At 33.2% G+C, this 138875-nt stretch overlaps 22 protein-coding genes and 1 non-coding gene across 33 annotated transcripts; 10 read left to right on the top strand and 13 right to left on the bottom strand.

The window, feature by feature from the left end:
- Window positions 1-8188: 8188 nt before the first annotated feature.
- Window positions 8189-13104, top strand: LOC101208428 (extensin-2). Its single transcript, XM_011656029.2, has 3 exons — window positions 8189-9887; window positions 10628-12540; window positions 12629-13104. The coding sequence occupies exons 1-2, from the start codon at window positions 8312-8314 to the stop codon at window positions 12511-12513; spliced, it is 3462 nt and encodes a 1153-aa protein (XP_011654331.2). The 5' UTR covers window positions 8189-8311; the 3' UTR covers window positions 12514-12540; window positions 12629-13104.
- An 8505-nt stretch (window positions 13105-21609) lies between these two features.
- Window positions 21610-30357, top strand: LOC101208671 (clathrin interactor EPSIN 2). 3 transcript variants are annotated; one of them, XM_031884131.1, is made up of 15 exons: window positions 21610-21895; window positions 22072-22075; window positions 23154-23227; window positions 23479-23530; window positions 23885-23964; window positions 24047-24125; window positions 24947-25030; window positions 25124-25269; window positions 25964-26299; window positions 26954-26995; window positions 27127-27219; window positions 27310-27464; window positions 28141-28283; window positions 28588-29422; window positions 29590-30357. In XM_031884131.1, exons 3-15 carry the CDS (start codon window positions 23193-23195, stop codon window positions 30033-30035), a joined length of 2526 nt encoding a protein of 841 aa, XP_031739991.1. In that variant the 5' UTR covers window positions 21610-21895; window positions 22072-22075; window positions 23154-23192; the 3' UTR covers window positions 30036-30357. The 3 variants fall into 3 exon arrangements, with proteins under 3 accessions (XP_031739991.1, XP_004152090.1, XP_031739989.1); XM_004152042.3 differs by having other exon boundaries at window positions 21977-22075; XM_031884129.1 differs by lacking the exon at window positions 22072-22075.
- A 717-nt stretch (window positions 30358-31074) lies between these two features.
- On the top strand, window positions 31075-31145 carry TRNAG-GCC. The gene has a single exon. It is a non-coding gene; the product is annotated as a tRNA-Gly (tRNA).
- A 576-nt stretch (window positions 31146-31721) lies between these two features.
- On the bottom strand, window positions 31722-40276 carry LOC101208914 (2,3-dimethylmalate lyase). Its single transcript, XM_004152043.3, has 9 exons — window positions 39867-40276; window positions 39465-39676; window positions 37506-37787; window positions 36604-36726; window positions 35384-35531; window positions 34336-34553; window positions 33889-33925; window positions 33623-33790; window positions 31722-32415 (listed from the first exon to the last, which is right to left on the bottom strand). Exons 1-8 carry the CDS (start codon window positions 40216-40218, stop codon window positions 33672-33674), a joined length of 1491 nt encoding a protein of 496 aa, XP_004152091.1. The 5' UTR covers window positions 40219-40276; the 3' UTR covers window positions 31722-32415; window positions 33623-33671.
- A 236-nt stretch (window positions 40277-40512) lies between these two features.
- Window positions 40513-47303, top strand: LOC101209157 (uncharacterized protein At3g49140). Of its 2 annotated transcripts, none has more exons than XM_031884800.1 (12): window positions 40513-40567; window positions 41598-41664; window positions 42972-43197; window positions 43385-43487; window positions 43610-43674; window positions 43902-44018; window positions 44129-44227; window positions 44490-44643; window positions 45188-45303; window positions 45545-45694; window positions 46746-46841; window positions 46983-47303. In XM_031884800.1, exons 1-12 carry the CDS (start codon window positions 40528-40530, stop codon window positions 47094-47096), a joined length of 1347 nt encoding a protein of 448 aa, XP_031740660.1. In that variant the 5' UTR covers window positions 40513-40527; the 3' UTR covers window positions 47097-47303. The 2 variants fall into 2 exon arrangements, with proteins under 2 accessions (XP_031740660.1, XP_004152092.1); XM_004152044.3 differs by lacking the exon at window positions 40513-40567 and adding an exon at window positions 40669-40886.
- A 1006-nt stretch (window positions 47304-48309) lies between these two features.
- On the bottom strand, window positions 48310-55206 carry LOC101214197 (solute carrier family 35 member F1). 2 transcript variants are annotated; one of them, XM_004152233.3, is made up of 11 exons: window positions 54683-55206; window positions 53792-53886; window positions 53145-53202; window positions 52355-52549; window positions 52155-52231; window positions 51273-51355; window positions 50465-50516; window positions 50036-50104; window positions 49226-49312; window positions 49076-49137; window positions 48310-48649 (listed from the first exon to the last, which is right to left on the bottom strand). In XM_004152233.3, exons 1-11 carry the CDS (start codon window positions 54798-54800, stop codon window positions 48445-48447), a joined length of 1101 nt encoding a protein of 366 aa, XP_004152281.1. In that variant the 5' UTR covers window positions 54801-55206; the 3' UTR covers window positions 48310-48444. The 2 variants fall into 2 exon arrangements, with proteins under 2 accessions (XP_004152281.1, XP_031740662.1); XM_031884802.1 differs by lacking the exon at window positions 54683-55206 and adding an exon at window positions 54109-54594.
- A 1782-nt stretch (window positions 55207-56988) lies between these two features.
- LOC101209407 (stemmadenine O-acetyltransferase) lies at window positions 56989-58834 on the bottom strand. The gene has a single exon (XM_004152045.3). It carries the CDS (start codon window positions 58694-58696, stop codon window positions 57239-57241), a length of 1458 nt encoding a protein of 485 aa, XP_004152093.1. The 5' UTR covers window positions 58697-58834; the 3' UTR covers window positions 56989-57238.
- A 7179-nt stretch (window positions 58835-66013) lies between these two features.
- On the top strand, window positions 66014-69494 carry LOC101209651 (stemmadenine O-acetyltransferase). The gene is made up of 2 exons (XM_004152046.3): window positions 66014-67182; window positions 68723-69494. Exons 1-2 carry the CDS (start codon window positions 66318-66320, stop codon window positions 69253-69255), a joined length of 1398 nt encoding a protein of 465 aa, XP_004152094.2. The 5' UTR covers window positions 66014-66317; the 3' UTR covers window positions 69256-69494.
- Window positions 69495-72055: 2561 nt separating this feature from the next.
- On the bottom strand, window positions 72056-73875 carry LOC101214439 (BAHD acyltransferase BIA1). The gene has a single exon (XM_004152234.3). The coding sequence runs from the start codon at window positions 73656-73658 to the stop codon at window positions 72225-72227; it is 1434 nt and encodes a 477-aa protein (XP_004152282.1). The 5' UTR covers window positions 73659-73875; the 3' UTR covers window positions 72056-72224.
- A 1884-nt stretch (window positions 73876-75759) lies between these two features.
- On the bottom strand, window positions 75760-78619 carry LOC105435341 (salutaridinol 7-O-acetyltransferase). Its single transcript, XM_011656028.2, has one exon. It carries the CDS (start codon window positions 77332-77334, stop codon window positions 76012-76014), a length of 1323 nt encoding a protein of 440 aa, XP_011654330.1. The 5' UTR covers window positions 77335-78619; the 3' UTR covers window positions 75760-76011.
- Window positions 78620-78841: 222 nt separating this feature from the next.
- On the bottom strand, window positions 78842-82472 carry LOC101214680 (putative disease resistance protein RGA3). 2 transcript variants are annotated; one of them, XM_031884368.1, is made up of 2 exons: window positions 81896-82036; window positions 78842-81774 (listed from the first exon to the last, which is right to left on the bottom strand). In XM_031884368.1, exon 2 carries the CDS (start codon window positions 81596-81598, stop codon window positions 79001-79003), a length of 2598 nt encoding a protein of 865 aa, XP_031740228.1. In that variant the 5' UTR covers window positions 81599-81774; window positions 81896-82036; the 3' UTR covers window positions 78842-79000. The 2 variants fall into 2 exon arrangements, with proteins under 2 accessions (XP_031740228.1, XP_004152283.3); XM_004152235.3 differs by having other exon boundaries at window positions 78842-82472.
- Window positions 82473-83237: 765 nt separating this feature from the next.
- Window positions 83238-85017, bottom strand: LOC101214919 (stemmadenine O-acetyltransferase). Its single transcript, XM_004152236.3, has 3 exons — window positions 84561-85017; window positions 83995-84446; window positions 83238-83894 (listed from the first exon to the last, which is right to left on the bottom strand). Exons 1-3 carry the CDS (start codon window positions 84976-84978, stop codon window positions 83376-83378), a joined length of 1389 nt encoding a protein of 462 aa, XP_004152284.1. The 5' UTR covers window positions 84979-85017; the 3' UTR covers window positions 83238-83375.
- Window positions 85018-86920: 1903 nt separating this feature from the next.
- Window positions 86921-88210, bottom strand: LOC101215159 (putative disease resistance protein RGA1). Its single transcript, XM_031884104.1, has one exon. It carries the CDS (start codon window positions 88208-88210, stop codon window positions 86921-86923), a length of 1290 nt encoding a protein of 429 aa, XP_031739964.1.
- On the bottom strand, window positions 87804-89498 carry LOC116403366 (putative disease resistance protein RGA3). The gene has a single exon (XM_031884324.1). The coding sequence runs from the start codon at window positions 89248-89250 to the stop codon at window positions 88270-88272; it is 981 nt and encodes a 326-aa protein (XP_031740184.1). The 5' UTR covers window positions 89251-89498; the 3' UTR covers window positions 87804-88269.
- A 788-nt stretch (window positions 89499-90286) lies between these two features.
- On the bottom strand, window positions 90287-96045 carry LOC101215403 (PTI1-like tyrosine-protein kinase 3). Of its 3 annotated transcripts, none has more exons than XM_011654760.2 (8): window positions 95823-96045; window positions 94531-94708; window positions 92046-92296; window positions 91809-91935; window positions 91455-91728; window positions 91165-91297; window positions 90969-91055; window positions 90287-90864 (listed from the first exon to the last, which is right to left on the bottom strand). In XM_011654760.2, exons 2-8 carry the CDS (start codon window positions 94622-94624, stop codon window positions 90739-90741), a joined length of 1092 nt encoding a protein of 363 aa, XP_011653062.1. In that variant the 5' UTR covers window positions 94625-94708; window positions 95823-96045; the 3' UTR covers window positions 90287-90738. The 3 variants fall into 3 exon arrangements, with proteins under 3 accessions (XP_011653062.1, XP_011653061.1, XP_031740182.1); XM_011654759.2 differs by lacking the exon at window positions 95823-96045 and adding an exon at window positions 95400-95766; XM_031884322.1 differs by lacking the exon at window positions 95823-96045 and adding an exon at window positions 94930-95327.
- A 2171-nt stretch (window positions 96046-98216) lies between these two features.
- Window positions 98217-103666, top strand: LOC101215637. Its single transcript, XM_004152239.3, has 4 exons — window positions 98217-99552; window positions 100418-100640; window positions 102168-102345; window positions 102930-103666. The coding sequence occupies exons 1-4, from the start codon at window positions 98289-98291 to the stop codon at window positions 103407-103409; spliced, it is 2145 nt and encodes a 714-aa protein (XP_004152287.1). The 5' UTR covers window positions 98217-98288; the 3' UTR covers window positions 103410-103666.
- Window positions 103667-103944: 278 nt separating this feature from the next.
- On the top strand, window positions 103945-106448 carry LOC101215879. Its single transcript, XM_004152240.3, has 4 exons — window positions 103945-104185; window positions 104278-104354; window positions 105092-105236; window positions 105388-106448. Exons 1-4 carry the CDS (start codon window positions 104033-104035, stop codon window positions 105856-105858), a joined length of 846 nt encoding a protein of 281 aa, XP_004152288.1. The 5' UTR covers window positions 103945-104032; the 3' UTR covers window positions 105859-106448.
- A 176-nt stretch (window positions 106449-106624) lies between these two features.
- On the bottom strand, window positions 106625-110907 carry LOC101209894 (vesicle transport protein GOT1). 2 transcript variants are annotated; one of them, XM_004152047.3, is made up of 7 exons: window positions 110724-110907; window positions 110300-110367; window positions 109866-109957; window positions 109674-109754; window positions 109485-109582; window positions 109302-109383; window positions 106625-107089 (listed from the first exon to the last, which is right to left on the bottom strand). In XM_004152047.3, the coding sequence occupies exons 2-7, from the start codon at window positions 110328-110330 to the stop codon at window positions 107051-107053; spliced, it is 423 nt and encodes a 140-aa protein (XP_004152095.1). In that variant the 5' UTR covers window positions 110331-110367; window positions 110724-110907; the 3' UTR covers window positions 106625-107050. The 2 variants fall into 2 exon arrangements, with proteins under 2 accessions (XP_004152095.1, XP_031740250.1); XM_031884390.1 differs by lacking the exon at window positions 110724-110907 and adding an exon at window positions 110501-110576.
- Window positions 110908-111623: 716 nt separating this feature from the next.
- Window positions 111624-117924, top strand: LOC101216122. 2 transcript variants are annotated; one of them, XM_031884389.1, is made up of 7 exons: window positions 111624-112732; window positions 112921-112976; window positions 114645-114754; window positions 114875-115034; window positions 115394-115486; window positions 115561-115692; window positions 116098-116970. In XM_031884389.1, exons 1-7 carry the CDS (start codon window positions 111904-111906, stop codon window positions 116134-116136), a joined length of 1419 nt encoding a protein of 472 aa, XP_031740249.1. In that variant the 5' UTR covers window positions 111624-111903; the 3' UTR covers window positions 116137-116970. The 2 variants fall into 2 exon arrangements, with proteins under 2 accessions (XP_031740249.1, XP_011653058.1); XM_011654756.2 differs by lacking the exon at window positions 116098-116970 and adding an exon at window positions 117586-117924 and having other exon boundaries at window positions 111638-112732.
- A 1148-nt stretch (window positions 117925-119072) lies between these two features.
- Window positions 119073-122898, bottom strand: LOC101216361 (disease resistance protein RGA2). Its single transcript, XM_004152242.3, has one exon. The coding sequence runs from the start codon at window positions 122708-122710 to the stop codon at window positions 119573-119575; it is 3138 nt and encodes a 1045-aa protein (XP_004152290.1). The 5' UTR covers window positions 122711-122898; the 3' UTR covers window positions 119073-119572.
- Window positions 122899-125163: 2265 nt separating this feature from the next.
- On the top strand, window positions 125164-129101 carry LOC101216607 (putative disease resistance protein RGA3). The gene has a single exon (XM_004152243.3). The coding sequence runs from the start codon at window positions 125616-125618 to the stop codon at window positions 128856-128858; it is 3243 nt and encodes a 1080-aa protein (XP_004152291.1). The 5' UTR covers window positions 125164-125615; the 3' UTR covers window positions 128859-129101.
- A 743-nt stretch (window positions 129102-129844) lies between these two features.
- Window positions 129845-133520, bottom strand: LOC101216837 (putative disease resistance protein RGA3). Its single transcript, XM_004152244.3, has one exon. The coding sequence runs from the start codon at window positions 133314-133316 to the stop codon at window positions 130053-130055; it is 3264 nt and encodes a 1087-aa protein (XP_004152292.1). The 5' UTR covers window positions 133317-133520; the 3' UTR covers window positions 129845-130052.
- A 234-nt stretch (window positions 133521-133754) lies between these two features.
- On the top strand, window positions 133755-137100 carry LOC101217073 (protein WHAT'S THIS FACTOR 1, chloroplastic). 2 transcript variants are annotated; one of them, XM_004152245.3, is made up of 2 exons: window positions 133755-133910; window positions 134912-137100. In XM_004152245.3, exon 2 carries the CDS (start codon window positions 135101-135103, stop codon window positions 136553-136555), a length of 1455 nt encoding a protein of 484 aa, XP_004152293.1. In that variant the 5' UTR covers window positions 133755-133910; window positions 134912-135100; the 3' UTR covers window positions 136556-137100. The 2 variants fall into 2 exon arrangements, with proteins under 2 accessions (XP_004152293.1, XP_031739932.1); XM_031884072.1 differs by having other exon boundaries at window positions 133759-133920.
- The last annotated feature ends 1775 nt before the right edge of the window (window positions 137101-138875 follow it).

Raw genomic sequence — 138875 nt, 5'->3', positions numbered from 1 at the left:
AGTAGAATAATTTTTGTGACCTTTTAGTATTGCCTCGAGCTTTTTGACTATAACAACAATTCTAATAGTATGAAATTAATTTGATAAATTATTTGACATATATATTGGGAGGAAAAATTGTAGATATTAGTTTGAAAAAGCCAACAAATTCTTTGATTTAGTCTTGAACATTACTTAAAAAGAAGTACATCCATTGAACTGTTTAATAAGAACAAGAACCTTTACATATGTACTTTTTTTCTTCATTTGCTTGTTCAATTAATAAATTAATTTCTAACTAGATGTATGTGTTTGAACATATATGTTTGTAGTGGCCTATACATTAATTTTCAAATGAGGTTTTTGAAAGATATATCTAATGAAAAATTATCAACAACCCTTGAAATCACAAGCCAAATTATGGATAAATATAATTTGTGTAATTATTTATTGTTGATAATGATAAACATTGTTACTAAACAAATATTAACTACTACAATTTTAGAAAATTATATATGTGTATACAACAGACGAACAAGTCTAGTTAGTATGAAAAAAGTATTTAAAAAAAAAGTATAATGTGTCATACAAATTTACAAATGTGGAGAAATGAGTTTTTGTAAAAGTATAATATTAGAAGTTATTGAAATGGTCACAAATGGCACATACAAAATTTCAAATATCTTACCGTTGCTCATTGACAAAACCCATAAACAAAGCTTAATTTTTTTATATAATATATAATTTAGTTCAACTTGTTCAATAAGTAAACGTCATTTGTGAAATTTCAATGGTTAAATTTTAAAACATATTGCATTTATAAGAGTTTGGTGGTAAATTTTTAATGGTTAAAAATATGATTTTGGTGTTTATAGTTTCAAACTTTGAATTTCTAATATTTAAATTAGGCCATGGTTGGAATTGTTCTTTTAATTTTTATTTTCTTAGTACAGTTTTGAGGTGAAAGTTTTCAAATAAATTTTCTTTTAAAAGTTTTATAATGATTAAAATAAAATTATATAGGCTTAAAAATACTGAATATACTTTTATTTTTCATTAAAACAAAATATTAGAATGCTTATGATTAAGTAGAAAGAGGGAAAAAAAAAGTAATGATAGGAAGATGGAATTTAAATTAAATTAACACAGAACTATCATATTCGTAAATGGTATTTATACTGTATTATATATATTTGAGAAAAAATAAGCGTACATGTAATGACGAGAGATAGATGAATAAATTGAGTTATATTCTAATAGTTATCTAACACTACAACTACAAGTACATACAAAACCCTAAACTTAACTTACTACGTATATGAGCGTGACTCAACTTGTATAGTATTTGCATTATTAATCTCAAAGTTAAAAGGTTCGATTCTATATTATTTCACATTTTTCTACTTTTTTTATTTATCGATTTCATTGCACATCGAGGGTGTGAAAGTATGGTTACTAAAATTTTAACAAAATTAAAACTTATATATCACTTATATTCCGTGGCTTAAATGAAAAGTATAGATTACATCGTCGTGTGGAAGAAAATGTAGGAGAATTATATTGAATGATCACACGATCATTAAGTACCGAGTTCTAATTCGAATTCTGGGCCCGTGTATTTTACAAATGAGATTGTGTATTTTACTTTTTTTTCTTTTTTGTGAATATATACTGACCAATGTGATCCATTATTAAATGCAATAATGATATAATCCAATATTATATTTTACTACAAGAATTTAAAGAAAAAATTGAAATGTTTGAAATAGATTTTAATACAAAATTTGTATGAGATTTGCTTAATATTTATTTTATTACACTTACCACCGACTCTTATATTTATTAATTTGTCAACAAAAAAAAATAATAGAAGACTTTCTCAGATCTTGGAAAATCATTATTAATTAATTATCTTGAAAATTAAATTAATTAAGGACCACTTGTGTTAATAATTAACTAAAACTTTGGATAAAAAAATATCACCATATCCTCTATGCATGTGGTCTCATACAATATTATTATTAGTAGATTTAGTATTATGATTTAAAAAAAAAAAAAAAAAAAACCCTCTCGTATATAATTTGTAAATTTTGTATAATATTATTTCAAATTTGAATTAAATTGTTGCCTTACCTAATCCTTTCTATTAATTGTACTTGCTAGATAAAGTATTATCGATTTTGAAAAAAAATAATATTTGGTGGTTTATAATAGAAAAAAAAAAATTCAAATCACAATCTAAATGTCTAATATTCGTGGAGAGATTGATTTTTCGAGAGAGAAAAAAACTAAATATTTAAATTGAGTTCTCGACTTTTTATATATAAAAAATGAGTCAAAGTATTGATAAGTTATTATAAAATTTTCTACATTTACAAATATTGATTTATTAAGTTTCTATCATTAATAGAGATCGATGGAAGATAAATAGTTTGACTTTTCTTCTTTTATATACGAAAATTTTCTTTTTATCAAATTGAGTTTAGATCATCAAAAATAACCTATATATTTTTCCTTCGACAACTAAAGATTCGATCCTTCAACTTCAAAAGGTTCGATTATAAATACATTTCAAGTTACGTATAATTTTTAGAAAAAAATGAACCATAGTTTATACTAAACTACATTTGGATGGACAAATTTGATACGTGGATTGAAGAAAGAAATTTTGAAAGAGAACTACTAGTTTCATGAACATAATTATTGTGGTTGAAATAATTATATATTAAGAGAAGTATTATTATAAGATTGGTTTAATGTATTATTGTGAAAATTTAAATAATTTGATCAGCTATCAATACGCAGTGTTGCATGCACTTGATTTCCCCATCTTATTTTAATTAATTAAACTATCATCTAACGGTCCGAAATTTTAATTTTTAGAATATAGTTTTTATTTGCTCTCTCCAATACTAATTCTGATCAATCATTTATGATCATCTTTCTTCCCTTTGACTTCCACTTTTATTTCTTATCTTATCATCTTATCATCATATCATTAATCAATTTTCTAATAATTTACATTTTTACAATATAATCTTTCGTTCTCTCTCCTTTGTCGGTAACATTTTTTATTTCTCTCTTTTACTTTCCAATGTTATCATTTCTGTATTTAATTACTAATATTAATCCTTAATTAGCTAATGGTTAAAAAAAATTAAATATAATCTATGATATGTTTATGAGTACAAAATATAACGAATTTATGTAAATTTAATAGAAAATAGTTAAATTAAAATTAAAATGATTAATACTAAAGACGATAAATTTATAATTCTTTAATGGATATATAACGACTCTATCATGAAAATAGTTATTATTTTGAAGCACATCTAAACCTAACATATATTTTAGATGAAATTAAATATGTAAAAAAGATGAATCTAGAATGATTTTTGTTTTTGGTCCCATTTCCTTTCAACATGGTTATTTATGTCTAATATATATGAATATCAATCACTTTCACTAATATTATTGTTTTTGTATGAACTTGATAAGGTGAAAAATAATTGAGTAATAAATTAGGCCAATTGGTGAGCAAGAAAAATAATCATAACTATACAAACCAAACCCCTCTAAGGAAAAAAAAAGGAATTATATATATATATATATAATGAAAAAGAATAGAAAGCAAAGAAAGACAAGCAATTAACTGTTGTGTTAGGTGAAGGCAAAGGTGATGGAAGAAATTGGCAACTTGTTGATGCAAACCAAATTGTTTTAATCTTAATTACAATACAAAGGGGCAGCTCAATCTCATCATTTATTTTTACATATCATACTTACTTTATGTACTAATTAATTAATATCATCATATTTTCCATATAGAATAATGACATAATTTGATTTGATTTTACCTTGTTATGACATAACAATCAAGTCTCGTAGGTATGATTATAGTAACAATTCATGTTCTCATATTGCTTTGGATTTCACACGCATATATATCGTCATTTTTTATATGTTTAGTGATTACATGTAATTTATTTTTATGGATGAATACGATAGAATAATTAAAATTTAAAAAATCATGAAATATAGTTTAGACACACATAACCTATATACAAATATGGCTTCGTGGGATCGATAAATGCTTATATACATATATAGAAGAAATATCCATAATTTTGTTAGTCACTCGTATGTCAGTGGGTTGTGTTCGTTTTGACAACAAATATTTACGGTTTTATTTTTCTTTTTAATATTAAAGTGAATTTACAATAAACGCCGTCCATTCTAGATTTTCTAGAGTTTAGTTTTATTAGTCTTTTGGTCTCATTATATTGATATTGAAAACAGATTGGAATTTCATTTTTTTCAACCCAACAACTGTCACAAAAATGACTTCACATTATTTTTATAAAAAAAAAAACCTTTTCTCCATGTTTGTTAATTTAAAAATGATTATAATACATTTGAATCAAACTCTTGGAAGAGAAAGCCTCCACCATTTTTATTTTCGATTTTATTTAAAACATGTTTATTTTTACGGTAAAGACTCTCATATTAAACGAACATTTATAGATTACTCATCAACTACTTCACCTACCAATTAGTCTTAGTAACAAGAACCTAAGATAAAATCTCAAACAGTAAAAATAGGGTTGTCACATTCCTCGATTAAGATATAATTATGAATCAATTGATCGTTGATGTGTATCGTGTAAATCAAGTTCGATTATCGACTCTCTTCATAAATTGTCTAGAGGAGGTAAATTAAAAGAAATGTTGATTAAAGAAGTAGGGAAAAGTTTGGGTTGAGATGATGAAATGAAATTTGTCAATATTCCAACTCATTGTACCAATTGCCAGCCAACCAGCCAAGCCACCACACACACACACACACAACACAGATAGCCGCCTTCGGTTGGCCGCTCCATTTGACAGCGACAATTCCATTTTTATTTATATAATCTTAACAAACATATATGTATCTTTCTCTTCTTCTTCTTCTTCTCATTCCCTTTACTCAATGATATTCCCTCTCATCCAACAACTCTCTTCACTATTTTACAACCTTGCCCCTCCAAAATGAGAAGCTTCTATCTCCATTTCGAACCTTTAACCCAAAACGACGATTTGAACCATAAACCTCTACTTGATTGTCAACATTTATTTCAACCATTTTCTTTTGACTTTGATTACAACTTATAAAAATAAGCACATGAGCGTAAGTTTTGAATGGAAAGGAAAGGGCAAAAAGTATAAGAGTTTTTCTAATTAGACGTTAAAATTTTTCATTAAGAGTAACTTTTAACGAAGAAAATAGAGTAATAAATAGTAATACTTTTTCACGGAAGAAACTACAATATCTGAAAATGTGTTAGTCCTATTTCTTTTATAGTTTTGTTTGTCTATTTTTTTTTATAGTTGTGTTAATTTTTAGATGTATCTTAAGTTTTTTTTTTCTTTAAATTTTTTTTTGAAATCTTAAGTCATGTATCTTTTTTAAACAAAATTATGAGATACTTTTTAAATTCATGTCACATATATCAAATTGTCCCAGAAACCAAAGTTGTAATTTAATTTTTTTTTAAAAGAAAGTAAAAGCTTGGATTTATCTCAATTACACTACCATAAAAAGATGAATAAAAGTCTTTTTCAGTTGAGATGTTTCTTTCAATCCAATGTAGAGGATATTTTGTTCTAAAACAATCTTTTTTTTTTCTTCTTCTTTTTCTTGGGAAATTATTGGATTTGATTAGACAAATAGCTAAAAGATTGACAAATATTATTGAACCTCTACTTTATTTAATATTATTATAGATATTATTTTGTGGATAAATTAAAAAGAAAAAGGAAAAAAAGGAAAAAAGAAAAAGAAGGTACGTAGTGGTGAGAAGCAAAAAAAAAAAAAAAAAAAGAAAAAAGAAGAAGAAGAAGAAGAAATTGTAATGTAAACCCCACCACACCATGTGCCTCAATATGTTAGTCAATATATATATATAGGTACTTTGTCCTTTTGATTAATCTCCATTATTTATGAATCAAATTTAGCCCCCCATCCAAATTTGAAATTAATTAGAATTTTATTAATATAAAAACTCTAAGAAATTCTTCTATTTTCTTCCACCATATTAATTATTCATTTTATATACCAATATTAATTTGAAAAATATGACTCTCGAATCAATACTCAAACATGTTTCATTAAAATAATTACTTATTTTAAGTGTTTGAATGAGTTTTAAAAACGAATAAATGTATATTTTTTTAGCCATAATTATTTGTTGAAAGTAAAATTCAATTTAAAGGTAAAAGTAAAGATGTGGAGAGTGGTCCATAAATTATAAGAATTGTTAGGATCATCATATGGTTAAAAAATTTGTGGGGGCAAAAGTGCTATTGGTCTAAGTTATTCCTTGCATGAATTCCAATTCACTTCAAACTTAGCTACCACATCACTATTTTACTTTTCTTTTCCCCTTTTATTCTTTTAACCTTTTCTAATTACCATCTAATTTTGTAATTTTTAGCACTATAATTTATCATTCTATTTAATTTAATTACCCATTCATTCTTTATTAATCAAATTTTAGTTCACACGTCACTATCTATATCTAAATTCAAATTGTTAGTTAAAAAGGAAAAAAGGTTCGTACAACTATAGATAATAAATTATTTTTTAAAAGAACATTTTAAAAGAAAAGCAAAATATCACATTATATTTTCAAATAAACCGTAGTTATGTATTTCGTTATAGTTTGACATATACAAATGCAAATACAAATTTTCTTCATATTTTTTTTATTAAAATAGAAAGAAAAAAGAATAATTTTTCTTAGTTTTTCTTCACTTAACAAAAAGAAAGTTATTTAGGATTTATCATTGTTTTTTTTGTTAAAATAATTTTTTTTTAATTGCGATCTTAAAAGAAAAGTTGTATTGAAAGTAAATTATTGTTTGTAAATTTTAATAAATATTGATAAAAATAAATTTATTTCTTTAATCTCAAAAGATTTAACCATAAACTACAATTCAACATAAATTGTACCGAGAAAATCACCATAAATCAGAAAATGTTATTTTTCTTTTCGATTAACATGTAATCAATTATACAAACACTAGAAATAGAAAATTACTTTCAAACGAAATCACAAATCTACACGTTTCTTTTTTATGTATTTTTAAAAAATAGAATATTGATGAATAATTTCACCAAATAAATTGTATATGTGAAAATTTTAATAATGTCAAAATTAATTAAAGATAAACGTACTGAATAGGTAAATCTTTTTTAATATATGAACTTTGATCATAATTGAATTTGAGTTATAGTAACTAATACAATTAAATTATTTTATATTTTTAGCAGTCAATTTAGGCATGAATAAAACAAATAAAGTTTGTACTTTTTAATTATTAGGAAAATAAATAATAAATTGGAAGAGATGGAGGGCATATACAGCCTAAATAATGTCTGCCTATAAAATTCCAAATCATTTTTCTTTTTTCGTTACTTTTTATTCTAAAAGAAAATAATACATTTGACATAAATAAAAGTAGATTTCATCCAACGTCTTACATTATGCCACGTATTATCCCACCGTGAAATCGCCGCCGCTCATCAATGCACATCTCCGTTTCGAAATGCCTTTTATTCAAATCTCAACTAATCATCTCGTGATGGCCTTTTATTTTCACCCACTATTTTTAATTTAATTTTTAACCTTTTTTTTTTTTACTCACTACACGAAAAAAGTCTTATTCAATTACCTGCTTTTTTTTTTTTTTTTTTACTTTAATAAAAGTCAGTCTATTAGGAAATAGTTCCACTTACTCCAAAATAAATTGTAATTATAGAACAAAAATAGCCTTTTAGTTCAAAATAAAATCCCACATTATTACCCATGATATTAATATTACTAGATCTGATCTGAGAAAAGAAATTGTTGTTTCTTTTGCAACAAGAAAAAGTGAGGGAAATAAAGTGAAGAAATGATTGATTTTTTTAAAAAAAAAACAATAATTAATTTGAGGGGGTAGTTGCTGGGGACTGGGTTTTTAATATGTAAAATAAAATTAGAATGTTAATTGAGTGAAGTTTGAGATGGGAAATTAGTTAAGGAATTGAATAATTAAAAAAATGGAGAAGGCCAGCTGGGGGAAGTTAAAAGAGGAATCTAAAGAATTAATCAAAATGAAACGGGAAATTACTTGGAATTGAGGGGGTTTGAATGTGATTATAAATATATTATAGTTTCATGCAATTCTAACACAATCACGGAAAGAAACCATCAAGGTTTCTCTCTCTATTCTTCTTCCTTTCTCTCTCATCCATTTGGAGTTTTGAGAGACACAGAAACTTTGAGTTTCTTTTTTCAACTTTCCGATGAAGATTCACCGTGGCCACCCCTCATGGGGTCGTCCTTGGCCACAATTTGTTATGGCATTCGCCATTCTTCTTCTTTCTGCTAATGTAGATTTCGTTGCCGGAAATGCTTACGTCTATGCTTCTCCACCACCCCCACCGTACGAGTACAAGTCGCCGCCGCCGCCGCCGACCCCGACTTACTCTTCTCCTCCTCCTCCTTACTCTGCTCCTGAGTATAAGTCTCCTCCACCTCCTGTGTACGAGTACAAATCTCCTCCACCACCTTCTCCCTCTCCTCCTCCACCATACTATTACAAGTCTCCACCACCACCATCACCCTCCCCTCCTCCACCCTATTATTACAAATCACCTCCGCCACCATCTCCTTCACCACCTCCACCATACTACTACAAATCTCCCCCACCACCATCACCATCACCACCTCCACCATACTACTACAAATCTCCTCCACCACCATCCCCATCACCTCCTCCTCCATATTACTACAAATCTCCACCACCACCTTCTCCTTCACCTCCTCCTCCATATTACTACAAATCTCCACCACCACCATCACCCTCACCTCCTCCACCATACTACTACAAATCTCCACCACCACCATCCCCGTCACCTCCTCCTCCATACTACTACAAATCTCCACCACCACCATCCCCTTCACCTCCTCCTCCATACTACTACAAATCTCCACCACCACCATCGCCGTCACCTCCTCCTCCATACTACTACAAATCCCCTCCACCACCATCACCCTCACCTCCTCCACCATACTACTACAAATCTCCACCACCACCATCACCCTCACCTCCTCCACCATACTACTACAAATCCCCACCACCACCATCACCTTCACCTCCTCCACCATACTACTACAAATCCCCACCACCACCATCTCCTTCACCACCTCCACCATACTACTACAAATCTCCCCCACCACCATCACCATCACCTCCTCCACCATACTACTACAAATCCCCACCCCCACCTTCTCCTTCCCCACCACCACCATACTACTACAAATCACCCCCACCTCCAGTCTACTCTCCTCCTCCACCATATTATTACAAATCTCCTCCACCACCTTCTCCATCCCCACCACCACCATATTACTACAAGTCTCCTCCACCACCATCGCCATCTCCTCCTCCACCATATTACTACAAATCTCCACCACCCCCATCTCCATCACCTCCTCCACCATATTACTACAAGTCCCCTCCCCCACCATCACCATCTCCTCCTCCACCATACTACTACAAATCACCACCACCACCAACTTACTCACCCCCACCAGTCTATTACTACAAATCTCCACCACCACCAACTTACTCACCCCCACCAGTTTATTACTACAAATCTCCACCACCGCCAACATACTCACCTCCCTACTCTCCACCTTACTACAAATCACCACCACCACCGGTTTACTACTCTCCACCTCCAAAGCCCTACACTCCACCGTACTACCCGCCACACCACCATCACCTAGTTTTTAAGGTGGTCGGAAAAGTCTACTGCATCCGATGCTATGATTGGGCCTACCCTGAAAAATCACACGACAAGAAGCACCTTAAAGGTAATTTTTCAATATAAAAATTTTCCCTCTAAAATTGACTATTCATCAAATTCAAATTCTGATTATTTTCTTCCAAACCCAAATTTTAACTTTTAATTTAGAATTTTTGTCTCTGTCTTTTTAATTTTAATGTCAGTTTCATGATTAGGATTGTGATTTTCTAAATATGGGTACCTGAAAAACCAAGTCAAAAATAGATAATAATTCTATCCATGCACTACTTTTCGCAATTGAAAATGACTTAATTCGATTACAATACTAAAAACACAGCATTTTCCATATGATTCTTTTCTTCCGGCTTTAATTGGATAATGTATTTATATATATATATATTTAAGAAGTCATATTTACTAATTTGCCCTCCCACCATAATAGAATAAAAGCATACCACCGTTGTCCATGTGGATGCTATCATTGCATCAATTATTACACATCAAAACTGATCATAATGGTGATTTCAAATAAATATTTTAATTTTTTTGGAATCTAAACAAGTTAATTTATTAAAGTAGGAATGCCAAGAGTTTCTAGATTAGAATAATTGCATCCTACAGTAAAAAGCTAAAATGATGTCCTTTTCTTGTTGGATACAAAAAACTTTTGTTGTATTTTAAATTGTTTCTGTCTGTTACATTATTCAATAACAATTTAATTCAATTTGTATGTGTCCATGGATTCACCTTGAATTGTATAATTTTTCTAATTTCTAAACTTTTTTTTTTTAATTTTATTTTGTGTAGGAGCTGTTGTTGAAGTGAGTTGCAAGGCAGGAAAGAAAGAGGTAGTTGCATATGGAAAGACAAAGAGTAATGGTAAATATAGCATTGAAGTGAAAGGATTTGACTATGCTAAATATGGAGGCAAGGCTTGCAAGGCTAAGCTCCACGCACCACCCAAGGGTTCAATGTGCAACATCCCAACCAACCTCCACTGGGGCAAAGTTGGCGCCAAGCTAAGGGTCAAGTCTAAGACTAAGTATGAGGTTGTGTTGTACGCTAAGCCTTTTGCATATGCTCCAAAGAAGCCTTACAAGGAGTGCATGAAGCCTAAGCCTTACTACCCACCTCCCTACGTCTACAAGTCCCCACCTCCACCTACCCCTGTTTACTACTACAAGTCGCCACCTCCCCCGTCCCCGACTTACTACTACAAGTCCCCACCTCCTCCATCACCAACTTACTACTACAAGTCTCCACCTCCTCCATCACCTATCTACAAGTCACCTCCCCCACCTTCACCTGTGTACTATTACAAGTCACCACCGCCTCCAGTATATTCCCCTCCTCCACCATACTACTACAAGTCACCACCTCCTCCAGTATACTCTCCACCTCCACCATACTACTACAAATCACCACCACCTCCAGTGTACTCTCCTCCCCCACCATACTACTACAAATCACCACCTCCTCCAGTATACTCTCCACCTCCACCATACTACTACAAGTCACCACCACCTCCAGTATACTCTCCACCTCCACCATACTACTACAAATCACCACCACCTCCAGTATACTCTCCACCACCACCATACTACTACAAGTCACCACCTCCACCCGTCTACTCTCCTCCCCCACCATACTACTACAAGTCACCTCCTCCACCCGTCTACTCTCCTCCACCACCATATTACTACAAGTCACCTCCTCCTCCAGTCTACTCTCCACCACCACCATACTACTACAAGTCACCACCTCCACCCGTCTACTCTCCTCCCCCACCATACTACTACAAGTCACCACCTCCACCTGTCTACTCTCCTCCCCCACCATACTACTACAAGTCACCACCCCCACCTGTCTACTCTCCTCCCCCACCATACTACTACAAGTCACCACCCCCACCTGTCTACTCTCCTCCCCCACCATACTACTACAAGTCACCACCTCCACCCGTTTACTCTCCTCCCCCACCATACTACTACAAGTCACCACCTCCACCCGTCTACTCTCCTCCACCACCATACTACTACAAGTCACCTCCTCCTCCAGTTTACTCGCCACCCCCACCATACTATTACAAGTCACCACCTCCACCCGTCTACTCTCCTCCACCACCATACTACTACAAGTCACCTCCTCCTCCAGTCTACTCGCCACCCCCACCATACTACTACAAATCACCTCCTCCTCCAGTCTACTCTCCTCCCCCGCCTTACTACTACAAGTCACCTCCTCCACCCGTCTACTCTCCTCCTCCACCATACTACTACAAATCACCTCCACCTCCAGTATACTCTCCTCCCCCACCATACTACTACAAGTCTCCACCACCACCTTCCCCATCTCCCCCACCTCCATACTACTACAAGTCTCCACCACCACCATCACCATCACCTCCTCCACCATACTACTACAAATCTCCACCACCACCATCACCATCACCTCCTCCTCCATACTACTACAAATCTCCCCCACCACCATCGCCGTCACCTCCTCCACCATACTACTACAAGTCTCCACCACCACCATCCCCATCACCTCCTCCGCCATACTATTACAAGTCTCCTCCCCCTCCTTCACCTTCTCCTCCTCCCCCATACTACTACAAATCTCCCCCACCACCAGAGAAAGCACTTCCCCCAGTTTACATTTACGCATCTCCACCACCTCCTCCCCACTATTAAGTCGTGAAAACCCTCAACACCAATCTTGTAAGTAAACAAAGTTTCCCTAGTTTTCATTTTTCATTTCTCCCATCTACCAAAGTTTACTAATGATCAATTATTGATATTCCCGCAGGTTTTATTTTCAAAAGTGGAATAAAGAAAGGCTTCTTCATTAGTGAAACGATTAGAGGTGGTGAATTCAGCCCATTGAATAATAAGTGCCCTTTTGCGAAAACAACGCATTTTTCAAACACTCATAGTTGGAATCAGATTGCATCTTCTTCTCTTGTTGCCATCTTTCACTTCATCTTATTATTCAATTCTTCTGGGAAATTGGCTTCAAGGGTTCAATTGGCAGGGCTTGGAAAGTTGCAGAAGATGATTAATTATTTAGTGATTTGATTGTGAAAGCCTTTTGTTATTTGTTTTAATTTATATCTATCTGTGAATACATCAAGTACGCATTTGTGTAAGATTTGTGATTTTGTTCACTTTGGGTTATTTATTTCATTTTGTGGTGCGTACGTTTGAGTTAAATTGTAGAATCCCCTTTACAATAAGATCATAGCAAATCACCTTAAATCGTGCTGGATGACAATTTTATTTCAATTTTTAGTTGAATTATACCCATTTTGTCAAACTTACATTTAATGATTCTGTCATCACGAAAATTAATATGACAGTGTACATGTATGAGGTAAAAATAAACTAAAAAGGTAAAGTTGAAAATTCTTCCAAGTACGTACTTGAGAGAATCAACTAGCACATTGAATAATTTTTCCATTAAACCCACATATAAGGGCGTAAGTTTTTGTGTTTCTCTTCCAAAATAGATAGGGAAAAAAAAGTAGTAAATTTGGGAGATTGGGACTATTCTTCTTTGCTGTATTCTCTCTTCTCCACAACTTGAGTGAAGTGGATGTCAGCTTTAATGTTTAGTGGTCTAACTATCTGAGTTGTCTGTTTTAGTGGAGAGGAAATTTCATTGTCTCTAAAATGTTTTGTAGTTTGTGGGAGAGAGAATGGGTGCGACGATCTTTGTTTTGTTGCTTGAGAATTGGAGTGAGGTGTGAAGTAAGGTTTGTGTGTGAGAGAGATTGAGTGGAATGTGGGGGATCATTTCATTTATTCTTTTCTCCACACTCACACTTCTTTTCACATTAAAAAAATATACATATTTTTTAAACCGAGAATTATGAAATTGAATAATCCCCTAAAATTCATGACTTGAATATGATATCTGAATGCTTAACATTGGGGTCTCGTTGTCTGATCAATGAATTATTTATGGTTGAAGGTTCAAACAAGCTAGTGTTCTCAAGTCTAATTCAAGAAAGATGACGATTATGTGTACTATATAGTTGAGCCTTCGTATGGATAATAGCTCAAAGTGTAATATTTTGAAAGATGATCACTATTATAGATAAGAAGGTTTGATGGTCTTGTGTTCAAAGGAAAGATTATTAGGAATGTGATCAAAGAAATATCCCATTAGCTAAATAAGAAAAATGATCATGAGTTTGTAAAGGAGAACGGTTCCAGTGGTACGAGACATTTGGATGAAACAAAAAGTAAAAGATATGACTAGTACATGAGAGGTTTATGCAAAATGGACAATATTATAACACGTTATAGAAATATCAAAAGGTTTATGTGATAATGGTAAGATTACGAGGTAGGTGTAGATGTCTACACAATTATAGAGTTGGATATACTTTCGACTACTACAAAAATTGTGGTGAAGACATAATTTAGATAAAGATTATATTCGTCACATTCAACCCTGCATACAATACATATGTTATTGGTGGGTTGATTTTTTATATATTTAGATTTGTCATTTCGTTGAGGCAAATTATTTGACCTCCTTGGTATGGTAATTGTTTGTTATCTCTCTTTCTATATATATAATTAATCCACATAGTGTAAAACTTGAATTGAAAAATGTTTATTTAGTTCTACATGATTGATAATTTGTGCACAATAATTTGGCAAAGCAATAAAATATAATATAATCCATTTATCATTTTATAAAGCTTTTGATTTCTTTCCTTTCTTTTCCTTTCATGTCTAATGTTAATCAATTTGTGCATGGAGACATGGAGTGAATTCAAAGTCATATCTATCAATAATTATTTTCTTTTTCCTTTTTCAAAATAAACAAACAATGAGGTTTTTTTTTTTTTTTAAGGAAACTTGTTTCATAAGAATTTTTAAAATCTTAAATTATTTTTAAAAGTTCAAAATGTACGTTTTAATTCATAAAGTTGGAGTGATTTTCAAGTTTAATAATTATTGCATTTTGTGGTTTTTGTTCAATTTATACACTAAAAATTAAAATACATATCCTTTTATTTATTGATACTCGAAATTTTAAATCTCTACTAGATATCAAAAAAAGAAAACTTGGTTGTTGTCTCAAATAATTGCATCTATCTACGTGCAATTCAAATAATATCTATTTTAAATTATTTTGATAAAAACTGTTTTGAATGGTGATTAAATACTCTAATCTTATTTTAAAATAACTTACTTTTTAATTAAACACTCAATAATATATTCAACTTTTTTACATGGATTGTCCTCTATATATATATACACACACACTTTACATACCAAGATATTTATTACTTTAGTTACTGACAGCCTGACACATATACATATGTAAATATATATAAATATATAAATATATGTATATTCCTTATTTACCCCTACTAGATATGCTTAATAGAAACTCAATTTCATTAGGAATTCTCACATTTCACCTACCAAAAAGTAACTAAACTTAAGAATATCTTAAATTGAAGGAAAAAAAAATAAATCTAATATCATAAAAGATTAAAAATTTAATAAAATAGTATGGTAATTTTAACAAGTTTGCTCATCCCATTTGTTGGTTGTAAATTTTCTAACATCTTAAATAAAGTTTAGGTTTAATGACACATAAGATTGGATGAATTAAACTATACCCTAATAGTTTAATTACTTATATATATATAAAAAAGTTAAAATTTACTCTAAAACGTTATAACTAACTTTTATAATACAATAATTATCGAATTTGGAAAATTCAAATAGACCTAAACTCTCATTAAAATTAATTAATCCTAAATCAAATACTTGTACTCAACAGCACATTTATTATTCATTAACTTAACTTTTAGTCGGGGACAAATATTCTTCATCAAAGTTTCTATCCATATCCCAAAATTTTCTATTAGATTAGTTAGTACTCTTCTCCATTGATAGAAATATCCTTGTCAATAAATGAATTTAAATAACAATTCAACTTTTAGTTCAATTAAATAAATAGGAGTGTGCTTTTCATTTATCATTATATTATATTTATATATTTACCACAAAAAGCTTATTTTCTTTTTTATTCTCACAATTATCTTTAAATCTAAATTGTCATAGTCATATACTCAATAAATTAAATACAAAATTTAATATGAATTTGGTACTCAAATTGAATTTTTTTTTTTCACTTTTTATTATAGCCACCAACTCTCCAACAACTAAATATAAATGATATTAAAACCTAATATATTTCACATTGTAGAATGCAATCTAAAAGAATTCAACCTAACATGCATGTGAATTTGAAGAAAAACGAACAAAAATTTATATAAATATAGGGCATGGAAGAGATGAGAAGCAAGAAGAAGAAGTCAAACAAAATTTTGCCATTTGAAAACAAAAAAGGATGAATTGCATTAAACACTCAAAACCCAAAATAGTACTCTCTTTTTTCTTTTTGAGAAAAAGTATACTTGGGAGTAATTATAATAATGAGCAAAGGAATTTTGATAAGAACCTTCATATATATTTTTGTTTCAATTTTGGTGGAGCAGGTAACACTCACAGCTGTACCAAGTCTGCTTGGATCATAATATATATATATATATACACACACTTCAATTATTGGTTTGGAGAAATCAAACTTAACCCTTGACCTAACTAAACACGGTTCCTTACTAAACTCGTTAATCCAATTATATAACTCAATTAGTTATATCAAAACATATTATATATAGTCATTTGAATATCTCAATCTTATATCTTTAAAAATGCGAAATAAATAACTTTGAGATTTAGACTTGAGTTTTGTGGTGATTAACGTAATTTATAGGTGAGTTTTACTCGTTTTTTAAAAATATTAATAAAGAAATTGTATTTGGTTTATATCCGATTTGAAATCAATTTGTTCACGGATAGTTTTTAATCCTATAATATATATTGTATTTCAAAAACTTTATAACCATTTGGACAAAATAGTCTCATTATGAATTAATTTGAGGAAAAACACATAAACCAATCCTAATTATATAGAATATTAATCAATTTGAACTCAGAAAAGCTAAACATAATAATAATACACTCAACCCTAATTGGTTCACATTATTGGTTCTTTCTCTCTTCAATTAACAACCATTATTTCAATTATTAATTATCAAATCAATCTTTTTTTAAAAAAAGTTGAACTTCTCCCCCTCAAATTTCAGTTTCTTCTCAATATTTAATTTTATAATTATTGAAGTAAATTGAAAAAAAAAAAATGGTCACTATTCTTCTTATTTTTTATATCAAAGTTAGCCAAAATAATATTAGGCCATTTTAGACATTTTCCCCTAAGATAACCTTTGAAGACTTTAGACTTTTTCATGCCTAAATTTTGTGGCTTTTCAAACAGTGCTTGAAGTCTCTTATGTATATATATATATATATATATATATATCATAAAATGTTGTTTTCTTGCTAGCTGGTGAACCCAATTTGACAGTCCACAAGGGATAGAATTGTCAATAAAAAAATATAATATATTTTTGGAATGTTTTAAAATATAGGAAAATGTCAAAAAAAAATACTTATAAAATATAACAAAATTTAAAATCTATAACTGTTTATTCGTGTTTATCGTTAAAAGAATATGGAATTTTCTTGTATTTTGTAAGTATTTTCGACATTTTTGTCATTTACAATATTTTTTTTATATTTTATTTGTATATGTTCATTTAATAAATTATAATTTTTCTTTTTTTTTCTAACACAATAAACCTATTTTGTTTTCATCAATGTTTTACTAACTAAACTCAGATCTATGCATGGTAAAACTAATTTAAGTTTAACTTGAGAAGTTATTAGTTATAGGATAAACCAACTCTTTGAAATTTTCTCAAATGGTAATTTAAATTTCGAAAAGATAAGAGATTTCATGATCAAAACTCTCATTCTAAATTGTATAAAATGTCTATTACTTATGATCTATAAAAAAACTATCAATTTTTATTATTGGTTAGTGTTTTGCTATTTAATCTACTCTACTTATTTTATATTTAGAGAAGAAAAATTGTCAAATGTTAGCGATATTGCTTTTAGAATTTTACAACTTTATGTTTAAATATTATCTAATCAAAATGCTTTCTTTAGTTTTACTTTTTGTTACTTTTATTTTTTACACCCCCACTTTTCCTAAGTGGCTTTTTTGAACCAATTTGTTTATTTTTTGTTACTTTTTTTGATATGTTTAGAAAAAGGGTTTTATACCTATTTTATTTCTAAAGGATTAAATTAATTAATTTTATTTAATAAATGACATAAATTAGTGAAAATTTAATACTGCTGTAAATGAACAAATTTCAAAAACTCTATATTTTTTTTGTTTCTTCTTTTAATTTTGAGGATACCCTTGTATCGTGAAAGCTCACATTTTTCTTAACGTGAAAAAAATAGTTGTTTTTTTAATATTTACACAAGTAATATTCTAACACCACCCAATAATTGGAATTAGTATTTTCATGATTTAGATCTATCTTATATATCGAGTATATTTTATTTCTTTTAAAAATAATGAAATTTGCGAGAACTAATTATTGGGCATGGCACTTAAAAACAAAAATGGTAGTTAGTGATAATTATATATTTTAGGACTTACTCTATTTGAGTCTCTACACATATAGATGTAAAAGAAATTATCCCACCCAACAAATCTTTAGAAGTTTTCCAAAAGAATAATAAATAAATCTTAAAAGTTAGTCTTCATGGTTAGGTTAGGTTGATAATAACAACACTTTTGGTTAGGTTAAGAAAATATTTAGAACATCAATCTAAGAGTGAAATTTCAAAGAAAGAATTGGGCCTTTTCATATGACAAATGAAAATGGGCCTACCTCAATGGGTTTTTATTATAATGGGCCATGTGATTGAGTAAAGAGATAATCCTTTTACTATTTATTGTATCTTCTTCACATTTCTCCACCAATATAATATCCCTATGTTTTGGTAATTAACTAATATACATTTAACACATAAAAAGTGTAACAATAATATGAGAGATTATTGTTACACTTTAAACGTACAATTGTAATGTAAAATCATGATGTGTTTAATAGCATTATTATTACATACAAGTGTGCAAAAATCATTTTGGTTTTCCTTTGCTAGGTTGAGCAAAATTCATTGTATAGGTATATTTTTATGCTATAATTTTCAACTTTTTTTAATTCACATGCTATCTACATCTATGTCAACCAATCCAAAATTTTAATCTAAAACATGTTTATAAATATATATAATCAAACCATATTTAATTCAAATATTTGTTTAAATCGTCATTTATTTTTTTAAGTCTTCTTACCATATATATATATATGAACATCTCATTGATGTTGTGGGTTGAAGTGTGATTCCTTGTCCTTTTAAGACTTTTTTAGACTTTCCAATTTAACATCTTTTTACTTCATAAAGTGGTTTTTATATTTATATATGCTTTCACTTTTCCTTTATTCTTTTTAACTTTTCTTGTCAACAAAATTCTCAAGAACAAATATCTATGTTAACTTTACCTTTAAATTTAACCAAGTTGGAATAAGATCCATCATAAGTGAAAAAAATTGGGTGATATATATCTATAAAAACCAAAAGATTTTCGTGTGGTGAAGGAGAGGTGCCTCTCGCGAGTTGCCAATGTCGAACACACACGTGTTGGTACTATTAAATGACACAACGTTATTATAAACTTTAGTTACTCCATATGATCTAATTATCTCTTTAGTGTCCTTCAAATGATCGGTTTAAATTATTGATTCTTTTACGCTTTTAGATTGACTTTACAAATAAAAATACTTCCAGCTATCTCAAACATATTTGATATAAATTAAAGAATATGTTCGAATATAGGTTATATGGTGTGAAATGTATTGTTTAAAAAATTGTGGTGCTTCCCCACAACACAATAATAAATAGAGGGAAATGGAATGAGAAATTGAGAATGATTCCTAAAATTAAAGGTGGGGTCTCACACCTATTAAATCCCTCCCCTTTCCATTTATTAAATTCTTTGTTATGGTTCGAGTTTTTACCATTGTTCTAACGTTGAAAATACAATAACTTTAATATAAACTTTATGATTGTGATTTGATGATGCACAATCTAACAAAGGTGGTTATGGTTAAATAAAGGAAAAGGAAATGCATCAACTCATCATCACCTTAACATGAGTATGTATTAAATGTTTGATGAAATTGGTATGAAAAAGTGGCCAAAAGTAGTTGTAGAGACTGATTTTATAATAAATGTAATGAGGTGTAGTCTTTACTTTTCTATTTTATTTTCAAAACAATAACAACATGATAAACATATAATAACTCCTATATTGTTACACACTTTAACATTTTGTTTTATATATATTGATTATAGATCAAAGTCCTTCTTCTACATTATGTAATTAATGGTAATGTTTTCTTTATAAAAAGATACTATCTAAAGCATAGTTTATTGGAAAAACAAAATAAAATATTTCAATAAAAAAAAACAACAATCTTTTTTTCTTATTAACAATATTTCTCGATATACATTTGATAAATGATCCAATCTTTTTTTTCAAAAAATGTTGATGGACCATTTCATTATGTCATTTTGGCATGAAATTATAATATTAATTATCTTTTAATAGTTTGTGGTTTTTTTTCTTTTTTCTTAAACTATCTTCTTTTTCTGCTTCTCTTTTTACATCTACGACGATATGGCTTCTCCAAAACTCTACCACAACTTCTCTAGCACCATCCACGAGACTCAATGACTAGAGAACCGAGCGACACCAACAACATCTCCCACAACATTGATGCAACCAAGCAAGATCAACATCGGCTAGGCTATAACAGATAACACTAGTGACACCAAGCGAGACGTCCATGTTGAGCGAGAGCGACACTGATTTTCGTGCGATAGAGTAGTGATTTGTGAGTAAGAAAGGTAGATTGAGCGAGTCAAAGTGAGAGTGAGATGTCTTTTCCACGTGCACGAGAGCATAATTTGGTAATTACACTCGAAATTGACGTCAACAAAGAGTTATTCAATAATTTTTTTTCAAAAAAATGGGTCATTTGACGTTTTTTCATAATTTTCAGGCCATTCATTCGATTGCCATTTTAATGAAATGTTAAGGAAAATTATTTCAAATGACAAAACCGCTAAAAATATATACAAAATGTAGTAAAATTTTATAATTATACCCCATTCAACCAGTGTCGTCTATGACTAATAGATTTTGAAAATTTTCTATATTTTATAAATATTTGGTCCAATCTGTTATATTAATTTGAAAACAATCACTTTTTCAAAAGAATAGAATAATACAAAATATATAGTGCATAGTTCATCTAATGTTTTAGTATATAGAAATATCTTATTTTAGTATAATAGGGTAGATGGGTTTTGAGCATATTATACATGTTCGTCATTAACATATTTATATACTAACCTCATTTTACGAAGATGTGTGAACTAATAGACGAGATGACATAGACTCATAAAAGAGAAAATTTTGTAGTAATATCGAATCTCAATTGATTATTTGCCACAAAACTAATATTAAATAAAAATAGTAAGTATTCATTTGATGAACTTTGGAATAATGAACAAAAATAGTAGAATGTATGACAATAGTAGAGATTTGTTGGTCGATTTGTGGGAGTGGGAGGAAAGTTTGAAAAGGATGAGATGAATTGAGAGTGTTGATGGACGTAAGAAGCAAAGTTGAATACTTTGTGGAAATTGAGAATATAATATATGATTACGATAAAATAAGTATGATTGATTTGAAAACCCATTTGGCTTTTTATTATTCCCTGCGTGCAGATGTTCTAGCCGGCTAGTTGCGCTGTTTTTTTCTCTATAGTCTTTCTTTTCCCATTTCATCTCTCTCTCATTTCCACCGATTCCTCAATTTTCAAGAGGGAGAGAGAGAGAGGAAGAGAGAGAAATCCCTCTCTTTCCTCTTCCATTAACTGCGGCATCATACAATTCTTCGCAGCTTCAAACGAAGTCCTGAACCTTCTTCTTCCAATCGTCAGATCCGGCTTCTAATTTCCACCCCACTTATTGCACTTGATCCAATCAGGTGACCCTTTTGTTTGATTTTCAATTGGGTCTTGTTTTCTTACGTTTTTCTTTGGTTTATAGTTGTTCGGTTGTGATTCAGATCTACTTCGACCTTTTTACTGGCTGATTTTTGTGCTACAATTTCTGGGTAGCTGCTAAAACAAGTTGATTCAGCTACCTCTTTTGCGTCTTTAGTCTCGTAAGATTTCTATGCTTACACCCTTTTGTATATATTGCAATAGGCTTTTATCATGAGAAGAATTCTTTTTCCCCCGTAATTATTTGAACCATGTGATGTTGTGGGTCATGATTGTATCATATGGGAGTTCTTTTGTTTTTGTTTTAGCTGATTTTATATGATTCCTTGTTAATTTTTCGTGTTGGTTCATAGGTCTATATCCTTTTCATAGATCTGTTTGAAGTTTTAGCTGCAGGTTGTGAATGTCTAGATGGGAAAAAAAATTCATTCATTTTTCTGGTGGTTGTATAAATCTCTCAAGGGCTGTATCTAAAAAAGTCAAACATTTAGCCACCCACCAATTCAGATCCTTTACACTGCTTTTATGACATTATTTATTAATTATAGGGCTTAATGTAAGGGTATTGGGCAAAAACAGAGTACTTTAATTGAAGGCGAGTAAGTTAGGTCCATGATATGCTTAAAATTGAATTTAATGGGACAATATTCTGACTTTCTTGAATCACGAGGGTCTTTTTTGTTGTTGAGGAAGGTGGAGGGTTTTATCTTGTTAGGTGGGATGTTGTTTCCAATGGGTGCAATGTGGCTTATTACACTTTTGTTTAGAGCTTGATACTCCATGATCAAATAATTGTGAGCGAATGCAAATATGATTGCCAGATTGTTAGATGCGTTTGGCATCTTATGAATTCTGAAAGTATGTTCTCATGTTTTCCACTATATTAGCATTGGGTCTGCATTTGATTTTTGTAGTGATTCCTCACCTTTCCCAATCATTCAAGTTTATACGGTAAATGAAGTCCTAAAGTTGAAGGGTCACTTAGGCAGTTAGCCTGGTCTAATGATTGAATTTCCTTTTGGTTTTTGTTTTAGTTAAAATTTATGATCTTCCCTACAACATCCATTGTAGCATGGAACATAGCCACATTCATCCAGTATTTTACCTGATCATACTCTTTCTGCTATGTTTCTTCTAAAGTTTGGACATTTACATTTTATATATTTGATATTGAGCTCTTTTTGTATGTGTGGAATAGAATAACCATAGATTAACAAGAGCTTTGCTTTAATTGAACAGGTGAATTAGGGGCATCTGGTTGTTGCTGTGTTTGTTAAGATGAAGAAGGCCTTTGATCAAACTGTCAGAGACTTGTAAGCTATCTTCTTCGCTTGTGATGCTTTGATCACATCATTTTAATTCTTGATTTTAAGTCAAAGACACATGATTACCTGTCTTGGCAATCTAATTAATTTTTGTCAAACAATCATTACTGAAAATTTTAAATTAGTGGTATTGTTTCATCAAAATTCATTTTTATTCAATTGTTCATTGATCTTGTAAACTATACTTTATGTGTTACTCGTTAGGTTTTTCTAATAGGTTCCCTCTTCTTTTAATGCAGAAAGAGAGAGGTCAATAAGACCGTGCTCAAAATTCCTAAAGTAGAGCAGAAGGTATACTTTTTCAGCTCATCCGTTTTCTTATTGCAAAGTGATATTGTATTGCTTCAATTATTTTGTCTTGAAGAATGAGATAAGAGTGTTTAGGATCATATACACCAAGTCAGATAGAAACCTAATTGATGCACGGTTTATAAGTGATTGAGGAAGTTTCTTAGCTGTGGATGCTGGGTGAAATAATTAACAAAAAAGTTATTGACCATGGTATTGTGATTAATACTTGACTAACAATATCGCGAAATTCACTGTAGAAAAGGCTTTCTGAACTTCTGCATGAAAAGTTTTGTAGCATGGATTCTATTGACTCCAAACTGTGTTTTTACCTTTTCCTTTCCTTCCCGTTTCCAGGTTTTGGATGCCACTAGCAATGAGCCTTGGGGTCCTCATGGATCCCTTCTTGCAGATATAGCACAGGCAACTAGAAATTAGTAAGCATAGGCTTGCTTTTGTGGATGCTTTTAGATTGAATATTCTACACCAGGGAAGAACTCATTCCAAATGTCCATGCAGTCATGAATATCAAATGATCATGGGAATACTCTGGAAGCGGATAAATGATACTGGCAAGAATTGGAGGCATGTCTACAAGGTTAGTAGTTTTTTTCCCTTTTCTTTCGACTATTAGGATTATCGTGTGTTGAGATTGAACAAATTTAAAATTTCCATTTTGATATGGGAGCTTTTATTCCCTCTTCTGTATAGTTTTTCCCCTTGTTAGTTGAAAGCGCTTTTGATAAATATTACTGTTTGTGACTCTGAATACCTGAATATGTAAGTTACAATTCTCTAATAAGTTTCCAATTAAACATTTTTCTGTGAAGATGTTTTGGAAGATTTTTTTAAATTATTTTTTTAGAGTTTGGGGTTTTAGAAGAAAAGTACTGCCTCATGTACGTCAAGAAAAAAAAAACTTCTCAAAAGGGAAGATGTTGATTTCATTACCAATACAATCTGTAAGCAGTGTTCTTTTATTACTTCAATCAATTTGAATAAATGTATTTTTCTCATGTCCACCCCTTAGGATTTTAGAGATTTCATGTTGACATGCCTGTTTTTCTGCTTTTAAGGACAAAGATCGACAGAAAACTTGTAGAAACTAAGTACACTTATTCAGGGAAAAAGTACGTGATGAAATATTCAGACTGTTTGGAATCAAAGAAACAATAAAAGGGGCTTTCCTTTTCTATGCCCTTGTCTTCTTCCATGCTTTTTCTCAACAAAAATTGGTCTTTCATCCCCCTAAAAGAAAAGGAAAAGAGAAAAGCCCTGCATTTTGCCACAAAAAAAAAAATATTATTGACAATGTGGAGTTTATTTGCCGGTTTCAAGAAGTTTCTGTATTAGTAGAACTTACAAAAGAGAATGTCTATTTTATCATTTTATTCCTACCCAAACTTCTATCTATCTCAGGGTTTGACCGTTTTGGAGTACTTGGTGGGTCATGGATCAGAGCGTGTCATAGATGACATCAGAGAACATGCATATCAGATATCGGTACATTTTTCTTACTCAATTCACTTTAACTGTTATTTTACTCTAGCTCTCTGATGACCCTTTTTAATTAATCGACTATCTTTTGGATGACAGACCTTATCTGATTTTCAATACATCGACTCCAATGGGAGGGACCAAGGTAACAATGTTAGAAAGAAATCTCAAAATCTTGTTGCCCTTGTAAATGATAAAGAAAGGATCATTGAGGTCAGACAGAAGGCTGCTGCTAATAGGGACAAGTGAGTCAGCTCGCAAAGTTTGATTATTTTATATTTTTGTCAAATTTTCATTCTTTTCATCATTTTTTTCGTAGCCTGACCTTATTAATTGCACAAGTAATCTTTTGGTTTAAAGCCGTTCATATATCTTGTTTATTGCTAGTTCTTTTGGTTCTTGTTATATTTTCTCTCCCTTTAGGAGGTTGTATCTTAAACATTTGATCCCTTTTCATCAATCAATGAAAAGTTTATTTCTTCTAAATAATAACAATAGTAATTATTAAAATAAATAAATTGGAGCAATAATCTTATTTAATTGTGCCAATCTTTCATTTCAGACCCTCAGTCTCGAGTAATCTTGTTTCGTAGACACTTGCTTCTAATGAAGTTATTTGTGCTTTTTTATTCAAGTGACCTGAATGTTTAACTTCTTTTTCTCTATCATGTTTGTTAGTGCTCTATAAATATAAAATGATAAAATATAAGTAAGTCGCTACATATGCCATGCTTAATCTATTTTAAATTTCATGGTCAGTATTTTGTAACACTTCTTTTATAGTTGTTTTCTTTCTTCTGTTTTTGATAAATTATTTATTTGATTTATTTTATAACATGTTTCACAATTACTTTGTATAAAAATGTTCTTTCAGCAACACAACAGTTTCAACAATTGGATAACTTTAGCAGTATTTATGAATATCCTGATGTCACACAGGTTTCGCAGCGCATCATCTATGGGCAGTATGTATAGACCAGGTTCAGGAGGATATGATGACCGCTATGAAGGACGATATGGAGGCCGAGATGGAGACAGAAATGTTGATTCTTATGGGAGGGAAAGAGATTATGGTTTTAGAGATGACCGTTCTGGCAGAAATGAAGATTCATATGGCCGTGATTATGAAGAACGCTATAACAGAGATGGTTATAAGGATGATGATTATCGAGGAAGAAGTCGAAGCATTGATGACTACCAGTATGGTTCAAGGAGCAGGAGCTCTGACAGAGATGGAGAACGTGCATATGATGATGATGGTCAAGTTTCTTCTCGGTAGGCACTTGCTGCAGATGTAAAATATTGATGCTAGATAGCCATTATATTAGTGAATTCCATTATAGTTATTGCCAGTTTGCTGATAGAACACTAGTATAGTGTTTCTATTTTATTGATATCTTCAACAGAAATTACAATATAAAAGAACAAACAAGTAAAAGAACCCTAACCCTCTGCCCTTCCTCTCTTTCAAGGAATGTTGCAGCCCATTATCCTCACCAAATTCCTCAGGCCTTTCTTCCCTCCCAACTTCCTATTTATAACCATCTAACTGCCTTATGTAACTAACTACCCTTAGTGCTCACTTTGCAAAACTTGTTTTTAAACAAATGAGGCACGTATTTTGTTTTTCTACCATGACATGCAGGTTTTCTGGGAACTGAAAATTACGTTCTCTCTATCTTGTTGCTTCTACATTTTCAGGGTTGTAAACATCATTAAATCAATAGATTCTTCTGCAATGAAGAAAACTTGCAATATGATCTTTTATTTGTCCTATGGGAGGACAATATTCTTGCTTATCTAGTTTTAGTTTAGCCACTTTTACGATATGTATTAAACATTGCAATTTGCAATACGGCAGATGAAGTTTGATATATGTGTAATTTTCTTGAAAAACGCTAATTTCCTTGTTTCTCCTGTTTCTTGCAGCAACAGTGGTGCCAGACCTGACGAGCCATCTCAGGTTGGAAGGTTAGTTTTCAATCATTTAATTTCATTGTTCATTTTATATTTATACAATGATGGAGTCATTGTCTTTGAAGTATCTCTTTTATTCTTAAGAAGTAACAATATGTTGCATTACAAAATTGAATGTGTCATAGGCAGCTTGAACGTAAATTTTCAGAACAGAACATTGCTCCACCGAGTTATGAAGAAGCTGTGAATGAATCTGGAAGCACTGTGCCTAGTCAAAGGTGCTAATTTTGTTTCAAAGATAATGATGTCACATTTTCTTTTAGTCTTGTTCACCATTCATTCAGTTGGTACATTGTATCTGTAAACAGAGAAGTAGAAGCTCCAGCAACTACTGCTCCAAGAGCTTTTCCTCCACCCGTGCCCAGTACTCCAAGCCAGCAAACTACTCATGGAACCACTGCATCCCCGCTTCCCCAGGGATTTGATGGTTCTGATGAATTTGACCCCCGTGGTTCAGTTCCAGGTATGGGAAGTGCTTGGTTTTCTATGTTTTGCCTCATCATTACATATTGTGAAAAGAGTTAGGTTGCAATGGGTACTTTCAGTGAATGATTTTCTCTTCCAATTGGAGTACTTCCCTCATTAAAATAATTAATTCATCTGATCTAGACCGTCTTATTTATATTGTGGAGGGTTTGGATAGAGAGAACTGGGAAGATCTTTTGAAATAAAAGGTGTGGTAATGGCTTGGAGTCTTGGACCATGAGTTAGAATTTGGTTTCAAATGTATATGAAAAACTATAGAATTTTATTGTCCTCTTTATCAGTACTGAGAGTCCATATATAAGCTTCTTAGCTGCCTAGGTTGGGAATGACTGTCTGGTCCCACCTCCCCCCTTTTCTGTTCCATGCTTTAATCAATTCTAATAAGAAGCTACTACTTCCTGGAGTAGGATAGTTCCTTTTGGCTTATCTTTGTCAGTTGTGGTAAAATACCAAAAGGAGATACTTATTTTTTTGGAAATTTTGGGAATTAAGAATTATATTACATAGCCTTAGGTTTGTGATTTTTTTCATGGTTGGACAATGTTGATAAAAGTATTTGCCATCATTTTTATTTTATGGTATGGCGATTTCCTCTGTTCTTTATTCTTTACACTCAATCTCTTCTTTTTTTCTTTTTCCATTTCTTATTTCAGTTGCTCCAAATGCCTCAAGCAATTTGGAGGCAAATTTATTTGACTCATTGGCCTTAGTGCCTGTTGGGCCAGTAACATCATCTGCAGACTCTGAGAGTCATGTTCAGACAAGCTCTGCTGTGGGATCCTTTACTCAAAATCAGGTAATATTAAAGCATGGAAATGATTTTTGAATTGATTGTTAACATGCTTATGCATGCAATTTTATCATTATCCATAACTTGATGCTTTCTCATTGATTTATTCCTGGCATTGTCGATTGTTGTACCATTATTTTATTAGATGTAGCATACTGGAAGGTTGCACATTTTTATGGTGTAAAGAATTTATTTATTTCTTGAATGAAGTTTAAATTTGGGTTGATTGCTTCCTTGTCAAATTGGATTCTAGATCAAGTATTATTGTTGGCAGAGATTTAATATTTTGCAACATCGTATGCTCATGCAGACTTTTGAAGATCCATTTGGTGACTCGCCTTTTAAAGCCATATCTTCCTCTGGTGTCCAAGATCAAACATATTTTCAACGTGGGGAATCATTTTCTGCAGCAACTTACTCCACACCAAACGTCCCTGTTCAACCTCAACCGAATTTGCACCATCCTCGTGAAGAGACTCTGCAACATCAAAATATTGGTGTACTGGCTGATCTTCTCCCTCCTGAAACTTTACCCGCTGCTGTTTCACAGCCCACGTTTACATCAAACCAACCAGTACAGCCAAATTCTCATGCTGCATCTGGCTTGCCTGCACAGCCAAATTCTAACTTGGGGAATTATCAGCAAGATGGAAATATTGCTCCTGTGAATTTTCAAAATCAAACAGAACCAGGGAGAGAGTTCGGCAATGGGATGTTTGTGGCGCCGGGAGGAATACCAGCTCATGGATCATATATGGCTCCTCCAAATGCTGGACCTAATGCACAGCCCAACAATTTTGGAACATATCATAATGGTTCTGCAGTTCCCGCAAGTTCTCATCTCACGCTTCAAACTACAAGACCTCCCGCTCATCTTCCTAGTGGAAACAACTTCAATCCGCCACAGGGTTCAGTAGCTTCTCAAGTATCTTACCAAACCTCAAATTTTCCTGTGGTAAAATCTGAGGTTATGGGTAGCTTTAATTCTCAAGCAGGAAACTATACATCCATGGCTTCTCAGCAAAATCCTCCAGCTGGATCACTTTCAACTGCGTCCCAAGCTTCGAATAATAAGTTTGAGACCAAGTCCACAGTATGGTCTGACACATTAAGCAGAGGGCTTGTCAATTTAAACATATCTGGACGTGAGTCTTCCCTTCTTGATTTCATTACATCATTTACACACTGCTGAGGTTAACTTGATTGTGTTGATTTTTCTCTTGGAACACACTGGGTTGTTTCATATGTTTAAAAAATACAATAAATTTTCATTCCTCCTTTTTTTTTAAAAGAATAAGTTGTCCTTGTGCAGCTAAAGCAAACCCAATGGCGGACATTGGTGTTGATTTTGAAGCCCTCAATAGGAAGGAGAAGAGAATGGAGAAGCCTAGTACAGCTCCAGTCGTATCTACCATTAACATGGGTAAAGCTATGGGATCTGGTTCTGGGATAGGCCGAGTTGGTGCTAGTGCGCTAAGGCCACCTCCAAATGCAATGTCAGGATCCGGTTCGGGCATGGGCATGGGCATGGGAATGGGCATGGGCATGAACCCCAATCCTGGCATGGGCATGGGGATGGGCATGAGAGGCTATGGAGGTATGAATCAACCCATGGGTGGCATGGGAATGAATATGGGTATGGGGCAACAAGGATTCCAAATGCAGCAACCTCGAGCAAACATGCCCGGTGTATACAACCCGATGATGGGTGGTGGTGGTTATGCCCCCCAGCAGCCACCTTACGGCAGTTACCGATGACATCTGACATCTTGTTAGAGTTGTGGAAGAGCTTCTGCTTTGTTTTTCAGGTTATAAGATTAGATAGGACACATCACTAAATATTCAAAGATCTGCATCCAACCCAAGATTTTATTATTTGAAGCTATATCTTTTCTTTTTATTTTTCTTTTTCTTCCAAATCTTGTGTTAGTCATTCTTTGTGGGTTGAGTTCTGCTTTGAATTTTGTGTGTATCAAATGAGGTCAAATCTTTCTTATCATTTTCCTTCCACTTTCTTGTGATTGTATATTTGATTGAATACAAATTAAAGAATAAAATACGATGGTGTAAGTTTGTCTCATTCATGTTTTATATCTTTCAGGTTTTGTGCATCTTGGGATAGGTAGCCTAGAATCAGACATTATTGTGCATCCTTTCTTACCACTACTGACATAAGTTCACTTTTATTGTTAGTTTTAGTTAAATGACAAGTTTAGCAAATGTGCTAAACCATCATGCATAGTACGAGTGGCCTATGCACGAAAGGAGTACAACGATGATATAATGAAGGTAGTAGTGACTTTCTCGAGTGAATGATTGCAAAACAAGGGAGTATGGTAAATAATTCAACTCTACCCCCAAAACACCCTCTAAACTTCATATTTGATCACTGTCCATTTGAACTATACAAAACTATTAGAACCAATCAACGCATATAGCATAAACCACACTTTTTCACTATAAAATTTGTTGCAATCAAATTATATGATATTGTTTCCATACAATCCATGTTTTGTTGGTTCATAAAACTCAAAAACTATAACAGCATAACTTTAATAATTAGTATATACTCATATTTTTGAAATTTGAGTTTTTAAAAAAACTATTTTATTGTGAGAAAAAATCATATTCTAATCGATTCTAGATGGATAGAAAGAAAGATAAGCTTCTTCTTTTCAAGTAGAAAGAAAAATAATAGTTGAGGTAAAAGAATAAGATGAAAGTAGATATAATCTAAAATGAATGTTTTAGCATAAGGTTGGTTTTGGAAATCAATTTGTAATTCTTAATACCAACAGCACCAGTGGTCTAGTGGTAGAATAGTACCCTGCCACGGTACAGACCCGGGTTCGATTCCCGGCTGGTGCATTTGTTTTTTTTGGCTCTGAATTGGAGCCCCTTTTTTAGATTTTGGGTTGGAGACAACCAATCTTTCATGTGTAGCTGATCTATATTCACTTAGGTCCATTTTCTGTATGATTAGCTCAACTGCATGGATTGCAATGACTCATATCATTTGTGTTGTCCAAGATGGACGCTCCAACATAGTTTTACAATGGTATAATATTTGTTTTGTTGTGAGCACGATTTATAGTTTCATACCATTGAAGATAGTTGTCATCATTTATATATCATGGATAACTACACATTGGTTACGATTCAAGATATTATTTTGTTGTACCGAAGAAAGTGAGGGTAAAAGATGGTACAACTAATGCTGCATTTATCCAACTGTAATGAAAATTAGTATAATCAAAATGAAATTTGATTGATGGAGAAATCGTAACTGCAATTAAATTATTTTTTTAAAATCATATATACCTAGAACTATGTTTTTTGTCAATTTCACGACATTCAGAAGAAATAACAATGTCAACTTCTTCATACTATATTCGTTCCATGTGTCAAAATTACAGATATAGATTAGTATTAGTAAAAAGTAAATACAAAACCCACCAAAAACTGCATTTACAATGAATAGATAGAAACACAACATGTTGGAGTAAAGGAGAATGATGAACTAACTACACAAAAGATCAGAAATGCAATGAAATTGAGAAACACAAGAGTAGCTGAAAGCACACAATGATATTTATTCAAAACACACGGCTGAAAAGAAGTGAGGGAGAGCAAAGTGAGAAAACGAAAGAGCTGGAGTTACTATGGGAAATGAGGAAAGATGAAGTTGGAGACATGGTGATTTTATGGACGATGAATTCGTCGTCTCCTAGGAGACGAATTCTCTCCAGATGTGCAAGCGAGTGATGCATCAGGTGGTGGATTTGAGTGGACTTCATTTCTTTCGTTTACTCCATTTGGTCAGTTTCTCAAACTTAGCCTGAAATATCATTCACCTACGTATACGCAAACGGATACGAGCAAAATTGACCTATTTAATCCAAGCAAGGTGTTTATTTGTGTTCAATTAATTTCATAACTTGAGAGTAAGAATTAAGTCTTGCTAAAGGGCAATGTTCCTTCCCAAACGTATGAAAACAAAAGGGTACAACTGTATGGCCATTCCATTGTAAGATGTGAAGTTTTCTTGCATCAAATAGCTACAATCCCAGCCACCCTGATGCAGTTGGCGGTACATTCGTGCTTCAATAATTGAGGCCACACCCGATCACCGGAGTTGCTGTTGTAGAAGAAGCACAGCATTTTTTTATTTGGATAAAAACCAAAGAAGAGATGCAGAAGATAGGCAGGAGGGAAAGAGAAAACGGAACAAAACAAACAAACAGAGGTCAAAATGCAGAAGTAGGACTCTAAATTCATGGCATGTAGAATCTGAACTCTTGATGGACTATCAATACCAAATCAAGAGACGTGTCTCTATGATGTCAAAAAGAAGATACGTACGCAGGGAAAATGCCTAAACAATTCTTTGCATCAAAACACAATTCTTTGCATCAAAACACAAAAACCAATTGAATTCAGGAAACTTTTTACAATAATGGATGCTCGGGCAAAATCACAAGCCTAGTTTTCAATTAACATGTATCATCAAGTTTTCAATTACCATGTATCATCACAAATTTACAATGTCTTGCCCGTTAAAGTCTTGGTCTAGCCACTATTGGTCTTTAAACTTTGATGAATGTAGCATTTTTGTTTTATAATGATTGAAATAAGACAAAATAACTTATTTTCTAAATTAAACACTAGAAAATGTAATCCAAACCCACAATTGGTCTTATACTTTTAATTTTGCAACAATATAATTCTACAATCCTACAACTAGTGTGTAACAATTTAGTACCTAACGTAAAAAATTAATCATTTCTTATTATTTATATTGTAGAGTATGGACATTGTATTTAACAAAAAAATATTGAGCCTCTAACTAGTTAATTGGTTTCTTGATGACAAAATTGGTTTATTGATGAATTTTTTTTTAAATGTAACGACTAGATTGTGACTAAATTGTTACAAAATTTAAAATATCCTAAATTAAATTGTTACAAAAAAGTTGAAGGATTAAACTATTACTTTTAACCCCTTTTTTCCTTCCTTTTTTTCCCATTTAGATCATGACCAGAAACACGCTTCTTCAATTAGTGCCTCACATATTCATAATTTACAACCTGAAGTTCATAATGATAAACCTTGTAGTCTTAGTTTTACTAGCGGCTGAAGTAATCTCATAGTGTAGAACTAGGTGGTAGAGGAACTCTAGTAATTTTCAATATAGGATTGTAGAATATCTCTAAGAATGCAATTTATAAATGTTATCAGGCAGGTTTTTTTATTTTAGAGCTCAAGGACACATAAGTACAACCTATAAACATACCTAGTTCAAGTAAGATCGTACAACCTATAGGCAGGTTTTATGATTGAAATACCTTCATTCGCTCTGGGATTTATATGACAGTTGCAATAAACAAAATGAAGTTACTCCAAAAAGACCTCAATTCGGTCACCCATGCCATCAACAAAATCCAGCAACTGTTTCCCTCCCACTTCTCCAGCTGCATCGTCCATCAGTTCTTTGATATTTACGCCTCCCAAAGCTATGCTTCAAAAATATGTCAATTTCATTAGTCATAAAAGATATAGCCAAACGAAGATTAATTTTTGGTCAATTTGAGGATAAAGAAGTAAAAACTACCTGGAACAATGTTTGTTAGTCCTTCCAAGAACCCTGCCTGAAATAGATATATATAGAAACCTCCTCAAAACAATGAACTAAGTAATAACGGAAGGAAACAAAGATACTAACGTGAAGTTTGATAAGAAACAGAACTAATAAGTAGTAATGGAATTAACAAAACTACGGCACAACAAGGGCCTAGCTATATGACACCCCATATTAGAAGGAATGTATACATTCACCAAATTGGCAGGTAATATCAACAATATTCAGTAGCTTATATAAATCTGAATCCACGTAATAAGATAGTATGACAACGTGAAGACCATGATCATAGCTGCAATAATTCCGGTGGGTGCTTTAGTTATTGCTGTTATTGTTTTTTAATATGATACGGACACATTTATTCTACAAACACAATCTTAAACAAGACACTGAAAATGAAATTTTATATTCAATACTTACAGGAATTCTAACATCAAGCCTCTCAAATCCATCTCTTCCGGTTATTTTGACTCTCAATCTCCGGGACCAGATACCAGAGAAGGGACCTCTTGATCCATCATCATCATAGCTTCTGTATATCTCAGGAGTAATCACTTCGACAGCTGGACCTTGAGAACCTTGACCCTTCTCTTTATCATCTTCAACTCTCCGTTGAAGACTAGTTATGCTACTGTCCACTGACAAAATAACCTTAATTTACATGAAATGACAGTAGAACCAAAAAACTACTACAATAATTTATGTTGGGTACAAAGAAGATTAGGCCATAAAAGAAAAGAAAATCTTTGACAAGTATAATCACACTATTGAAAAAATATGAGAAACTCATTAGTATTTCCAACAAAACTAAAGATTTGTCACAATATTGTCCTACTCTACCTCAAGTGAAGTAAACAAGCAAATCAAGTATCTTCTTTGTTGGTTTTCTGTTCTTTTCCTTTTTTAAATCTGATTGCTTTTGGTTTCTTTGTTCGCTTTTCTTTGGTGTTTGGTTCCTTGTTTCTGGTTTTTTGTTGGTCTTCTCGTGGCTTTTAATTATATTTTCCTTTTCTAGGGACTGTTGTATTCGTTATTTTAATTTGGTAGCAGTTTTCTTCTTCTTCTTTTACAAGTTTTCTCGGAACATTTTGTATAAGTTCATCTATGTATCATTTCATCTATTATAGAAATACTTCTAGAATCAATCAAACCAAAGGAGATGCTTAGCGTGAAAAACAATTATGATTTCTTTTTGTTGGTGATATATAATTAAATTTGCCTTCAACCATCAGCTTAAGCAGAGGACAGTGACAACACCAAAGGAAGTGGCAGCAATTAGGGTTTGGGTTGAGAGGAAGAGACTGGGGAGCAATAACTTATTTTTTGAATTTTCAGAACGAAAGAATATATCAAAAATAAGCAAATAAATAATAAATGTAATTTTTTTACTGGTAGAAGAAACTTCTAGCATGGCCATAAAGAGTGTAATGGATTCACATTACTTGGACAGATTGGAAGTTCTACAAACCTTTAATTGAAGGTTGGCTAACAGCAGAAGCATATTTCCTCTCTTCTTCGTAATAAGAGTTGAAGCCCAATAATTCCTTCATCTCTGCAAAAGTTGGCAAGGTTCCAGGAGAAGGCAATCGACCTCCTTTAATTGCAAGCAGTGCATCCTGCAATAACCAAATGTAGGGAAGAACTATAGCATCATGATTTTTCCTCTAAGGTTGTCTAGTCATTTTACACTCAAAAGGTAAATGCAATTTTCTTTTACACTCAAAATGTAAATGTAATTTTCCAAACAATAACATTCCAGGATTGTGCCAGAAAATATCTACAAGCCATTTTTAAATTTTGCAATTAAAGACTTCTTAACGAACAAACAGGAAAAAGTTCATAATTAAAGAAATAACTTCATATAGGAAATAATTTCTTTGATTAAATTAAATAACAAAAAAATTTCTTTCGTCAATTTATTATTATTATTTCATTTATTTATTTACTTGAAATATACAAAAGGAAGAAAAATACATCCAAAGGGATTACAAAAAACTTCTGCAATTGAATAGAAGGAAATTTATGTTGTAATTTGTTTAAGGTAGCAACAGGTCTAGACCAGTAAAATGCCACAAAAAAAGCTGATTCCATTAGTTCCTCCAAGGATATTACTTTCTCTTGAAAGATTCCGGTGTTTATTTAATGCCATACTAACCAAAATATCACTCTAGGAATGTGATTCCACAAGGCTTTCTTGGACTGTGATGCATCTCATAACTAATATTAGTCTAATTTTACAGTTCTACTAGTCTTCTGACTGGTTGCCTGTTAACAGCCGGTTGGCTCTAGTGAAATTCAGGTTGTATGGTCCTTGCCTATAAGTAAGTGGCTGAGCCTTTTCTTTTGAGATCAATAAATCACTTTTGTAAGTTTTTCTTCAAGATTTGGTCATACACCATACCGCTTTAAAGAAACACACACCCTCATATTTTGATGGGATTTCAATATACATGAGGACAACTACATAATTTAACCTTCATCCAAGTATTTTTTTACAGAAACAAATACTTATTCCCAAGTCTATAAATTGGAAAATGCATCTCAAAACCTATACGTATCCTCCCATATGTTGTGTTGTGTCATAACTTCTTGTAACTTCTCATACCTTGAATGAAAATTTTGCTATAAAATTTTCTGAATACTATGATCAAAGCTTTTGTGCATATTGTAGGTGAAGACATGTCTTACCTGCATTGCTCGAATTGATACACCAACCAAGGAAAGAGGGTAAGCAACAATTTTAAATCCCATTTCCTCCAGTTCAAGAGGATTAAGAATGGGTGTCTTTCCCCCTCCTTCAAGCATATTGGCCTACATAAAAGTAGAAGAGATATACCAGTCAATTAATAAATACCGTCTGCAATATCATGAATATTATGCATCCTAAATGTATGTAAAGTTAATAGAGAATCACATATAAGACAAAATATACATTTTGTTTCCAGAACATGTGATTTAGTCACACTATGTTGGAATCTCACAGCTTTCAAAGGATTTCATCTCCTTTATATCATAGAGATATTGCTCACCGTATAAACTAATTTCCTTGTATATGTTTGATTTCTTTAATCAGTCTTCCTCAATTTATAATGTCATTTCTTCTTATTTGCATGCTTATGCCCCTTTATGTTCTCTGTCCTTACATAAACAAAGGGAAAAAAGGAAATTTTTTTTTTTTCTAACTTCAGTCCATTCACACTCTTCTATTTGGTTCTAAAGCACGGTCTAATCAATAAAAAAAAAGACAATCATAATATAAGAGCCTCTACATAATCCAAACTAGGCTACTATCTCTTTACCCTCATGCACCAAAGGTTATAAATAAAAAATGATGAGAAGAAGAATTGAAACCCAAATCTTTTGATAATTGTGCCTAATATCATGAAAATGCATAAAAAGAATATCCACAGCATGGCCATGCACTTGATATTCGTATAGTAATTCCCATATTTCACTTGAAGACTTTGCAATAGAAACAGTTAAAAGGAAAATCTTTTACGTTAATCATTCATGCAACAAAAATTTTCTATATGAGAGTCAAAGGGCATATTGCTTGATTTGTATTTTCTAGTAAGGAAATCAAAAGATACCATTTTAGGTACTTTAGGTGAAATTTTACAGAAGGCCTCCATCTCATCTTTTGAAGCTAGTGCATCAATGAAAAGAACATCAGCTCCAGCATCTGCAAAGGCCCTGGCTCTCCTCAGTGATTCACTAAGAGACACTGCTTGACGAGAATCAGTTCTAGCTACAATGACGATGTCAGAACCACTTTCTTTTCTAGCATCAACAGCTGCTTTTATCCGCAACACAGCCTCCTCTCTCGATACCACTTTCCTACCTTGTGTATGGCCACAAGCTTTTGGAGATACCTTGCCATGAAAATCTTGTAAGCAATAAATTTTCCCTAGATAACTCACAAATTCTATGATGAAAAGGCTAATATTTTACAGGATGAAAATGCTAGTTAATGCATCAAAATGATCAAAAGGTACTTCTGGGTTTCATGAATCAAAAGAAAAATAAAAGGACAGTTTTTAACTTTCAAAATAAACTAGTTGGCTTTCTTACCAAGAGCATACAGTTTCTTGAAAGGAAAATGGATTGGATGCTCTAATATTAAATTTTTCTCAAATTGTTTCTTTATGAGTATACAAAACCAATGGTCCACGGGCATTAAAAGAGAGTCCATTCCAAAGAATTGAAGCTGAAATCCTTAGCTTTTTCAATTTTTTTAAGTATGATGTAGTCTATCCATACAGTTGGGCAAGAAGCTATGGACCATCCCTTATCCTAAGAAAGTCAAACTTTTTTCTTTGGAAATTATCTCACCCTTGCCTCAACACTATGATAGACACCAAAAAAGTGCCCATGGATTAATCTCTTCCCCAACAAGGTGTTGGCTCTGCTAGAACGACTGTGAATCACAAAATCTTTTTTTTTTCATTGCCCTTCTGCAGCTGCTATGTGAATGTGGGTCCAATTGTTTAAAGTTTACTTCTCCAATTTTCTAAATTGTGTATTAGTTTTATTTTGATTGTTGTTGCCTACTTATGTTATTTTTGTTGATTTTTCTCTCATTCTGGGGTTCGAATCCTTGTGTAACACCCTAGGCCCAGGATTCGGAATTCGAATCCCCGACACTCGCCTGCATCTCCTACGATCTGATAGCATCATTCTTACTTGTCTTAAAGGCTTATTAGATTGCAAGTTGTCCCCATAAACCAACACGAGTCCTTTCAGCTGCTTTGTCCTCATGGATCCTAGAAAAATTTCAGAAGGTCACCCAACATAGGATTGTTCCAAGCTAAATACGCTTAATTTTAGAGTTCCAATGATCGAGTAACCAAAAAGGATGGTGCACCTTGTTGGTATATGTAGAAACTTTGGATTCTTTTTAAGTTATTCATAACCTAACTTTCATGTCCTTAGGACTCCTCTCATTCAGATGTGATATCGGTTCATTCATGTTCCCCTCCTAACCTCAAAAGCTTACACCTTGAACAATGATCACTTTTTATTTCCCTAATGAAAAGTTTCATTCCTTGTTGAGTAAAGTTTTTATGTTACAGCTTTCGTATGAAAATGTTCAACGATTTTTACAGGATAAGTAGCTTCCTTGGATTGCTCCCTTTATTTCAACTCAAGTTCAAGCCTCTTCCCACTTGATCTAAATTGATTTTATTTCTCTTGTTTAATCCTTTTCTTTCCCTTGTTTACCTTTTGGTATTTTTGGTAATTTAGTTTGGTTTCCTTATACTTTCAGCATTAATCACCTTTTCATTTTGTCAATGAATAAAAAGCTCCATTTCCGTTTCAAAAGAAAATATATTGATTGGATCTAGTTCCAATCCCTCCTGGATCAAAAGGACAAACAAAAAGAAAGGGGAGATGAAAGTTAGCAAGATAAACTACAAATTCACCTGATGTCAGCAAACTCGGACAGAACAATTTTCTTATCAGAAACCAGATTTTTATATAGATAAATAAAATATAGTTACTTTTAGTGTACATGCAGAGCAGAACATTTAAAATTGCTATAAAAGAACCTGATCTTCTAGTATGATCCCCGCAAATCCTGCTCGAATATATCCTTTAACAGTCCTCTTCACATTCATTGCATTGCCATATCCATTATCACCATCTCCAATGACAGGAATTGACACTGATTGAGTGATCAGTTGCCCTTGATCCAACATTTCACCATATGACATGTAACCTGTATCTGGCAACGCCAATCGAGCAGCTGATATAGAAAATCCTGTAGGAAAGTCCAACTCAACGTCACACTACCTTACCTTGCATGTCTATATCAAATCCTTAAATAACAATCCATACTTGAAATCCAGATAGAGGAATTCTTCTTCATACAAATTCAACTAAAAAATAACTCTCATAAACTTCAATTGATTAGAAAAAAGAAAAAAAGAACGTTCAAGAGATAAACTAACCACTGGTAAAGCAGTAGAGAAATCCAGCTCTCTCGACTAGCTTAGCACTTAGAGCATCGAAACAAGCGGGACCTTGATGGACGCCAGGCATCTCCAGAATCCTCCGGAGAGCCTTTGCTGGAGATTCAACCACAGATTCATCGTTGATTCTAGCTGACATCGCCATGACTCGGGAGAGCGGCTTGTGGTATGGATTGTTGGAGAGAGAGATGTTCCCTTTGACGGAAGGGCGCCATGAGAGAGATCGAGGAATTGAATGCGGTGGCAGAGACGGCAGCTGGAGGCGGAGAGATGCGGTGTGTGAGAGTGGAAGTGTGAGAGAGCCATCCTTACTCGCCACTGGGAGCTTCATCGCTAGATTTTCAGTTGAAGTTGGATTAAAGAAATGGAAATACAACAAATATCAATCAATACACCCATTCATTAATTACTTCTTATCATCTTCTAACCTACTTAGGTTAGATTATTTACTTTTACCAATTGGGAAAATATACCATCTATCATATGCTGCCAATATAACAATTAAATTCAAAATAAAAGAAATTTTAAGAAAGATAATTTGATTTAAATGTATTATTTTTTCTTTCACATATGTGGAAAAAATTATTAGTTTTTGGTTGAAAGTGCCACAAATTCACATTTCACAGAAATTTGGTTTGTGATGGCATGGCGTGACCTTGTGTACGAGGTTGAGCATACAAGTATGTGGTGTGTGTCTTATCTTATGCCTTCCACTTCACAATCACGTTATCCTTTGTAGGTAATATATATATAAACAGAATTGAATATTGTTGGACCAATTTGTTATTTTGTACATTTATTAAACTGAGATTTCTGAGCACGTTGGGACTTGCGGCATCTTTCCCTTTTAGCTGACGTTTGAATCGTCTTTATGGCCAAATTCTGCTGCGATCTACTCGTAGAAGCCGATACCCATCACACCCAAATTCGATTTTGATTTCTCTCTCTCTCTCTCTCTCTCACTCATGGCAATTGCTGTAGCTTCTTCACTTACCTTTGGTAACTGCGATTATTCGCCTCTTTTTTTTATGTTTTCTTTGCATGTGAGATCATCGATTATGACGAATTGGGAATTTGTGAAATACCCATTTCGTTTTCCTTGACGAATTGATTGTTTTTTTTAAGGGTGGGTCATCGATCATCGACTTTTGAGTTGTTTTTGATAACCCAGTTATGAATTGATTTTGTTTGATGTGGGTTTTTGTTTGTTTGGATCGAGAAAGATGAACAACTGATGAATTCGTGCTATGTGTTTGTCAGGGAAATCTGGTTTTTCCTCTGAGTTTAGGCTTTTTGAGCTTTAGAGGCTCTTGCTTGTCTACCTAGGGATTTCCATTTTTGTCAACCATCACCTCGTGTGAACTATTCATTGGGGCATTGCATTTTATCAAAGAAAATATAAATTCATGGAATGAGAAGAAATTAATGTGAATTGGCATCTCTATTTCATGACAATTTATTATAGTTTCAATTTCAAGGTCTTTGTTGTACGAATTTTGTAACCACCTTTAGGTGTTTGAGATTTTCCCCTGAATTCATTTATCAAAGAAATCTTTTCTTTACACCAAAAAAGAATTGTCATCTGGAAGTCGCTTTGTTCTTTTGACATTGCCTCGTGATTGGGGCATTTTGATCAAATTCTTCATTTTGTAGCATTTGGTTTGAGTTTTGTTCCTCACTTCCTCTTCCCGCTTTTTTAATGTCATACAGAAGGGGCTCCTTGCTCGAAATCGTACGCATTCACAAGCAGTTGGAATAGATCTTCTTTTGACGTTTGGTGAGTTTATGATCCACTATAGCTCGTTGTCAATCTGTTTGTATTCAGGCACGAATGCAATTCCTTTCATTGTTTCGGTGCTGTTTGTCTTATACTTGCACCAAAAAAATTTCGATTGCTTGGAAGATAATAATGATGGAGAATAACGTTATTACTCATTAGGATACCCAAAAACTATGTAAACATTGTTTATTCTTCTTTGTTTAGTTAACTATCCAGGCTGTTCACATTAGATAATAACCATCCTCAATTCCTCCTCGATGTTATTCCAACTTCAGTCTTTCTTGGATTTTCCTCATGTGGGTGGCAAGTAAAGCCTTCACGCCGATGCTGAAATAGTGGCAAGTTTTTAGTTTCGAATGGGTTCTTTATGAGAGAAATTTTTCATTATGCTTTGTATTTAGATTCTACGGTTATGGTTCTGTTTAGCTTGATCTCTTCAATTTGGCATTTGTTTTTTAGCTTTTTGTTGTAGCTGTAGACTGAATTTTTCTCTTTTCTCTTGCTCTTAGTATAACACTTTTGTATCTTGAGCTTAAGTCCCCTTTATTAATAATAAATTAAGAGGCTTGTCTTCGTTTTAAAAAATAATAATAATAACTATCCTCAAAAAGTGAAGTTATACTGTAAAGACTAGTTTTTATGGTCAGCTCATCCATGGTAACCATAAATAGTGACTGAGAATGGCACTTCATTTCTTTTGGTTTAGAGACAAACATAATTTCAAGAGTTACAATTTACAGAATGAACTTATGTAATTGAGTTTAAGAGGAATGTTTTACTTTGCCTGTATCAATTTCAATTCTATTTGGTTTCAAAGAGACTGTAAATTATGCACTTGGATGAACATCGAATTGAACAATATCCTGAAGTTCTAACCATTCTCTAGGAAAGAGTTGTGGCAGTATCGATGGGGTGACTCAGAGATAATTAGTGGCTAATCTTTTTTGGGGAAAACCCCACGCTTCTGATGATTCCTACCTAGTTTATGTTTATTTTCCTAAACTTTGGGTCTTATCACTTAAAACTCTACATGAATAATGATATAAATTAAAACTCTAAAATTTCACAAGTGATCAATTTAGACTCTGTGGTAGAATTATATTTTAAAATGTTGGTGCATGGTTCTCTCATTTGCTTAAGACTTCTTTGAATGTGGAGGTTAATATAATACTAGAGAAAAATACTGAAGCCAAATCATATGAATAGTCGCAGCTTTTTATTAATACGAGGGTCTTTTGACATTATGACTTTAACTTATCATTTCAAGTTCATGAATTGAATGTTTGTTTCCATGGTTATTTTAGTGGCAGAAATAAAAAATTTGGATCAACAGAATTTCATTGGTTGTCTAAGGGACGTGACCTTTGCTTGTCAAAAGTTTCAGTCGCTGCTGATTACCCAGATTCAGTTCCAGATTCTTCAAGTTATTTAACTAACAAAGGTTATCATCCCCTTGAAGATCTAAAAGTTTGCAAAAGTGTACGGAATACAGAACTCACTGCTGCAGAAGTAGCAAGGACTGCCGTGGAGGTTTGGATTGATGCACTATATGTTTTCTCTTGATCGTTTTTAAGTTTTTGTATAAAATAGAAGCAAACTGAAATGTGGCTAATGAAAATTGTTGTACAATGCGGTGATATCATTAAGGTAGAATCAAGCGTGTTTTCACCTCATGACCCTGTCTTCTTTTTCTTTCCCTTTTCTTTTACTCAATTAGGTCAATAGCAATGCTCTGCTGTTATTTCCTGGAACTGTGCACAGTGAACCACATGAACAAGTATCGTGGGATGAGTTTCAATATGTCACTGACGATTATGGAGGTTTTTTTTTCCTTTCTTTTCACTATACCATTGATTTGCTCCTTTTAATAATTTTTATTTGTATGAATAAGCTCTATAGCTTAGTGACTGAATCAAACTTGGTAATATTTTGTTCTGTTCAGATTTGTATTTTGAAATTTTTGATAGTGTGAACATGTTAGAAGATCGGCGAGCACACAACCCTGTGGTAAGGATCTACACGTTTTAGATTTATTATTGAAATGTGTTTAATAAATAAAGATTTAAGTTAAATCTTTCAGATCTACATGTTTCATTGCTTTTTTCTAAACCTCCTTTTTTCCATTTATTTTTTTAGATCTCCTAAAATTTCTCTACTCTTTTCTTTTTCACTCTCTTACCCAATATGTCATATGACAGTGAGATTATGGTATTATGTGACCTCTTCACTCGCAGAATGCCTTGATTGGAATGGACATGCAAATGTATGAGAGTAGGAGGATAGTTGGAGATTATAGTGATGTAGATAGTGGCTATGGTGATGTTGCTCCTTTTGATTATGATTATATTGAGGTAAGCATCTAGTTGCTGGTTTCAGTTCATAGTTTTCTGATTTTCCATTTCCTGTTCATGTATATTCTTACTCTGGAGTTATTGTTCCCACATTTCTATTGGTCTTATAGGTAGTGGAAGCTGATTTAGCCAATATTCCAGTTGACTGGGGAGTTCCTGATGTTTCTAGCATGGTTCATCCTGTATATTTTGCTAAGTGCTTGAAAAAGGTGATTGCCACCGATTCTTTGTTTTTGTTTTTGTTATTTTTGTTTTTTGTTGTTTTTAAAGGAAAAAAACTTTTCAATGTAGCACAAGTCTATACATTTATATTGTTGTAAATATCTTAGTTCTTAGTTTATTTTACCTTTATTATATTAACTTAAATCTCTTCTTAACATCACACCTTGCTCCCAGTAACTGAAGATGTAACAATTTTGTTAGAACTAGGAAAGTTCAATTAACTCTTTATTAAATGTTTGTTACCTATAGGTTATCAATATGGAATATGACAGAAACATGAAGCATCCTTCCAATGGGGTTTCCATATTGGGATGTCTCAGACCTGCATATGCTGATGAAGAATCTTATATAAGAAGATTATTTTACTTCGAAGAAAGTGAAGGCTACAACACAGAATGGAAAGGTAACTTCCTCATTATGATGTAAAGTGGAAATAGAATAAAAAATATGGGTCTGTTTCCGAACCATTCGGTTGAATGGTTGAAGTAATTACCTGTATTGATTGTTCAGAAAGCATTTGGCCAATCTCATTACCTTTATTTGTCTGACATGAATATATTCCTTTTTGGTGTGATTTAAAAATTGTTCTTCAACTCCTTCCACCACATCCAAGGGAAAAGTTTTTTTTGGCCTCCATATTATCTCTTTTTTGTATATATGTAAGAATATATTTTAACAGAAGGAATACCGCAATTATTAGTTCTAGATGTATGTTCTATTCACGAATCCTTGCTTTACAATAACATACCCAAAATCTCTTGTCTTTTTGAATCAGGGTTTGATTTATGAAAAGTACTAGAAGGTTCCCATTTGCACGGTTTTTATTTTCCTTTTTGTACTGATTCATTACCTGTGTTTTAGAATATATATTTCCACGTTCTAGCTTCTAAGCACAATAGGCTTATTGTTGATGAAGTTCCTCCTAGTCATCTCATCTTTAATCTCAGGTTTAGAAGGCGAAACCTCAAACTTGGAGTCCAAAATTGATAGAAGCAGTCAAAGATCCACTCTCTACAGGTTGGAGATAATGAGAATTGAGCTCTTCTCTGTGTATGGAGTTCAGGTGTGTACATGATTTCCTTTTACCAACAGTGATGGTTGTTGTAATTTGGTCTCATATATTAGTATCTATTGATCTGTCGTAGGTTCAGTAAGATTACAATGACAAGAATGAATGTAATGGCTATTTATCATATCATATAGTGGCATATTAAAGAGAAGTTTAATAAAGAAAGAACCACAAAATGGAAGGTAGATTTGGCATTGGAAACTTAGACTTGCTATTTTTTAATGGGTTTTTGCAGTCTGAAGTTAGTTTGCAAGATTTTCAAGATGCTGAACCTGATATTCTTTTGCACTCTACTGCGGAAATTCTAGAGCGTTTTAATGAGAAGGGTATTAAGTGCAATATTGCCCTTAAAGCTCTTTGCAAAAAGAGGGGTCTTCATGTTGAGGTAATTCTTTTTCATTATTTTTTGTCATTATGTTTGCAACAGATTTTTTTTCTTCTAATTTTCATTGATAATACGACAACTTATTCACCAGCAAATGGGCTGATTATATATCATTTTTATACCCAATGAAAAGCAAATGGATTGTTGCATCTAAATGTTTTTAAAAACTTAGTTTAATGTATATCCACTCAATTCATTCATTTTCCAAATCTGTCAACAATGGAAGAAAAAAAGCTTTTATCACTCTAAACCTAATTGGCTAAAACAAAGACTAAAAGACAACTTTAAATGACTGATTTATGAAGGACAAAAGTGATAAACATTCGGTGTTTTTCAGGTAGATTCCTGGATTCAAGAGATGTATTGAACTTTTTAAGGATTGAAGGACTTAAAAAACTCTTGTCAAGTCACTCGCCAATGCGTTTTCAATCTGGAATAGTGTTGATAAGTAAGGCAACAAGAAATTTTCAGGATGGTCTATTAAGGAAACTTAGAGATAATTAAATAGCACACGCACTTAGACTAATCTAATGGGATAACTCTTTGACCTTACCACATTTGGCTAGAGAACTCGTAGGATAAAAAACTCAAGTAGGCAAACATTATAGTTCGAACTTATTTCTTTTAGGTTTCTTACCTTTCATTGATCTGACTGATAATGACTGCCAGACCAAGGTATGGGGTTGCACTATCTTCGATAATATAAACTCACTCAGCGTTTTTAGTAGGGGGCGGGATGAGAGTGGGGGATAAGAAATGACAATCACTTCATTTCAATAAGAATAGGTTTGCAACCTGAAGGGCGATGGGGAAAAGGTGTCCCCTCCGCAACCCAAAAGGACTTACAAGACCTTCCCATCTAAGTTGATCACAGTTTAAATTTGTGTTCATTGGCCTACTGTGAGTAATCAGATCTTGCTATTTACTACCTCTCACTTATTCGTTAGTGATTTAGTTTTAGCCATTTTACCTGTTTTAGAAAACATGACTAGAAGATAGTTGCCTTGTTAGACTTCTGCAGATATGATACTGTGTGATATATGTTTTTCAGGATGCTATTTTGATCGGAGTTGATAGTCTTGGCATGGATGTGAGAGTATGTGTTGGGACGGAAGTACGGACTTTTCGATTTCCCTTTAAAATCAGGGTAAGCCACCTCACCTTCAATTCACAGTCTATAGGGGGATTTCTCGTTTGTATAAAGTTTTTCTAATGGCAACTTCCTTCAGGGATGTTTTATCTTTTAGTTAGTTGAGTATATTATCCATTTTCTATGTTGACATTGTAGGCAACGTCAGAAGCTGCAGCAGAGAAGCAGATTCAGCAACTCTTGTTCCCACGATCTCGTCGTAAAAAACTACGAAGCCATGGGGATGGATTGAGAGATACTGTCAGTTTTTAGAACGCCCTCTGCGTTATTTTGACATTTGGTGGTTCCTAGAAATAAATTTCAAAGCTAAGGCGACTTCTTTTACTTAAATCCGTCATAGCATTAGTTTTTGTTTGAGAATTGTACGGTTCAAGTTGATAATTTGTCTCGTTTTTTATTGGATTTCTTTGTCTGCTCTTATTTTTTCTTGGTATTACCCTCTTGACTTTCATATCCGAATTCCCTTGGTGTCACTGCAAGTTTTTTTTTTTCAATGCTGACGCAAAAATGTGTCAATATATGTAACAAAACATGTCGACAGAGACTATGCCGATGCATGCATGGGTAAACACCATCACCAGAAGACAGTCAGCATACCTTCCGTGCATGCCATACATGCCAAAGTCTTCGGTTGTTGGGAGAGAAGGTCGGCACACTGAAATTCTTGCAGTGTGTTTTCCTCCACGGGCACCTCTTGTAGATTACTTGATTAGTAGACTGCTAAAAGTAGTTGAAAAAAAGAAGAATAAAAGCAAGCAGGGTCACATAATCGATTTCCGGAGATGAAAATGAAATGTCACCGTGTGTGATTTTGACTATGAGGACACATCCTTTTGCTGGATTTGTAAGACTAGATATTTGAGACAACTGATAGGTAAAATTGAGTAGCACAACAATGCATAAAGAACACACTGGTATTGAGAAAATATGAAATTGCTCTATATAAAAAACTGTATTATCTCCTTGGAGCATATATCCGATCTTTTATTAGGAATGTTGATATCTTCAAAGCATTGACCCATGGCCACTTGGACTTCTGTTTTCTTCACTTTCTTTGCCCCGGAGTCACTTCACAAGTGTCAGTAGCCTTTCAAGGCATAAACACAAGATGTAGGTTTTAGAAAATGGAGCTTTTATTCGAGATTGTAAGAAGGTTCATGCATTTCTTACTCGAAAATTAGAAAAAGAGAGGAAATCAGGTTTGCAGCAATGTCACCCATGTTCTTCCCTACGGTTCATGCACCTTAGGTTAGCTAACTTGCTAAAAATTATTCTATGAGCTCCATTATGAGGAATACGTCGTTTAGATTGGGAAGCTAAAGAACCAAATTTGGTTGAACTGCCTCACTTTTTTGGAACGTTGCTTTAACATCTTGAACAATGTCAAGGTAGTGATTTGGAAAGGTGGTTTCTTCTATCCACAAAATGAACTTTAAATTTAGATCATTTCCAAAGAAACATGAAATTGTATCAAATAAAAATATGGACATTTTTTCATTTATGCATCAACAGAAGTATAGTCTACATTTTCTAATTACACTTTGGAATTGACCAATTATAGCTTTTAATGGAACATTTCTTTTAAAGCTTTCCATTTCAGTTATTCTGGTTCTACCAAAGCTATCTCACCCTTCTTGTCAATGCCTTCCATCCTTGCATTGCCACCACCACCATTACCATCTGGCCTACTACTACTGCCTTCAGTGACGATTCTTTCGTCCATCTTGTGGTTTCTTGGACCTCCTTCCTCATCTGCAACTACATTGGCAACATTGCCATGGTTGCGATCTTCGTCTTTGTCAGCCCTACATTCAATATAGTATTTTCAGACACAAGATCGAATGCAAATGACTAGATATTGATATCAATAGCTTTGTTCCATATTTGATATAAACAAAGGACCTTTGTTCTAGAAATCCTTTCGATCTAGAACGAAGACCTACGTTCCAAATCTGAAACGACAACGACTTAGCAAAGAGGCAATGGACAAGACAAAACCCCAACCAAAACATGTACATTTTATTAGTTCAAGCGTCCAAGAGCATGTTGGCTTAACTCAATGAAGAACTAAAATCCTTTGCAGTTATCCTAAGTTTTCTTGCTAAAATTTAAGATCCATAGTACCAAAAAGCTTATCAAAGACCAAGCTAGAAGGAAAACGATATCTAAGCTTTTAAGTATATATCAGGCTGCAATCCGAAAAATTTCCAAAAAGAAAGTAGAATACGTACACTGAATAAATAACAAGCCCAACAACAACAGCAGCAAATGCCACAAAGTATATCCAATCGACCTGCAGACAAATAGTTCAATAATACAACTAAGTCATTGGAGAGAACTTTGTATTAAAATGAGATACAGCATATTCAATGTTACCAAACCTTCTCATGATAAGCAAAAATGCGTATTACAACAGCCCACATATCTGAAGTAAGCAAGGACAGATTCAACATCGCTGCTCCATTGATCTAATATGGAAGAAACACAAAGCTTCATGCAATTTTCTACTGATTAATTATAAGAGAACACAGCTTCATTTTCACTGAATTACTCAACTGTATATTATGTGCTTTATTACGTACCGAAAACTATTCTAGGGACAGTGCGAACTCATTTCATTCAACTATTGTTTGTCTTGTGTAACTTGTGATTTGACCACTAGATCAGTCCATAGTGATTGAAAAGAGGTAAACAATATGCTCAATGGTAAACATAGATTAGCGAAAGCAATCCTCAATTCATACAAGATGAGCCTATATTGGAGACTCGAGGATTCTAATTTGAGGCCTCATTTGTTAGCAGCACATGACAGTTTGCTTTGTTAGTGTCGAGACTGCGAATCAGAAACAGGTTGGCTGGGTTGATGGGGTAAGTGAAGTTTTCAGCTGTTGAGCATAAAGATTTTGTTTGAAAAGCAAAGGCTTTCACAGAGAAAATTCCTCCAGCTCTCCCGAATGTGCTGAGTTCACATGTTCTTTTATATTTTTTTTCTAGCATCGTTTTGTACAGTAATAGCTGACTTGCTGTTGTTAATTTCTGGTTGGTATATATATAAAACAGGGAAGCTTCCCCTTTAATTTTCTCAGACAGTATTCTTGCTTATTGACACATATTGTTAAACTTTACAAGATCCAAAAATTTCAATTTCACATCCCTTTTCTTATAGAAAAAACAAGTCACAAGTCTCATACCTGAAGCAATACAGGAACTAATGAGTAGAAAAGAAACATAGCCACTGAGAATCCAACAAATGGAAGTGCCTGCAACCATTAATAAAAAGGATAAAATCATGTGAGAAGTAATGGAAGTTTTCTCACAAGTAACAATACAACATCTCTGAGTAAACTCAAACCTACAACTCTTACTGCAAAGCTACCAAGGCATTTAAGCTAGGATCCTTTTGGATTGACCTTCTCAACGCTTATTAACGCCTTTTCTTTTTCACTTAGAAACACTTATTTAAACATTTAGGAAGGCAAACCAAACACACCCTTAATCTTCTCTAAGATTTTCAATTACGTTCACCGATAACAAATTTTTAGCATAATTGAATACAGCTCGAAGAAGTATGCATCTATTTGAGTTGATATTAAGAGAGAGAGAGAGAACAGGAAACTTACTGTCTTAGGTGTCCAATTAATTGATTTTAACTCTTTGCGCTCTATTATGCTTCTATTAAAATTGTCAAGGCTCAAAAGCTAGAGAATAACAACTTTAGAGACATAATAGTTGTAGGCAGCTAGCTCAAGAATGAAATGAGGATCTCATAGAGTTATGCTTGCATCTTTCCCAAACAGTTAAAATTGTTGTACGATTAGGTTTAGTCGTATTTGTATCTATTTCGTCCTTGAACTGTAAATGTCTCCAATAGGTTCATAAATTTGTAGTTGTGTTCGTTAGGTTTTTTAACTTTAAAAAGTGTCTACTATGTTATTTATTTATTTCTAGTCGATCCCTTGATTTTCAATTTTACATTTGATTAATCCTTAACATGTTTGACCTTTTCTAAAATTCATTGTAAGACAAAGCATGAAAAGTTTAAGATTCTATTAGACAAAATTTAATTTTTACATTGAATATAATTTTTTTCTTTAATTTTTTAGTTTCGAATATGTTAAAAGATTCATTCGTTATGAAGTTGAATTTCAAGGATCTACTAGACATTTTTCAAGTTCAGGGATTTACTAAATGCAAAACTAAAAGTTCAATGATCTATTAGGTACCTTTAAAAAATTCGAGACTAAATAGACACAAACTTAAAATCTAGAACTAAAATAATTATCAAACCAAAAAAAAAAAACCAAAGCAAAAGCATTGCTGCATCCCAAGCTGATTGGAAAAAAGACACCAAGTAATAGGCAATGGGCATTCATCAAAAGTCCATGAAAGTATGTAGTGCTCTAAGTGAACATTAGATCAAAAGGATACATTTGGATTCCACTGATGATTGAGCCAAAGAGACCAAGCATTGCCATTAATTCAACTCTACCAGCATTCTTCACAAGGAATTCCTGAAAATTGAGAAGAGCCAAGGACGAAGGATTCATAAAAAGAAAATCAAAATGTACAATGATTTAAAAAGAATTGAATTCCTAATCAAAATATGATAATAATAACATATGTAGTAGATTATCATAACAAATGATGAGCTCGTATGAAATTAGAAAATATTCACTTCACTACCTACTTTACATATCCTTTCTACAAATAATACTTCTCTGTTTTCATGAAAATTATAAACCATGCCAAACCAAATCAAGCCTAATATTTGATTTTTACTAGTGTCTATTCGGTTTTTGTTATAGAAACAACACTTTTCATTGAGAAAAAAGAATGAGAGAAAACACGAACGTAACCAAGAGCACAAAATGAGACATCCCTCTACAAGAAGGGACTCCAACTACGCCAAATAATTCTATAGAATAGTTACTAAGGTTTTCAAAATCGAAGCCTACAAAGAAACATAATAGTGAACAAGAGACCAAATCTTGTTAGGGTGTCTATCCCTCTATCTAAAAATCCTATTATTTCGCTCACTCCACATAGTTCATTAGTTCACACACACGCTTCGACTAGTCATATAAAGCGTTTTTCCCACACAGTTGATTGAGGAGAAACTGACCAAACTGATTTGTTTATAAATATATGGGTTGATCTAAAACCAAAAGTCGACCAAATTGAATCGAATATTTGTGATTCAGTTTGGTTTAGCTACCAAACCGAACGGAACCAACTCATGAACACCCCTAGGAACTAACCAGAAATGGGAGAAAGAAGTATGCAACCAAGAGATATAAATACACACTTTACCTCGCTGACATTACTGACAGCATAAAGGGTGGCACCAGCAATAACCAGTGCATCCCCTTTAATGGGGTTGCTTCCTCCTACAAACAAATTACTGAATAAGGCTCTGGCAATATCCACTGCATGAAACTTATTTTGACAAGTAATTTTGAAAAGTAAAATTTTATATCAAAGAGTAGAGAGGAAAGAGATCATAATGTCACCTGCCCGGTCACCGGCATGAACATCCGAAAAGATAACCGCGACGATGCCAGCCACGCAGATCACGACACCGATTATCTTCCTCAGTCTATATTTTGTTTTCAAAAATAGCCAAGTGAATAGTAACACACAAGGGATTGCCCAACAATCAAGTAACATTACACTTGTTATGGATGTGTATTGGTAGGCCTTTACCACTGCAAAATCATTAGAATATGAGATGCAGAATGATATGACTTCAAGGGAATCTTGAATACATGCGACTTGAAGGCAAAAAAGGCTTAGTTTGAAAGATTAATAGGCAATAATGGGGAAAGGAATTCAATAACAACAATAGAAATGGAATGAATCTCTATCCTATAGTCCCTTATTAGTTATTCCTATCTACAGTTGGTCACTAGTTCAGCATCCATTCTTAGCCCCGTATAACATCAAATTTATGCCATTTTAGCTCTCCCACTGTGGATTCTAAGAGTTCACAACTTTTTGTAGTTTACAACTCCACTCCTTACTCGGGAAGGGCCCTCTTGTCCCTTGCCCTTAGATTGTTCTGTTTTGTTATATGAATATACTTGTTTCTTATCAAAAAAACAACTCCACTCCCTACTCAAAACACTTTCTAGCAATGATTAAGCTTAGTCTGTTTATCCCAAAAATACTGAGATGGTTTATTCCATTTCATTAAGATGAAGGAAATTGAAAAACAGCTTCACGAGAGAGAAAAATGTACAATGGCACACACAACATATAAAAATCCATAGCATAAACTAAAAAATAATACTAATAATTTACCAAGGTAATTGGCCTCTACATCTACTAATCCAAGCAGTATGTAGTAATACCACTTTGCCTGCATTGAGAAGAAGCATGTTATTTATTTAACAACCCCAATAGACAAAAAAAATATATATATTAATAGTAAATTTTTGTTCTTTCTAAACTTTTTTACTTGCTTCTTACAATTCCTTTGGCTACCTTACGATCAATTAAATGCTGGGGACAAAAGAATCTACTTAAAAGTCGAAGGTCAAATACATTCATGACGAACTTTCCCAGATGAAATTAATAAGACAACTATAATTTCAATCAAACTAAAGTTTAAATACTATTTGGTCCTACACCTTTTTTGTACTCTCAGAATCTTCATTTTAGTATCTATTTTAGTTTCTATGCTTTCAATCTTGATCCTCGTAGTTATAAAAAGAAGTTATTTCACTCTGTTATTTAAAAAAGTGACCATTTTGGTCCAATAAAAATGAAATAAAAACGAAAACAAAGAGGTTAAAATGGTCACTTTTTTAAACATACAAAACTAAGATGAAGCTTTAGAAAATACAGAGTTTAAAATGAACAAAAGCTAAAAGTGCTAAACCAAAAGTATAGAGAAAGTAGCACATAAATCATGAACTACATATAAAACCAATGATAGGAAAGGTAACCTTCAAAGCTTTCCTTCTAGAAAGCATGGTGATCCCATAGACAAGCGCCAAGAGCACATAATTTACAAAAGACTGTGAGGTAGGTGCATCAATTCCTAAAACAGAAGCACAATATAAAGCATCAAATTCAGAATGCTATCAGAATAATAGCATTATTCCCTCAACTACTATGCAATGAACAAAGAAGTTAGATAAAAACAGAGATAATTATAAAATCCCAATCCCAAAGTCTAAAATGATTTATACCCCATTTTTCAAAATTTAGGAATTTTGCCCTCTCGCTTACATTATCTAACATCCAAAATTACACAAATCACCTTCAAGTTCTCTCTTGTCTTTTCCTCCACCCCATTACCCTCTTTCTCCATTTTTTTTAGCGGTAGACTTGGGAACATTATGTTGGGTCATCAGAGTGGGATCAGAACATTGGATGGCCGCTTGAGAGCGAGAGAAAAGTGGAGATGCCAGAAAGCGAGAGAGTGTATACAGAAAGTGAGTGAGAGAGAGGAAGCCGAGAGAGGGAGGATCATTTTGGTAATTTTACCCAAAAACTACATAAAATGTTTTGTATGGATAACCCTTTCACGAGGGTTAATATATAACCTTTTACTTACTTCACACTCTATTATCATCTTTTTTTTTTCTTAAGGTATCTCGATAGGGATGATTATGTGTACTGTAAGAATATGACATAAAGCAGAAGGTTATCTAGGAGCAAGTCATCAATCATAAAGATCCATACAGTTATTTGAAAAAGTAATATTAACATGATTTTTATTTTCAAAAGTTGAAGTCTAATCCTCACCTTCCAATTGTTGTTAAAAGAAATGACAATCCCAAAAAGAACATGGTGTTGATTAAAAACAGAAGAAATAAAAAGAAAAAAGGAACCTTGTTTAGCAAGTTCAGAAGAAGAAAAGCCAGTGGAAGTAATGAGAAGAGACAGAATCTGTCCTAATCCAAGCCCTATCCATGTCTTCTTCGTCCAAAGCCTCATAAAACCCCTCATCTTCAATCCACCAAATCCCCAAACACAAAACCCTAACAAAAGTTAATGGGCAGGAAGAAAAAATCAAGGGATCAAAAGAAATTGTTTTGAATTTCTTGTGGCATCAATGGATGATGAACAGGTTGCAACATAGAACAGTACTAGAATCCCATGAGCATAATTGTGAAGGTTTTGTTTATCGTTTACGAAAACTGATATAAGCAAAAGACATTGAACACTAAAAATTGAAAGTATCGTAAAAGAAAATACAAGTCAAAGCCGCAATGGCCGGATCATACGGCAATGTCAACTGGCATTACCATCAAACTCATTGCAATTCCTCTTTTACTTAATTCCATGCAAATCACAATAATAATAAAGAAAAACATTGACTTTGGGATTTTGTGTTCATAAACATCAACACTGTCAATGATTGAGCTACATCCACTCAGCATCAATCAAGATAAGAATCATTTTTCTTTTGATGATTAAGATATTCATTCCTTTCATTGTTGACTACATACAAATCTTTTGCCTTTTGGTAATTTCATAGGATGAATATGATGCAAGTAAAAGGATGAAAATCTTAAAATTCTAAAAAGTAATGTCTAAAATAATACAATGCAATATATATATATATTAGTGTTTGGTTTTTCAAAAAATATCCATTTACTAATAAACACAATTAAATTTAATTTGTGAAAAGTTGACAAATTCAGTTTGAAAAAAAGACATTTATAAAAGGTAGATAAATAAATGAAAAAATAAAAGTAAAAAAAGTATTTGTAGATTTAATTTTAAAAAACAAATAGTAATTGTTAAAAGGACTAAATGTTGTGTTGCAAAATTTTTCATTTTAGTAATGTGGAGAAATTGATTAGTGGTTCCAATTTTTTTCTTTAATATTAATTAAGTGCATGAGATGTGTATCAATATGCATATTACCACATCATTCAAAGTTTTTCATATTATTTATTAGTAGTTCATGGGTCCATTTATAATTTAATCATATTAATTGAAAATTAAATGAAATCATACAGCTGACTTTTCATCCTAATCTTTTAAAATAATAAAATAAATTAAAATATTTATAACTTTTCACAAAAATTGATAAATTATTTACACTCTAGAACAAAAACACTAAAAGAAAAATTTATTACCTTACATTTTTGTATATGAAGTGTAAATATTTTTGTCAAATGTTCTATTTTTTAACAAATTTTCTTATTTATTTTTATTTTAAAAAACTAACTATATAAAAAAATACTTTCCCTCTCAGATTTAGATTAAAAAATACCCTCACACTTAATTTTGGATCAAAACAATTAAACTTTAAAATAATCCTAACCTTTTGAAAAGTTCTTACAAATAAATTTTAAAAAATTACTCTCCTAATTTCTATAAAAACTCAAGTAATTAACCCCTCCCTACAAAAATAACTCTAAATTAAAAATATTACTAATGTTAGTATATAATAAAATTATTTAAAGTTTTTTTGAGTTAAGAAAGATCAATAATTTAAAAACAATTTATATTGACTTTGTTTGGTAGCCATTTTTTTAGAATTAACGAATAACGGTAAATCATGAGGACACTAAAGAGGTGTCGATGTATCTTTTTTAATCGAAATTTGATGAAAATATTAAAAATGTGTTAACCTAGTTTAGATGTTTGAGAGCGTCTAATTCCTCGGCCCTTAATATTTCAAAGTATGAAAATTTAAACAAAGTTGGGAGATTTAACAAATTATAATTGTGCATTAATATATTGATAGACTTAATTAAACTCTACAAACAAATTTCATCTTAACTTATATGCACCTAACGTAAATAAAACATGACCCCAAATTTACTCCACAAATTAATTGCAAGCATTAAGTAATTAATAATTAATTGCTGTGGGTTTCCATTTTTATATGGATCTTAAACCTAATTTGCTTTTAAAATATGAAAGAGGATTATTAAATTAGTTTAAATTAATTAACTAATTAAAATTTAATTTTAAATGGTTGCTTATTCAAAGCAAATTAAAAAAATGTAAAACTTAAATGAAGAAGTTTGGTTTGAGAGTTTTATTTTTAAATATAGTAAAATAAACCAAAACTAGTAGTTAAAAATATAGCAAAGTTTATTATATGTAGTATTAATGGATGATTACTATCATTATTTTATCACTAATTACAATAATATTTTGTTATAGTTCGTTTCTCTAACCACAACCCTCTCGAAACATATCCATTTATTTAGTCGAAATTGAAATTAAACCTTATTATTTAATTATTACATCTTATGGATCATTTTCTAAACATTAATAATAATAGAAAGATCAACTATATACTTGAAAAACCAACATAGAAATCACATTTTCTTAATAAAATACGTCTACAAGTGTCGAGCAATATCAGTAGACACATAGGTTATTTCCACTAAGTCGACACCATCATCATCACAATCGAGACATCATATTAATTTTCTAGAGAAAATCTGATCAGCAATTTTGTGATCATGGGGCAAATGTATACTTGGATTCAGCAATGCAAACTCAAGAAATTGTGGATTTTGTTCTAAGAGTTGCATTTCTTTTTCATCTAAGAGAATCCATGCCTCTATTGATCCATCATCCGATACATTATCTACCAAAACAATAATGTTTCCCATCATTTCATTCGAGTCCCCAGCAATTCCAAACCATAAAGGTTTTCCCCACCCAAAGTCAAGTTCATTCAACTTCATATTTTTCCAACTTGTGAAGAAGTAATAATTTGAGATTGGCCACTTATTTATCTCACCAACCAACTTCATAACACCATTTCTTCTTCCTTTATCACCTCCCATAATCAACTCTTTTATATAATCTTTATTGATCTTTTTCAATGATTGTCTCAATAAACTTACCAATTTGCTTAGCTCCAAACCCTCGAATGATTCATTCGGCCTTGTGGTTGAAAAATGATGAGCAACTGTGCCCCACATAATGTTCCCCAAAGAAACTTCACCCAGTGATGGTTCTATCATCTTTCTGATGTTTACAACATGAGACAGAGTTGATGGCATTTGAGAATCACCACCATCAGCAACTTTCATGAGATATTTCCAAATAAAGCATGTTATTGCTTCAACACATGTTGGATTTGGTATATCACAGGATTTCGCTTTAGCTTTAAGGTCTAATATCGCTTTCGATCGGAACACGAATCTTTGTAAACGACGTTTACCGTTGAAAATACTCGACGGCAGTATGACCGCGTTATCATTATTGATCAGTCTTTGATGAAAAGGCAACAAATTGGTTTGCGGAAAGAGGGAAGAGAATGATTTATAGTCAAAACATACCATATTATTTGGAGATGAATGATCAAGCTGAGATAACAATTCTCTATTGGTAGTGGCCCATGATCTTAGAAAACAGCAGAAAGTAGCTGCATCAATAAGTTTGTGCAATAGACAGAGAGAGATTGCAATACCACCACATTTGAAAACGTTGGCTTGAACAACAATTTGAGGATATTCTTCAATTGGTTTAGTGTTACACAACAAAGAACATGGAAGGAGTTTTGTTAAAACCTCATTGTTTGGTTCTTTGAGGATGTCAAACATGTTGGTGTTTATGGTTGCTTCCATAAACACAGCTCCTTTGTCATTACAATGGATAGATTTGTCAATGATTCTTCCTGCCAATAAGTAAAAACGACTCAGTGTTTTTGATAAAGAAGTTTTTAGGGTAGCAATTGTTTTCTTAGGATCTTGGTCATGTTGATCAATATGATCATAACTTCTTTTCATGGGGTAGAAAAGTAAAAGTGGAATATAAAGCATTGGAGACAACTGATCAAGTAGTGAAAGTTGAAAGGTTTGAAGGTGAGGGGGAGTTGGGGAAGAAGGTATAATAGTTTCTTTTGACAAAACTTTAACCTCCATTTTTTTTTGTATAATCGTATCATGAAACAAACACTATATATATACACACACTCACTGTTGGGTTTTTGACTGGATATTAGAAAATTGATAGTTGTCTTCATCATGAAGATCTAAGAAATTAATGGATTTCAAACACGTTAAAACACAACAAACGTGTTTGGTGGCCGTTAATAGAATGTTACACTATAATGTAACCAAAAAAATCTTATATTTATATAGAGCGTTTTGAATTTAATTTATAATACAAAACTAATTCTATTTTAACCAAGTTTATGGAAGCTTAATTTAAACAAATTTTATATATCTTAATTTTTATTTAATTCTGTTAAATTTATCAAATGTTATTTTGAGTTATTTGAATATGAGAGGACTGGATTGAAATTGAATTTATTTAAATAATTTTTTGTGTTTATTTTATTAAATTGAGATATTACTAATTATATATATATATAATTATTATAAAAAAAAAGGAAAAAGTAATATTAGTAATAACAATATTTATTATTATTATTATTTTATAAATTCAAGCTTGGATTGTGTGCCAAGTAAAGAGAAAACCCATCATCTTCTTCCTCATCAACTCTGACCGCCACGTACTGCCCTCTGTGACCGTCCGTCGTCGATCTCTCCTCCTCCTCAGACTAAGTGCCAGCAGCCGTCGCACGTTTCATACCTAGATTCCCCGAGCCGGTGCTATCTTTCGCGCCAGCCGACACTCTTCATTTTCAATCCGAGCCGCCAAGCTTTCTCTTCCGGCGCCTGAGCCAGTTTCCTCTTCCCTGCAAACTGCGTCCTTTGTTCAGCCGTTTTCAGTCGCGCCAAGTTTCGGAGCTGGTTCCTCTCTTCGTCCGCGTCGAGCGCCCTGCACCAGCCCTGTCTTCCTCTTTTGCCTAGCCAATCCACCAAACCACCAAACTGCCCTTTTCTTTCAGCATTTTGAGCAATTTTGGTGAGTTTTAGGTAAATTTTTTGGTTTTGGGTATACCATCATTTTTTTTGCTCGAAATGATTTTGGTTTTAGGGTTTAGGCATTATTAATGGCTACTAAATGTATGGACTGTTATGTTAGATTTTATGCTTATGATTATTATATGCTGGTTTTGGACTATGATGACTTTATACTCGACCATATTTCTACGGGTAGTCACTTGCACGATGAGAGGTGTTTCGATCGATCAGTTCTTCCTTGTTATCTCATAATATGAAATCTTGATCAACAAATAAATTGAATGGTGGGAGAAAAAAAAAGAAGTAAGTAATGGTTATCTTATATTACCCACATTTCAATTATGGAATAACACTCAATAAAATATAATTAAGATGGGAAAATTCAATGGAGATTAAATGAGGTAGGTTTATAGCTGCCTAACATATTCTCATTAATCCAACCACACTCTATAATCATAATTATTTCAAAAGTAAATTATTAGTTAGAGTATCATTTTTTCCCCCAGTTTCATATAGTTTGGTGAGTTAAATTTAAAACCTGTTTTTTTCAGCTTGTCTTCAATTGTTAGTTTTCTTTCTTTCTAATTTTTGAGAAATATGAAACACAAATAATAAGAACCATATAATAAAAAATAGTAACATGACCAAACGGGACCATAATATTATTGTTTATTGCTTCTTAGAAAAGAAAAAAAAGAACCAACCAAATTTTTGTTTACTATTTGTTTCTCTAACCTTTTCTTTTATTTTATAAATTATTTATGTAAAGTAAAATATAAATATAAATTCAAATGCAAATAAGTGTTGGTGACAAATTAAATGTAAGGGTTTTTTATCGTCAGGGTTTAAACAACTCTTTCTATATATGTGAAACTTTTTTGGATTGAATCTAATTGTTTGGAGGCAATCAAGCTTAGCTTCTTGACGTTTTTCCTCGGATCATCTAGAGATCAAGATGTTGTTATTCATTGATTAAACGTTTCCTTTTTCCCATGTGAGACAGAGCAAAATTCCATGGCACACATTTCCTTGAACGTATGGCTTTCTTTAGCTGTATACATCATCTATTTTATTTTCTCCTTATTTGAATGGTTTATTTTACTAGTAGCTTTGGATGTTATTTAGTTGTTTCATTGGCTTGCTTTTATACATACACACATAGAGTAATTTTGTAAAATTGGCTCCTTTTTCAAAAACATTTCTTAAATTTTATAGTAATAAAAAAAAGTTAATGGGAGCAATTATGCAAAGTAAAAAAAATTAAGGTAATTTTGTATTTAATTGTCTTAATTTTATTTCATTACGATAAAATTATCAAGTGTTAATTTTAGTTGATTGAATGGAAATTATTTGGTTTGGTAAAAATTAGAATAAGTATTTGGTGGGATGAATATTTAACTTTGAATTTGGGTTTTTGGTACTATGGTTAATTAATTATATATATAATTAAATTATGAAATGTAAAATAAAAAATATAATTATTTAAATAAAAGAATTATTTTTGGAAGTGAAAAGTAACATGGTGGAATGAATTAATTGGGGAAAGAAAAGGTCCAGTTTTATTATATATAAAAAGGAAAAGTATTTAGGAAAAATGGGAATAATAATAATATTTATTGTTTATGATTAAATGATCTTGAACAGCGTGCCAAAATTCAAACCATCTTCTTCTTCACGTTGAGCAAACCCTAGCCGCCCGCCTCCGATCAGTTGCCGCTGCACGTCTCTCCGCAAAGCTCCGACCGCCCGACGAGCCCTCTCATTAAAGTACGTTTGCTTCAAAGATGCCAAAGTTAATTCATTAACTTTTGGAACTTATATATATGGTTTTCTTAAAAGAATTAATCCGAGACTTTTTGGTGATTGCGATATTTCCATCCCCGCCGGTTGATCAACTTAAATTGGATTGGAAAATTAAGGTGATGGTCATTGATAATTAATTTTATTAAGTAAAATTATTAATTTTTCCATTTATTTGTAATCTCAAGTAAGAAATGTTTCATCTAGCTAGCCATGGACACACAATAGTTTTTGGGTATCTCATAATGGGATAATTGTAGTGAACCTGGACATATTTGAAAGTAACGACCTCTCCGTTGATCGAATATCAATATCTCACATCTATTGATCCTTCTAGTCATGTGAATATTTCAAGAAAAGAAAAAGGCTAAGTGAAATGAATTCTTAAAGAACCACAGGTATATAGATAGATTAAAGTAGGGTTGTGCACAGCCAACCCTAAAGTGCCACAAAATTTATTTGATTTCTAGCCACAAAATAACAACGACCACGTCTCACAACTGATTTTCTACCACCAACAAAGGTTTCTCTTCAATTACAAGAAATTTATTAGAATTAATAGTTTAGGCTTATGCATTCATCTAGGCCTTCATTTAACAACTATTTTTTTGGGGGGTGATTTTGTATATATATAGATATGGTAATCCTACCTAAAAATTAAATATAATAGCTATTCTAATTATAAAATCTAAAACTATTTGCAAATATGAGATAGTTAACTTTTTGTTTTAAATACTTATCACTTATGAAAGTCTCTTACCCAAAGATCAATTAAAAATGTTTTTCTAAAAAGTTGGATATTTTTACATGATTAGAATATGTTGTTGATGAATTTATATGATAAACTTATAAGGTCTATATCAATAGTAGACATAATGTTGGATTTTATATGTCGTCCTAAATCCGGGCTAGATTGTAAATATATAAATAAACAATTGATAGTTTAGTAAAAATAATATGATATATTATCAAGGACTATAGTTTGAAAGAATAATTAGAAATGTTCAAATTCGTTAAAAAAGATGTCGTATGTTAATTAACAATGACATATAGATCATATTGTATAATAGACCTATAAAATTTATCCATTACTTATAACATATTTTATATCTAGAATAGATCATAACCTTACCCTTACCCTTACCATGTTAATGGTTTAATGTCTTGGAAAATGGTAAGAAATCGTATCCAACTATATTAAGTTAACGTCTTTTTATGAAGAATTCAATATTCAAATGGGAATTACTAATAAGCGCAATTAACACGTACGTATATCATCTATTAGAAAAACATACGACCAATTTCTTACTTAATTTTCTAAAACATTAACAATCTCGTAGATATATCTTTTCCCTATCAATACCTACAAAAGGTAAGTTGAAAATTCATCCCATTAATAATCAAAGTAAGAATTCATGACCATATAAGATAAGGATAAAATAGAAATTATAATTAAAAACTTATAAGGAAAAAAAAAGTAGTGTAAAACTCTCTTCTCATGGGTCCATTTAAAATACTATAGAATTAAGAAGAGAACCAAACCAAATTAAACATATGCATATATTACAAAATTTTCCCCCTTTTGTAATACAAAATATTAATGATATCTATCTTTCACCCTCTTACAATCCTAATTTAGCTAACAGTTTTATGATAAGTTAACAAAGCATTAAATTGCATAGTTAGTTTAGATTTCTAATTGAGGAAGTTAAAACAAATTAGGTGTTTGTTTACTCCATTGACTTTATAAGTTGTGATTAAATAACTCAACTTTCATCAATTTTAACATTTTTCATGGTTGAAATTTTAAATCAATATTTATTGATGACTTTTAATTTTCTATCTTTCTCTATCCCATTTCTTTTTTAGTGTTTCCTATCTCAAGCATGCACCTTTCTCAACTCCAATAATATATTAATCCTAAATTTTCGAACTCACTAACTCCAAATAACTCATAAAATATAAATAATGAACTCAAGCTATAATAATATTGATAATTTAAGTGCCATTTTCTTTTTTATATTAATCAATAGGTGTATGAGACGTTGTACTATTGTGCATAAATGTCACACTTTACACATCCATTTGAAAGTCTTCAATGTTATATATTAATAGCATATGGGTCCATTCGTGATTAATAATACTTTAATTAAAATCAACTTGAGATTATAGAGAGCTGACTTTTAATGGTGTGTGTGACCCTTTGATATTTTATTTTCTCACAAAACAAAAAAGAAAAACGAAAAACCTCATAAATGAAAATATTTTAAGAATCCGAACATAAGTTTTGAAATAATTAAGAAGTAGTTTTTGTTTTTAGAACCAAAATGGTACACTTTATTTATTGTTATATTGTAATAGAGTGGCTTTAAGTTGATTTTTCTTATTTTTTAAAAATTATAAAATAGGTAAATTAGAAAAAAAATTAAACTAAAACGAACTAATAAGTTTGTGATTTCAATCTCTAGTTCTATCTAATTAAAAGTGTGTTGGGGTACAACAGTAGAGATCACTATCAAACTTGAATGAGAAAAAAAATTTGGGTAAAGAAACAAGGGTGAGAATATATTATTGTTTGGAAGGATAAGTAAAATGAATTAATCAAACTTAATCCTTTATATATATATAGTTAATAATATATAACCCATAAAAGTGATTTTAATGGAATTATTATTTAGATGCTATAATATTAAAATTTCCTTCATTCCTTACTTTGAATATTCACGTCAATCCATGATTTAAAATAGTATCAAACTATAGGTGGATCCAAGATAAAGAGGTTTAAAGTGAGAAGGAGTGTTAGATGATATACCATTAAATTTGTTTTTCACTCATTGAGTACTTAAACTTTCTAACTCAATCAATAATTTAAAATTATAAATATATTAATTTTCTTTTTCTACTTCGTTTTTGTTTATTTTTAATCCTGACATTTTCAAATATAGTAAAATAAACTAAAACATTTATAAAATATAGTAAAATTTTAAATAATATAGCCCTGTATTTCTATCGAGAAACACACTTAATTTTAGCTTTAAATATTACTTTTCACTCTTCCCTCTAAATTTGCTACTGTTCATGAGCTATGGAATGTCCATTAATTTGTTGTGTAAATAATGATCAATTTTTTCCATTATAAAAACTAAAAAAGGTTGGGTAAATCAAGCTAATATGTTTTGAGTAATAGAATTTTATATATTAGTTATAAAATTAAAATCTATCACTCATATACTTTTATTAATTTATTATTAATAGACCAATAAATATGGATGATAGAAAGTGATAGTATGCTATAATAATGATACACTATTATATTCTTTAGATAAAATTAATCAATCGTATATTTATATAAAAATATTGATGATAGTGTTTATCATTTATTAGACTATTATGGTTTGTGTTGAAATAATGTCATTTAATCTATTTGTATAGCTTCAAATAGATCAATTATAAGGTATTGCTATATTAAACTTTGTAGCGTAGAGAGGCCTTACCTAATTTTGTAATTTGTATCATTTCTCTTTAATACGACATATTTTTCATCTACTTCATAGATATAGTTAATACATTGCTAATGAACCACGTAAACTTTAATTAAGTCAATAGATCTTTTACGTTGTTTGCATAGGGTTTGAATATGTGAAGAGTCTTAGATATTATAGAATAAAGAGCTCCATGTGGTGTCAGATAGATGGAAGGGTAAAATTTTTGGATAAGTTTTTTTTTTTTTTTGGATTTGCTATAAAATTGTGAGGTTTAGAGTAAAGTATTATTGGAAATAGTAAAGGTGTGGTGAGTATATGATGTACAAAGGAATCCATATTCCACTTTTAACATAATGAAGCCAACAATAAAAGGCAAATTAAGCAATCAAACAGAGTTGAAAGGAACCATTTTTCTTCTCTTGTCTACGTATTCTTCCAAAGGGAAAAGAATATTTTTTTTTGTCTTGGCTATTATATAGTCGTGAGGTCTAAATTGATCAAAGCATGCAGATGCAGTACAAATATGTGTGTGTTGAATATATAGTCGTAAGAGGGATCATTTTCCTCGTTTATAAATCAACTTGAGAAAAGCTAATGGTTTCAATCAAATTAAACATGACTTGAAAAGAATAATTTTAATTTTCTCATTTTGTATATGTAATATATATATATATATATGTAAGAGAGAATATAATATTCCACGTTTAACAAAATGTAATATATATATTATGATAAGCTTTAGAGTAAAGTATACATCAGATGGGCCATTCATGTTTCCGTGTGTTTGTACAAAACACATGCAACGTTCCTCTACCACAAAAAACACACTCATATATTATCTTTAAAATTTTAGTTTAATTAAAAAATAAAATGAATATTTGCAAAACATTCAAAAATTAAAAGATGGCAATACCATTTATGAAAATTAACATTGTTATGGATATTTAAGCAACCCAAATCAATTTCTATCTTTCAATTTCAAACAAGTTTAATCAAGAGAGTACGTACTAACTCATTTTGTAAGTATGTAGAGATGGACAAAAAGATAAGGACATCATCATTTTTAATTATATGTCTGCTTCTCTTTAATTTGGTCCATCCAACGACAAAGAAAAATCTACAAATGAAGTGTGAGAAGACATTCAAGCTCTAACTGGTCTTTGAACTAGCGGATCCCTACAATTTGCCAACTTTTCAACCAACAGTATAGCTTTAAATCTTAATATGTTTTCCTTAGCTTGTATTTTATTGGGATGTATGGGCTTATGAATTATTATTTAGATGCTATATATACATTGAAGTATGTGGGTGTATAACATCGTCTATAGAGAGTGCATAAAGTGCCCATAAAAAATTTGAAGGAATCAAAACAGAAGAAGAAGAAGATCATGGAAGCAGTAGTGCAAATTGTGTCAAGAGAAATCATCAAGCCAGCACCCAATTGTAGAACAAAGTTGAAGGAATATGATGATCACCAAAAAACCTTCAAAGTTTCATTCATGGATATGCTGTCTCCTGAATGTTACATTCCCATCACTTTCTTCTACCCAAATACCCATTATTTCAACAACAAAGAAGAAACAAGTTTTAGATTGAAACTTAGTCTCTCAAAAACATTGGCACAATTCCCAATTCTTGCAACAAAAATCAAAGATAACCTTATCCATCATTCCTTTGATGATGATGATGATGATGATATTATTGGTTCTCTCTTTGTAGAAGCCAACATCAAAATGAGCCTGGATGAATTTCTGAAATCCCCAAATCTCAATTTGCTTAATGAATTCCTTCCATTTCCATTCATTCCAAACCAAGTAGAGGAACCCAGGCAAATTGGTGTTCAAGTAAATTTTTTTACTTGTGGTGGGATTGGAATTGGGGTTTCTTTGTTGCATACACTTATTGATGGAACAACAATGAGTTCTTTCATTAAGTGTTGGGCTAAATTTTGTGAAGATCAAGAAGACTATTATGAAGGGAAATTTTGTGGTGGTGACTACAGTTTAACTTGCTCACTTTTTCCATACAGAGAAGTTTCAAATGGGTATCGTTTGATATCATCAGAAACTCCATTTGTAGTGGAGAAAGGGAAAAAGAGTACTACTAGAAGATTTGTTTTTGATGAAATGGCAATATCAAAACTAAAAGATAAAGCTAAATCTACAAGGGTTTGTAATCCAACAACTGTTGAAGTTGCTACTTGCTTCATATGGAAATATGCCATGAAAGCTGCCTCAGGATGTAAATTATTTGGTAAGTTTTTTTTTTCTTCCTATTACTTCATGTAATTTAGAATGAAGAAGATTTGAGTTTAACATACTAAACTTAAACTTTGGCAGTAGATTGATTTCTTATATATATTTTAAATCTAAACTTTTTCTTTAATCTAGAAATGTTTAAAAACAACAAAATGTTTTTTCATAAATAATACTCCGTTCGGTGAAATTTAAATTTTTCTCCAAGTTTTCAGTTGATATACGACACTAATAGAAATCTACAAATAACGGTCTATTAGTATCTATATATATCATCAATATAATTTAAAATTTTGTTATATTTTGTTCATATTTTTAGCAGATTTATCATTTATTACAACAATTTTTTCTTATTATTACAACATAAAAGTTATTATTTTTAATTTTTTAGTTTTCAAAACTTGGCTTACTCTTCTAAGCATCAATAGAAAATGTATAACAAAATCATAGAAAATTTACAAGATGAGAAGTTTACACCTTGATTTAGAAAAATATCAAATGATTCTTAAGAGTACGTTTTGATTATCTATCGAAAAAAATGTTTTTCAAGAATATATTTTCTTCTAAACACTTTCTTTACAATGAGTTTAAAATTTAAACATTTACATGTTTGGTTAGATCTTTTTATAAGTGTTTATATACATAATTTTCTAAAAATTTAGTAATTCTGATTGTCTTCTTTAAAATGAATCATTTCTCAATCTCATTTTTGAAAAGTTACCAAACACCTCAATTTTTTAAAGTGGTTTTATCTTTCAAATTTAAACACTTCAAAATTAAGAAAAATTACATGACAAAAACATTGAGAAAAAAAATACATAACACAACTTTTTTTGCATATTGCGAATATAACAAATATGACAAGTAATTAGTGATAGCAGAGACCTATCGAAAGGTTATCAAAAGACTATCAGAAAGTTATTATTATGACAACTTTTGTAATTTAAAAAATGTAGTGACATGAACTCTATTATTATAACTTTTTTAACTATTTTCGTAAGTGTTCCAAACGCTAATCTAAACACAGTTAAACAGATGCTTGAATTTTTAAATTTTAATATAAACCTTTGTTTAAGTAATGTTTTATGTTTTTCATTTTTTTTTCTTTCAATATCTCACTTATCTATCTCTTTTCTTTAATTTATAATTGATCCAAATATGTTTGAATTGTTTGTCTTTAAATTTTATTGTTAATTTTTAACCAAATCCAAACATGAATATGATTTTAATTCCAAAACTCCTTTATTATACTTGAAAATAATGTTCTATAATAATTTGGTGATAATGTTTTATAATTTAGTAAAATATGACCGTATATCGTAAATGAACGATGATATTTTATTTTATTTGTAAATATTTTTAAGAATTTTTTCATTTAAAATTATTTTCTTTAAAAAACTATAAGAAAAGAAAAGAAGAATAATAACACAACGTAACCCAATTATTTTTACATTGAAAACTTTACAAAAGCCCTAGAATTGAATGGATAACATTTTGCATACACACTAAAGATAAAGTCCCATGCTTTGCCAATTCAGACCCCTGGCAATCAGTTTTGGTTCATACAGTGAACATGAGGAAGAGAATAACTCACCCACCACTATCAGAAAACAACATCGGCAACCTTTTCTGGAGGAGTTGTGCATATTTCAAATCATTACCAAACAAAGACATCAATTTGGCTGATCTACAGATCACAGTGAGACAATCAATATCTGAGGTCAACAATAACAATTTCTTTCAACAAGCAATAGCATCCCAATGTACTACTCTTTTGAGTTCCTTACAACGATTACATCAACTTTACGCCAAGAGTTCCGAGTCTTATTTGTTTACGAGTTGGCGTAACATGGGTTTCAATGGAGTGGATTTTGGATGGGGAAAGCCTTTGTGGGTTGCTGGTGGAGGAAATGTATTTGACTCCATTACAAGAAACTTGGTTATTTTGATGGACACAGTGGTGGGGAATGGAGTTGAAGCATGGGTTGTGTTGGATGATGTTACAATGAAGTTGTTGGAAAATGATTACGAGTTTCTCGAGTTTGCTTCACTAAACCCAAGTATCTGTTAGAGACGAGGATGTATGAAGATCAATAATCGATCTCCATGTATTACTATATCTTTACAATGATTTGATATTAGTATTGTTTGCTTTAGGTCATTATATAATATTCGTTGTTTTATGTTGTAGTTAATGTGAGATTTGATCGATTATCATGTTTTAATAACATTGTCGTGTTTGTCAATGGTGATAGGAATTAATGAGAATTATTTATGTTTCAAATAAAGTGTTGTAATTTCTAGTGATCACGATTATGATGCTTATATTGTAACTTTAAACTAGAAGTTATATCTTTGAGTCTTGGGTTTCTCTTTTGTCATAAAGATCGTTACTAGATCTAGGGTTTAATGATGGTGCATGCTAAGAATGTTTCAAGCTATTGTCGAGTTGTTTAATTTCACTGCACCGCTGAATCTCTCCATTCTATAATCTCATATTTTGTTTCGCATTTTTTAAATCTAAAAATCTTTTAAGAACTTACCATTTGTTGAGTTACGTTTGGAAACGGAACTTTTAAAATTATTTAGTACTACTTTGATAACTTTCAAAACTTTTGTCATTTAAGAAAAAGTCATTTGATATCGGAAAAAATTTGGGTGCATTACGTGATTTCTATATATCCACCATACAAAATAAAGTTTTTTTTAAAAAAAAATTACTTTTCTAAAGATTGCTTAAAAGACAAATTTTGTGTGTGTGGGGGGAGAGAGATGAAAATTACGTATAAGATTTAGATTAGATACACCTTGTCCTTTTCCTCTTAATAATATCTATGAACAAGAAACCCAGATAGATAGTGAACGTTGAATTGGGATAAAAATTGACACTAACTCTAATGTCACACATTCTTTCTTCTTCTCTTTCTGAAGATTCTTAACTTCTTTCATTATGCATATTCAAATTAAATTATTTTCTTTTTCTCAAGTTCCAAAGGCTTAACAGTGGAAACAATTGGTGTTTTGTTTGATAATAATTAACTTCATCTTTTTTCTCAAAAAAAAAAAAAAAGCCATCTTTTGTTTTCTATTTTTTAAAATTAACTAGTTGCTAGTTTTTCTCGATTTTTCAATTATATATAAGGAAAAGGAAGTTTATAAAAACTAAACTTGGATTGATTTTCTAATACATAGAAACAAATATGTGAGAGCATAAAGATTAATGTTATAAAAACTACTCTCACATAATTTAAGATGAAAAATAGAAATATGTTCTCATTGTTTTTTAAAATCTTTGCTTAATTCAAAACTTTGGAAAATATTGATTAGGCTGATAATCTTTTTCTTCTTTTAAACGTTTATATTTTTAAAAAAATAAAAAAGATTATAAATGATGAAAACATCTCAAACCAATTATTGTATCTGCTGATGAGTTTAGAAAGAAGCCTTTAGAGTTGAATGGATAGCATTTTCATATATATTATATCTTTCCACACTCAAAGATAAGATATATCATATTTGATTGTGACATTAAGAGAAGAAATATAAGTAAAAGAGTGGCTATCCTTTGCCAATTCAGATTCGCAAGTCAGTTTTGGTTCACATAGTGAACTTGAGGCAAAGAACAAACACCCATCTCTTTCAGAAAACAAGCACCCATATGGAAAATTGATATGGCAAATTGAGGTGCCAAAATTGAAATGATCATGTGGAAAACTTTACTCAGTTCATATTATTTTCATAGATTAATTACCAACCTGATCTTCCTTCTTGTGATCTTCTCTTCTCCGATTGACTCTCCGCCTCTTTTTTAATTTTCTATTTCTTAAACTGTCCTAAAAATGAAGCTGAAAGGAGTGTGAATGATGAATAAGGCATGGGACTCCATTAACACTGTTATAAGAATAGATATATAATATCCAAATGAATTTCAGTGAGATTGGAGAAGAACAAGAACGGAGTGGGTAAAAGAAAGAACGTAAAGAATCATCAACTTTTTTGTTAGTGCAGACTAACGATCAAATTAACTGTAAAAGACCTTTTAGAATTATTTTCCAAACCCTTATCAGACCTCATGGACCAAATAGAAACGTACGTATTTCTTTAGTTGATACAGCTACTACAAATGTAGACTTCAAACCAAAGGTTATTGTAAAATTTTTTGTTTAAGTTTATTTTCCTTCTATTACTCCAAAATCAGTAAAAGCGCCTAATTAAGTCATTGAGAGACTATTAGGAATGACCTGTGAGTATTGACTTCCAAAATGATTATTGGTATTGTTTTTCTGCTATCTCATACTACTTTATTTGGTGAATTTATTTGTGTTCTACTTTTATATTTTTGTTAAACTACATGCTTTGTCCTAAAACTGTCAAACTGTGTTTCTTTTTCAAACGGACGCAACGGACTTCTTCAAGTTGTCACTCTATTACTTAATACTACTCTCGTCCAACAGCACAGTTAACTGCAGAGTTATACTGAGAAATGTGTTCAAGTTGTATTTAATATATATAGATTGATCTTAAACTTTAAAGCTCACATGCATCCAATTATATATAGATGGTCGTAGAAAATTATTGTTGATTAGTTTTGTGTATAGCATGTGTCCTACATCTATTTTCAATTTCATGTGTCTAAACTCCATGGATTCTTAAAGTTTAAAAATATAGAATAAGTCTCGATAAATATATAAAACATCATTTTCAAAAAAAACTCATTTTACAAACAGAGATTCAACGTGATAAGAAACAAACTTACATATACAATAAACTAAAATAAAACCAAACAATCAAGTACAAAACAACACTAAAGTATACGTCGTCTTTATGACACTGTTCAATAACTTGAGCATTTCTGTACTCTTCACGCACGGTTACGAAAACAACAAGTAAATAATATAAAAGACATAAAGTGGAGATCAACACACATGTATACATGGTTTATTAACAGTACGCTATACGTTTTCGTGCTTGATTATTCGTATAGCTAGATAATAAATTCAAAGCATTTACAACACACATATATAGTATATACTATATATACTATATAGGTATAGGTGGATTTAGCAATGCAAAGTTGAAAAATTCTTGATTTTGTAACAAAATTTGCATTTCTTCTTCCTCAAGTATCACCCATGCCTCAACTCCATCATTTGATATAGCATCCAACAAAACAATCATATTTTTTATTGTTGTATTTGAATTTCCAGCACTACCAATCCAAACAGGCTTTCCCCATCCAAAATTCACTTCACTTAAATCCATATTTCTCCAACTTGTACATATGTACAACTTTGGAATTTGGAAAAGCTTCATATTTCTCTCCCAAACCAATTTCACTAGAGCTTCACTTCCTTCATTTCCCACTATTCTTTTTATGTAATTACCATTAATATCAACAAAGGATTGTCTAATTAAACTCACCAATTCACTAAGCTCCACTTGGGTTTTCTTATCTGCTAAATAATGAGCAACCACATTCCAAAAAATATTTCCCACTGAAAATTCAGGCAATGGAGGCTCCATTCTCTTTCTTAGGTTCACTGCATGTGTTAAAATAGATGGTATTTGAGATAACCCTAATTTTGTTGATGCAGCCTCCAATGCACATTTCCAAATGAAGCCACTCAATACTTCCACACTCGTTGGATTTGGGACATCATTGGATTTGGCTTTAGCTTTTAAATCTAATATTGCCTTCTCTTTGAATACAAACCTTTGAAAAGAACTTTTTTCTTCACAGTTTGAGGAGAGGGCTTCATGAAGCCTTGGATGAAATGGTAAGAAATTTGTTTGTGGAAAGAGTGAAGACAGTTCTTTGTAATCATAGCATACCATCTTCGAAAAAGGGTCACTGTTATCATCGTTCGTCATGGACGATGGTGGTGTAAATAATTCCGAAGCACCATTGTCAATGGTCAAATTTGTTGTAGCAAAAGAGCGTTTGTTAATAGTAGCCCAACATTTAAGAAAACAACCTATCGTCGTCGCATCCATAAGTTTGTGCAACAAACAAAGAGAGATTGCAATCCCACCACAATCGAAGACGTTCACTTGCACTATAACATGAGCATATTCTTCGATTGGCTTGGTGCAACGTTCAGAACATGGGACGAGTTTCATTAAAAACTCGTTGTTTGGTTGTTTAAGGATCTCAGACATGCTACAACTCACAGTTGCTTCGATAAAAACAGCTCCTTCATCGCTGCAACAAATGGACTTGTCGACGATTCTTCCTGCCAATAAGTAAAAATGGCTTAGAGTTTTTGATAGAGAACTCTTAAGTGTGGCCATCAGTTTCTCATGGCTTTGGTGGTGCCTAGGATCATCTTTGTTATCCATTGTGTAGAAAATTATTAGAGGAGCATAAAGCACAGGAGAAAATTGATCAAGAAGGGAAAGTTGAAAGGTTTTAAGGTGAGGGGGCGTTGGGGAAGAAGGCATAATATTTTCTTTACTCAAAACTTTCACCTCCATCCTTTCTTTTCTTGGAAAACAAACACTGTGGTTTCCTAGTTTCAAGTACAAACTTGCAACAAATAACACATTCTTATAATGATTTAAAAGGAGCAATGCTTGAGGACGGATGGACTACCCACCTTAGTACATCTCACTCTAATCGAATATAAAAAGTATAAAAAGAAAAGGAAAAATTTGTCACGTAAGAAACCATGATATGATAATTATTGTAGAAGAAAAAGAATAAACATAAAATAATCGAGAAATTAGAAGTAGAAAATTACAAACACAAAAGTTTACGTAGAAAACTTCAAACTTTGAGAAAAACAACTATTGTCAACCATGAAAAAGCCTCGAGCATAGAAAAGAGATTTTCACTTGATTTAACACCGGTCAAAACTTAAAATGCTTCTAATTAACAAGTTCAAAACCATAGGAAAGTTTATAGTACTTGGAATCCATCACACTTTCTTGAATGTTTTCGATGTAGAACAATTACTCTCTTCTAATATTTATCGCTAAACATTAACAATTATTCTTATCTTCTCTTAAGATCAAAAGGACAAACAAGTGGTACGAAAGTCGCACTATCTTGTCTCTTGCTTTTTTAAAAAATATAGTCGTACGAAAGTCTACCATTTATTGTTTAAGATATATATATATGATATGACATTTTTTTTTTTTTTTTGTTAACTAGTTAATCATCTCATTTTGACTAATTAACTTCACAGTTTTCTCTCATGAATAATTGGTGTATGGTATGATATTATATGTGTGTGTGTCAGCAAACAAATTAAATATCAAATGAAATGACATTGTTTGGGGCTATTCACTTTTGTCTTTTCGTCTTTAGTAAATGCCTAAGAATTTAATAAAATGGCTTGCTCTCTAAGTTTTTGAATGTTTCATAACTTGCAATGTAATATAAAAGATATAATAACTTTGATACATAAGCTATAATGAAAGATATACATTAAAATTAGGTGTAGTGACGTAGATTTTAATCTAAATTATTTGTCTGATAGATAAAACAAAATTAAAATATATCATTGAAGAAGTATAACAATACGATGACCTCATGAGCTTTCTATATAGAAAATCTTGTTGGTAAGACTAATCTCCATGTTGACTCGGTGAGAATCTCATATTGGAAAAGGTAAGCTTAAGGGATCTTTCACCTTTCATGCAATAGATGGTGTTACAAAATTGACAAACAAAAAATGTTAAAAAATAATGTAAAATAAAAGAGAATCAACCCATAGATTTACGTGGTATACCAACAAAAGTGTTGGCTAATTTCACGAGATAAAAAGTGAAAAATGTCTCTAAGTTTAGAGTGCGTTTATATACGCACTTCTCTAAATCCTAAAATTATAAATATCGTAAATCACGTAAAAGAGGAAAGATATGTAAATAACTCAGTGAGACATGTATCGTTTGAAGTGCCAGTAACATCTTTAAGGCAAATAAGTTGGTGGAATATTGGTATGGTTAACAATACCCTAAAACACCATTTGAAATCAAACCTAATTTTTAAAAAGTATGTTTTATTAATCTTTTCTGGATTAAGTAACAAACTGAAATTAGTAAAATGGAACACTGTGCATAACAGGTTGGGGGTCTCACTCTGATCCTCTCGTTCCTTTGGTCTTAAGGCCTCCTCTCCTTCCCTATTTTCTCTTACTCTTGTTCTCCCTTCTGTCACTTCTTTTCACTCCTCTATTTGTGTCAAGAGCATGCATGTATACATCATCGTTTTGGCAATTCTTGTAGATGTTGGACACAAAGTAAAAGATATATATATGTATCTTTATATATTATTTAAGTTTAAAAAGGAGGCATATGTTATTCCATTTGAATCTCAAACTTAATGGTCAAACTGTACTATTAATCTCAAGAAAGATGTTATAGGCCAATGGAACACAACACTTAGGGGTGAAGTTGATTAACGAAAGAATAATAATGTAACTTTAAATTAAGAGTAAACCATTTGAACAATTTGGCCATTATTATATATGTATATATATATATAATATTTAAGAGATGTGGTTTGAACAATTTTGACCAAAAAAAAAGTAAATAAAACAATGACGACTTAAGCATGGGGTGGGTTATATTATATTAAAATAATACTCCAAGTGTTATTGATGGTTTGAGGTATATTATATATGATACATGGGTATTTGAGAACATATCATTAATAAATCAATTATTGCTCAATAACACAAATGTTAGAAGATAATAATTGTGAATACGTATATACATATGGGAATATACATTGCTAGCCTAAATCAATAATGTGTTTCATCAATATTATCATCGAAACAAAACAAAGAATTTTTTTACTTTTCAATGTTTAGTAATTTAATTTCTAAGGGAAAGTTAGATTCACAAAACCACAAAATTCTTCATTTTGTACTAAAAGTTCTATTTCTTCCTCATCAAGTACCATCCATATCTCTATTTCATTATCTCTTATGGTGCGCAACAAAATACCAATGTTCTTTGACGTTGTATCCGATTCGATCCATATGGTATTTCCCCATCCAAACTCATTCAATTGATCTATGTTTTCCCAATTTGTGCATATGTACAATTTTGGGATTATTTCAGCTGATAACAACTTGGAGATAACTCTATCTCCTTGATTTCCCACCAAACTTTTTAACCAAGAATAACTATCACCATTCATTTCTTGAAATGACTCTCTTAAAAATCTCACCAAATTACTTAGCTCCATTTGGGTTTTCTCATTTTCTACATAATGATCAGCTACCTCAATCCACCAAAAATTCCCCACTGAGAATGATCTTGGCAATGAATTAGAAGATAGCATTTTGGTGTTCAAGTTTATAATTGCATGTGTCAAAATTGATGGCCGATCAGAATTTGTTGTACTTTGCAATAATACAACTTCCAATATACATTTCCAAAGGGACCCTAAAAGCACTTCCACACATGTTGGATTTTGGACATCACTGGATTTTGCTCTATCTTTGAGAATTGGGATTTCATCGTCTTTGAACACAAGGCTTTGGAAAGAAGCTTTTTGTTGAGAATTATTGTTGGAGGAAAGCAAGACTTGTTTTTGTTGTGGATCGAAGAGTGGAAAGAGTGGTCCGAAGTCAGAACAGGCCATACTAGGAAGACAATTGAAAGACGACGTATTAATATCGAACCACGATCTAAGAAAATGACTTAGAGTTGTTGGATCGATAACTTCGTGTAACAAACAAAGAGATATCACAACACCACCACACTCCACAATGTTGGCTTGTACACCAATTAGAGCATATTTATCATCTGGGTCAGTGTTGAACGTAGAATACATGACGAGTTTCATTAAAGAAGTATCGTTATTTGATCCCACGAAGATTTCAGATATCTTACCAGTAACTTTTGCTTTGACAAAGATGATCTCTTCATAGTTGCAACGAATGGATTCACCAACGATTTCTCCTTCAAGAAACAGGAAACGATTTATACTTTCAGATAGAGAGTTTTTTAGTGTATCAATTTCTGGATTATACTCTCCTGAATCATCATCATTACTAATCCTCGGATAGAAAAGAAAAAGAGGAGTATAAACCAAAGGAGACGTTTCCTCGATACACAAAAGATGAAAAGATTCAAAGGTTAGGGGAGTTGGAGAAGAAGGCTTGATAGTATCTCTGGACAAAAATGTCACCTCCATATTTTTCTGTCTATGGATAAACAAATTCTCACATATTTTTCAAATGAAATGCCAAAGATAAAAAGAGAATCTATATTTTGAAGATGAAATAGTTTCTAAATTTGAAAAGTCTACCGTTTACTTTTTGCTTCTTTTGAAAATCACAACCATTTGAATAATGATATATGATGATGACATTTTATTTAGACTAATCCCATTTTCATTCTTTCAATTAATTAATTTCTTCAACGGCTAATTCATTTTGAATGGTGATTACATTATGTTATTAAAGGGAATAATGGAAGGTTTACTTTTTCAGAAACAATTTCTAAATATATATTATTCAAGAAGATGATAATAAATATATTAATTGTTTATAAAGTTATAAAATGTTGATTAGTTAAGGTGGTAGGTTAATTAAGAACAACCTAAAAGTTTGGCATTGAAGAATAATATATATAATTGTTATTAGTTGTGTGTTGGCAATTTTGGCTTGTTTTCTTTTTGAAGCAAAAATAAGACTTAATGAACATTTTGTAAATGCCTCATTTAATTTTAAATCAAAGTTAGCTCTGTTTATACTTTAATATATATATATATATATGAATGAATTAAAACATAACATTTTTGTTTTTTTTTTCTTATTGACTCTATATAATAATTGGTTTTACAAATATACACGACTCATAAAAAGGTACCTAATTGAGACTCAAAAGTTAGTTTCTAACAATTGGTTCGGTTTGATTTTGATTGATTTTTTTAATAAAAAATCAATTCAAACCAATACATTTTTTCAAATACAAATCAAGATAATCAACTTTATACTAGAAGTTCGTTAGTCTTAGTTTGATTTTTCAGTTTTTTAATTTGGTATCATGGTATGCGATTGTTTAAATCCTCTCTCACCCAACTCTAGTCAATATTGTTTGTACTCATTTTTCTTGTATTTAAATAATGATAAAGTGAATGTGAATCCCCTCACTTCATATTGTACTAAACATGCAATTGATCGTTACTCAATAATACAAAAAAGAAAATGTTTGTATTTTGAAGAAGGTAGGTTTCAAGAAAAATATTTATATTTAGTGAAGTTAAGGGTTACTGACTATATTTTCCTTTGAATTTGGCCATCATGTATTTTCGTTGTGAGTTTAAGCTTTTTTATCGTATTTCAACATAGTTTGAGAAGGAGAAATGCTAAAAAATGTTAGGTTGTCACATATTGTAGTAGAAAAGAAATAGAGGAAATGTATGAAGGTAATGAGGGTAGATAAATTACGATTTTCGTTCGTATATGCCAAATTAAAAGCAAGGTCAAGTAAGGATATTAATCTAACTTTTAAAGTTTACAGTTATATAATTGAAATAGATAAAAAAAGATTAAGAGTATTTTCTATGTTTTCATCAAGTGTTAAATTATAGTAGACAGAAATTGCTAGTTTTTTTTTTTTTTTTTCATTTAATTTCACCTATATCTGAACAACAGTTCAGATATAGAGTTTTGCTATATAGAAACTAATCACATACATACACAAAAATAGAAGAAGTTAGTCTTCTCACACTCTACTAACAAAAAAGAAAGAACATGCATTGTTCAATACAAGAAAAACAAGTGAAAATAATATTGGAGATTTAAGGTAGCTACAATATCTCATCTCATAGAATATGATATGAAATACAATATTAATTACCATTGAACTAAGTTTGCTTTGGCATGAGCTTTGGCCTTTAGATCATGGGACAAAATCTGCGAACTCGGACAGTTGTGGACATCCACGTGGATTAATTGGGTGAGACATTGCATGGCTTTCTTTGAAGGAAACTGTTTCAAATTTATACAATAATAAAGTCCCAAAACTTCCAAAGAGGTAAGGTTTCCCAACCATTCTGGTAAAACCTCAATTCCATCAAAATCATTAATGTACAAAGATCTTAAGGCAATGAGATGCTCAAGTTGTTGAGGAAGTTGCTCAGTCACGCTCCCTGGGAAAATAACCAAATGAAGCTTTACAAGTGAAGAAAGTTGCATAAGAGGACTAAAGTCACAATCTTGTGAGCATTCAATGATTGTCATTTCTTTCAAGTTTTTTAGATTAGCCAGCCCTTGGGGAAACTTCTGCAACCCATTCATAGAGAAACGAGACAAGCTATCCATATTTTGCACATTTAGTGTCATTTTACGGCACCCAACAATCTTTAGATCCTCAATGGAAGTGCAAAGTTGTAGATCTTTTGGCAATCCTGTCACTTCATGACATCCATAAATATGTAGCTTTTTAAGAGGACGTCTAAAAATATTTGGAATACTTGTTAATATAGGACAAAAACTAATATTTAAGTCCTCAAGAAGAGGAAAAATTGCATCTTTCTTTGATATGAATACTACTTCTTCCCATTGCTCTAGATTGGGCATTTGAGAGAGTACAAATTTCTTCAACTTGGGAAATAAAACCTTATGGCTGTAGGGATGATAATAATTTCCATAGAATTCATACCCAATACTTCTTAGACAAAGTAAGTAGGAAATATTTAGTTCCTCTAAATTAGGTAATTGTCCAAGCATTGGAAGTATTTCACATCTTACACAATGTCTTAGATGTATCACAGCTAAATTTTCAACAAAAATGGCAGGAGGCAGAAGTTGGCCAGCAAAGTTTATGATACTCAGGAATTGAAGATTTTTGTGTGGTTGAAGCCCTTCTAACACTTCAAAGTCATTGTAGTTGTTACCTTCTCTTAAAATATGCATATCCCATTCCAAGAATAGCTCACACAAGTTCTTTTCTACCAATTTGGAACTCATGGCTTCCTCTTTATGTTTAATTCGATCAAGATTTGAAAGTTCTAATCTACCTTTGAGGTTTTTCAAAAATCCAAGTTCTCCTATTTTGAAACCCTTCTCGAATCCAACTGCAAAACCAGACAATGTTTGAAGTTGAGTCAATCGACCCAAATGTGGAGGCGTTTGTGGCATTGAGAACTTTAGATGTCTTAAACTAACCAACTTGCTCAAATTCTGTGGAAGGTCTTTCATTGAGCTTCCAAGCTTCAGTGTTTGTAAGTTATAAAGCAAAGAGATAGAATTTGGAAGTTCCTCTATCTTTGAATTTGAAATGTCGAGATATCTCAAATGTTTTATCTTACCAATCGACTCGGATAGTTTTGTAATAGATGAATCCACTACTAAAACTCGCAGGCATGTACAATTTGCAATCTTGTCAAAAATAGTCTTGTGAAGCACCTGTCTATTGCAAATGAGTGTGCGTAAATTTTGGGCGTTGTTTATCCTATGATTGGTGTGACTTCCTTTATCCAACAAATCAATATGTTCCTGTTGCAACTTTTGAGAATTTGAAATTGTACACGCAATTTCATAGATAAGATCATGCATCTTACAATGAGTAATTCTTCCTCTATCATCCTTAATGATATCTTGAAATAGAGAGCGAGACAACAAGATGTTGAAGTACTTTTCTCCATTTTCCTCCATCGTTATCTCGTTTCTTCCTTCATGTAGTTGAATGAACCCTTGTGCCATCCACATTTCAATTAGCTCTTCTTTTTTAAATTTAAAACCTTTAGGAAAATTTGAACAATATGCAAAGCATTGCTTCAACAAGAAGGATGGTAGACGATCTACACTTAATTTTAATGTAGATAAAACTAAATCTTCATCTTGTAACGGTATACTTGTTGTGGTTCTAAGAGACATCACCCATTTCTCGTAGACCCCTTCAAATTTCAGTGCCCCTCCCAAAACTCTTGCAACCAATGGTGCACCACCAAACCTTGTCACCAATTCTTCTTGAAGATCCTTCAACTCTAGATTCTTTGGCAGTTCATCTGCATTTGCACTTTTTTTAAACAAAGACCAACATTGTTCATCAGATAATTTTCCCAAATGATGGCTAGAAAGAGTACTCTCCATAATCTTTCCTACTTCGAAACTTCTTGTAGTCACAATAATAGCGTTTCCAGATTTTTCAGTGAAACTCAGTAAACAATGTTTCAATTCAGTCCATAAAGCAAGATTTTCATTCCAAACATCATCAAGCACAAGAAAATATCTTTTACCTCGCATCACCTTTTGAAGCTCTCGAAGTAAAGCCTCTCTATTATCCAAGCCACTGGAAACACCCTTTATCATTTGTAAAATTGCTCCCAAAATTTTGTTGATAAGAAATGGTTCGGACACACATATCCAAATTGTTTCATCAAAATGTCCTTTGATCTCCTCATGATTGAAGATTGTCTTTGCCAAAGTTGTTTTTCCGATTCCACCCATACCCACAATGGGCAAGATAGATGTAACATTGTCAATACTAGCATCAACCACTTGTTTCACTATGCTTGAAACTTCAAACTCCCTTCCAACAACTTCAAAATCGTCAAGTTTTGAGATCGTCTCTCGAATCTGACTAAGATCATTCTCTGTTTGTATGAATTCTTCACCAACAAGTCCTAAAGGAGTGGCCTCAGAGTAACATTTACGCAACTTTTGAATAATAGCCTTGATTTTCTTGGCCATTTTGAAGCGAAAGATAATGAAAATATTCGAGAGACTTGATATAGAAGAACGTACCTTGTTAATCGGTCCTTTTTCCACCTTCGTACGAAGATCTTCATAAACAAGCTCATCCAATAGATCGTCTGCTTCATGAACAACAAGTTGAAGATCTTCCACCCACAGTCTCACAGAACTAGGGTGTAGTTTTTTCCTGTTAATCTCACCTAAAATAGCTTCTGCTTTGAGTAGCCATTGGGAGAGGTTTGAAAGCTCCTTGTCCAAGCCCCATGCCAAACCAATTTGGTCAGCTGCAAGTTTCAATACCTTCTTCAACACTTCTTGAACAGCAAAAGTCCATAGGAACTCAGCCATAAAACTAACTCTCTTTTTTGCTGATATGATTTTTAATTTCCCAAAGAACTATGTATGATCATGAAGATGAGGAAAAAGATTTAAATTCCACATGACTTGGTCCAACAGTAGTAGGACAACAGTTTTCAACACGCTTTTAGTTTGTGATGGGGAATGTGCAAGGAAAGAACCCAATTGCTTTGGACTTCGAAAATATAAACAACAAAAGTGGACTAATTTGTTAATGTGTTCGGGGATGAAAATGACACTGCAAACCTAAGATAGATTCGAAATGATTTTACTTAAAAAGGTATTTTTAAATGAAAAAAAGAATGATTTTTAAGTCATTAGAAGTAATTCCAAACAGATTCTTTTGAGCTTTTGCTAGACTTTAGATATTAAAATAATGATAAATATGCAATTAGGTTTTAAATTTGCCTGGATGACTTCAAGATTAATGACAACCTGATGGCAAGGCACAAATAGTAATGATTCTAGCTAGCTACAAACATCTAACAACCACTGAAGCGAAGCTTGAATTGACAATTAATCCTATCTCCTTTTCCTTTTTAAGACCATCATTATCATTATGTGAACAAAGAGACTAAAACCATTGATACCTAATCTTGAAAGATAATAAAAGCACTTAAAAGGACATGTAAGAGAAGAAAGAAACAAATTAAATATTTCTATTCAAATCAAATTTAAAATTTGAAAAATTGGCTCAAATATAAAACGCGTGCAAGGAAGAAAGTAGCAGAGAGATTGAAGAAAGAAACCAAATGGGGCATTGGAAATAAGAAATAAAGGGAGAGAGTTATTAATCAAACGAGTCTATTCATTTTACAAAAAATATTTTTCCTTTTTTTCTTTTTTATGTTATATTTATCTACCCAATTCGTAATTAAAATTAGCGTCATGGTAATGAGGTTAAATTGATAATCAGTTTTTTTAATTAGTCCTATAGTTTGAAAATTTTACCTTTCTAATTTCTAGGTTTATAATAATATAAGCTTAAAATAATTATATGACATTTAACTTTTAAGAAAGTCATTTATAAAAATCATACACTTTAAAACTGATTCTTTTTCTAATTTTAAATATCACAGAATTTTTTCTAATACATTAGATCAACACACTAAACTAGCTGATTAACAAATAATAATACAATACTAACAATTAACAAAGAGATAATTTCGATCGCTTAACCTAAATAGATAGTTGGATTATAAGAAGCAAAAGCAAGGAATTGTTGATCATTTTCCAATATGTTCATCTCATCCTCATCCAACATGATCCATGCTTCAATTCCATCTCCCAAATTGTCTTCCTTCAACACAACAATATTTTTCAGCACTGAATTTTCAGGTCCTGCAAAGCTGACCCACGAAGGTCTTCCCCACCCGAAATCGATGTCGTTTAGTCCCATATTTCTCCAACTTGTAAATCCATATGCATATGGCTTCGAAGAATAAAGCTCTTGCATCCTCATGAACCATTTTGAAATTGTTTGAAACCCTTCTTCTCCCTCCATTTCTTGTATGAACTTGTTGTCGATCTCGGTAAATGATTCCCAAAGAAGATTGACGAGCTTGCTCAGTTCTATCTCTACGTCGTCTGTTGAGTCGTAATGAGCAACTGCACTCCACAAAATGTTTCCCATGGAGGTTGGTGGTAATGGTGGTGCCATTCTTCTTCGTAGGTCCACTGCATGAGTCAATACCTTCCAAAAAATTAAAATGGTTTAATTAATATGAAGTTGACAGCTAAATGAGATACAATAGACTTTAAGGTTCAAGGTTTGATTCTCTCGTAAATAGTACCGAAGAAATTTGTTGAGAACCCGATGATCTTTTTCTTGCCGCTATCATCAAATACTTCCATATGAAAGCAGTAACCAGTTCAACACTTGTGGGATTCCTCACATCTTTCCATTTCATTAGTTCCTCCTTAAGCTCTAAAATGGCATCTCCTTCAAACACAAACCTTCTTCTCTTTATCCTAATTCCTTCACCCACAAATGGTGAATATCCTTTTGAAAGCCATGAGTTTCCCAGCAATGAATCTCGTCCGGGGAAAGCCTCTGCCCCCACCGTGTATTCCGCCACTCCCTCTCCTCCTTTCTCTTCGGCGGCTGACCCTCCGGCCACCGCGGCCCACCGCCTTAGAAACCCGCTCAGTGTTGTCCCGTCGATGATCTTGTGTAAAAAACAGACCCCCACGGCCACCCCGCCGCCGTTGAAGGCGTTGAGTTGGACGGCGACTTGAGGATATACTTCAAACAAATGGTGAATCAATCAATAAATAAATAAATATACATATCATATATCATATATTGACAAGTATTCAGTTAATAGAGAGTTCTCTTCTTGTTTATTAATTATCTTACTTGCTTCCTTTGTCGACGATGACATGATCTGTAGAGATCGAAAAGGGAGGAGTTGACTCAACGACTCGAAGCTTGGTTGGTTCAAAACCTTAGACATGGCACCCTGAACTCTGGCAACTTGATAAAGAGCTCCGACACCATTGGCGAGGATTTGTTTGTTGTGTTTGATGGTGCCGGCGAGAAGGTAGAAATCGGCGGAGAGGGCTTTAGATAAGGAGGTTTTGAGGGGTTGTGAAAGATGGAGAGCAGTGTCTTCATTGGATAATTCTTCATTGTTGAGAGTGTAGAAGAAGACAAGAGAAGTGTAAGTGAAGGGAGAGAGTTGATCAAGAACTGATAGTTTGAAGGATTTTAGATGAAGAGATTGTGGAAAAGAAGATGGTTTGATAGTTTCACTTGATATTATCTCCACTTCCATGCCTTTCGGTTTTAGAATTAATAATGAACTAACAATATAATTAAGATCATATATAATTTTTGTTAATTTGCTTATAATTGTGTATACTATTTTTAAAACAATACCTAAAGAAATTAAAGTATAAATGTGGTCCATTATTAATTAACTTTTAAAAATAGAGAAAAAGATTATATCTTTGAAAAAAATATAAAAAAAATTTAGTATACTGTGATACCAAAATAAAATTTAGGTTAGGTAGACACTAGAGAAAGTATCCATTAATTAATTGTTTGTTGATTAGGAAATATTTGTTTGTTTATAATTAAAGAAGTACGTAATATCTTCTTTATCAAATGATAAAAACAATTGATGATCATAACACCGCCAAAAGGAAAGAGTCGAATAATGTTCCTAATGATCTCAAATTATTTAGACCATTAATACAATAATATTAAATGATATATCGACTCAATTTCGACTTTAAAAGAAAAAGATTATATTAATTATTGTTGAGTTAAATTTAACCTTGACTTACACAACCCTTAACTAATAAGAACAAATTATTTTTTAAAAAAAAATAATTATTAATTATAATTGTCTTTTATCAATCTCGATTGAATATGAAATTTTGTCCCACACGTTATATTTAAAAATATTTTTTATACGTTTATTTATTAAGTATTTCTGGCAGCCATTCTTGTGGTACAATTATTGCTTGCTATCAATTATTACAAAATGACAACTCCTATGAATAAATAATTATAGCATCTCTAGTACAAAACTTGAAGTAAAAAATATTCTTTTAGCCAACTAGTCAGTCGTATTTTGCACTCGTTCTTCTTATATTGAATAGTAATTAAGTATACGTGATTCAAATCTTCTCACTCCATATTATACTAAAAACATGCACTTGGTCATTACTCGATAATACAAGAAAAATGTTTATATTTATTAAATAATGAATGTTAATTCAAGAAAAATGTTTGTATTTAATGATGTTGAGGGTTACTACAAGCAATCAACTATATCGATGAATTCCTTTGAATTTGGATAGATTGATCGAGTATATTTTCGCAGTGAATTTAAGCTTTCTTATTGTCTTTCAACATAGTTTGAGAAGGAGAAATGCCCCAAAAATGTTAGGTCGTCATAGATTGAAGTAGAAAATAAATAGAGGAAATGTAAGAAATTGCTAGTTTTTCTTTTTCATTTAATTTCACCTGCACCTCAAACATGCTGTTCGTATATAGAGTTTTGAGTATACATTATGTTATAGACAAATCAATCACAAAGAGAAAAAAAGTTAGTCTTCTCACACTCTACTAACAAAAAAGGAAAAAACAACATGCATTGTTCAATACAAGAAAAACAAATGCGAATAATATTAGCGAGAGATTTAAGGCAGCTACCTACAAGTTACAATATATTAACTTTACCACTAAATTACGTTTGCTTTGGCACGAGCTTTGGTCTTTAGAACATCATGGCACAAAATCTCCGAACTTGGGTAGTTGTGGACAACCAAAGACATCCACATGGACTAATTGGGTGAGACATTGCAATGGCTTTCTTTGAAGGAAACTGTTTCAGACTTCTACAATAATAAAGTCCCAAAACTTCCAAAGATGCAAGATTTCCCAACCATTCTGGTAAAACTTCAATTCCATCAAAATCATTAATGATCAAAGATCTTAAGGCTGTGAGATGCTGGAGTTGCTGAGGAAGTTGCACGGCCCCGTTCCCCGCGAAAAGAACCAAATCAAGATTTACGAGTGAAGAAAGTTGCATAAGAGGAGTAAAGTCACAATCTTGTGAGCATTCAGTGATTATCATTTCTTTCAAGTTTTTGAGATGAGATAGTCCTTGGGGAAACTTTTGCAACCCATTCATAGAGAAACGAGACAAGGTATGCATATTTTGCACATTTAGTATCATTTCAAGGCACCCAACAATCTTTAGATCCTCAATGGAAGTGCAGAGTTGTAGATCGATCTTTGGGCAATCTTGTCACTTCATCACATCCACAAACATGTAGCTTTTTAAGAGGACATCCAAAAATATTTGGAATACTTGTTAATATAGGACAATCACGAATATTCAAGTCTTCAAGAAGAGGAAAAATTGCATCTTTCCTTGATGTGAATACTAATTCTTCCCATTGCTCTAGATTGTGCATTTCAGAGAGTACAAATTTCTTCAACTTGCGAAATAAAACCTTATGGTTGTTGGGATGATCATAACTTCCGTAGAATTCATTCCCAATACATCTTAGACAATGTAAGTTGGAAATATTTAGTTCCTCCAAATTAGGTAATTCTCCAAGCATTGGAAGTGTTTCGCATCTTACACAATGTCTTAGATGTATCACAACTAAATTTTCAACAAAAATGGCAGGAGGCAAAATTTGGCCAGCATAGTTTATGATACTCAAGAATTGAAGATTTTTGTGTGGTTGAAGCCCTTTTAACACTTCCAAGTCATTGTAGTTGCTACCTTCTCTTAAAATATGCAAATCCCATTCCAAGAATAGCTCACATAAGTTCTTTTCTACCAATTTGGAACTCATGGCTTCCTCTTTGTGTTTAATTCCATTGAGATTTGAAAGTTCTAATCTACCTTTGAAGTTTTTCAAAAATCCAAGTTCTTCTATTTTGCAACCCTTCTCAAATCCAACTGCAAAACCAGACAACGTTTGTAGTTGAGTCAACCGGCTCAAATGTGGAGGCGTTTGTGGTATTGAGAACTTTAAATGTCTTAAACTAACCAACTTGCTCAAATTATATGGAAGGTGTTTCATTGAGCTTCCAAGCTTCAATGTTTGTAAGTTATAAAGCAAAGAGATAGAATTTGGAAGTTCTTCTATGTTTGAACTTGAAATGTCGAGATATCTCAAATGTTTCATCTTACCAATTGACTCAGGTAGTTTTGTAATAGATGAATCCACTACTAAAACTCGCAAGCGAGTACAATTTGCAATCTTGTCAAAAATAGTCTTGTGAAGCACCTGTCTATTGCAAATGAGTGTGCGTAAATTTTGGGCGTTGTTTATCCTATGATTGGTGTGACTTCCTTTATCCAACAAATCAATATGTTCCTCTTGCAACTTTTGAGAATTTAAAATTGTACACGCAATTTCATAGATAAGATCATGCATCTTACAATGAGTAATTCTTCCTCTATCATCCTTAATGATATCTTGAAAGAGAGAGCGAGACAACAAGATGTTGAAGTACTTTTCTCCATTTTCCTCCATCGTTATATCGTTTCTTCCTTCGTGTAGTTGAATGAACCCTTGTGCCATCCACATTTCAATTAGCTCTTCTTTTTTAAATCTTTAAAACCTTTAGGAAAATTTGAACAATATGCAAAGCATTGCTTCAACAAGAAGGATGGTAGACGATCTACACTTAATTTTAATGTAGATAAAACTAAATCTTCATCTTGTAACGGTATACTTGTTGTGGTTCTAAGAGACATCACCCATTTCTCGTAGACCCCTTCAAATTTCGGTGCCCCTCCCAAAACTCTTGCAACAAATGGTACACCACCAAACCTTGTCACCAATTCTTCTTGAAGATCCTTCAACTCTGGATCCATTGGCAATTCATCTGCATTTGCACTTTCTTTAAACAAAGACCGACATTGTTCATCAAATAATTTTCCCAAATGATGGCTAGGAAGAGTACTCTCCATAATCTTTCCAACTTCAATACTTCTCGTAGTTACAATGATACCGTTTCCAGATTTTTCAGTAAAACACAGTAAACATTTTTTCAATTCAGTCCATAAAGCAATATTTTCATTCCAAACATCATCAAGCACAAGAAAATATCTTTTACCTCGCATCACTTTTTGAAGCTCTTGAAGTAGAACCTCTTTATTATCCAAGCCACTAGAAACACCCTTTATCATTTGTAAAATTGCTCCCAAAATCTTGTTGATAAGAAATGGTTCGGACACACATATCCATATTGTTTCATCAAAATGTCTTTTGATCTCCTCATGATTGAAGATTGTCTTTGCCAAAGTTGTTTTTCCGATTCCACCCATACCCATAATGGGTAAGATAGATGTAACATATTGATTACTAGCATCAACTACTTGTTTCACTATGCTTGAAACTTCAAACTCCCTTCCAACAACTTCAAAATCATCAAGTTTTGAGATCGTCTCTCGAATCTGACTAAGATCATTCTCTGTTTCTATGAATTCTTCACCAACAAGTCCTAAAGGAGTCGCCTCGTAGTAACATTTACGCAACTTTTCAATAATACTCTTGATTTTCTTGGCCATTTTGAAGCGAAAGATAATGAAAATATTAGAAAGACTTGACACCGAAGAACATACCTTGTTAATCGATCCTTTTTCCACCTTTGTACGAAGATATTCATAAACAAGCTCATCCAATAGATTGTCGGCTTCATGAACAACAAGTAGAAGATCTGCCACCCACAGTCTCACAGAACTATGGTGTAGTTTTTTTTCTGTTAACGTCACCTAAAATAGCTTCTGCTTTGAGTAGCCATTGGGAGAGGTTTGAAAGCTCCCTGTCCAAGCCCCATGCCAAACCAATTTGGTCAGCCGCAAGTTCCAATACCTTCTTCAACACTTGTTGGACAGCATAAGTCCATAGGAACTCAGCGATAGCCATATTATTAACTTTACTTTTTTGCTGTTATGATCTTTACTTTCCCAAAGAACTATGGATGATCATGAAGTGAGGAAGAAGATTTAAATTCCACATGACTTGGTCAAACAAAATAGGACAACAGTTTGTTGTGGGGAAGAAAATTTAAATTCCACATGACAAGATTTATATCCACACGCTTTTAGTTTGTGATGGGGAAGGTGCAAGGAAAGAACACAATTGCTTTGGACTTCGAAAATATAAACATAAGTGGCCTTTGTTAATGTGTTCGGGGATGAAATTGACACAGCTAACCTAAGATATGTTCGAGATGATTTTACTTAAAAAGGTATTTTTAGAAGTATTACAAACAGTTTCTTTTGAGCTTTTGCAAGACTTAAAATATTAAAATAATGAAAAATATGCAATTAGATTTGAACTTTGCCTGGATGGCTTCAAGATCAATGACAACTGGATGGCAAGGTACAAATACTAATCACTCTAGCTAGCTACAAACATCTAACAACCACTCAGGCAAAGCTCGAATTGACAATTTCTTTTTTCTTTTAAGATATCATCGTTATATAAATGGAGATTCAAACTTTTAATCTCTTAATCAAACATATATCTAATCTTGAAAGAATAACGAGCACTTGAAAGACATGTAAGAGTGAAGCAATTGAACTTGGGAGTCCAGAGATAAGTACTTAAAGCACTTACATAAACTATAAATAAATTAAGACCATTTTCGATGACAACCGAGAAAACCAACCCATATCCATTAATATCAAAGGAGTGAGGGACAGCAAACTGTAATCCAAATGTGTTTTCCACCACACCATGTAGCACTCCCACTGAGTCTTCTCACTTGATGACTCCAAAAAACGAAAGGGGAAAAACATTTTTAACAACCGAGTGCTATTACCAACAACAGGCTACACAAGAAGAATTGCTTACAAGAAAAGCAGCAACCTATTTTCAATCCAATCAAACATGACTCAAGCATCTTCTTCAAGACAAGAAAAAATAACAATAATAATTGGAATAAATAATGAATATTATGAATTCTATACGGTCACCATGAAAGCAAACATTGCAATGTAGGCGCTGACACATATATCAACAGTGAGGAAGAAAACTGAGATCAATTTACTTCAAGGTTCCACGGCCGGAGCAGGGGCAGGTGGCTTTAGAAGTGGCTGGAGAGCCTTGACAACGATGCTCATGTTTGGCCTGAACTCGGCTTCGTACTGCACACACAGAGCTGCCACAGCGGCCAGCTGCAATAACCATAATACCAGGTCAATGTCACAGCAATATCTCATTAGTTCATTGCAATAATGCTATTTCTAGCAGTGAAGACAGCAATCGAAACAGAAGTTACCTTGGCAACTCCTTTGGGGGGATATTCACCCTTCAGCCTTGGATCAACACATTGTTTGACTTTGTCTTCACTTAGTCTTGGGGTAGCCTTAAACAAACAAAAAACCATCATTTTAGACTTGTAAAATTTGAATAGCTGGAGACAAAAAGGCACGAGCACAATGAAAAGCAATAAGAAAGCAGATAAATGTGCTCACCCAAGTAACAAGACTCTGCTGACCGCGAGGCATGGTATGATCAACCGGCTTCCTCCCGGTCAAAAGTTCAAGTAGAACGACTCCAAAGCTATAGACATCACTCTTCTGTGTCAATTGTCCCGTCATTGCATACCTGGAGAAGAGAGGACTTAGCATCAGTATACTTTCTCTTCATAGCTACTTATCCAAATTCCAGTGAACAAAAAGGACAGAGTTCACGTATCCATTGAGAAGTCAACATTTGGGAGAGAGAAAGAAACCACAAATAAAAGAGATTTCAGAAACATTACTCTGGAGCATGATAGCCAAAAGTTCCTAAAACACGAGTAGAGTGAAGCCGAGCAGCCATGTCAGGAGCCTGGTTTGAAAGGTTAAAGTCTGCAATCTTTGCTTTGAAATCTTCGAAGAGAAGCACATTGCTGGATCTAACATCTCTATGTATGATAGAAGGCTGAACCTTCTCATGCAAGTATTCCAATCCTCGAGCTGCATCAACAGCAATTCTCACTCTCTGCATCCAATCGAGAACAGGACCAGGCTGTGCTCCTTGCACTCCCTTTCTACCTGGCGTAGAGCAACAATTCATGAGAAACTAACTGGACATGAAACTGAACTAAAAGACTGAACTTAGAATGTTGGCGTACCATGCAATATGTCATGTAGAGAACCCATAGTTGCAAATTCATATGCAAGTACACGGAGATTTCCTTCAACACAATATCCGTGCAACTCAACAAAATTTTCATGTTTCAACCTTGAGACAGTAGAAACCTGAAGCAATGCCATAAACAATAAGGATGAAAGAAAATAATGTATAGACTATAGAGGAAAAAATGAAGCTTTAATGTGGTAAATCTATTATATCGATACTGAAGACAAACCTGCGTCAAAAAGTCAACACTGGAGTCGGGCTCGGAAGAAACATCCAGCTTCTTCACAGCCACAGCTTTCCCATCATTTAAACTAGCATAATAAACTCGACCATAAGACCCTTCACCAATCAGTGCCTTAGACCCAAAGTTGTCAGTCTTTTCTTTCAGTTCTTCCAGAGACAACGCTGGCACTTCTATGGGAGGAGGAGTTTTTGGTGCTTCAGATTTGAAAGTAGCTGCCTCTTTTCTTTGAACGTGACCTAACAGGCATAAAATATATAAGACAGACTTAAATCACACACCATACAGATCATAGACAAAGCAACGATTCTAAAATCCAAGAAGAACATCACATAGAAAATAGTAACCCAGATACAAGATAAATCATAAACAAGGCAGAATTACATTAGATGACCAGAATAGTGGTTGGGGAACATCTAAGAAGAGTCATAAGGGAATGCTACAATAGAGATCAAATTGGAGGAAAAAAAAAAAACACCTTCCACAACACTAGAAATCCTACATATTAAAAATAGGGTTCTAAACTAGAGTTCCCAAACCATAAAATACCCCAGAAAGATTATTGAGATTCACTGTTCCATTTATTTGCATGATATAGCAAGCCCTAGCCTATTACCGTGACCCAAAAACTGGCTCAAACAACAAAAGAAATATTCATAAATATGCTTAAATAAATGGTATGTTTGTATATCATTATTATTTGTGATATTTTACTTGTAGGAATTAAAATTGAACTGTCCTTTGCCTTCACTCCTCTCGCTTCCTCTTTCTATAACCACTAAATGTCCCAAATATTCCAACTAATTTTCCCAATACAACTCTGCTCCTAAAACCCACTTGTCCTCCTATTATGATCGGTCAACCAGTTTCCCCAAATACAGAAACGGTGGATGAAGCAAAATCCATAAAAATAACTGTTTTCTTTCTTTATCCTTTATCTCTGATTTGTTTGCCTACTTTTAAGTTCCTCAGATCGCTCACCAATTCCCCAAGTCATGAAAAATATCCTCAATTCAATTTCACTCCTATGAAGAGTTCAGCTTTTTGAACCTGTTTCATAGCAATAGATGGCTGTATGTATACCCATGCATATATGCATGTGTTGAACAAAAAGCATCATAAAACCTTCTACTGTTGCTTTCACCGAACTTGGGCGGTGGGCACCACTGCCTACAACATCAATCCCACAGCATCTTCACCACCAACACAGTAAAATCTACCTGGCATTCCTTTTGTCTAGCGATCAATTCAATTCTCCTAGTCCGCTTCATTGATTTCTTCAGTTTTTGTGGCCAAGCAACTCCTTGCCCAAATCGACATGGATTGAGTTTGTTTTTCTTCTTCTCCATGGACAATTTTATTTGTCAACATTATCGAATCCTTCTCTTTCTATTCTCAGATTCAAGTAGATTTCCTAATATGCACTTCCATTTTCTTCTTTGCTTCGGAAAACCTAACCAACCCTTCCCCAAAACTTCTATCACCAGAACCATAAATTCCTTCTCTAGTTCCTCTGAGAAGGTAAAATGTGCAGTAACCATTTGCCATCGCATTGATGAACACCAAACTTCCTTCTTGGTTTCCTTCAATTATCCTCCTGCCATTTTCATCTAACTACATTGCCTGCATCTATGTATTGTCCCAATTTCGTAGCACTACAAATGAGTTTCAGAACTCTTCCGCACTTATATTTGCAATTTCCAACACATTAACAAATAAAAAATCGATTCACTTCTTCTCACTCCATCAACTTCCTTGCAATGGATCCCCCAACACAAAGTTGCATGGCACTTTCCCCATCTTCAATATTTGACAGCATTGATCATTCCTTACTTATTTTGGCTTCTATCCATCTGATTCTAAGCATGATTATGTTGCTTTCAGATTTTCCTCCTTGGACTCCACCTGTCTTCCTCAATCACTTCCAAATATTTTAAACTTCCAGCATCTCCAGATTTATTCTCATAAATCAAACGGGTTTAAACCATTTTGATAGGAACCAAAGAATTGGAATAGAAATTGTATCTAAAATTTAAAAAGAACTCGACAAAAAGTTGAAGAACTTGGACATCTTTCTAAGCAAGTTCAAGCACAAACAGTTGAACAATTGCTTTCAGTCTCTCAGTTACTCTATTTTATAACCATTCCTAACGAACTCCTCAACTAAAGATTGACATGGCCAAGATATCCTAATATACCATACATACATACAAAGGAGAGACAACTGTGCATATATACTATAAATACAGAAATGCTAATTTTGTTAACTTTATAATCATTTCAACTAACATTCTTGATAAGAAAATAGGAAGAAAAAGCAAGCACATTCCAGCAATTCAGTTAATCAAAAAAATTCCTAAAGCTATATATATTTTACAAAATATTGATATCTCAAAGACTTCAGAGTAAATAGATAACCTTCATCACAAATCCTATAAAATGGTGAGCATCAAGTGATAGATTAAAGTATTACCATCTCCATAACTTCGTGGGCTTTTCAGGTGCTCACTTTCCGCTGATGGGTAGGCCTCTTCAATTTGACAAGTACAACAAAGCCACCTGCGCATTCTATCCTTTTTACTTAGATATAGATCGTCTTTAGAACCTGTATTCTTCAAACGAACGAAGTAACCAGGAGGAGGGGCATGCGCCTGAAAATAACCAAAAGCTCTAGTGAAAACAATTCTCTTGTTTTAAAGATATGAGACAGATTTTTAGAAGTCAAAGAACAATGATCTGCAAGAGATCTTTTTGCTTAATATGAACGACCAAAAAATAAAACTAAAACAAAGGCTCAAAGGAGAAAATTATTTTTTTCTTTTCATGGAAGCCAAAGAAAAATGACAGGAGCAAAAAAAGGGAGCAACGTTACTCGTGATAATGGTTGAAATATACTTAGAATTCATTGATGAAGAATGCCTCAGATCTTTCAATTCCACCAATACCTCACCTTCTCAAACTATATTACCTTCATAATCTCGAGATTATTTTATTGCCACATAACTCAAACCCCCGCCACCCTTACACATGATCACATCCTTCTTGAACAATTCAACTTCCAGGTAGTAGAACGACAGACAGTTCCAAATATTTCAAAATACAACAATGGAAAAATATCCCCTCCCACAACCAATTTAAATATATTAATTAAAAAAAAACATCAATACCCCCAAACCAATGCTTGAAAACTTTCAACCTTTCAGGAAACCAATATCACGAAGAGATAAAGAAGATGAGCCTATAAATAGAAAATTGAAACATAGATTCACATAGGGGGGGCCAAAAACATTGCAAGTAATGACAAAGCCAATCAAATGAAAGAAAACATCCAACAATCCTTACCACTAAACCAAAACGATGATGATCTCGACGGTCCATAATCAAACCAGGGATTCAAAATTCAAAATCCCAATAGAATCAACAAGACAGAAACAAACAAGCAAAAAAGGAAAAGAAAAGGCAAAACCCCAGATATAGATTGATCCCTTAAAAAACAAATCAAACCCCAGAAACAGAAATAGAAAAAAGAAAACAAATCACTAAAAACCCAACAACGCAAAAACAAAAAGAAAAAGGAAAAGCCCAAAAAGATTCAACCCCTGTTCCAGAAAATGAAAACCCAGATACGTAAATCGGAACTGGGGGTGAGGAAAACTGAAAAAGAAGGAAAGGGAGCGAGAGAGTGGGAGAAAGGGTGAAAAGGGAAGAGAAATAGATGAAAGAAGAAGAGATCGAGAAAGGGAATTTAGAGGAAATGGGAATTACCTTCAGGTTAATGCCTCTCCTGGGCTCCGGGAAGAGAAATGGAAGAATAAAGGGGGAAAGACAGGGTGGAATTTGCGGAATGGGTTTGGCTTTTGGCTTTGTTGGGTGTTCTTCGGTTTTGGGTTTTCGGTAGTTATTCGGAGAAACGCAATGAACGGATGACAGAGTAGCAAAACGCGGGGCAAATGGCAAAGGCGGAGAAGTTTTCCTTTCTTTTCCTTTCCCTTTTCTTTTTACAATTTTTCTTCTTTTTCTTTTTTTAATGGAATTTTAAATTAAGAAATTTTCTTTTTGGTGAATTGTAAACCAAACTGCCAGAGAGATTGTGGTCTCCTTTTCTTTGATGCCTTTTCATTCCTATTTATTTAATTGACTCTTTCCAAAATTTTAAAAAACATACATTTCATTGACTTCATTGACCTCTAATTTTATATTATTGCCATCTATATTTTTAACTAATATAATCAAATTATTAGGATGTATTTCTCATATATTTATAAATATTTTCATTTATTTTACTATACTTTATAAAAATCATGTTTACAATAATACGATTTTTTTAAAATGAAAAAATTAGCAAACTATTTCCACGAACATAACTAAACAATAGGTGAAGATAGGGAGAATTGGACCATTTTAAGGAATTAGACCAATCGTGAATTTGTGTTATGAGAATAAAATAAGGTTTATGATTAACTTGTATTGATAGTAGAAAAATAGTAGAGAATTTTGGTATATACTTTTAACAATAAAAGATAGTAATATGTAATTAACATTTGGACTCGCAGTTATCTCTCGTAAGTTTTTGGAACCAACCATTTAAGTTACACTATCAACAATTAGGTGGTAACATATGTTTTAAGTGCATCATCAACTCAAGTTCTCTATGGTTCTTATATGAATTGTCGGTTGAGAATTTGAATTGTTTAGCTATAGATACTGTAAACATATTCAATGGATCGTTCAAGGTCTCCTACGTGATTTTGAAATCTCATATGGGTCCTATGGAGGTCTTTCATGTTATTCCATTTAAAAACAGAGAACTATTGCCCAATAATATCCTAAAATATATTTTATTTTATAAGTTTTCAAATATTTGTATACCTTTGTATTAAAAAGTTTTTTTTTTTCTTTTGTAAAATTATGTATAACGACTCACCAACAAGTAAATTTTAAAATCTAATTGAATTGAGTTGTATGCATGTATTTTAAAAAGTATTAGGTAGTATGGTAATCATTTCAATTTTTTTGTTTTTAAAAATTTTGTTTATGAAAAACAAAAAATATATAATATATGTTTGGTAACTGATCTTGTTTTATGTTTTCTAAAAACAAGATGAAAACTTCTCTTTCATTTTATTTCCAATTTCCTTTCATAATTTTAAAAACAAAAGTGAATTAGTTATTAAACATGCTTGTTTTTTAAAATTAAAATAAATGAATTATCAAACGGGCACTTAAATGTTCAATTATTATTTTTTAGGTTAACATTTATGAAAATAAGATTTTAAAAAATCAAAATCCATAAATGCTAAACACGTAACAATCAAAATGGACATTTTGAGAGTAAAACCTTAGCAACAACTTAATAAAATATGATTCGAACATGTAAGTTAAAACGTCTAGCATCTAGGTCAAAATATAAAGCCTGATGGTTGTGTGGTTAACCACTATATGCATGGCTCTACTCAAAGCCTCTTTCGATCGATACTTTATGTTATTTTAGATTGAATTCAATTGCGACTAAGTGGAAGAAGATTCATGTTCGTCCTTTTTCCACCTCCCAACTAATGGTTCAAATGTTGAATGACCGAATTAATGTCGTTCTATGAAGTAGATTTGGTTGGTAGCAATATTACGCGCTCTTCTTATTTTGATTTTCAAAGCTTGTTGTTTACTTATGTCCTTGGGTTGATTTATGATGCCATTGCTGCTAGAGGTAGATGGGATAATGTGACTAAGTGGACTTAATCTTTTAGGTTGAGGGCTTAGTAGTTGATGGGAGTGTCGTTGTTTTGACATCTACTCTACTACTTGCATCTCTAGTAAAGGGTTGTTTTCTTATGTAGTGTGTGCACGCATGCCTTCAGGTCGAAAAGATAGTCAAATAGATTTTTGAATAAAAAAGCTACCGTAACTATAGAAACACTTAATATCTTGTTTTCAATAAAGGGGTGTTTGGTAATCCATAGTAGGTGAGGTTTGTAATGTAATCAAAAACCCATATTTGGATGAAATGTTTTGGGTCCCATTTTTAATATAAAACTTATTTAATTTTGGATTGAACACTTTTATAATTTTGAATAAGGTTGATTACATTTCAGTTTTTCTAACTATTTTTGATTGATGCACATTGGAATATACCGACGTGAAGAGAAAGCATCACTACATATATATCTTAAACCCCATTTTCTTCTCATTCCTCACTCGCTGCCGTTGCTAAACCCACCTGCTTTTCTTCAAGCAATGGCGGATGAGATAAGTTCTGACTATGCTGATGGGTTTAATCCTAAATTCTTATCATCTGAGAAACCCCAGTCTCCTTCTCGACTGGTGGATTCTGCCTTACAGATCTCTGCCGATCACCATAACTTCCCTCTCATCGTCTCGAATCAAAACCCGGACTCTGAAGTCATCAACAGTGTGACTTCCGCTTCTGCGCAAGAAGACCCAGAGACTTCTGTGGACAAGATGGTCTTGTGCGATTCGGCTTGTGGGTCTTCTGAAAACGGAGGAAATATGGGAAGTTTGGTGGTGGGCAAGATTCAGAATCTTGACCTTGAGCTCGGAAAAGAACCTCTCAAGGTGGACGCTGTCCATGATTTTGGAACGCTCGATACCGGGGAAGATGGGAAGCAAGATGTTGCTGTCGATGAAGTAGATGTGAAAGATTTTGCAAGAAGTGTACTAAGTCTTGATGGGAATCAAGATTGTGCGAAGGAAGAACTTGTTCGAGAAGGTCAGTTGGCTGCTGACAAAGAAGCCTTTGCACGAACGGAGAAGTTGTTGAAGAAAGAAACTGATTCTGAGAGCATTTTGGAAATGAAAAAGAAATTACTATTGGAAAAAATCGACGCCATGTTGGTTCCTGGAGATGAAATTCATCTACAGGAGGGAGACAATCCCCCTAGCTCAGGAGGGATCGTGGACGGTTGCAAAAAAACGATGCTTATGGGTGAGGAGAAGATTGCTGATCAGCAAAATAATGATTCTGAAACCATGAATGTTCTTAGAAGAAGTCATTTGTCTCTCAGAAATTCATTGAAGATTGAAGTAATAGACGAAACTGCATTAGTTGAACCGGTTCATGTCTCCAGAATTGGAAATGGAGAAGGGATTGGTATTGTTTGTCCAACAAGGTCAATGCAGATGAAGGTGAACAAATCCCATGAACCTGATAAAGGAGGGAAAAAGGCTAAAAAATCAAGGAGGAAGGCAAGGGAAGGGAAGCTTTCTGAGATGCATTGGAATATGGGGAATCTGAACGAAGTTGATAAAGTCAATGGACGCCAAGAAAATGCGGAAGGAAACAAGATAGTGTATTCGAGGAAAGATATGGAAGCACTTAGGTTTGTGAATGTTGCAGAACAGAAAAGATTGTGGAAAGCTATATGTAAAGAACTTTTGCCCGTTGTAGCCAGGGAATACAGTAGCTTAACAATAAAGACAGGCTCTACCTCTGATCCTAGACAGCCTTTAGTGAAGAGAGAAGAAGCCTCTTCCATTATAAGTAAGTATTTATATTTCTAACTGAGTTGCTTATGAAGTTCGATTATGAATTTTTCTTGGATAAAAATGAAGTTTGTTTATGAATGGTTGCTTAGGATTCTAAAGTATGGCTACTATCACTGTATGAAGATGTCTATGAATGGCAATCTTTTGATAAATTGTCACTTTTATTAATTTTTTTCCCGTTGATTTCATAAGGTGCTTTCTGTTGAGAGTTTCTCTCATTCTTTCTGCTTCATGGTAAACCACGTTTTTGAGTTGAGGATTTTTAGGAAATTATTTTTCGTAATGGACGAATGCCCTTCGATTGGATAGTAAAAAAAGTTCATAAGCCTATTTTGGTTTTCTCAATACCTTATTTTCCTTCAGAAGATTATTTATTATTTTGAAACAAACGAGCTTCACAATTATTGTCATGGTTTTTGGTTTTGGTTGAGTCATTTTGATGGTTTCAATTTCTCTTGTGCACAGGTGTTGTTGCTGCACGGGGAAGATGGAATCATATGAATATTTTTGTGCATTGAAGAATGGCCTAAATCAATCCAACTAAAGACCTTATGTGCATCAAAATCAATATGTTTTCTGTAATAGGCAAATGATAAATCTTGTTTGTACAAATTTACCGACTACGCAAAGTTTTTGGTCATTTTTGTTTGGAAATTATTACAGTCTCATTCTTTTGTACATGATGCAAACTCATTAGTTTGGTGCTGAATAATATGAAAATAATTCAATTCTTTTTCACTCATTTGCGCTTCGTGATTTTGTCATCTCTCTTCATCAGAACCATACATATTCTTTATGGGGTGAAATTTGATGTTTAAATAGTTTGATAAGATCACTAAAATTCTGTGGCAACTAAACAGGGGAGGGATGTTCAGAAAGCTTGGATGGTGAGATAGAGGACATGGGTGGTGATGATGAAATTACAAACTTTGTAATTTCGGAACCCTCTTGCAGTCTTAGCCAAGATAGTGATGATGATAAATATTACCATAGTATTCAGAGACCCGCCTTTCATGTGGAGGGAGAACCCAATTTTGATTCAGGACCTCCAGAAGATGGACTAGAATATCTTAGACGTGTTAGGTAAGTTCTTATACGTAATTATTAGTACACTTGTTTAATGTTCTATGTAATTCCCTTGAGTTTCTCTGCCCCACATTTTATTTTAGAACTTCTTCAGCTTAGGTTGAGGTACTGTCATACTGTTTGATTCTGTATGAATTATTCGTCAAAGTGACCTTCAGCATAAAATGAATCAGATGACAAACAAGCATATAGACAAACTCGAGCATAATTAGCAAATGAAGAGGTTTAAATCGTGAGATGCAATGAGGCATAATGGTTCAGTTTTTCTTACATATGAAGTAAAAGACAAAGTGAGATAGCAAACTGTAGAAAAGTAATATGATGTATGAAAAGGTATAGTGTAGTGTATAGAAAATAATGAGACAATGAAAAAGAAAGGAAACATTGGTGCCTGTCATGGTGTGTTTTGCACTGAGGGTTCCTAGCGTATAGGCTCAACCTTGAAAACATGATTACATCTTTGAATCATAGAAAAAGAATACGATGTTCATCTTAGGATGAAACTGGAAGAGTGGCTTAGAGGCCTAAAGAGAATTTAAAGCTGCAATATGTTAGAAATCATCTTTCTTCTTGGGGATAAATGCGCATGTGCCTACTATTTTTTTTACTGCTAGTATTTTATTGCGCTCTTTAGTTGTCCCTAATATCTAAAAGAAAAGCATTGCTCAAAGCCTCGAACGTTACGATGCTTTTGTTAAATTAAAACAAAAACTCTGTAGTACTTTGGTGTGCTATATTAATAAGGTGGTAAAGAGCATTTTTCCTGAAGGTGCAAGGGTAGCTTGTTTTCAGTTAGTCCTGTCTATTATATTGTTTCTATGTACAAAAATGAGGCTTTCTGTTCTATATCTTGTCCTTTTTGACGTTCCTTGTTGTATTGTCAAGAAATTTGAGAAAACTATATGAGGGGATTTTGGAGGCGGTGATATGAGATAGAATATATTTAGTTAGGGTAATAGTGTTGTGTTGAATGAATAGTGAGATAGAATATATTTAGTTAGGGTAATAGTGTTGTGTTGAATGAATAGGATTATGATGTTGCAAACATGAATCTACTATCTTAATATTGTCTGGTTCTTCGTACTCGAAAAGTTTATGCGATTAGGAGTCTGTTCCCACTTGGCAGTCTGTTGGCTGTTAATCAACTATTTTTGGTAACAACGATTTTGGCTAATTTCCTAGTTGTTTTAATATGTATCTAGGATTGGACAAGCTTAAAATACAATCTAGATAGATACTAATACTATGATCTCTTGACTTAAAAAATCACCACTTTACTCATTCGTTACAAGGAAATCCCTCCAAGTAGAAAATACATAGAGGAGTCTATAGGAAGTGATATTCTCCCGAGGGGAAAAAAGGGAGAGGTGCTCTTCTTTCTCTCATTTCTCCATTTAGAGAGTATTTCATCAAGTTGATAGTTCATGTTTGATCTTACTTTTGTGATTATTGTTGAAATGTCTATCAATTTTAAGAAACTAAATGTGATGGCTTGAATTTGAACTAAAAAAAATTCCTTGTTAGGTGGGAGGCTTCCCATATTCCAAATGTGACGGTGGCAAAAGTTGATAGAAGTAATTTTAAGAAAGAGCAAAGTGTTTATATGCCGGTTATTCCTGCAATTGCTCAGTGCCCCGAGCATTTACTGCCTTCGAAAGAGTGGGAGAATGCATTTCTTGCTGATTTTTCTAAACTGCGTCAGGTAATTTACATCTACCTTATCAATAATCAGAAGAAAAAAAAGCATTTGAATGCCTATATCTTAAACTTTCTTTATCCCATGTTACTGAGTACTGGAATTTTCTTATATTAAATCTGTATCACATTCTATGTTTTGTTTCTTTCTTTTGGCTCTTGGTTAACCCCTAATGGTCTGTTATGTCTGAATGTACTTCTACGTTTGATTCTTACTTTAAGTTGATCATTTCAATGGCTGATAAATGAAATATGATGCCCCATCATTCTTGCATTAATTTAGATATAGTTCTGTCATTAGATTAAAAGGTGAGGAAACGAGAAACATGGCGGTAGATCTTTACGGCCAAAAGCCATAGGTTTTACTATCTTTACAAATTCAAAATATCTTTTGTATATCTATAAAAGGGGCCCCTTTTGTATATATTTGAATATTTCATTCAATCAATCAAATCGTTTCTTATAAAAAAAGTTAAGTCATAGAGTAGAATGAGAAGTTGTAAAGAGAATACTTGAAATGAGTTCTGGCAGAAAATAAGAAAATCATGGGTTTTCTTGATGATGCTAATAAATAGCTAATTGTCATGTCAGGCTCTATCACACTCTGAAGAAGAATGTATGAAGTCTGATTTCATCCTCCATGAAAAGATCGATCCTTTAGTTCCGAACTTAATAGCTCAGCCAAGTGTCTTGCCTGCCAATGATGCCGACTCACATCAATCTAAGGAATCAAGTGGCAGCACTTCAGCCAAGGAAAAGAGTTGCAACGATTATCCATCTTTATCAGCAATTTCAAAGATGAATCCAATATTTCGTGTTTCGTCGTTGAGGAAGCGCATAAACTCGTTCGAAACACAGACAACACTTTCAAGGGCCGATTGTCTTTGGTTGTTTGCTTTAAGTGCAGCAGTTGACACTCCTCTGGATGGAGATACTTGTGCTGCTTTCAGAAGTCTGCTTCGAAAATGTGCCAGCTTGCGGGCCGAGAAGACCGAGATTGACAACGAGGTGATAATGCTCAATATCCTTTCCACAATTTCTGGAAGGTACTTTGCACAGTCGGAAAATTGAAGCTATGATGGTGAGATCATTGACCTGTTTTTTATCTTCCTCCCAAAGTTGGTCTCTTGTTAGTCTTTTGGAGGACGATTCGAGGAGTCTGACTCAGACAGACAATGAAATTTGTAAATTAGTTTCTATTTCTGAAGGAAAAAAATTGAAGTGTGTTTAAGAAATTATTTTTTGATGACTTAGTAGAAATATTACTATGTTCTATTGTCCTTTATATTTTTTCATTAACAAACAATGCACGTTTTTACCTCGTTGAATTATGATTTAAGCTAACTACTCTTATAATTTAACCAATTTAACACAAGAAAAAGCTAACCCTATGTCCATACATTTTAGTTCAAATTCGTTTTTCTTTTTCTAATATTTTGGAAATCTTTTCTATAATTGGTATAATCTTCCATTAAAGAATTTGATTGTCATCTTCACAAGGCAATATTAGAAAAACAAACAAATAAATAAAATTATTTTAAATAACAAAAGTTTTAAAAAGTAAAATAGCAAAGTATGATAGTTTATTTAGAAGAGTATGAATAGTTTTGAGTGTATTTGGAAATAGGCAATAAAAAGGTGAGGAAACGAGAAAAATGGTATCTTCTCTTCGCCTTCCCGCCTAATCGGTCATCATGGCCACCAGACCAAGAGGAATTCGAAGCTCCGCCTCTGCTACTCCCTCCTCCGTTCCCTTCAAGACCGACCGGAAGCCCACTGCCACTCCCACGACGCCAAAAACTCCGGCTACCTGTTCTACATCCATCATTCCTTCCTCACTCAAATCAGTACGTTTTTCTTCCATTTCTCACTCCAGTACATCACTTTCTCATATCTGATTGTTGGTTTTCACATTTTCTGTGTTTTCTCTCTCGCTTAGATTTTTCTGTACGATTGGTGGCTGGTAAAGGCTAACGATGGTGAGGGATTGGCTATCGGAGGCTTTGCATCCAGAGAGTAAGACATTGCTTCCCTTGTTTTGTTTGTTTTCTGTTTGTTCTTTGAAGAAATATGTTTGAGTGACTAAGTTTTGTTCCAGAAGATAGATTATTCACTGTTTATCTTTATTCTAATATTTGATATTAAAGTGAATTTGGGGAAGTTTTGAAATTTGATTGAAATCTTCTCAATAACCCACTATATAAAAGAAGATTTAACATGTATTTTACTTTTAACTAAGATAAGTATTTTAGTTGGATTTAGTTATCTTAGTTTTTGATACTGAAATTCATCCATGAAGAGTCTGCCATTATGTAAATGAGGGTTAAAATATTTGTCTTAGTTCTTGTATTTTTAACTAAGATACTCGGTGATTTTATGGGGAGTATCTTTAGTGTTTTTGGTTATCATTGGGTACAAAATTATTAACTGGTGTTGGTATCCTGACCATAAAAAACTCCAATTGGTTTCAGCTTTCAAATTCTAGAAAGCTCATAGGGATGAAAGAAGTTAATAAAACTGGAGGATAAAGGAGGTGATAAAATCTGCTGAAGGAGAAAAAGTGAAGCAGTTCGCTCTTTATAAATTAATTCCAAGTGGGAGAAATTTAATAAATGACTGATCTTCCTTTCATTGGTCTGATTGCGTAGAAGGAAAATAGTTTTCATTCTCATATACTGTATATTAAGTCTGTCCTCTTCTAGAATGGGAATTATTGCTCTGTGCTCAAGAAAAATTATGATCCATTGTTTCAGGAGATCTGGGATAAGAGCATTTTATTCTGCAGCGATTTCTAAGAGACATGAAACTACTATTCTTGAGGCAACCGATGGCATTATCATTTCAATCAGTGGCTTCATAAATAGACCACGAACACATGAAAACGGCTTTCCACCAAAGGTATGTTTGCAGGGCATTGTTCTTATTTCACCTAACTTTCTGTTTGTGTCATTGCCGTTGGATGAACTATTTTGTTAAACATATCATGTCCTGAGCATTATTGCAAGTATTTTAGAAACTGAGGAAAGTTCATGACATGCAACTTGAGCAGGTGTACAATCATTTCCTTCTTGGCTTTCCCTTCAATTGGAAAGACTATATGAGTTCTGGTTCGATTAGAAAATCCACTGTCGAGTTTTTTAAAGCGAGTACTTCTCGTTCCAACGACCAAGGTACAAGTCATTATTTAGAACCTGACTTGGATAATCTTGCAGTAACTAGGTTGCGAGATCTCTGTTTGTCCACTTATGGAGAGTCTAGTCATGGTCATGACCTCTTTATGAAGAACTCAAATTCTAGTTGTTGTCCAACACAAAGTTTCTCGAATGAGGGGAAGAATGATGATGTAATAAAGGATTCATTGCACGCTAGACAAGAAGCTAAGAAGTTGGATATCGACCTCCAGATTCGAAGAGGACAAGGTGTTTGTACAAGAAGCATGACAAAGTTGAAAAATACTAGGAATAGAAGTAAAGAGAGTCTCATATCAGATTCTCGGAAGAAGAAAAAGAGTAGAAAATAGCTCATGAAAATTCGGGAAAGGGAAATAAACAGAGAATTAGAAGTAGTTCAGATATTTTACTACATCTAACAAGGAAGTTGATGAATCACAGATGAGAGGAGAATATCAAATCTTAGGCAAAGGAACTGAAAGGAGAATCAATAGATGGAGTAGAAAATCAAATTTTCGTGTGCAATGTTCACAATCACTCCCTTAATGATCGATATCCAAAGGAAGTATGTACTTTTTTTTGTACCTTGTGTATGTAAAATGTTTCTAGTGTCCATATGATGAGACAGTCATCAAATTGCTCGAGGGAGGATTGTGTCCTTCAAGGGATAAACAAAGCTGGGAATCTTCTTTGAAGAAAAAATAGGTCATTTTAGATTATGGAAAAGCCTTCCTTAGAAGAAGAGCTTTCTTGTTTTCATTTCTTCTTTCTCTTTTACTTTGATTTGTGTGAGATGACGTTTTGTATACGGATGATGGTTGTTCTCTTTGAACATCATATGGAATGGAATTAAGACTTGAACCATCAAACCAAATTTCTTTTTAGAGATCCACATTAAACATTAAACCAATAATATAAAAATGCAAATCATTTTGGAGTCTATTTGGTAAACAATTTGAGTTTTGGATTTGTCAATATTTTTAGAAGTTGTCATCAGAGGTTATAAATAAACTGCGTTTAATCACTAAAAATCATTTCACTTGATTTTGAAAATCACAAAAGTAATTTTAATACTTTCAACCACCAAGACAGGCTCTACTGTTACACATAATTATATATACATACATCAATATTTTTTTTAGTATTATATAGAAATCCACCTTAGTAAGCTATAGAAGTCTCACCACATATCCTTTCCTCATCCAACTAAAATACAAAGAATGGCATCTAAGAATTTTGAAAATTAACAACTATAGAATTTTCAGCTACACGTCACGAGTACTTTTTACACAAATGAAATTATCAAAAACCAAAAAGAAAAGAAAAGAAAAAAGAGTTTGTGTTTGTTTGTTAGTTCTTTCTTTCTTTTCTTTTTCCTTTATTTTCTTTTTTTTGGATAACAAAGCAATCCCATTCTCATCATTATCAACTGCCAACGAAGCTTCTTCTACTCTCCCCATCTGAACAAAGACTGGGTCTTCCAAGCAAGAGTGGTTTACAACTTACAAGTTCACCTACAAACCAATTTATAACATCCCTGGCTCAAACAGGTACACGTCTACCCCGATATTTGTCGAAGAACTGCAACATTAAAAAAGAAAAACATATAAATCTGCCATCCAGAAAATTTTACAATGTGTATGCGGAAATTGAATAAAAACTCAAACAATGCTAACTGATTTAATGGAGAATAACTAGTCCATGAAGCTAAATACGAATGCCAACTATGAATTGCACCAGGATGGTTAAAGAGACTAATGCTATGATATACAAAACATGCCCAAAATTTAAAATAAGTAAATAAATAAAAGCATAACTATAAAGGTGTTATGAAAGTAAGCCAATCCCACTAGATATCTTGAATTGAGAATCCTTATATCTACTTCTCACAATGCCCCAATCTTATCCTCTTCGCATTAGGTTAATACCACCCGACCAATCCATGCTCTTTTGGAACTTTTGAGCTCCATTTGAAAACAAATCTCCACCCCACCAAATATTGTCCCCATTTAGTCATAATCAACACTATGTCTACTATATTGCACTCAACAATTGCCTTGTGCCTATATATCAGGAAGGATAGGAGACTGAAGAAAGCCACGGACCTACGATCATGCATAAACATTATCTCACTGCTCACATCCAGGGCATCTGTATCAATGATTAAAGGCTCTACCATGTTCGGATGTGCCAAAACAGAAACACTGATCACGGTTGTCATCAGCTTCTGGAAAGCATCTCAGCACCTCATTCCATGAGACATTGCCCTTCATGAGTTGTTTGTGAAGGGCATGACAATATTCAGAGAGAAAAAGTTTGAGTCATATTAACCATCCACCAGAAGTTTATGATCCTACAGATTTCCTTGGCTAGGGTCATAAAGAAATGATTCAACTGACCCAATCTGAATCATTTCTTTGGGAAGAGGGAGCATAGTGAGATTTGGTCTTTAGCTAGATTTCATGCTTCCCATTGGGCTTCAATTTTGAATCTCTTTTGTAATTACTCTAATGGCGACATTCTACTTAGTTGGTCCCCTTCTATTAGTTGGGGTGTTTTTGTGGCTGGTTTATTTGTATGCCCTTGTATTCTTTCATTCTTTCCCGATGAGAGCTGTTTAATTCATCAAAAACAAAAAAGCTGAATCATAAGATGTTGCGTTCAGTTGCAAATGATAGGGATGTAGTTGAGTTGGGTCGGTTTGGTTAAAGTTTTTTTAGACCAACCTGCGCTTTTGAGTAGGTTAGTTCCCCACCTGATCAATCCAGTTAGAGAAGGAACCAAATCCAACCCAACCCTATGTGTTCGAGTTAGGTTAGATGGCATACTTTGGTTTGGATGGCAATGCCATGTGCAAAAAGAGACAAACAAATTCAAATGGAGGAAAACACAAACATGAGAGATCTGATCAAAATGGTTGGTGGATGAGAAATCGAATGTTGAGCAAGTGAAGATTTTTTTAACTAGAGGCCAAAGGTCCCAATAATGAAAACCCAAAGATACAAATTTAGGTATTCTGAAATACTACAATGCTCTTGCTACACTAGATTTATTGAACCTAATACCCCCACCTTACATCATATCACCTGAAAGTTCCCCCTACCCCCCACTCTTTTAACCACTTATATTCCCCTACTCTTCTTTTAGGATTGGTACTAGATAAATATTAGAGGTCCATTAGTAGTTAGTTAGGGAGGATGTTAGGGAATTTGGTTATAAATAGAGGGGAGGGGAGGGGAGGGAAGAAGGTAAGCAATGTTTGGTATATGAACTAGGGCATGAGAGATCTCAGAGTGTGAGATCTCAAGAAGTGAGGGTCCAAGAACCTCGAGTCACTTGGTTTATCATGTAATTTGGTTATCTTTTATATTAATATATCCGGGTTCTATCATCTTCCTCACTCATTCTCTACCTCATACTAGCTAAAGCGGCTTGTTGCAAGAAACCAGAAATCTTTTAAGTTAACATTCCCTCCCCTTCTAATCATTGTTTTACTCCCTCCTTGATATACCTATTGCATTAGGGGGGTTATCGTTACAGTATATAAGAGATTGCTTTGGTCATCATTTCTCCACTACATCTTCCCAACAATTAAAAAGAAGATGGAAGAAAAGACGACAATTGGTGCAAATTTCTTACAGCCCCTTTTCTTACAATATGTTATAATGGAACTCCAGATAAAACGATTAATTTTGTTATAGAAAAAAGGCTCCATGAAGGAAACAATATCCATATATTTAAAAATTATTCAAACAACGGATTACAATTTATTAATTAAAAAGCACAAACTAACCGATCTGACATATGGTTGCTGAAATAACCATCCAAGAACAGGAATTTTCTGAAGAAAGACTGCCAATGTTGGCCAGAAGCCACTGCACAGCATAATTTATCAACATTCAGCATGGCCAAAGAGTAAAAAGATATGTACATACAAATCCAAATTCTGGCAAATGGCCATCTATATCCAACAAACCTGAAAAGGACAACGAAACCATATGCTTCCAATATCATGCCAAAGATTGGCCATCCTATGATAACAAAAAAGAACCCTAAACCAAAAGAAATTGTTCCCTGCATAAATGATGAAAAGTACACCGTCAAACAAAAAGCATGCACACCAAAGAAAAAGCATACGGGGAAAGGTCTCTCTAGGATGTCCAACCTTAAAATTTTGACGTTTCATAAAGAATTGCATGGTTGACTTTAGTCCAATGGTGAGAGTTACTCCTGAGAAGAACAGGATCTGATTCGGTGAACCAAAGAAGAGATGTGGTGTTAAGAGGTTACATTAGAATGAAACAAGATTTGCAATTGTTTTTATTTGGGTTGAGAAAAATATAAATTCTACACTTACATTTCCCATAGCAAGTAATCCCTTGTCAAAAAAGAAGACAATTCCGAGGAATGAGAAAAATACCCCAAATCCTGTAAGTCCTAGCCCAATCTCTGCTCATTTGCAAATTCATCATTAATGCCATTACAAAAGCAATTCATATAAGAAACAAAATTATTAGAAAAAATCACATAACTTCCCTCCTTTATGCACGACCATTGCTAAGTAGACGTACAATACTCAACAAAATACACCGCACAGAATCTCTAAGAAACCTAGGGCTCATAACTAGGCACTAAACTAAGTGAATGAGTCGATGACCATAATGCAATCAGCACATTCCAGTTCCAAAAATCCAGGCAACGACGAGAAGCAAAAATACTAGATTAACATCGTCGCGGTCATTCATATCTGCCGGAAAAAACAACATATCCATAAGAGAAAAAGTAACTCACTCTTGCGGTCATTCATTTCGAAGGAAACCATATCTGCCGAAAACTATTAATTCACCTCCCTCCCTTCACTGCAAAAAAGTTCAAAATGAGAAAAAAAAGAACAAAAACAAAATAACTAGTCGATCAAATAAGCAAACAAGCAAAAGAAATCCAATCGACAAAAATCCTAGGGTTCGCGTAGCAAATTGAGAAAAGTCGTACAAGATCTAGAAGAAGCTGAATCAATGAATCAACCACGGGAATAAAATAACCGAATAACTAAAAACAAATGAAATGAAAAGAAAACCTAGAGATTGATTTTACCAACTCACCAAATAACAACCAGATGGAGATTAATTAATAATACAAATACGAACATTCAATTGTGATCTCAGCAACCCAAACGCAACAGAATCTCAAAAGAAAAATAAAATAAGGAACAAACCTTGAAGCAGATTGAGGGAAGAGATGGGCGGCGTGGTTCGCGTGCAGAGATGGGGCGGCGTTGGGATTGCAGGTGACCGGCTGGTGGGCGGCGGTTCGCGTGATGTGGAGGAGAGGAATGCAGGCACGTGCCACTGCCAAAATTCGGAACGGTACTCTCTTATATACGTTAAAAAATAACACACTCACACACATATATATAATGTAACTTAGAGTGGAAGAACAATGAATGAATAATGATGGTTGTTAACCAATCAGAAAGCGAGAAATGGTAAAATAGAATTATAATGCTTATTTCTTTGAATGTTCTAATCTTAACAATTAACATTACCAATATTATGAATGTTAACAACTTTGAATTTTCATCCTCACGTACCAAAGAAAATAAGTTTTTTTTTTGGGTTAATTTGATAGTATTATGGTTTAATACCTTGATCTGTTGCTCTACAAAAAATATACGAGCAAAAACATTAAATCGTGTGAAGTGAATAATAAAAATGAGGTGTAGTTTTCATGCAATCTATAATTGTTTAGAATGAAAATCATAAAGTCAATGATTTCAATTACAAATTTAGATAAACTCTAAACGCAGGTGAGATTCACTTCGATAAATTGCATTTAATTCATTGTAACTTTGGAATGACTAAATTTAATCTGTTTTATAAAAGACTAATCAATTAAACTATTGGATATTGAGAAGTAAACCCTAGTTCTGAAGATTTTTACTATAACAATATTGTAACTCTAAAGTACAATGGAATAATTATGGTAACTTGTCAAATTGATATTGGCTCATATAACACGACCTATATCATTTAACTTTTATCTAATATAACGATTGTGTGAACAAGAATGTAGCATCTTGGTGTATACTCAAAGTTGAGAAATTAAATTTTGTAAAGTATATATTCCATGTTTTGTAGCTTAGCAGAGACTAACACAAAATAACAAAATTGTATTAAGCTTCCAATAACAAAACCCTAACCAATCGGAGCTCGGGCCTAAGTGAGCAATAGTCTGCAAACTGAAAGTGAGCTCCGGCGACGGCGGAAGAAGAGGCGCCAAATCGGAGCGCAGAATTTTACCTAACGTCAAAGCTTTATTGTATTGTATATATAATCATTCCACCATTTTAGGTGTGGAAAAACGGAGCTTCCAATTCTTTTGCTCTACATGGACTAATGGACACCACAGCAACCACACTCTGCCTCTTCCTTCCATATCCATTCACTTCCCGTCGCCATAACCTCCATTTCAACCGCCGCTTCTCCTCGCCGGACTCCCGACCACTCTTCACCCCTGTCTCCTGCTTCAAACCACGTCGTCGTACTCGCCGGAAAAACAGCCTCACCAAACTCCGCACCACCACCCACCATCCCTTCGACTCCTCACCCTCTTCCTCTGATTCGAACCTCCAAACTGTAATTGAACTCGACCAAGTCGCCGCCGAAGCCTCCTCTCTTTTCTACTCCGTTTACTACACTTCCCGCTCCCACCTCCGCCAGTTTCTGTCATCGGGATTGGACGCTTTCGACGATTTGCGGACATTGATTGCCTTTGATGACCAAAATCGAACGCTGACCGTCTCTTGTCGTCGTTCCACTGTGGAATTCGTTGGCCAATTGGTGCTGTTGAGCTTTGTTGTGGTCTTTGTAGTTAAGTTTTTAGTTGGGATTGTATCTCGTTTGGGTAACAAATTTAGTTCTGGGTATACGGCCCCTGTAATGAGAAGGGACCGGAGCCTTGGTGGACGAGAGGTTGTTGTTGGGACTAGGAGGAGTGTTGTAGCGCGAAATAAAGGTATGGGGAAGAAAAATAATCTTTTAGGGTTATTGGACAGTCCCGTGTTAGCGGACACAATGGCTCTGAATGATGTTTCAAGTGAAATTTCGAAGAACGGGGTTTGGGGTGGAGAAAGGTTGCCAAAATGGTGGCCTCCGGCAGTTCCCCGACGGAATGCTACGGCGAATAGGCAAGAGTATCAGATAGAAGCTAACAGATTAGTCCGAGGTTAGTGCACAAAGATTTCTAATATGTTAAAATGTTTTATCTATTATTCTGACTTCATTAAGCATAATTCTTGTAGTAACAAGCTGTTTTTGTATCTGCTGACAAAAAAATTTGTATGATTTCCGAATTGCCATTATGTTATACTCTTTATTGGAAATTCAAGCTGAACTGACCCACTTGATTCCCAGCCCTTGTGGACAATAGAATGAGTGGGCGGGATTTCATGGAGGACGATATTGTTCAAGTGAGTGGTGTTCTTTAAAACTACAATGGGTGAATTTTGAGTGCATTAATCTATGATCTACTGAATTTCATCATTTTCATCTATCGTCCATCATGCTTTATATTTTGGAATTATTCAACACTCTCATTTTTCTTTTCAAACACAAAAGTAAGCAATAGGAAAACGAGATAAAGGTGGAATTACTTGAATGAGAGCATTAAGGACTTTCAAAACTCTAGTTGTAAATGAAGAAAATTAAATGTTTACCTTTTTGATTTGTCTGCTCACTTGGTTTTTATTCTTCTACCTTTGCACTAGTGGATTTTGTAAATGATGTATATGGATAAATAGCGCGTAAACTCATTTTTACCATGATGATAGCATCTGTGATTGCATTTAAGGCCTACTGAAGTGTTTGATTCATGCACAATCTGTATTTGTTTGGATCTATATGTGTGTATGGTAAAGGTGATTACTTTCATCTTGTGTATCATTTTTCTAGAGATCACGTTCATAATTATTATGTGATGTTCCTTGCCTGATAATACATACTATGAATTCAATGATTGTAGTGGTTAGTACCTCTTGACATAACGTTTTGGATGTGGTGTAGTTTTCTTACAATATATGAACAGAAACCTAGCTACTTCCAGTCTACACAATGTAAAAGTTAAATTTTGTATTGCTACAATCAGTTCTTTTATAATCCATTAAAAGATATTAGATTTTCGTGGTTAAACTTCTATTCCTTTCTTTCTTAGTTGGCATGTCATATGAGTAAGTTATCAAGACGTTTTGGTTCATAATTTAGAGAGGAGGTTTGGATGTTGGTGAGGTTTAATGCTTCCGTTTGGGTGTCAGCCACTTGACAGTTTTGTAATAATGACATTTATCTTATTCTTTTAGAACATTTATCTTATTCTTTTAGAGTGGAGTTCTCTCCGTAGTTAGTGTTGGAGTCTTATTTTATGGGGTTTGTTTTTGTATGTTCTTGTATTCTTCCATTTTTTTAAATGAAAGTATGGTTTCTTTAAAAAGAAAACTTGAAATTCATTGCAAATGTGAGGATTCTGCTGAGTTGAATGTTCTAGTTTCTGACGTTATAAGTTTAAAGGAAAGGAAAACCTGAAGCTACTTGCATCAAGACAATTGCATTAACCAAACTAGCAGAATGTCATACAGTAGCTTTCCTATCGCTGAGCAATTTAACTTAAAGGATAATGAGCTTGGAATATGTAAAGGGGATAGATCAATTGCTTTGGTTATTGAATAAGATCTGGCTAGATTATAGTATTGATTGAAAAATGCTGTTCTAATCTAAGATATCAAATAGTTAAGACCTTACAACTTGCAGCCGTTCCACGATATATCTTGTCCGCTATAATTTGAAGGATCCACAAAGATCGCCAAATAAGCATATTTGTTGACAATTTCATATTGAAGATTCATGTTCTTTCTCTTGACAATTTCATATTGAAGATTTAAGCAAATCAATATATTAGACTGATATTATATTTTCCAAACCATTTTTGTAAAAGTTTTTTCCTCCACTGGCATGGAAAATTTTCATGTATGAATGGCATTGTCAAATTTGTTTGAATTTTCATCATTAGTAGTAGTTGATTCCTTATTACCATGCTGATTGTTTTATCATTGCCTGCACTTCTCTGTGCCTGAATGGATGAGCAGTTGCGTGAAATATGCAGGATATCTGGAGTAAAAGTTTCCTTCAACACAGAAAATATGCGTGATTCATTTTATCGAGCATCTGTGGACTTTGTTTTAAATATCTATAGCAGGTAACTTTATAATTGTACTCCTACAAATATATGCTCTCTCTCTCTCTCCTCTCTCTCTCTCTTTCTCTCATACTGAGGTTTTAAATGTTCATCTGGTTGTAACTTATTTGGAATTTGCAGGACTCCCATTTACCCACACTTAATTTTTATTAATGGTGAGGATGGTCCAAATTTTATTGCTGGGCTTGCTGAGGACATTGGCATTGAGAATGTCCGTGCTGCCAGGATAGTTTCTGCTGCTGTTGCTGCTAGAATGCGTTCGTACTTCTTACAGGCCTGGGTAAATATTTTTATAATTTCCAATGATTTGTTAGAAATAGTGGGCTTGGGCCTCATGAACGGAGATATTAATTAAAATATCAGCAGTTAAATAGTTTTGTATCCAACATATATATATATATATATAAAATCTTTTGATCTAGTAATTAGAAAGTTACAAATCTTCAACTGAATAAAATAAAACTGAACCTACTCTCTGCCACAACCTTACTGAAACTAAAATACACATCACTTACCCTTGAGAAAAAGTGAAAAACGAGGATAACCCTGTAGTTGTTGGTCTAAAGAAACCCAACTTCTTTATTGTTTAAATGATATACAATGAAGAGGATCCTGCTAAGCCAATTTATCACACCACAGGCTCTAGTGATGCAAGACAGACATTCAGAAGCAAATGCTGAGTTGTTGAAGATCTGTCACATTATACAGATATTCCCTCCTGAGAAGTCCTCGGTATGTATCCTGAACTTTCGTATTAAACTTGTATTTACTCCAATTTTCTGATGTTATCTTCGTTGGTTCTCCAGCCTGAGATGGAGATGTTGACTCTAGGCTTGAAGAAAGTCTTGAAGGTAGAACAGAGAGAATCATTAATGAATATGTTTATTGGTATTTGTGGTAAAGATAGTCATAGCACCGCTGCGGAAGCTCTTGGTTTGGTATGTTATTAATCCCATCTATCTCTCTCTAATTTAGAGTTCTATTATTGCTGGTAGAGGCGTCTTTCATACCCGCTTCAACAAACCTTTGTTGGAGGAAGATTTACCCAGGTCTTTTGATGCATAGTGAATACAAATAGAAACATTAATTTATTTGGGTACGCATGATTCATTTTAAAACTTCACATTGATTTTATGCAAGTATAGATGATGTTTGATTTTTAGGATTTATCTATTCTGAAATTTTGAATGATTCATTTTAGACTTGATCTTTTATTCAAGTATAGATACACGGGGCATGAATCTCAATTTGTCTATCCCTTAGGAATTTTCAAGGCTAAATGGGATCTAACCAAAGTTTTCAAGCCCCTCTCTTTGATTGTTCATTCTCTTTCTGAAATGAAGGGAGAAATTTCTGCATCTGGAGACTACAAACTTCAATGAGAGATGCAAATTTGGATGTACAGATTCGGAACTAGAATAAGGAACATCCAATTTAGAAGGAAACTCCTTTTCACAATCCTGAAAAATTCATCCAAAAGCTTCTACATTTGAATTGTCAAGTACACCGTCAGATTCTAAGTTGCAATTCTCAGCCTAAGCATAAATACATTTTTTTTAAATTGCTTTTTTTTTTTATTTGTAGGAAATAGAGATGTATATTCATCTAAGTCATCAAGTATATCTAAAATCCTTTAGAGACGTGCTACTCGTGCACTTTTATGCTGTCTTTGAAAGGAAATGAATGAAAGATGTTTGAAGATAAGTTTTGATTATTTCCTCTTGAGCTTTGTTTAGCATACGTTCATTGGTGGTGCACAAAATTATCTCAAATTGTTTTGTAGTTATAGCTTTCTTGTGATTATTAACAATCGGAGAGCTCTTTTTTTCCTTCCTTTTTTTTAAAATAGTGTTGGAGGGGGTTTCCTCTACCCCTATCTTTAGGTTGTTCTTTTGGCTCTTTTGATGAATGTACGTCTCTGTTTCATATTAAGAAAGAAAAAAAATCAGCTTCACGTAGCTCAGACTTCCGTCTCCACATTATCATCCACACATGGAATAGTAGGAGGCCGCGGGACAGAAGGGTTTTTCGTTGAATAGAGTACTCCTTTTGTTTAAGGTCTTCTTTGAACCATCGGGAGGAAATTCATTAGGACAGCTATGGTTGACAGAGAGGTTGTTATGTCTCAAAAAATCTGGTGGCGTTGTGACTGTATGTTTTTCTAAGAACATAATTCTTCAATTTTATCTGAATTATCAGAAGAGTTCTTATCCTCAGTCCCCTTTTTTTGCCATTAGAATAATGGACAGGCTTAATTAAAACGGATTTTAACTTCTTGGATGCAATGAGAACTTGTTGAAGCGAAAGCAAAGGATTCACAGGGGGTTATCTTGGAAACAGGAAGGAATTGCTTCTTGGTTGATGCAAGGAGTATTAACTACCCGAGATATAATTGGAGATGTCATTTAAGTGTATCTTGTGATTAGTTAACCATTGGATGGATTTTTTTCTTATATGGTGATACCAATCTGTAGTGCATTTGGGAGGGGGAGTCCATGTGGTATTATTTTGGTTAAAATATCATTTTCGTTCCTCTAACTGAGTGCATTTGGGAAGAGTCCATGTTTCTTAGTTCTACAATTTTGGAAGCTTTGAGGTAACGAGTAATAATTGCTTTATCCACTAAGTTATGTGCTTAACTGCTTTAATTAGTTAATGTTACATGCTGCTATTACTTTATTGTACAAAATGGAACTCAAACGGTAACGAGTTTGTGCTGAAGGTTCAAATTGTCATACTCTTAAAAAGAATTATTATCTATATTCGTTGTGTTTGACGGCTTATTTACGTCATTTATCACTTATAAATTTCTGCCTTTTGTTTGCATGAAGGTGCTTCCTACAAATATGGGGAATTGATATCATCAAAGCTTCGGTCCTGAAGATGTCCATATACTTTTTAAGTAGGCTTCTAACTCCTGAAATTTTCTTCTAAGAGCCCAATCTTATAAATCTTAACTTTGTATAAAGTATCGTGATCAAGTTTAGCGTTAATTCATTGATTGGCTCATTCATCCGATTATTAATTAATGTGTAATTTGATTCTTTGAATAAAAGAATTATGAAATTAGATGCTGAAAGTTTTTTAGAATCATATTGTAAGCAGTAAGTAATAAAACTAGAATCATGTTTTTGTAATCATATGAGAGAATCGGAATAATCATTATCCAATGTTTGCTCCATTTTATGTCATTTTATTTTTAAAAACAATGCAGACTTGAAAGACGAAAAGTTAAAGGCATGAATGTTCTTAGTTGAATGAAGTATGAACTAAAAAGGCAAAGGTACAAATGTTTTGAAGCTCTCGTTGAAATTTACAAACACGGTTTCTCTTGAATTTTCAAGTTTGAAATTTGTGTCAAATTTTAGATTATGGTCAATTTTGTTGAATAGTTGATGGAAGTCACACATGACAGTAGCAATAATAATATAGTTCATTGTTAAAATCCATAAAAATAAAAAGTATCTTTCCCTTCTCCCATTCCCCATGACCAAACCACTGTCTAATCTCCCTAAAAGGCTAAATTAGAATAAACTTTTAAAAGTTTAGAGACTAAACTATTAGTCTTTTTAAGCTATTATTTTATGTGGTTTTATACCTTTGTTATGTTATTTATAATAAAAAGATAAGAAAATAAACTCTCTTTTTTGGAAAAAAAAAAGAGAACAATTTAAGAACCAAAAACCATCTCATCAATTAACTAAATAGATTACATAGAAACTCTACATGTGGATAATTACTAAAAATATCAACAAAAAAACAAAGAGAGAGAGAACTCATTTAATGTGTCAAGAGGTCAAAGTACAATTACAAAAGGAAGAATATAGTTTATTCCAATTTAAAAGAAGGAAAGATGTGAAATCCGTACAATATTGAAGGAACACTTGCAAGATTAGAAAAAAGAACAGTAGTGGATGAACCAATATATCAATAGTATATTATTTTTGTATGTTTTATGTCATATATGTTAGTCTCATCAACTTGTAATAGTTTAATTTTCGTTTTATTGACAACTATTTTATTAGAGTTGTAGAGTTTGATGAAAACACTAACATATTACCTCCAATTGCTAAACATTAAACGAGGAGTCTAAATCCTAAATGATACCTTCACATTATGTTAATACAAAAACGGTAAGATCATAGTATCAAATCTCCAACTTTTAGGAAGAAAAGACATGTCAATTACCATTGAACTAAGCTCACTTTAACCAGGAAACTTTCAAGATTTGGTGATTCAGTAAAGCTCAAACATTATTAAAATGCATCAAATGCAATAGTTAATAAACTCGAAACCAATTCAAACTCAGATTTCTAAATTGTTTAGAGACCATAGTCTTCCGTTGTAGGGTGAATATAAATAGTACATTGCAAAAGAATTTTTGAATACTTGACATTTAAAATTAGTGAACGATTGCAAATACTTGACATTTAAAATTAGTGAACGATTGCAAAGTATTTATAAACAAAATTATTTCTAACAAACTATCAACAAGCTTAAACAAGCTCTACTAAGGTACAACCGTAAAAATTTAACTATTGGTAACACATTCCCATCTTGTTTTACATGTAGTCTTCAACAATAACAGATTGGTGTAGCCATTAGTTAAACCCCACCGAAACCATGATCTTTTGTTGTCACATTCGTATGTTTCCATCTCACCCGTTTCATACGCAATTTCCACCACACGATTGTCTTCTCCTTGAAGAGATGGTAAAGATTTCACCAGGTCTTGCAAGACACCAACCAGAAAAGGCCGTTTGTAGGAAAGTCCATAATGGTAAGGCAAAGGATGCATTGGATATGATAATACAAGCTTTAGATGGAAGATGTTTTGGAAAGAGGGCTTCCTCTAGATTGATACACATGACAAAGATAGGCTGGAATATGAAGATACTTGGCACCTTCTTGGTCAGCTTGGCCCCCAAGTAGCAACAATGGACATGCTATAACTTTGAAATCCTTTAATTTGGTGAGGCATCGCATGGCTCCTCTTGAAGGCAACCGTTTCAAGTTTTTGCAACGAACAAGATCCAAAGTCTCCAAACATGTAAGCTTTCTCAACCATTCAGGAAGAACTTCAATGCCATAAAAATTTTCAATGGCTAAAATCTTTAAGGCAGTGAGATGCTGAAGTTGTTTAGGAAGCTGGGTGGCATTTCCAAGGCCATCGTTCAAGTAAAGTTTTGTAAGAGAAGGCAAGTTTAGGAAAGGGCTATAATCATAATCCTCTATGCATCCTTTAATCATTATGGTCTTCAAGTTAGGGTGGAGAGCTAATCCTTTTGGCAAAAACTTCAACCCATCTATTAATAAAACAGACAGGTTATGCATTTCCTCTACATTTAAGGTAAGGTTAGGACAATTTGATATTATCACCTCATGAACAGATTTGCAACATTCTAACCCATTTGGCAGTTTTGTCAATTTGCCACATCTATCCAACTTTAGAGTTTGAAGAGAACCAAAATGATTTGACTCATGATTTGCCACTTCTAATTCCCATTGCTCTAGGTTGCACATCCAACAGAAGTCAAATTTCTTCAACTTGGGAAAATAACCCCTTCGGTTGGAGTCAATGCCATAAAACTCACTCCCTATACTTCTCACACTATCCATGAAACAAATACTAAGTTCTTGCAAGTTGGCTAATTGTCCAAGCATTGGAAGCCTTTCACATTTTGTACAACCATACAAACATAGGAACACCAAATTTTCAACAAAAGTAGCAGCAGGCAAAAATTTCCCTCCAAAGTTGGTAATTTTCAAAGAACTGAGATTTTTGGGTGGTTGAAGTCCTTCCAACACTTCAAAGTCATTGTAGCTGCTACATTCTCGTAAAATATCTATACTCCATTCAAAAGTTAGCTCACGTAAGTTTTTCTTATTGACCAATTTTGCAGCTAGAGCTTCTTCTTTACTCCTCACTTGCTCAAGATTTGAAAGTTGCAATTGACCTTTCAAATTTTTCAAATTTCCGAGTTCTTCAATTTTACAGCCTTCCTCAAACCCTGCAACAAACCAAGACAATATTTGAAGATGAATCAACTCACCCATATGAGAAGGCATTTTCCTTGTGTTGTAATAGACGTGGAATTCTAAGTGACGTAGTCTAACCAAATTTCTCAAATTCATTGGAAGATTTTCTATACTTCCAAGCTTCAGTGTCTGTAAATTGAAAAGCGTAGTAACAGAGTGGGGCATAACCCACATAGAACATGATGAAATGTCAAGGTATCTCAAGTGTTTCAACTTAGCAATGAAGTCTGGTAAGTTATTCATCATATGTAAGGAATTCACTTCTAAAACACGCAAGAAAACACAGTCTGCAACTTTATGGTGGATCTCTTGGTTATTGTAAAGTAAGGTGCGCAACTTTCTTGACGTTTTTCCATTCCAATGAGTAGGATCTAATACCGACTTTTGACGAGTTGACAAAATGGCAAGGGCAACATCATGTATTAGATCATGCATCTTAAAGTGAGTAATTCTCCCATACTTATCCTTGACGACATCTTGAAATAAGGAGCGAGATAAGAGGAAGTTGAAGTGCCCTTCTCCCAGATCCTCCATCGTGTTCTCTCCTTCTGTTGGTTGAATAAACCCTTGTGCTATCCACATTCTAATCAAATTTTCTTTAACAACTTCACAATCTTTAGGAAAAATTGAACAATAGGCAAAACATTGTTTTTCCACAAAGGGTAGACGGTCCACACTTAATTGTAATATGGACAACACATAACTTTTTTGTTTCATTGGAATTTCTCTTACTATGCTTTCAAGTGTGGTCTCCCACCTATCAAGATCTCCTTCAAATTCCACGGCTCCTCCCAAAACTTTTGCAACAAGCGGTATGCCATCAATTTTTTGAAGCAACTTTATTCGAATAGCCTCCAACTTTGGAGTCATTTTTACTCCATTTGCATTTGCACTTCTCTTAAATAAGGACCAACAATGGTCTTCAGGTAACTTTTCCAAACGATAACCCGAAACTGTTCCCATAATATTAGCAACTTCATCCAACCTTGTAGTTACTATAATGGTGATTCCAAATTTCCCAACTATCTCTTTTAAACAGTCTTCTAACTCTTCCCACAACTTAGAACTTTCATTCCAAACATCATCCAAAACAAGGAAACATCTTTTGTCTAGCAACTCTTTTTGAAGCCTGCGAAGTACAGCTTCCCTTTTGGTTGGAACTTTATCCGTCAAACTTTCCAAAATTGCTACCAAAATCTCGTCGATGTTGAAGTGTTCCGACACACATATCCATATTGTTTCATGAAAATGTTTCTTGATCAACTCATGACGAAAAACCAATTTCGCCAAAGTTGTTTTTCCAACTCCACCCATCCCTACAATCGGTACAATCAACAAAGGAAGCTCATACTCATTACTACTAGAATCAATCACCAATCTCAATATGTCTAAAACTTCAGTTTCCCTTCCCACAACATCAAAATTCAGAATCGAAGTTGTTTCCCTAATCTGCCTAAGATTATTACCTCCATCTTCTTTCTCCATGGATTCCTTCCCAACAAGCCCTAAAGGAGCAGAGTTGCGATAATGTTGTTTTAACATTTTAGTAATTTTCTTCATTTTACAGGCCATATCATGACGAACAAGAGGGTTAAGAACAGAAGAAAATTTGAAATTATTACACACCCTTGAACTTGTTTCCACTTTTCTTCGAAGATCTTCATAAGCAAGCTCGTCCAAAAGATCCTCAGCTTCACTAACGATATCTTCAAGCCCATCTGCCCATCTCTTCACCGATTCCTTGCGAAGTATTTCCCTATCGATATCGCGCAAAAGGGCTCCAGCATCGAGTAGCCATTTGCTTAAATTTGAAAGTTCATCTTCCAAACCCCAAACGAGAGAAATTTTCTGAGCTGCAACGTTCACCGTTCTCTTCAACGTCTCTTCCACAGCAAATGTCCAAAGGAATTCAGCCATACTTTTCTCAAAGAGAAGAAGTTCTAAATTAGTGGGAAATCTGATCCAAATTTTCCACCATGGTTGTTGGTTCTTTTCTAGTGCTCACTTTTCTCTTCTTTGAATTCTTGTTCTTGCCATTCACGGCATTGATTGTACAAGTGGGTATTTAGTCTTAAGTCCACATTTGATGTAACCATTTCTTTTCTTGTTGGGATGTAACTCCCGGAATTGACAGAGCCAAAAATGAGCTAGATAAGATTTTCAGTATTGATTGTAAAAAAGTTGATATTTAGGATAAATTAGAGGTGAAATGACGAAAATACTATCATTTAACTTCCTCCTTTCTCTTTTCTTTTTCCTTCCTTCAATTTTTGGTGCCCACGTTTCTTCTCTTCCGTTCATTTCTTCTCCACTTCCATCCATTTCTTCTCCACTATTAATCCTCTAGGCTTGTAAACTAATTGAACTTTTCTTTAATCCCTCTTAGCCTATCTCGTACACATCTCACACCTATCTCGTACACATCTCACACCTATCTCGTACACATCTTTGTGAATGTTCCACAATGAAATCACTGAAACTACCATTGTTTTTGTAGTTTTGTGAATGAAAAATGGAAAAGAAAGAAAAAAAAAATCAAAGGTTTTAATACGCACAAGGAAAGATGAGAGAAAAATGAAATATTCTTTTTGGAAGTGAGAAAATAGAGGAAGAAGGAGAAGGAATTCAATAAATTGCTTTTTAGGTTTTTTTATAACTAGAGGGTAATATAGACTTTTCCTAGTTAATTTGTCTTAGATGTCATATTTTTTAAAATTCATCCTAAAACTCTTTAAACCCTTAAAAATTATCCTATTTTTGTTAATTTCCCATGTAACTAACTAACTTCTCCCTCACAAACTTATACTTATCCTTAGAACACACTATTGCTTTTTATAATGTATACATGGCCTTAACTTGACGATCATCTCTAGCACATTCTTTCATTTTTCTCATCTAAAACCGTAATAAAAATGGTTATCGCGTTATAAAATGTGGTAGTGCACTATGATGTAAGAAAAATGTTAGAATCCTTTACGAAGGGACGAGTTTACTAATCGTAAAAGATCTCGTGAACAAATCATTCTTACAAAAAGATTCCTATGTAAATTTGATTGCTTTGAATAGTAAAATAGTTAAGTATCATATTATGGATAATATAAATGTGTCGATGAGCTGTGACCAAAAAAATTGTAGTTCACATCTTTTGATCTTTATTGTACTAAAAAAATAAATTTAATCGAGATCAAAACATAATTTCTTTGACCGACCTAACACACGTTCTCTAAATCTTACCTACTCTATTTTTGAAATATATTAACATTTTTTCTTTTTTTTTAAAAAAAAAGTTCTTCCTTCGATTAAATTTTAATTTTCTCTCACGAATGAATCAATTGTTCAAGTAAGTGGTTTTAGTGGCAAATTAAATTACGGGACTTAGTTCTTAAATGCACTTTGAAAAGAAATTACATAGAAAAGTCAATATATGGAGAAAAAAAAAAAGAGATGTTTTAGAGATGACTAAGAAATAGGGTATGGTTGCGTAACAAAATTGCCGACAAATATAATAACATAATATCAAAGAAGAGCAAAGAGATTGTGAGACGAAAATATTCATAACTCGTTTAGTGCAATATTACTTACTATTTGGAGGATTGTATGCCCTAATAGAAAAAAAAAAAATTCAACTTATAAAGAGTTAAATTACAATGGAGTATTTATCTGTATACCTTATTCTTTCGTCTCAACTTTAACTTCTCCCTCCTCACTCCTACAATTACTCTCTTCTTCAAGCTTTGTATGGATCCCATCAATATAATGTACTTATACTCCCCTCAATTGAGTGTATAACCGCCCCCTTACCTTCGTAAGAAAGCTTTTTCCAAGCTTTGATTGAACTCACTTCAATACAACATCAAAAACCCATCTCAAAGTTCTCTAATTGATTTCGTACCGTCACAATAACATCCAACCAAGCCTACTTGACTACAGTGTACATGTGTATATGTGTATATAGGCCTTGAAAATATCTTTTAGAGTATATAAGATTTACACATATATTTGAAGTCTTCAAACTTTCTTTTTTAGAATATCAAGGACGTCGTGTATATAAGATTTTTTTTAGATGGCCCAATGTTTTTGTGGACACAAATGTTCGATAAATTTGGAATGTTGATGGATCATCCATTAAAATTTAAAAAGGATCCATATTTTAGATTTTTTTTTTTTTGCATTTGCTATTATAAGTGAAATTACCAATAACAAGTATGTATGACAACTCTTAATAGTTGATTCTTGCAACTTAATCTTGTTATAGCTCGTGATGACTTGACACTTGCTCGCTTTTGCTACTCGTTCTTGATTCCCACTCTATCATATTGATAGAATTAAAGTTGAGCAATCAAAAACTAAGAAATGAGTATCAAGATAAGCATGCAAGAATCGAGCATTGAAGATCAACGTATGCTTCACATGATTGTTATGGCAATTTTTCTTATGGTGCAAGTAGAATGTTAAAAATAATTATGTGAGAATTGACCTTTTTCTTTTGCTTTCACTCTTTGCTGTTTGCTTTGTTGCTCCATTGCACCTGATGGTCGGTGACAAATGGAGTAAGAAAGATTTGAGAATGAATTGCACAAATTGACGAAAGCAAATTAAGAAGAAGAAAAGGCAGGAGAAAAAGAAAAAATTCAGAGTCTGTTTTGTGACTTTGACTCATGATAATGTAAGCAAAAGTGGAGCCAAAACCATGCATTATGAGGTTTGAGATTGGGTCTTTTAGTCAATCAATCTCTTTCATGTTCGCCTCGAAGAGGGGACGTCGGTACAAAAATCCAAAATATATTTTAATTGCAGACTTGAGAAACCAAGACAAGAAAATATGGCGGATTTCCTATGGAGCTTTGCTGTAGATGAAGTGTTAAAGAAGACAGTGAAGCTTGTGGCAGAGCAAATTGGCATGTCATGGGGGTTTAAGAAGGATCTTTCAAAACTAAGGGACTCTTTACTAATGGTAGAAGCCATCCTACGTGATGTTAACAGAATCAAGGCAGAACATCAAGCCTTGAGGCTATGGGTGGAGAAGCTTGAACATATCGTTTTTGAAGCCGACGTTTTACTCGACGAGCTCTCTTACGAAGATCTTCGACGCAAGGTGGACGCCAGGCCGGTACGTAGTTTCGTTTCATCCTCCAAAAATCCCCTTGTTTTTCGCCTCAAAATGGCCAATAAAATTAAAGCTATTGCTAAAAGGTTAGACGAGCATTATTGTGCAGCGAGTATCATGGGGCTTGTTGCTATAACATCCAAAGAAGTCGAGTCCGAACCTAGCCAAATTCTAGAGACAGACTCGTTTCTTGATGAGATTGGAGTTATAGGGAGGGAAGCTGAAGTATTAGAGATAGTGAATAAACTACTTGAACTTAGCAAACAAGAAGCAGCTCTATCTGTTTTACCAATTGTTGGTATAGGTGGACTAGGAAAAACATCTTTGGCGAAGGCGATATTTCATCATGAAATGATAAGGGAGAATTTCGATAGAATGATATGGGTGTGTGTGTCTGAACCTTTTGTTATCAACAAGATTTTAAGAGCAATTTTGGAAACTCTTAATGCTAATTTTGGTGGATTAGACAATAAGGAAGCTTTACTTCAAGAGCTTCAAAAATTGTTGAGGAACAAAAAGTATTTTCTGGTGCTTGACGATGTCTGGAATGAAAATCCTGATCTGTGGAATGAGTTAAGGGCTTGTTTGCTAAAGGCCAATAAAAAATTTGGAAGTGTTATTGTTGTGACTACTAGGAGTGATGAAGTTGCAAATATTGTGGAGACAAATCATCAAAGACATCGTTTGAGAAAGTTATCAAATGATTATTGTTGGACTTTATTTGAAAAATGTGCATTTGGAAGTGATTTGCCAGTGACTCCAAGAGTTGATCATGTAATCAGAGAAGAGCTTGTTAAAAGATTTGGTGGCATACCTTTGGTTGTGAAAGTGTTTGGAGGAATGGTGAAATTAGACAAGAATAAATGTTGTCAAGGATTGCGATCAACTTTGGAAAATCTAATCATAAGTCCATTACAATATGAAAATAGTATTTTATCTACCATAAAATTAAGTGTGGACAGGCTGCCATCATCTTCATTGAAGCAATGTTTTGCCTATTGTTCAAACTTTCCACGAGGCTTCTTATTTATAAGAGAACCACTTGTTCAAATGTGGATAGCACAAGGGTTTATTCATCTACCTAGTGGGAGCAATGTAACGATGGAGGATATTGGAGCAAACTACTTTAATACTTTGTTGTCTCGCTCTTTGTTTCAAGATGTCGTCAAAGATGACAGAGAAAGAATTCTGTATTGCAAGATGCACGATGTTGTACATGATGTTGCATGTGCTATTTCAAATGCTCAAAAATTGAGACTGAGTGGCAAATCTAATGGAGACAAAGCTCTTTCGATCGGTCATGAAATTAGAACACTTCATTGCAGTGAAAATGTTGTTGAACGGTTTCACCTGCCAACCTTTGATAGTCATGTATTTCACAATGAGATCAGCAACTTCACCTACTTGTGCGTTTTAATTATTCATTCATGGTTTATACATCAACTGCCAGATTCAATTGCTAAGTTGAAGCATTTAAGGTACCTCGACATTTCACACTCTCTAATAAGAACGCTTCCAGACTCTATTGTTTCACTCTATAATCTGCAGACATTGAGGCTTGGAAGTAAAATTATGCATCTTCCTACAAAATTGAGAAAATTGGTCAATTTAAGGCATTTAGAATTCTCTCTCTCAACTCAAACTAAACAAATGCCTCAACATCTGAGTCGATTGCTTCAACTTCAAACGCTTTCGAGTTTTGTAGTCGGTTTCGACAAAGGATGTAAGATAGAGGAACTTGGACCACTGAATAACCTTAAAGGTGAACTAAGCCTTTTCCATCTTGAGCATGTCAAAAGTAAAACCGAGGCTATGGCTGCAAATTTGGCAATGAAGGAAAACATTTCTGATCTATATTTTCAATGGAGTTTGTTAAGTGAAAGAGAAGATTGTAGTAACAATGATTTGAATGTGTTGGAAGGGCTTCGACCACACAAAAACCTTCAAGCCTTGAAAATTGAAAACTTTGGAGGTGTTCTGCCTAATGGCCTCTTTGTTGAAAATTTGGTGGAGGTAATTCTATATGATTGCAAAAGATGTGAAACTTTGCCAATGTTGGGGCACTTATCTAAGCTTGAATTACTTCATATTCGTTGCTTAGATAGTGTAAAAAGTATTGGGGATGAATTTTATGGGAACAATAATAGTTACCACAATGAGTGGTCTTCATTGTTATTCCCTAAACTCAAGACCCTTCATATTTCCCAAATGAAAAGTTTAGAGCTTTGGCAAGAAATAGGGAGTTCATCAAACTATGGTGCGACCTTTCCTCATCTTGAAAGCTTGAGCATTGTTTGGTGTTCGAAATTGATGAATATTCCTAACCTTTTTCAAGTTCCTCCAAAGCTTCAATCTCTCAAGATTTTTTATTGTGAAAAATTGACAAAGTTACCACATTGGTTAAATCTCTGCAGCTCCATTGAAAATATGGTCATATGCAATTGTCCTAACGTTAACAATAATTCTCTTCCAAATTTGAAAAGTATGCCAAACTTGTCGTCCTTGAGCATCCAAGCTTTCGAGAAGTTGCCGGAGGGGCTTGCCACCATTCATAACTTGAAAAGATTGGATGTTTATGGGGAATTGCAAGGTTTGGATTGGAGTCCATTCATGTATCTCAATTCATCGATTGAAATTCTTCGGTTGGTTAACACAGGAGTAAGTAATTTACTTCTGCAACTTCCTCGACAACTTGAGTATCTCACCGCTTTAAGATCATTGGATATCGAACGTTTTAGTGACATTGATTCTTTGCCAGAATGGTTGGGAAACCTTACATCTTTAGAGACGTTAAATCTACGTTATTGCAAAAATTTGAAAAGTTTCCCTTCAATAGAAGCCATGTCTAATCTCACCAAATTAAGTCGTTTGGAAACTTATGAATGTTTCCAACTTAAACTCGACGAAGGTAGCTATGAGCGGGCGAAAATTGCGCATGTACATGATATTAGCTGCTAGCACTTCAGGTTTGTAACGACTAAAGTTTCACCTTTAAGATCATAAGTGAGGACAACTACTTCCAACGAACTTGTTTATTATCTTTTTTTTCTTCTTCTCATTTTATTAATCTTGTATTGTGTATTTAGATCTCATTATTGAGTTGAATTGGATCAACAATTAAGCTTTTTAATTTGTAACTGCCACTACTTTTTTATTAGATGTATTTGTAATTGTGAATCATTATTTTTTTAATTTGAGACTTTACAACTTCCTAACATAGCAAATGTCATTTTTTAACCTTTTTTTTCCTTTTTAAGTTCAAAGAATTTGAAACTTTATGGTTATTTTTCAAATAAAATTTTAATTGTTACCATTCAAAACCAACTGCAACAGTATTTTTTAATTCATTTTAGAATTTTAAGGGTATTTTTTGAAACTTTTAGAACTTTAGAAGCATTTTTAACACAAATATAAAATTTATAGGTATTTTTTTATAATTTAGCCAAAAAAAAATATTAATTTATACTTTATCAATTTAAAACATAACTCAATAACTATATCGAGTTAAATCTTGAACTTGAAGGACCATTTAAATTTAAATCATAAACTAATAATTGTATTGGTTTAAATTTTAAACTTTCACAAGTGTATTAATTTAAACTCTCGATTATGTTTTATTTAAATAAATAGTATGTGAGACGACGTGTAATTTTTATCACTTAAATCTAAATCTCTAAACTTATATAATGAATAAATTTAGACTCTCCAATAAGAACTAATGCAATGTGAATCTTAAATTCCATTCAAAGCTTGTTTGTTAAAGATCATAAAAGTATTTGTGCAGTTTTGTAGTTGTGACTGACCACCAAGAGTGATGAAGTTGCAATCATCATGGAGACATAGGTATTAATTAAGAAAATTCTTCTTGGTTTTTATTTAATAAATGTGTTTTTGAAAACGACCAGCCAGTCATTCCAATGTCGATAAGGTTCGGGAAGAGCTCGTCGAGGAATTTGGTGACATACCATTAAACATAAAAGTACTAGAATAAACACTGAAATTAGACCGAAACGAGAATTCTATTACAAAATAAAATCTCATTTTATCCACGATAAAATTAACCGTGGATTACTACCATCATCGTTATTGAAACAGTGTTTTGTTGCAAGTAACCATAGTTTAACTAAAAAAAGCTATAGTGAAGATTGGAATTCAACTGATGGTAGGTACAAGGGAAATGTTTACCCGCTCAAAGTCTCCTATATTAAGCTTAAGTTGTGGACATCCATAAACTCGTAGACTCGTTAATCTTGTAAGTTTTGACATAGCTTCCTTCGACGCCATGTCTTTCAAGTTTACACAATTGTAAAGCTTCAACGTTTCCAAACATGTAAAGTTTCCGAACCATTCTGGTAGCGCTTCAATGCCACTAAAATGCGAAATATGCAGTGATCTCAAAGAAGTGAGTTGCTCAAGTTGTTGAGGAAGTTGTATTGCACCACTTCCATCCAAGTCAACCAACACAAGATTTTCGAGTGAACCAAGATGTACAAGAGGACTCCAATCGTAACCTTGCAAGTAACCATGAACACTCAAGCTTTTCAACTTACAAACCTGAGCTAACCCGTCTGGCAGCTTTCGAAACTCGGTTATGCTTAAAGAAGTTAAATTCTGCATATTCTGCAAGCTTGGAGGGTAGTTCAAGTTAGAACAGTTGCTTATCCACATGTTTTCAAGGGAGCTGCAGAATTCTAAACCATTTGGTTGTTTTTGCAAACTTTCACATCCCAAAATCTTTAGAGATCGAAGCTTTGCCGAATGTTGTAAGCTTGGAAATGAACTCTCATGCTGAGATGCAAAAAGGTTTGGAATGCTCGTCAATCTCGGACAACAAACAATGTTGAAGCTTTCAAGGTTGGAAAAGATTGTACCATTTGATACAACCATTATTTCTTCCCAATTCTCTAGATTGATCATTTCACAGATATGAAATGCTTTCAATGTTGGGAATAAAATCATCTTCTCAAGGTAATTCCCATAAAATTCTTCTCCAATACTTCTTACACTATATAGACAACGAAGTTCGAGTACTTCAAGCTTTGATAACTGCCCAAGTGTTGGTAAAGTTTCACACATTTCGCATTCGTGTAGATATATCTCGACCAAATTTTCGACAAAAATAACATTGGGCAGAAGTTTGCCTAAAAAGTTTTGAATTCTCAAAGCTTGAAGATTTTTATGTGGTTGAAGTCCTTCTAACACGTTCAGATCATTGTAGTTGCTTCCCTCTGATCTTTCACATCTCAAGGCCCAATAAAAAGACAGATATGAAATATTCCTCTTCTCCACCAAATTTGCAGCCATGGCTTCCTTTTTACTTTTCACTCGCTCAAGACATAAAAGGCTTAACTTACCTTTAAGATTTCTCAAAGATCTGAGTTCTTCTATCTTACATCCATCATCAAACCCAACTACAAAGCTAGACAACGTTTGAAGTTGAATCAATTTACCCAAATGTTGAGGCATTTGTTTAGGATTACAAGGATCAGAGAAAAATTCTAAATGTCTTAAACTAACCAACTTCCTCAAATTTTTTGGAAGGCCGTTTAAAAATCTTGAAAGCTTCAGTGTTTGCAAATTATAAAGCAAAACAGCGGAATCTGGTAGCTCCCTTATGGTAGAATATGAAATGTCAAGATACCTCAAATGCTTCAGCTTAGCAATTGAATTTGGTAATTTACATATAAACCACGAATGTGTAATTAAAACCCGCAAGTAGAGAAAGTTTGTGACCTTATTGTGAAACACATGACTATCAAATGTCAACATGTGCAACTTTCTAGAAGGATTTTCATTACAATCTGGCGTTTTTAGTTCAAGGCTAGCAAAGCAAGCTTGACGTCTCCAAGGTTCTCCATCAAACAAATCTGAAGGATCCCATTTCAATCCTGGAGAATTTGAAATAGCACATGCAACATCATGTATAAGATCATGCATCTTACAGAATATAATTCTCCCTCTATTATCCTTGACAATATCTTGAAACAAGAAGCGAGACAACAAAACATTGAAGTACTTCTCACCAATATCCTCCATCATTTCATCACTTCCCAAAGACGGTTGAATAAAGCCTTGTGCTATCCACATCTGAATAAGGGCTTCTTTTCTGAACTTAAAGTCTTTTGGAAAATTTGAACAGTAGGCAAAACATTGTTTTAACGATGGCAATGGTAGGCGATCTACAGTTAACTTTATTGTGGATACAACATGGTTTTCATCTTGCAATTGAAGTCTCATTAGATTCTCCAAAGATTTCTGCAATCCCTCGTGATTCTCGTCAAATTTAACGATTCCTCCCATCACTTTTACAGCCAATGGTATGCCTCCAAATCTTTTAACGAGCTCTTTCTGAACAATATCCAATTCAGGAATTCGTAGCAATTCATTTCCAAATGCATATTTCTTGAATAAAGACCAGCAATGGTCATCGGATAGTTTTGTCAAATGATATCTAGAATGTGTCTCCATGATTTCAGCAACTCTGTCACTCCTAGTAGTCACAACAACAACATTTCCAGATCTTTGGCTAATCTTTAACAAACAACCTTTCAACTCATTCCAGAGGATAGGATTCTCATTCCAAACATCATCAAGAACTAGAAAATACTTTTTATCATTCAACAACTTTTGTAGCTCTTGAAGTAAGGCTTCTTTACTATCTAAGCCACCAAAATGAGAATTAAGAGTTTCCAAAATTGCTCTTAAAATCTTCTTGATAAGAAAAGGTTCCGAAACACACACCCATACAGCTCTATCAAAATTCCCCTTTATCAATTCATGATTGAATATTACCTTAGCCAAAGCTGTCTTTCCTAATCCACCCATGCCAACAATTGGCAAAACAGACAAATTCTCCCTATAGCTAAGATCGACAGATACATTCACAATCTCCAAAACTTCACTTTCTCTCCCAATAACTCCATACTCATCAAGAAACGAATCTGTCTCCTGAATTTGGCTAAAATCAGGTTCAGTCTGTTTAGATAATATAGCAACAAGCCCCACAGTACTAGCAGCAGAATAATGTCTTTCCAACATCTTAGCAATGTTCTTGATTTTATTGGCCATTTTGAGACGAAAAACAAGAGGGGTTTTGGAGAAAGAAATGAAATTACTTACCATCATCTCTTTTTGGGGTTCAACCTTGCGGCGAAGATCTTCGTAAGCGAGCTCATCCAGTAGAACATCGACTTCGAAAATAATAGCTTCAAGCTTCTCTACCCATAGCTTCACAGCTTGATGCTCTGCCTTAATTCTGTCGACATCACGAAGAATGGCTTCCACCATAAGTAGAGAGTCTCTGAGGTTTGACAGCTCATTGTTGAAACCCCATGCCAGGCCGATCTGTTCTGCTGCGAGCTTCACTGTCTTCTTCAACAGCTCTTGAGCTGCGAAAGTCCAAAGAAATTCCGCCATGTTCAAGCTTTTGGGTTATAGAGATGAATGGAGTGATTGTTTCCTACTTTCCTTTGGGTTTAATAGGTGGGCTGTCACCATTCCTACTCCAATACATAAATTTGAAGACTTTTGGTCATTAGTGACATGTAGAATACATCAATCATAGCCTATCCCACATTTTAAAACAAACATTTTTGTTCGAAAACTTTGAGTAATTGAAGAGTTAGATTGAATGGGTAAAAAATTCTTCAAATATCTAACGATCTTTAGAAGAAAATTTTGTCTAATAGCCTTGATTCACATTTATCAAAAGTTAAGTCTATAGTAACCAAAAGTTTATGCATAAATATTTCTCCTAATCATTATCGTTTGGTACCAAAAAAGAAGAAGAAAGTTCACGTTTTTACTATTTTGTCCTCATAATTTTTGGAATACAATAAGTCCATCTATTGTTTTTTTTCTAATGATTTGAATTTCTAGGCTTCGTATTGAATCCAATATTGAAATAAATAATAAAAAAATTGTAACCCTTCATCCTCCTCTATTGCTATCGAGTCGGGTCTTAGCTGCTTGCTTACAAACCGCTCTTCAGTTCTTCGCACCTTTCAACAGGTTTGCTGATGTTCGTTTATCTTTTACATTACTTCTCATTTACAATCTCATGCTGTGCTACTTTACGTCTTAAACTCTGTTTAGGGTGCGGATTCGTGAGACTATATGCATGTCATGCCACTAAGTTGAATCAATTCATCTTGTAGCTGTGTCTAAAATCATTTACTTAGCTAGATTTATGTTAGGAGATGGATACTAAAAGTGGGTTTGTTTCTCTTTTTTTTCTTCTTTTAATTAATTTCTGTTCTTGCCTAAGAGGTGTTTGATGTTTGGATCGAGAATAATGGTGGTAGTGCTTGAGGAAATCGGCATTTGGTTTTGTGAATTTTAGAATACCAATAGTTATGGAAAGAAAGTGAACAGTGTGGAATAGGTAGTGGGTTTGCATTATATTTACGTTTATAGTGAAGGATATTGATTGCTGTGGTTGGGATTTGCTAATTTAGTATCGTGATTTAATCTAACCCCAGGGAGAAGGGGGAAAAAAGGAGATAAAATGGAGTAATTGTTTGATCGCTGAACTTTTCTGAGGTCGACGCTTTTACTTTGTTCTATGGTTTTTTACTCTTATTACCCATGTAACTGAAAAGAAGTTTTTTAAGAGAAGGATATCTGAAGAGATTTCCTCCTCATATCATACTCTTTAAAAACCTGAAATTTACAGTCATAAGAAGAATCTGTAGACAAAAAAGAAGTCTTGGTTTACTATTTTCTAGTTTACTCTCTCCCATGACGCCAAACAATTTTCTTTCACTTATTTACATACGGTTCATTATGAATTCAAGAAGATGAAAAATTTAGGCATTCTCTTGTGAATATTCTGCTTTTGTTTATTTACATTTCAGTATTTTACTATCGAAATGCTTTTTTGGACTCTGCTGCACCTTGCTATTTTTTCTATTCAGAATTTTCACTTTGTACAAGTCAAGAAAGTATAAATACCATGGGACCATAAACTGTACTGAAATGTTAACTGCATAAATGCAATTTATGTTCTGCAGGTGGTAAAGAACCTCAAGATAGTTGCTTGCAGTTTAATCTGTTGATGCCAGACAGTAGCATCCCCCATCTGGTGGGTGCTCTTGAGTTAGAGTTGGAAGAATGATATGTGTCATCTTCTTTAGATTAATTTGATGAATCTGTTTACCTATTGTAATCTAAAAGCCCTTCCATTTATACAAAACTGAAAAATGGCTTTATGTTCTCATTTCTTGACCCCTACGGACTGGCATGTAACATCCCTTAGTTCAAACCTCCTCAGCGGCAGTCCATTGTGGTTGCACTCCAAAGTCGACTTCAAGTGTCAAAGAAAAGAAAATTTCAGAACTCATTATACTTTGACTCCTTGTTCCTCTATCAAGATTGTTCGTAGTCGTTCGTTAGATCGGCATGCTGTAAAACATAACAAAACTCGATTTGTGCAAAAGCTGATAATCCTACTGCTATCTAAACCAAAGCATTATATACCACTACACATTCTTTCCAAATGCCGTGGCTATCTTTCCCTTCCCAGACCCCGTTCTCTCCTTTCAATGATTCATCGTTATCCTTCCATTTTTGAACTTTTTTCAATCCCTTATCCACCCACACCACTCAATGCAACAAAGCTTTACCCTCAACTTTGTGTTCGTCTAACCCCAGCAGCAGCATCTATTGCTAAACAGGACTCTGATCTCAAAATGGTAATCTCTAACAAATTGGCTGAAAAGCTCCAGAAATTACTTATGCTTTCTTCACACCACAGGATTCTTTTATCAAAGCTGGTTCACCTTGCTCCCGATCTAAGCCTGCCCCCAAATTTTAGGTCCCGTCTCTGTAATGATTATCCAGAAAAATTTAGGACTGTTGATACCTCATATGGCCGTGCACTGGAGCTTGTCTCCTGGGACCCCGAGTTGGCAAAGCCTTTACCTTGCATTCAAGTGCCTTCACGTGAGCTAATTGTGGATAGGCCATTAAAATTCAACTTGTTGAGACTAAGAAAGGGGCTGAATTTGAAAAGAACCCACCAGGAATTTCTAATTAAGTTCAGGGATTTGCCAGATGTATGCCCTTACAAAAATCCAGCGAGTGAGTTGGCCAAGGAGTCTCTCGAGTCAGAGAAACGAGCTTGTGCTGTGGTGCGAGAGGTATTGGGGATGATGGTTGAGAAGAGGACTTTAATAGACCACTTGACACATTTCAGAAAAGATTTTGGGCTACCAAATAAACTGAGAGGAATGATTGTGAGGCATCCGGAGTTATTTTATGTGAGTTTGAAGGGTCAGAGAGACTCTGTATTCCTTGTGGAAGGATTTGACGATAAGGGTGTTCTTCTGGAGAAGGATGAGACTTTAGCAATAAAAAATCAATGGATGACGCTTTTGAAGGAAGCAAAAAGGTTGAGACGGGAGAAGAAGAAGGCTCAAATATATGACAGTAAATATGGAAATGATCATGAAAACAATAATCATGATCATGAGATGGAAAATGACTATGACGACGATTACGATGATGGTTTTGAGAGTTTATTTCAGTATGAGGATTTAGATTTTGAAGATGAGAACAGTGGTGTGCCAAGCATTTGGTCGAATGGAGACTTTTGGACTACAAATAACGTAGATATTAGTAATGATGCAGATGGAGGTCACATAGAACCTTGGTGATGGTTAATTTAATTTGTTTGGAAGGATCATCAAAATATTTCTATTATTAATGGAAACAAAGGGCCCCTTCAGAATTCAGAAAAAGAACTTTGTGAATACTGAATATAAAGATTGACCTGGTAAGCTGAGAAAATCTTTAAGTGAAGCCTGATGATCTATAGGAAGGGCTGAAGCTACTGGTTCTAGTCTCATCTGTTTGTGCATGGGCTATTAAACCTCTGCTGATATACCATTATACCTTCTCAAGCTGTATAATTCAAACCTGCTTGACCTGTTCATTTGTCCCCTCAAAATGTACAATTAGTGCTAGACCTTTCTGTGAAGTCTAGACGAAACTTCTCCCTAATCAAAAGGGATGTCTGGGATATAAGTTCTAACTCTTACTTATGCATACCATTAGATAAATTAAGACAACAAATTCATGTTAATGAATAATGTAAATAGTTGGGTATAGTTTGGTAGCTCATTCTACCTCGTGGTCTCTTGCTGTGAATGTATTCAGAATTTGTTCCCCCCACTGGTAAATTGTCATTTCTTGTTTCTCATTTTAAGAAACAAAAATCAATTATCAAACTTTTTTTTAGAAAACCGAAAACATGGAATAAGAAACATGATTGTCACCAACTAAACCTTGAATTCTTCTGTTAAACATGTGTATAACGTTTAAAGTTTCTCCAACTTCTAACGGTTGGCTTGGTCTACAAGTAGCTCATTTTGGTTATATGATGCATGCATAATATGTATTTGGTGGAGCATTATGGATGGATCCTTCTAGCTTTGGTTGTATCCTTAGTATATGCTCCTAAATTAATGAATTGGCTTCTGATGACTACACAGTAACAGATATTCTGTGTGGACAGATACGGGTCAAACATTTTTATCCATTCTTTGATGTGTTACACCTTACACGTTTTGCATGTATCCTTATTTCAGTTCTATGCCTAATATATTAATGGTATGCTTATTTTTACTGCTCTTTTCTGAGATATGTCTAGCTTTTTATACACAGAAGCATTGTTTATGATATATAGTATACTTTCCAGTTTTGATACAGAAAAATAGAAAACACATAGGTGTTGCTAGACATCTTCACTGACCAGACTTTGTTTCTTCTTGATATTTGTTGGACTATAGTTGTTTGATGAACACACATCAATTATTACAACTCAAAGCTTTTGTTATCTAAAAAGACACACCCACGCCATCTTTCAATCAGCAGAAAGCACACTTGAAATGTGCATATAATGATCTTCGTGCTTCGTGCAGTTGATATGCATGCATTTGTGCTAATCATTTGTGTTCAGTTTTTACTTAGCTGAGCTCGTGGTAACTTTCTTAGAGGGTTAAATAGTGTTTTAGTCATTCAAAATTACTTTTCAAAATCTTAATGGTGATTAGTTATTAGCCAAAATTTATTCTGAAGCATGTAACAACACTTCACTATTTTCTCAAAAGTAAATGTAGGAAAAGTATCTCACTTTAAAATACTGATTTTAAAGATCGCCTTAAGTTATTTTCATTGTGAAAACAAGACTTGTACTAGATGTGTGCAATCATGTGTTCTGTGGAATTGATATGCATGCATTTGTGTTCATTATTTCTGCTGAATGTGTATCTTCCGATTGTCTAGGGAAAGTTGATGATGTCTTAAAAACTCAGAAAGACTATATTCTCCAAGCTTATGTGGAGGTACATATTCTGTCACCTAGCAATCTGATTTATTCTGAAAAGGCCAACAAAGCATGGAGAAAATTGCTATCACTAAGTTATCTCGAATTATGTGTCTCATGAAATAATAATATATCATGTAATCACTTATCAAATGCAATAAAAAAAGCATGCAACAGTGCAGTTCTTGACATTTTCCCAAAGCGTGTGCGTAGACACCATGAGGCGAGTTCGTGCCATGTAGATGAAAACAAAGGAATTGATGAACTATGGAAGCACCAGCATAATGACTGTATTGGTTTTAGTTTTCAAATGTTCTTATCAATCATTGCTTTGAATCTTTTCTCTAAGCATGCATTAGACTTGAAATTACTCGATTACATCTCCCTACTACATTTTTTTAATTCAGTTATGTTTAGAGCCTTAACCTTAGTTGATGAAGAGGCAAAAGAAGTTTCCTTAATCAAACTGTACCTTTTTGATGGAAATGATAACCTTTTCGTGAATCTTCCAATAAAAACCTGTACATGGCAAAATCATATGCATCAAATTTATAATAAACAAAAACTTGTATAAGCTTTTTAGTGAGTGATTGTTTGTTTATTATTTACAGGGTTCTCAACCATCATGAGTTGGTTTGGTAGTGGTAAAA

The sequence above is a fragment of the Cucumis sativus genome, chromosome 4 (assembly GCF_000004075.3).
Source record: "Cucumis sativus cultivar 9930 chromosome 4, Cucumber_9930_V3, whole genome shotgun sequence".
Lineage (NCBI taxonomy): Eukaryota > Viridiplantae > Streptophyta > Magnoliopsida > Cucurbitales > Cucurbitaceae > Cucumis > Cucumis sativus.
Note: the sequence above shows the minus strand (reverse complement) of the source record. Positions and strands in the feature narration are given on the sequence as shown.

Excerpts from the sequence above, each read along its gene's own strand:
- LOC101209157 (XM_031884800.1), top strand. The coding sequence starts at position 40,528 with ATGGCATGGCGTGACCTTGTGTACGAGGTTGAGCATACAA. Across the intron at positions 40,568-41,597 it reads GTACGAGGTTGAGCATACAA|AAGGGGCTCCTTGCTCGAAA; the intron begins GTATGTGGTGTG and ends AATGTCATACAG. Across the intron at positions 46,842-46,982 it reads GATTTCCCTTTAAAATCAGG|GCAACGTCAGAAGCTGCAGC; the intron begins GTAAGCCACCTC and ends TTGACATTGTAG.
- LOC105435341 (XM_011656028.2), bottom strand. The coding sequence starts at position 77,334 with ATGGAGGTGACATTTTTGTCCAGAGATACTATCAAGCCTTCTTCTCCA.
- LOC101217073 (XM_004152245.3), top strand. The coding sequence starts at position 135,101 with ATGGCTTTATGTTCTCATTTCTTGACCCCTACGGACTGGCATGTAACA.
- LOC101209651 (XM_004152046.3), top strand. The coding sequence starts at position 66,318 with ATGGAAGCAGTAGTGCAAATTGTGTCAAGAGAAATCATCAAGCCAGCA. Across the intron at positions 67,183-68,722 it reads CTCAGGATGTAAATTATTTG|ACCCCTGGCAATCAGTTTTG; the intron begins GTAAGTTTTTTT and ends TTGCCAATTCAG.
- LOC101215879 (XM_004152240.3), top strand. The coding sequence starts at position 104,033 with ATGGCCACCAGACCAAGAGGAATTCGAAGCTCCGCCTCTGCTACTCCC. Across the intron at positions 104,186-104,277 it reads TTCCTTCCTCACTCAAATCA|ATTTTTCTGTACGATTGGTG; the intron begins GTACGTTTTTCT and ends TCTCTCGCTTAG. Across the intron at positions 105,237-105,387 it reads AAAACGGCTTTCCACCAAAG|GTGTACAATCATTTCCTTCT; the intron begins GTATGTTTGCAG and ends CAACTTGAGCAG.
- LOC101216361 (XM_004152242.3), bottom strand. The coding sequence starts at position 122,710 with ATGGCTGAATTCCTTTGGACATTTGCTGTGGAAGAGACGTTGAAGAGA.
- LOC101215637 (XM_004152239.3), top strand. The coding sequence starts at position 98,289 with ATGGCGGATGAGATAAGTTCTGACTATGCTGATGGGTTTAATCCTAAA. Across the intron at positions 99,553-100,417 it reads AGAAGCCTCTTCCATTATAA|GGGAGGGATGTTCAGAAAGC; the intron begins GTAAGTATTTAT and ends GCAACTAAACAG. Across the intron at positions 102,346-102,929 it reads ATTTTTCTAAACTGCGTCAG|GCTCTATCACACTCTGAAGA; the intron begins GTAATTTACATC and ends TTGTCATGTCAG.
- LOC101209894 (XM_004152047.3), bottom strand. The coding sequence starts at position 110,330 with ATGGTTTCCTTCGAAATGAATGACCGCAAGA. Across the intron at positions 109,958-110,299 it reads CGAAATGAATGACCGCAAGA|AGATTGGGCTAGGACTTACA; the intron begins GTGAGTTACTTT and ends GCAAATGAGCAG. Across the intron at positions 109,583-109,673 it reads TGAAACGTCAAAATTTTAAG|GGAACAATTTCTTTTGGTTT; the intron begins GTTGGACATCCT and ends TCATTTATGCAG.
- LOC101214439 (XM_004152234.3), bottom strand. The coding sequence starts at position 73,658 with ATGGAGGTGAAAGTTTTGAGTAAAGAAAATATTATGCCTTCTTCCCCA.
- LOC101214197 (XM_004152233.3), bottom strand. The coding sequence starts at position 54,800 with ATGAGGGGTTTTATGAGGCTTTGGACGAAGAAGACATGGATAGGGCTT. Across the intron at positions 53,887-54,682 it reads TTCTGAACTTGCTAAACAAG|GAATTGATGCACCTACCTCA; the intron begins GTTCCTTTTTTC and ends CTTCTGTTTTAG. Across the intron at positions 49,138-49,225 it reads TTTTTGCTTATCATGAGAAG|GTCGATTGGATATACTTTGT; the intron begins GTTTGGTAACAT and ends ATTTGTCTGCAG.
- LOC116403366 (XM_031884324.1), bottom strand. The coding sequence starts at position 89,250 with ATGGCCAAGAAAATCAAGAGTATTATTGAAAAGTTGCGTAAATGTTAC.
- LOC101214919 (XM_004152236.3), bottom strand. The coding sequence starts at position 84,978 with ATGGAAGTGGAGATAATATCAAGTGAAACTATCAAACCATCTTCTTTT. Across the intron at positions 84,447-84,560 it reads ATCGTCGACAAAGGAAGCAA|TATATCCTCAAGTCGCCGTC; the intron begins GTAAGATAATTA and ends ATTTGTTTGAAG. Across the intron at positions 83,895-83,994 it reads GTTCTCAACAAATTTCTTCG|GTATTGACTCATGCAGTGGA; the intron begins GTACTATTTACG and ends ATTTTTTGGAAG.
- LOC101208914 (XM_004152043.3), bottom strand. The coding sequence starts at position 40,218 with ATGAAGCTCCCAGTGGCGAGTAAGGATGGCTCTCTCACACTTCCACTC. Across the intron at positions 37,788-39,464 it reads GGATCATACTAGAAGATCAG|GTATCTCCAAAAGCTTGTGG; the intron begins GTTCTTTTATAG and ends TTTCATGGCAAG. Across the intron at positions 36,727-37,505 it reads CACCTAAAGTACCTAAAATG|GCCAATATGCTTGAAGGAGG; the intron begins GTATCTTTTGAT and ends ACTTTTATGTAG.
- LOC101215159 (XM_031884104.1), bottom strand. The coding sequence starts at position 88,210 with ATGGAGGAAAATGGAGAAAAGTACTTCAACATCTTGTTGTCTCGCTCT.
- LOC101216837 (XM_004152244.3), bottom strand. The coding sequence starts at position 133,316 with ATGGCGGAATTTCTTTGGACTTTCGCAGCTCAAGAGCTGTTGAAGAAG.
- LOC101208671 (XM_031884129.1), top strand. The coding sequence starts at position 23,193 with ATGAAGAAGGCCTTTGATCAAACTGTCAGAGACTT. Across the intron at positions 24,126-24,946 it reads ATTGGAGGCATGTCTACAAG|GGTTTGACCGTTTTGGAGTA; the intron begins GTTAGTAGTTTT and ends TATCTATCTCAG. Across the intron at positions 27,220-27,309 it reads AGCACTGTGCCTAGTCAAAG|AGAAGTAGAAGCTCCAGCAA; the intron begins GTGCTAATTTTG and ends ATCTGTAAACAG.
- LOC101208428 (XM_011656029.2), top strand. The coding sequence starts at position 8,312 with ATGAAGATTCACCGTGGCCACCCCTCATGGGGTCGTCCTTGGCCACAA. Across the intron at positions 9,888-10,627 it reads CGACAAGAAGCACCTTAAAG|GAGCTGTTGTTGAAGTGAGT; the intron begins GTAATTTTTCAA and ends TATTTTGTGTAG.
- LOC101214680 (XM_004152235.3), bottom strand. The coding sequence starts at position 82,192 with ATGGCTGAGTTCCTATGGACTTTTGCTGTTCAAGAAGTGTTGAAGAAG.
- LOC101216607 (XM_004152243.3), top strand. The coding sequence starts at position 125,616 with ATGGCGGATTTCCTATGGAGCTTTGCTGTAGATGAAGTGTTAAAGAAG.
- LOC101209407 (XM_004152045.3), bottom strand. The coding sequence starts at position 58,696 with ATGGAGGTTAAAGTTTTGTCAAAAGAAACTATTATACCTTCTTCCCCA.
- LOC101216122 (XM_031884389.1), top strand. The coding sequence starts at position 111,904 with ATGGACACCACAGCAACCACACTCTGCCTCTTCCTTCCATATCCATTC. Across the intron at positions 112,733-112,920 it reads AGCTAACAGATTAGTCCGAG|CCCTTGTGGACAATAGAATG; the intron begins GTTAGTGCACAA and ends CTTGATTCCCAG. Across the intron at positions 115,035-115,393 it reads CGTACTTCTTACAGGCCTGG|GCTCTAGTGATGCAAGACAG; the intron begins GTAAATATTTTT and ends ATCACACCACAG.
- LOC101215403 (XM_011654759.2), bottom strand. The coding sequence starts at position 95,435 with ATGGACCGTCGAGATCATCATCGTTTTGGTTTAGTG. Across the intron at positions 91,729-91,808 it reads TCTACATGACATATTGCATG|GTAGAAAGGGAGTGCAAGGA; the intron begins GTACGCCAACAT and ends GCTCTACGCCAG. Across the intron at positions 90,865-90,968 it reads CCCCCAAAGGAGTTGCCAAG|CTGGCCGCTGTGGCAGCTCT; the intron begins GTAACTTCTGTT and ends TGGTTATTGCAG.